The sequence below is a fragment of the Paroedura picta genome, chromosome 5 (genome assembly GCF_049243985.1).
Source record: "Paroedura picta isolate Pp20150507F chromosome 5, Ppicta_v3.0, whole genome shotgun sequence".
Lineage (NCBI taxonomy): Eukaryota > Metazoa > Chordata > Lepidosauria > Squamata > Gekkonidae > Paroedura > Paroedura picta.
In genome coordinates, this window is record NC_135373.1 from 100,159,237 (window position 1) to 100,303,415 (window position 144,179).

Sequence of the window (144,179 nt, forward strand, 5' to 3'; positions counted from 1 at the left end):
GAGGAAAGGATAGGGGAGTAGCGTACACTCCAACTCCTAGGGGGGGAGCGATGTCCCTGATTTGCTGACCCCAGCCTCAACCATAGACCTGGTGGAAGAGCTCCGTTTTACAGGCCTTGCGGAAAGCTGACAAATCCCGCAGGGCCCGCAGATCACCTGGGAGCTCATTCCACCAGGTAGGGGCCAGGACTGAAAAAGCCCTGTCCCTGGTCGAGGCTAGGCGCGCTTCCTTCGGGCCGGGGACGACCAACAGGTTCTCACCCGCAGAGCGTAAGGCCGTGCGGGGGGGGGCATAGAGCGGTAGGCGGTCCCTCAGGTATGTGGGTCCCAACCCGCGTATGGCCTTGGTTAAAAGCAAAACCTTGAACCGGATCCGGGCAGCAATTGGCAGCCAATGCAGCTGCCTCAGCACCGGCTGGATGTGGGCCCTCCAGGATGTTCCAGTGAGGACCCTGGCAGCTGCATTTTGTACCAGCTGTAGTTTCTGGATCAGGGACAAGGGTAGGCCTGCGTAGAGCAGTATTCAAGTCCAAAACTCAAGTCCATCTCTGTCATCAGAGCTCGTGCCTCTCCTATGAATCATTCTATTTTGTTTACTCTTACAAAATTGAATTTTAGGACTGATTTGGTGATCAATAGTAAAGGCAATTAATTAGCGCAGCACTCCGTAGCAGTATATAACCCACCTGAAAACTAGAGCATCTGTGATGAGGAATACTCCCAAGAACATACACAGCAACCTTACAGGTTTCTTTCTTCTTTTTTACTTGCAGCAACTAGGTAATATTAACCACCTAAAACCAGAGATCAAAGGGCCTGAGAAAAGGGGTCCAAAAAATGGAAAACTTCTAAACCAAGCCGCCAAGTTTGGTACGTAAGAAAGCCTGGCCCTTCTCCAGTTGTCTCTCTTTATCTTCAAGCCGCTCAAGATGTTGGTTCTTGCGGAACTCTTTCCGGATTACGGTGAAGTAGTAATCACGATCAGTATAGCGCAGGCCACGCCCCTCACGCAGCAAATTGCGGTAGAGGCTCAGCACTGCTCTGCGGGTCCACGCTGCCATGGAGGATGAAGGGAGGAAGGGTGAGCTAAAAAGACATAAAAAAAGAAAATCAACACAATCTCGGTCATTGATATATTTCGTTTATATGTTCCTACTTATGCCTCATATAGGGTGGGCTGGAACAACAGTAACAGCTACATTATTGCACTTTCTAACACAGCTTTCTACTCCCCCCCCCCAAAAAAAAGTAAAGGAGAAGAGAGGTTTTATATACCCCACTTTTCACTTCCTAAAGGAATCCCAAAGTGCTTACAAACACCTTTCCCCTCCTTGCCCCACAGCAGACACCCTGTGAGCTGGGGGAGGCTGAGAGAGCCCCAACAGAACTGCTCTGCAAGAATGGCCCTGAGAGAACTGTGACTGGCCCAAGGTCACCCAGCCGGCTGCATGCGGAGGACTGGGGAATCAAACCCGGTTCTCTAGATGAGAGTCTGCTGCTCTTAACCAGTACATCAAGCCGAAAGGTAAAAACCTAAAACTGTCAGATGAAATGGTCTCCCAAAGCAGGTGTGGGTGGAGAACCGAGAAGGAAGCGCACGGGCCTGGAGCACCCTTCCCTCTACACCACCCACACACACATCTTAAATCCTGCATGAGATCCCCCAAAGGAACGGCTGCGACTAAGCATCCAGGGCCAGATCTCCCCAGACGCGGCTCGACAGGGCACCGAGGTGGGCATGGAGGGGCTCCTGGGCAGAAAGAGGCAGCAACAGCCGCCTTCCTGAGCACCCGGCCGGGGGGTGAGTGAAGGGAGCTCCAGGGAAGCGCGGCCTCGGCATCCCGCAGCTCTCACGGGGCTCACCCGCGAAAGGGACGAAGGACGCCAGCAGCTTCTGACCCCTCCACGGCCCGGCGGCGTCGCGTTTCAGGAGCTCTGACCCCGCCTCTTCCCGCTCCCGGGGTCGCTCGGGATCATGGCTGCTTCACTTCCGGGGCATGACCTCCTGCGCGAGGGAAACGCAAAGAGGTAGATAAAGAAGCCGAGTCCGCCCGCCCTGCAGGGAGCCTCCTCTTCCGGCTCTCGCGAAGAGTCTTCCCGCGGCGAGAACGCCTTAGGATCGACGGCCGCGTCGGGCAGCGCAATCGGCCTGCTGCAAAAAAGCGACCTGCCTCGGGTTGTCCATGGGGGAGCCCCACCACGTGGGGAGCTTCGAGGCAGGACACCCAAGTGCGCGGGCCAAACGTGAGTGCAAAGGCACCTTGAAGACCCACCAAGATTTATTCAAGGCGTGAGCTTTCGGGGGCATGCACTCTGTGCATGCCCCCGAAAGCTCACGCCTTGAATAAATCTTGGTGGGTCTTCAAGGTGCCTTTGCACTCACGTGTTGTTGTGCTGCTTCAGACCCACATGGCTACCCCGCCTGAACCTCTGGCTTTGCTGGCGCTGCAGGGCCGGGGCTGGTGCAGAGGCAAGCCAATAGTGCCGCCAAGCGGCGCGCTTCGGGAACCTGGCTGGAGGCAGAGGCCGCAGGCGGAGCCCCCCTTGTGCGGCAGAAGCAGCTCCGCCGGTTTGCCTGGCCGAAGACGAGCTCGGCGAGGCTTCCCTCTTGCAGGTTCCCTGGGCAGCAGGAAAGGGCCGTTCGCCGGGGATCGTTGTGGCTTGACACGCCCCAGAGGTCGGGAATACTTACGCCTTAGCGGCGACATAAGAAGCGTTGGGTTTTATACGCCGCTTTTTACTAGCCGAAGGAGTCTCAAAGCGGCTGACAGACGCTTGCCGCTCCCCTCGACAGGCGCCTTGTGAGGTAGATGAGGCTGGAAGAGCTCCGAGGGAACTTTGGCCCAAGGTCACCCGGATGGCATACTCAGGGAATTGCTCATTGGCCCTGTGGGGTGGTAGGTGAATTTCCTCCGGGCCAGGCTGGATTGTGGAGATTTTTGGTGGAAGGGGGAAGCATTTGGGCATGCAGGGGGTTGGACTAGATGGTCCTGGAGGTCCCTTCCAACTCTTAGGACAATCCCTCCGACAATCATTACAAATCTGCCCAAACCACTGGACCTCAACGTTCCTAGTATTCTTCTGTTCTACAATGTTTATTACTATCATTATCTTGTTGTCATTGTTATTGTTTTTACCACATCACTATAACCTGAGTTAATTGTACTATTCCCATTTTATGTAAACTGCTCTGAGCCTTTGGGGAGGGTGATATATATATAAATAAAAGTATTCTATGGCTGCATGCTGAGGAGGAGTGGGGGAATCAAACCTGGTTCTCCAGATTAGAGGCTGCTGCTCTTAACCACTTCACCAAACTGGCACCTAACAAGAGTCCAGTGGTACCTTCAAACTAACAAAATACCTTCAGTTAATTCAGGGTAATCTACAGTTATATGGAGTTGGCTAAATTAACTAATTCCACTAAATTAACTGTCTCAAAGAAAATTGGACCTCAGATTTGGCCGCAGAGTGGAGATTGTGGAATATATATCTTGAACAATGGTTCAAAACAGAAATATGATTGTGAATATTTGATAAAGGATTATTTACTATTAATATGATGCAATGGAAGACTGTCTATAAGATAAAGATTACAAACTATTACTCTAAGGAAAGCTGGAAGTCATTTGTAAATTGTTACCTACTTTTATTCTTTTCTCTCTCTTCATATTTGTATTTCTCAGTAATCTGTAAATACATCTGCTTAATGGGTGAATTTGTTGTGCCTCCAATGAATGTGATGAAAACTTATGCTGGAATACATTCCTATTTATATTTTTATTTCATAGAATAATAGAGTTGGAAGGGGCCTCAAAGGTCATCTGTTTTATTTATACCTTGCCTTTCTTCCAGGTGAGGACTCAGTCAACTTTCATCCTTCTCCTCCATTTTATCCTCACAAGAATCCTGTGAGGTAGGTTAGGCCAAGGGTAAGTGACTGGCCCAAGGTCATCCATTGAGCTTCCATGGCACGAGTGGGAATTCAAACCTGGGTCTCCCAGATCCTGGTCCAATACCTTAATTTTTAACCACTGCACTATGCTAGCTTGGTGTGAATCTCTAAATTGCGGCTGGACTCCTGTTCTGGGTAACTTCCAATGTACTCCAGAACGGAATGTACATGTCTTTAGTAAAATAATGAGTGTGTTCATACAAACATTTCCTGTATAACAAACCACTAATACCATTTAATCCTGAACTCAGTTGGGACCTCAGTGGCATTACTGTACATGGAGTAAAAGCCATTGAGTTTCTTTCCTTTACGAGGAAAGCTAGCTTCTACTTGCACTGCTCACACTACTTTTTGATCACGTGGAGCAAAGTCTATCTCTTTATAAAGTTTCTGCATCTACTACAGCAAAGATGCAAACTGATTCCCCCTCCAATTAACTATGGAATATCTGGACATGAAACCACTTGTATCATTAAGAATGTGCTGTTGAACATTCCATGCCTTTTACTGTGTTGACACCTCCTATAATAAAAATCCATAATTCTACTGGTCTTCAGCTGTTTCCACATGGGTTATTCGTTCAAGATTCAAACCTCTCAGGAACTGGGTCCTCTCCCCTATTTCCCCATGGCATTGTGGTAGCCCTTCCTAGTTTTCCTGGTCTTTTCTCTGATCTTTCCCAAATTCTGGATGGCTGCCATGTGGATGGGAAAGTGGATTTTCTCAGGCCTGGCCACCCAGCAGCCATTTTTCTTGACCTTGTTCCTGTAGCAACTAGCCTCACCATACGGGGCTTAAAAAAAATAGGCCAATTAATATCTCTCTATATATAATGTCATAACAACCTGTGATTCTTTTCCTGTGAATTCCCAGCTTTCATTTTCCAAAAAATAAATCTTTTTCAGAGATGTCTTTCCCCCAACTGAATGCCTGGAGAATTGGGAGCTGTGCCTGGGGAGGGTGGCATTTTGGGGGAGAGCTCAGCAGTAGGAATGTGATGCCACAGAGTCCATCCTCAGAAACTGCCATTTTCTCCCCGCAAACCCATCTCTACTGTTTGGAGATCATTTGTCCATCCAGGACAACTACAGGCTTCCTCTGACATTTTGCAAACCTAGGAAGAGATTTATTTTCTAAACATCTTTGCTTTATGAACGCAGAAGTCGAAAATAAATGGAGGCAAACAGACCCATTTCAAGGCACTCTGATTTTCATAGAGCAACTTGGGATTCCTCCCACCACACTCCATGTTTCATTTGAAGAAGAAGAAGAGTTGGTTCTTATATGCTGCTTTTCTCTACCAGAAGGAGTCTCAAAGCGGCTTACAGTCTCCTTCCCTTTCCTCTCCCCACAACAGACACTCTGTGAGGTAGGAGAGGCTGAGAGAGAGCCCTGATATTACTGCTTGGTCGCAACAGCTCAATCAATGCCAAGGTCACCCAGCTGGCTGCAATTTAGCTCTGCACTCCTAACCACTACACCAAGCTGGCTTAACTCTAGCTAAAACTGTTTTATCTTTGTTTGAAGCTGCTCTCTCCCAAATTGTGATGATGGGTGTCTACTTAAGGACAGATTCACTCACTTATGAAGGGTAGGACTCCCATGTCCTTTATGCCCACCGGCAGGGGATAGTTAGGAAACTCCTGGAGATTTGGAGACAGAGTCTAGGCAGGAGAGGGACCTTAGTGGGATGCAATGCCATAGATTCTACCCTCCAAAGCATCCATTTTCTCCAGGGAAACTGATAGCTACAGTCTGGACAGAAAGTTACCAACCTCCAGATAGTAACTGTAGATCTCCCGCTATTACAGCTGATCTCCAGGTGGCAGAGATCTGTTCACCTTGGGGAAATGGCCACTTTGGGAAGGTAGACTCCATGGCATTATACCCCATAGAAGTCCATCCCACTTCCCAAATCTGCCCTCCTCAAGCTCTAGCCCCCAAATCACCAGGTATTCCCCAGCTGGGATGTGCAACAAACAGGAGAGAGTGCACAGACTAAGCTGAATCAATCAAAAGGACTAATTATAAACTAATGTTTTATTAAATATTTTACAACCATTTTATACAACAAAATATTCGTCACTGGATTAGTAAATTTCCTTTTGATATTTCATTTCAATAGCATTCAGATGATGAACCATCATTAATATTATTTATATTACTGTCATATCTTTTTGGAACTTAAAAAAAAGACGGCATCAGTTTTGTGAATGTAAGAAGATTTATACAACTTCCTGGTGAGTCATGAGTTTGAAGGTTACTTTAAGCTAACAAATGTAACATTATGCTTTTGTAACATTAAAAGGTAAAAGGTAAAGGTATCCCCTGTGCAAGCACTGAGTCATGTCTGACCCTTGGGGTGACGCCCTCTAGCGTTTTCATGGCAGACTCAATACGGGGTGGTTTGCCAGTGCCTTCCCCAGTCATTACCTTTTACCCCCCAGCAAGCTGGGTACTCATTTTACCGACCTCGGAAGGATGGAAGGCTGAGTCAACCTTGAGCCGGCTGCTGGGATTGAACTCCCAGCCTCATGGGCAAAGCTTTCAGACGGCTGCCTTACCACTCTGCGCCACAAGAGGCTCATTTTGTAACATTACAGTTTTGTAACTCCTGTATCATTTAAGAGTTGAGGGGGTTGAAAAAGATTTTTTGACATGGGATTTTGTAGCTGGCTTCCCATTGCCATGATCTTCATTGCAGCAGCATCCTTCACACCACGATGTGAAGTGACAACAGTATGATTTTGTTAAAGGACTGATTAGAACTCACTGAGTTTATAAATAGTAGCGAATTGCAAGGGAAATAATTTTTGTGAGAACAAACGTTATTTAAAGTAGTTGTAAAACATTCAGCACAATTTAAGCTTAATTGACATCTGTTATTGTTTAAAATAAGATGTTAAATTTCCCAACTGCGACCAGTTAAATTCTATCTGGAAATGATTTGCAATTCCAGGAGATTCCCAGGTAAGATTGCCAGCTCTACTGATTCAGGTGAGAATCCCCACCTTCCGGATACACCTCTCCCCCAAACTCCCCACAAACCCAGAAGAACACAGCTTTTTAATGTGACATGCTGACGTTACCTAGAAGTCATGTCAGCACACTGGGGTCATGGGGAGTTGACACTCTGTCTCATGCCTGCACCCCCCAGCAAACCACCAGCAGGGGTCCCTGTGCCAGGGGCTCCCAGTGAGTCCAGGTTCGCTCCACTCAATCCGGCCAAGTCGGATGCAGAGCTGAGGGTGGAGGTTCCGGCAGATGAGCGGGATCAACCATGTCCCATCCAGGATGTGCTCCTGGGTTCGAGCCAGGAGCCAACTCAGCTAAGTGTGCCAGAGGCTTCAGATCTCACCCCGCCAATCCCATCTAGTCTTGAGGGTTGCCCAAAACATCAGAGCTGGTGGGCTGATTTGACAGCTTGCCGCCAAACATTAAACTGGCAGCTCATTGTCAGGTGTGAGGGCAGCTGAAGGCCTTTCCACAGATGGAGCACAGCTGTGATCCGGCAAAAAAGAGGGGAGAGGGCCAGGCCAGGTTGCATTTAAGGTGGAACAAGGTTCCAGTCCCTTCATGGCTGCAATTTCTCATTCCCTACCCGTTCACCCAGACTCCTGTTCCCTCCAACACTACAGCGAAGCTCTACTGGGCTGACCTGGATTACGACCTTGGCCTGCTCCTCAGATCTGTGACTCTTCTCTCCTGTGCCTCAGCTCCTGTATCCTCATTCCCACAACCCACCCCGGCATCACTCCCAACCCAACTTACTTGGTTCAGTATCCCACTCCCTGTCTGCCTTCCAGACTCCACAAGTGACCCCTGGTTCAACTTTGGGCTCGCTACTTACTTGTTTGCTTACTGGCTTTACTTGCTGTTTCCTGGCCCGACTATGGATTGTGTTTGACCCACTATTTTAAATGTGTGCTGGTTGCAGTTCTTTGGCTGTGAGTACAGAGACTTGGACTAGGTGCGGCCTGGCAAGGTAGCACAGTCTGGTTTTTGGGCAACACTCTATGATTTGAAGCAAATTCTACCATCGAGTTTTGACCAAAAGCCAGAACATCACCCCAACATCTCCAGTGTGCTAACATCACTTCCGGGTGTCATAAGCACATAGGAAAAAACTTGGAAAGTGCCCCCCCACCAGCACCACAGATAGACCTGGCAACCCAATCCCCAGGTTCCACCTGGAAGTGGCTTCCCTAATGGAGGGTCAACTTACAAACAACAGCTCTTGTTGATGAATATAAACCATCCATCCTAGTCTGTTAACCCGTAGTCTGCTTCACAAAGGACCACCACTCCGATGGCCAGTCTAGTTAAACTGAATCCAGACTTCCAGGGAACCTTTTCATTGTGATACACCTCCCATGGAACCCCGATACACATCCAACATGTCTGGAATGTTTTCAAACAGCATACTTTTACATTCACGAGGCATCTTACCATTACCTAAGCATAGCCATTCTCAATGGGGCCCATAGGACAGGTTTAAAGGGGGGCACAGACTGGAAAAGGTGGGAAGGGGAGCCCAACGACTTTATGGGGGACCCTGGAAACTGAACGGATGCAATACCCTTTTTCTCACATCTGATGTCATTAATTGTTAGGAAGTTCGACCTTCATAAAGGGAAAGAAAAAGAAATCATGTAATCAGTTCCTTTGTGAGTGCTTGAATGAATATACTCCAGAAAAAGGGGGGGGGAGGGAATGAATGCACAATCTTCTCTTGGTCAAATGTTTTAAACTTTAATTTCGTACACTGTTTTAAAAAGATTTTCCCAGTGTGTCGAGTCCAGTAATAAATGGTTTTCTGTCTTTTGGTTTGTGTTGTATCTTTGTTTGACAGGGGGCCCTGGAACCTGATAAGAGCTCCTAAAAGGGCCGTGTTCCAAAACAGCTTGAGAACGGCAGGCATGAACTGGACGTGAGCCCTAGAATGCACCCAGCACTTCCTGGTGTTTGCCCATTGCAGAATTCTGATCACAACCGGGAAGCAATCCTTTGACAGAACAATATATACAATTTCATTGCCCCCTAAAGTTCTTTGCAATTAAACGGCTAACAGATATGGGAATTCTGTATAAGCAAGCTACTTCTGTTGTGAGACATGGGATCCTGGCTAAAGACATCCTGTGTCTTGGCATTCAAACCCCTTTCCTAAGAAGGGAATATCTGTGCAAGAGCGACCTGTGGTGCTGCTCCAGAGTTGAACCGGAAGTGTAAGAAGCCGTCTTCCTTCCCCAGTAGAACAACGTGGCAAACTCCTGTGCAGATGTTGTTGCTTGAAGAATGAAGATAACACTTGGCATTTATCATGTGCTTTAGAATGTCCAAAGTGGCATAAACGTTTTATCTTCCTTAGTGCCTGACTGGCAGCCACACATACAGCAAAGGATAGCAGGGGCCTGCATGAACTCAACACAGGCGGGCTGGGGCTGGGTGTCTTGCTGCATTGTCCACATGCAGGTGAAAACACAGGCTGGGGGCTGCATTTATTTCCTTTCAAGGCCTGCTTGGCCTCGAGTTTAAACACCTTGCATTTTCATGCCACTGATGTACAAAGGGGAGTTTGGGCTGACGGCTGTATTAGAAGGCAATGGGTATGAATATGCCCTCTACAGTCCCTGTTTAGAGACATTAATCTGCTCACGGCTCTGTTTGCCAAGTTCCCCCATGGCTGCTAATAGCAATTTGATCTGCAGACAGTAGCAGGTAATGTATTTTATCTCTGCCATGAAAGCTTCACCTGCTGATTTCTGCAGACCTTGCTGGTGTTGGGCACAGGTGGCACAGGCCAGGCTGCCCCTCCCCCTCCACCCATAAATTGGCAACTTTACTCAGAATCCAGGCCACAATGAATTTAAACCAAAATGTTTGGTGGAACTGCGTTGACTTAAATTGAATTATTTTGGCTGGACTAGATTATGGATCAGATGGCTAATTAACAGGGTCACAGTGCCTGCAGAATCAGAAGTGCTTAATTGCAAAGAACAATGTTTGGTATGATCCCAAGCACTAAATTGGATTCATCAGACTGGAGTGCTATGGGAGTGCGGCTTCAGGGTTGCTGCAAAAGGCACTTCATAAGTTTCCTTTGATTATTCTGATGCAGGTAGGGATAGCCTGCTTTCCTGATGCACCTTGCCTGCCTCCAAAAAACCCTCATCCCCAAACTCACCCAGACCTGGAAAAACATCACTTTTTCATTCACTATGGCACTTAAACATTGATAGACTTATTGAGTGAGAGGTTGAAGTGTTCTACAGGTTTCTCAGTGTTGCGATTCTTGATGTGAGATTTATCCTTTGGTGTAGGGTAGAGGTGGCCAAACTATGGCTCTCCAGATGAGCATGGACTACAGTTGGTTTGCAGGGGCTCATGGGAATTGTAGTCCATGGACATTTGGAGAGCCACAGTTTGGCCACTCCTGGTGTTGGGTTTGAGCTAGAGCAGGGGTAGTCAACCTGTGGTCCTCCAGATGTTCATGGACTACAATTCCCATGAGCCCCTGCCAGCAAACACTGGCAGGGGCTCATGGGAATTGTAGTCCATGCACATCTGGAGGACCACAGGTTGACTACCCCTTATCTAGAGCATCGTAAGTGGTTACATACAGCTTTCAATTCAAAACAGATCACCACATCATCAGCAACCTGCAACCTCTACTGGATAATGACAGTTCTCTTTCACAAGTACCTGGACATTGGTACTAGAGCTTGCAGTAAATCCGGATGCCCAAGACAGCTGGACCGAGAGGGGTGGTCTTATAAGTCAAATTATAAAATACATAAATACATTTTGCCACCACAAATACGTAGACAACACAATCACTGAACCTAGTAATGTTAACTGTTTATTCCTAAGGCCATCACTACACCCTCTGGCAGCAAATACCCCATTCTATTTGGCTTCCCTTAGTGTAGTTCTAAATACCTTCTATACTTGTATGCATGCTCCTGTTCAATACTTGGTTTGATATTAGAGGTAACAGTTTTTCCAGAAGTCTCTCATCATGGGACAAGTCTACCACATACATGAAAAGTCTGATTGTGATTTTCTACTATACCTGCAGATACCTTTTATATTTTACTCAGCCTGGAATGTCATGGTACCAAATCATTCTAAAGACCATTTTCACACTGGGAACTTTGCTGCCCCGGCTCCCTTGTGGGAGTGCAAATCTGGGGCAGATGAGGTGCACCAGACTAAATGCTCCCCTGTGTGGGAGCAGGAAGAGGCAGGGCAACCTGCCCTGGCTCAAACTCCAGTCTGCAGCCTGGCACACAGCCTCCGGTGCAGAAAAGATCATAGTGTCTTTTCTTGAGATTTATGTAGCTTGAAGTGAAAGATTCTTTCCTAAACATTTGAAAGAATTATTGTGTGAGGAATTCTTTTTCTGTTGTCATTTGAAATGTTGCCTTTGTATTTGCTAATTCTAACAAAGCAAGGGTGAGCAACCTTTTATAACTGAACAGCCAAAATATGTCAAAATTCAGAGCAGCAGAGCCACAAAAAGTCAGGATAAGAAAGCCTGTCTGCACAATTGGCCAGATACATTTTAACATTACTTATAAATGAAATGTTGATATAGTGATATAGTTTCTGCAGCTCAAACACTAGTTGTTACAAGTCATTAATTAGGAATCCACAATTGGTACACATCCATTCATGGTTTATACCTGGACTAGCAGAAGAGCCCATTGTATCTCTGAATACAACGGGCACTAGGCTACCCCCTGCCTGCCCCGGGCAGGCTAGCCAAGGCCTTGACGGGCCTTTTCAGGGTGGGAGGGAGGTGCTGGGGGACAGTCCGTTCCCCCCCCCCCATGGGCCTTTTCATGGTGGGAAGTGCCAGGGGGCAGTCCATTTCCTCTCTGCTGCCCCCAAAAGCCTGCTGGGGCCTCTTTGGGCCTTTTTGGGGCTGGGAAGAGTGCTGGGGGGCAGTTGGCTCCTCCTCCTGCTGCCCCGGCAGCTCTATGAAGGCCTGGCAAGGCTGCAACTGGAGATGCTTGGGGCGGTGGGAGTGCTGGCAGGGGCTCCCTCCCCCCACCAGCCCACAGTCCCAGGCCCTCTGCCCTCCCTCCCAGTTCTTGCTTACTGGCTTGGAAGAAGTTTGGGGGGGGATGTGACCAGAGGCGGGACATCCTTCCTGATTGTCTGCTCATTGGACAGATGACAATTCAGGAATGGGGCAGCCAGGACAGCTGACCTGATTGGTGGTTAGGTGGTGAGTCCCAGCTCCTCCCAGCACCCCTTACCCGCTTTGCTAATAGTTACAGATTATGGCAACGGTTCACCTCTATCATTAATCCAGTAAACATCTTTGTTTGCCAGTCCCTTCACATACTGGCTGTTCTAGCATCCCGCCTACCTTTTAACTTAAGAATTTGATTTGCTTTTTTGAAATTCCATACTTACCCACACTGGACAACAAGGATCAATGTTCCTTTTAAAGTTATCCTCTCTTCTGCATATTATATTTAACGCATGTCCTGTGTTTTCAGATGAAAATCACTAGAATAAAGCTAGTTTGTTTCCCTATAATGGTTTTTATTTTGTTTCCTAAGTGAATTAGTAAAGGTTTTATAACTTAGTTGAGCATAGCTTTCAAGCTTTACAGAAACAGACTTTCCCGCATTCTTATAAGTTGTCAAGGTCAACTCCCATGTTTAAAGAACAAAGGTTTATTGCCATCAGTAAACATGTGAATAACCTAGAACATCCAGGAAACGTTTATGATAGTCAATCTGTCAGTTTGACTTTATATGGCCAATAGTTTGGCTGACTACTTCTTATTATGTTATGGGCTTCTATAGCAAATTCCTAGAATCTTGTAAGTAATTTCCAGTTTTGTGGCCCCTTTAAAAAAAATCTGCAAGAAAATAGAAAGACTTTGCAGATTCTTTTATATTAGTGGAAGATAATTGGCTCCTATACCTTTTTAGTTCCTTAATCATCTAAGGCTGCATCATCGTGTCACATTATGCTTCCCACCAATTCTGTCCACTTTGCATTATAGATCTTAATTTTTGAGCAGAGATCTTCATAAATCAGCCTCTTATAAAAACTTTCCCAGCATCCCACCAGAATATAAGTATCGAGACATCTGGAATGGAATTCATTTTAAAATATTCATGCAGTGTATTTCCCCCCTCTCTGCAGAAGTATCATACTCACAGCACCATCCTAAGCAGAGTGACATCATTCTAAACCTGTGAAACTCAATGGGCTTAGAAGGGGTACACTCTGTTCAGGATTGCAATGCACATTTCCAACTGTTTTTAATAAAATGTACATTCCTACATTTCTCAAACACTTGCATGATCTGAGGCTGTAATAATGTCTGTTTCTGCTTTGAATATTTGAGATAGCTAATGAAGTGTTACTAAAGTCACATTTATCCTTGAGTAGTTTCCTTGAGGAGCTGAGAAAAAACTTTTTCTAGACTGAAAAACAACATCAATCAGTCCCGTTTAGGTCAGCTACTGCCTCAGTATAGCTTGTTGCTAACAGGATACACCTAGAATTTGCAAGTGGGAGACCCACAAGGACTTGACTGAGACCAGGGATAGGCCCTCCCCTCCCAGTTTCTCTGGCAGTGCCGGAGAAGGCGAAGGGAAGGGAACTGGCTCTCGAAGGCACAGGAAGAGTGGGAGCAGGTTGGCCACCCCTCCCTTGCTCGTTCTGAGCCTTCGGGAGCCAGCTGTCAGTAGGGATCAAGGAAAGTGTGGACAGAGTGGACAAGCAGACAAGCTGGCTGTGAGGCTTGGGGTGTTAGGCAGGAGGCACGGGTGGGTGGCATGGCTGCTGTGAAGCACAGCCAGAGGGCCCTCTTCCCCCAAGGTCTCCCTGCATCCAGGAGGCCCAGGTGCATGGAGTTAGCTAGGAGGCCTGGGTGGGTGGCATGGCCACTGCAGAGCATGGCAAGGGGGCCTTCTATACCCTCAAGCTCTCCCTGCTGCCAGGAGGCTTGGGTGCACGGCGCAGGCACCAGAGAGCACAGGCAGGCAGGCTTCCCCACCCCCTGAGCTCTCCCCATCGTGAGGAGGCTCCAGAGTGTAGCCAGCCTACCCCGAGCCCTCCTGGCAAACTTGTAGAGTGGGTAAAGTGGGAAGTGCAGGGTGGCTGTGGCAGAGTGTGGCTGGATGGCCACCCCCAGCTCCTGGGATTACCTTCTGGCTGCTTTTCCTTGTAATGCTAAGTGCTGGGAAGCCACATGGATGGGGAGGAACAGCAGCAGGGGGACAGGGAAGAGCCTCTGATTGGCCCTGTTGGGGACTGCCGTCATCCTATAGGGGGGATATCCCCCAGTGAGGGCCAGTCAGAGCCTTGGCACGTCAGAAGGACTGTCAGCTTTTTATATATTCAGATTATATTTTGTATTGTGAATTTTTTAGATATGTTAACCACCCAGAGCCAATCACAGTAGGGTGGTATATAAATAAAATATTTATTTATTAAAGCCTAACTGCTTGATGTACCATGGACTCCATGTACTAGGTTGGCCAGGTTTGTGGGTGACGTGTACACACAATCTAGATTGTTTAAAATTCACTTAGCAAACCTATAGGGGCCTGATTTAGATGAGGACTGTGGTTCAGGAGAAGCAGGCTTTGAAGCCTTCCCTCTGTGCTGATTTCCCCGTCAGAAATGGCTCAGGGGGACCATTATTTGTCCCAATCTGAAATGGCAGATGTGTTGGCCCCTAGTTTTGTTGAAGTGCTTCTAATTCACTCTCTACTTTTTCCCTGGAAAATTATTTTGGCTATCACTGAGCTGGGGAAACATATTCGGATTCTCTCCAGCCTGTCACTTAGTATGGCAAGTGACCATGTCACTCAGACAGCCAAACAGTTATGGGCTGGATCTCATAGAAGAATGTGCCGTGTTCAAGAGACCTTGCAAAAGTGCTGTTTGGGCAAAGCATAACTCAAGATATTCCTTCCGATACAATTTCAAAGACAAAATTTTACCGTCCTTCTGTGGTCCATTCCACTGCTCCATATAAGCGTTTGGTTAGGGCTAGTCCTTGTGTGAAGAGAACCATGGTAGGTAGCCTTTCCACTGGTCCATTCCTAGATCCAAATCAATACCATGTGCTTTGGGTATAAATACACGCATTTTGGATCAATATAATATACATACATACACATGGCATTCTGTTATTTCAGTATCAGATTGTATTTTCAGCGACACGATGTTCTCTTTGTCACAGGCTCTTATGAGTCATAGATCATTTTTAGAATGATCTGTGGAATGAGACACTGGTGTGTTTTTTGTATCATTCCTTTTGGGGGGGCAGGTTGTTTGGTCTGCAGTAGGGCTGTTGAAACCTGGGTGTGAAGCATGCTATGCAGGCATGAGTTCTGTTTTGATTGCGATTTATGGGCTGATCCCATGAGCCTGTGCCAGTAAAGAGTTCGGAGTGAGATCTGCTCATACTTTGCAGTTAAGGGTGTGTTTGTTGCTTTGGCTGTGGTGGCACCAGAAGTCGACTGCTGGTATGCTCATGAAAAGACAAAAATCTGTTTTTCAGCTTCGGTCGGATGGAGCTTTTTAGGATATGCTCATGACTTTCTCTTGCAGCACTAGTGGCTTAAGGATTCTGTCAGAGGTTTGTTTTGTATGCTTTGGGTGTAAAAATGCAGTCTGAGAAACTACTTTACACTTGGCAGGATCTCCTTGATCTCTCTGTTAAATATACTCTTGGCAAAGAAGGAGAGGATGTTTTCCTTCAGCTGGCTGCACTGCAGCCACTTTAGAACAGAAGTTCAAATTTGCTTGAGGACAATAAGAACACCAGTTGTTAAGCCAGACTCAGTTCCCCAAACCAGCTAGCATGGTGTAGTGGTAAGGAGCGGCAGCCTTTAATCTGGAGAACCAGATTTGATTCCCCATTCCTCCACATGCAGCCAGCTGGGTGACCTTGGTTTTGTCACAGTTCTCTTAGAGCTGTTCTCACAGAGCAGTTCTTCTAGAGTTCTCTGAGCCCCACCTACTTCACAGGAAAATCAGAGTCCAGTAGCACCTTTAAGACCAACAAAGATTTATTCAAGGCGTGAGCTTTGGAGTGCAAGCACTTCCTCACTCACGCCTTGATTAAATCTTTGTTGGTCTTAAAGGTGCTACTGGACTCTGATTTTGTTGTGCTACTTCAGACCAACCATTTGAATCTACCTCACATGGAGTCTTTGTGGTGAGAGGAAAAAAAGGTGAGTGTAAGTCACCTTGGAAGTGCCTTGAGTACTGAAAAGCAGCTCTTATTCTTCTTCAAACTTTGCAGGTATCCAAGAAGTAGGAGCCAAGTTGCATAGCAACTTCACATACATTTTCTCCCCTCCCACACATATAAGTCCTGACAGAATAGACCTGTCTAGTGAGACTAGATCATAGAGACTGCCTGGCTCTGCATTGGTAGGCAGATCTTGGTGGCTGTTCAGGACTTCATGGAATAGGCCAGAGGTAGCCAAATGGTGGCTCTCCAGATATCTATGGTCTACAGTTACTCTGAGCCCCTGCCAGCACATGATAATGAGAGCCAGCTTGATGTAGTGGTTAGGAGTCCAGACTTCTAATCTGGCAAACTGGGTTTGATTCCCTGTTCCTCCACAGCTGGGTGACCTTGGCCTCCCCACAGTACTGATAAAGCTGTTCTGATCGAGCAGTGATGTCAGGGCTCTCTCAGCCTCACCTCCCTCATAGGGTGTCTGTTGTTGGGAGAGGAAAGGGAAGGCGACTGTAAGCCGCTTTGAGACTCCTCTGGGTAGAGAAAAGTGGCATATAAGAACCAACTCTTCTTTTTTGGGTTATAATCCATAGACATCTGGAGAGCCACAGTTTGGTCACCTCTGGAGTAGGCCATTAATGAGCCACTGTGCGTCAGGCCACCACCCAAAATAGTCCATTAGAGAGACACTGAACAGAGACAAAAAATGTGGGATACAGCCAACAGAGAAAAGACTGAATGGAAAGAGGACTGTGGGCTTTTCCTAAGGGATTTTTGTTCCGTTCTGGCCCCACGCTGCTTCAGTTTCTTCAACAAGCATTCGGTTTCTTCTTTTGGAGCATTTGCTCCCACCGTTGTCCCAGTTCCCCTGTGCAGGATTCTGTGAGTTCTCATGAGAATGAGTTAGCCAGTGTTCCAAACTTCCTGGGGGGGGGGCTTTTTTGGCCCCCGAATCGGCTACCAACATTCTGTGCCTCTGAGCCTGGTGCCGTGACATTCAGCAGTCATCATGTTGGGGTTTCTCTGGTTGTTGGTTCCCTGCCCCCCTGTGGAATATTTTACAAAGCCATGTTTGTCTGGATATCTGGCATGTCCTCCAAATGTATAGAAACATCTGGCTTTTTTGAGAGGCAGGCTGATCCTGCTGTATTTGTGACCTGCACAAGCAATCACTTCACTGTTAGGAATGGATTGGAACTGATGCTGGGAGTTCTGTAAATCAGCTCCCAACCGTTTTATTTATTCTTTTAAAAAGCAGGCCTACAGGGCCTTGCTTCAGAGGGAGCTGGAGGGAAGGGCCTTTGGGGGAGGGAGCTTAAAGCCTTCCTGCCCATTCGGTTTTCCCAACAGGCTTGTGGAACAGCCCTTTGCTTTGCCATATTGGGGGGAGGGATGTGTAACCAGTCCCTATGTTCTACTTAGGACTGGGATATTTGCTGAGCTAGTCAATTGCTTGCGATAATAGTCCCAGCTGTACTCCTGGTTTTAATGGGGGGAGGAGTACCCAGACTTAATTTCTGTACCCAGAATTTTACTATCCAGAGAGAATGGAAAATCTGATAAATTTTGTAGGCCTCTGCCTTATTGACAAAATGTTTTCCATTTCTCGGATTGCTATATAAAGTTATATTTAGATCATAATGTTCCTGACAGTGCGTCTGTGACCCAAATCCAGCATAGCATTTAGCCTGGTGCTTACATTCGAGCGCTTGAATAATCTCATCGCTGGGCTGCAAAATATTTCAGCCTGCCAGTCTGTGGGTTGGTTTCTGGGCTTGCTCTTTATTGACTGGCTCACAGAAGAGGTAAGCCCTAAAACAGCTTTATGCATCTCACAGATATTCTCTTATGGGCTTGCAGAACTCTGCTGTGTGTTTTTTTTTTCAAGTAAAAGAGCTTAGCTCTCTTTAAGGGGTTAGGACATGTACTGGACATGGGTTATTGAGCTCAATGTGCATGCTTACGTTCTTGACCCAGGTCTCTGCCATTCTTACAAAAGGCCCCAGATTCTCAAAAGTGTGTTATAGGAAGAATCTGCTGTTGCTCTGGTGTGGGGGGATATATTTTCATCGAGGGGCATTCTAACAATTTCCTTCACATGAGATTGCTCTGGTAGCTATGCCATTGTTCATTATTTCCATGTCCCATGACTCGTATTTACTGCTTCATCTGGTGCTTTTTTAGAGTACAGACAAAATCATCTGTTATCACCCTATCAGCGGGTGAGTGTGGCAGGGTGAAGTGAGGAGAAAACCATCTTACTGAGTTACCAACAGGGACACTAATGTACCATGCAAACCCGAGGGAGATTTTGAGGAGAGTGTCTGTTACCACCAACCCTTTTGCTCACAGTTCCTATGTTCCAGGATCTAAAATAGCCAAACTGCCAGAGCTGAAGGCATTTGACTTTTTCACTGTATTACACTTCCTCTTTTATTAATGACTTCATGCCTCCCTATTTTATCATACCCTAGTTAGTTTGTTTTTTAGCCCATAGGTGCTATATCACTGCCTTGGATTTCTTTCTGATAAATAGCAGGGGAGTGTCTATAAAAGATATTCTTTCTCATTCTTCAACACCATTATAATCAATTAAACAACTTCCTGTCCCCTGGATTGTGACGAACATCGGAACAGTGAATATTGGCTCACTTCTGTACAGCTGAAATGCCACTTCTGTCCACTCATCAAAAGGAGTAAGGTAAGCCTTTATCCAAGAAGAAGAATATGATGATGAAGAAGATGAAGAAGAGTTGGTTCTTATATGTTGCTTTTCTCTATCCGAAGGAGTCTCAAGGTGGCTTCCATTCACCTTCCCTTTCCTCTCCCCACAACAGACACCCTGTGAGGTAGGAGAGACTGAGAGAGCCCTGATATTATTACTTGGTCAGAACAGCAAGCCCAAGGTCACCCAGCTGGTTGCATATGGTGGAGCGCGGAATCAAACCCAGTTCATCAGATTTGAAATCCACACTCCAACCACTATGCCAAGCTGGCTCTCGCCAAGCTATGTATCAGTGTTCCATAAAGCCTTTGCGTCTACAGTGTTCAAGGAACACCAAGCCAGAGACCTGTCCTCCACTACGTTAGTTAACTTGTTGCACAGGAGTTAGGGAGCAATATTTTATGGTGTACTCTTGAATACTCTCAGCCATTTCCCATGTTCATTGCAGTAAGCTTCAAAATGCACCGATCTTTCCTTTGTTTGCCCGTTTATATGTGTGGAACCTTTTATAGTCATGGGTCACTTTCAGAGTACCTGATTGTCGTTTCCACACTCTGATGCAATGTGACATCACTGAGTTGAATGACAGCCAGACTGATGGTTTTCCCTGCTCACACCTGCAACAATAGCTGATAGCGTCTCCTCTGTCTTCCTAGCGGTATCTGTAGCCTCCTACCTTCCCCTCAATTAATTAAGACTCTTCAGATCAGCTCTTTTGTTTCTTTAGCATCAGCAGTCTCTTCCTTTGACTCTTTTACTTCTGCAAGATGCACCTTGATCTCTCCAATCACTTCCATTAGTCTAGACCTGCATGGAGGGTTCCCTCCCCCCGCCTGCGCTGGTGCTCATTCCTTCCAGGATCCCTAATCCACCTTAAGCAGTGCCTTGAGATTCCCAAGATTCCCTTGCACTCTCACGGTCACTTTCTGATGCTTTCTCTTTTCCCCAACAGGTAACAATGCTGAGCCTCTCAAACGGTTGTGTCTATGTTGCCTGTTAGTGAAGCATTTTGGAAGCAAGGAAATATCAATACACGAACAAAATCAATCTGTGGAAACTTGGCAGATTTCAAAGAAGAGGCCTTGTGAGAAAGGAACAGTACTTTTTGTACTGAGCATGAACTCAGTTTCTCTTAACTTCCTGGGTAGCCTTAGCCAAGGGGATATGCAGCTCCGAGACACTCTGCTTTTGACCACAAGCAGAATCCTTTTCAATTCAGGCAAGCAGGGGTAGTCAAACTGTGGCCCTCCAGATGTCCATCGACTACAATTCCCATGAGCCCCTGCCAGCACTGGCAGGGGCTCATGGGAATTGTAGTCCGTGGACATCTGGAGGGCGCAGTTTGACTACCCCTGTCTCTTCAACATAGCTTCTCAAACTGTTTTGCAGGAAAACTGACTTCTGTCTGCATGAATTTATCAAATTCTTGCTTCAGTCTGATGCACCAGGCTAGAAAAATCCCAGTGCTTCCTTTCCATTCAAAGCCCTAAACTGTCCAGTGACCTGAAAATCTTTTCTAAGGAAAGGTTTACTTAGCTGCTGCCATTGGAGTTATTGGCTGTGATGCACTGTCCTGTGTCACAAAGGAAGTCCCTGCTCTTCAACGACAACAACTTTTTCGCTGTCCATTGCTAAGTAATACGCCTCAGCAATCCAGTCAAGATTCCCCTTCCGTTTGACCCTTTTCCTCTTTCCCAGCAAGTCCTAAGCAATGGCACAGGCTTAAGAGCATCATGCTTTGCAGTTTGGCAGGGCAGCCCATCTGTTTCAATAGTGGAGACAGTCCAACTTCCTCTCCCTTTTTGTGGCTTGAAGGTGTCTTCCAGGCAGATTTGATGTTCCAGTTTAATTTCCCTGCTTTTTTCCTTGTTTCCCTTAATAGTCCCCTGCTGCCTGTTGTTTCTTCACACACCCCTTTTTTTTCTAAAACCTGCCCCCCCCAGTATATGTTTTTGCAGGTGGGCAAACCAAGGTGGCAGCAGGTTGGCAGCCTGACAAGCCCCCAGGTGGGCAGGAGAGTTCAGTCTCTGCAGTCAAAAAGATTTGCCTGTACAGTTTACGGTGTCATCACCCAACACACAGACTTCTGTGGATAGTAACATGAAGTAATAATGAATGCAGTACAGTAATAGTGAATGGAGCACAAACACAGCAAAATTCCATATTGATGGGCAAAACCGGCTACTGTAAAGGTGCTTTGTAGAACCTCAACAATAACCTTCAAAAGTATCTAGCTATGCTGAATTCTTTAGCTACTGTATGTAATCCAAAAAGAGAATGAAGGGCACCACAGCCAATCAAAACAACCAGTTTAATGTAGGAAAGCACCCAACCAATCAAAAAGACTGACAGGTAGGCAAGGTACTATTTGATGCTGGGCTTTGGGGGCTGTAGTTACATAAACCAATGGGAACATTAAACGGCCCATTGCTTTAAGTAAAAACAAACAGTGCAGAACAATCACCCCAGTTGTACTATGATCAGAGGCACCTCAGAGAAGGGAAATCCAGAACAGGTTGCACTCTGGGAAACACCAAGAACTTCTAAAACAACTGGCCACTGAAGAAGCTCTTGATGTGATCAGTAGAGCAGGGCTCTGAAAAGGCCTTACGTCTGCCATTTTCAGGGATAAGTAGCAGCACTAAACCATTAGCTGCTATCAAAATACAACACACCCAATCACTTCTTTTAAGCTGTACATTAACAGGGGAGGGAAAAAAAGCTAAGCACTCCACATAAATAATATAACCGCAGGGGTTTCAGGCTCCAGCTGTTTCCAGCTATCAATATTTCCTCTTTACACAGCCCCAGACAATTCCATTCTGACCACCCCAGCAGGAATTGACAAAGCATCATCATATAGCTAATTCTGAACTTGGCCCCAGTCTGCAGGTTCCACACACTAGAAAGTGCATATATTGGTACAGATTTTGGAGGAGATATAGGTTCGCAGAAAAGATCCCTATTTTATTTTATCAGGGTTTAACCTTTCCCCAGATATGATAAAGATTATTGTGAGATTTTAATCAAATGAGAGGTGCGCTCCGTTCCGATCAGATGGTCAGCATCAGCTGGGACAAGAACTCATTCTGCTCCACGTTTCCCCTCCCTGGCTGCCAGATCAACTCTGTGAGTTCATACCAGTCTCTAGCTCTGCTTCTGTATTCACTTTGTAAGTAAGGCCATCTTGTGACTGAAATTTGCATGCAAATCTGAGCTAATTAACAGCTGAAATCAGGCTCCTCTGGTGAACATAGGTCTAGGATTGAAAAAGCAATGGTCTAGCATCAGGAATAGTTGCAGACTAGTATGGCCGCTTCCAGATAGAGAAATTTGTGACTCTCAACTCTCCATCTACCTGCAAGGCATAGGAGTGTGTGTCACTCTGCTGGATGGGCTAGCAGGCTCTGTATAGTTAGCACAGTAGCAATAATATAGCTCCAGAAACCTCTGCTCTAGTTTGTACTTTATGTGGAGCTACTTCTCTCCCACTTGGCACCATCTACGCCTATCTCAGCCTTCCTGCCCCTCGAACCATGGGCCTGAACTTACTAGGAACATCTCAGAGGAGCAGGGGGCCTTTCCCCCTTTTAATACTCAGAGATGTAATGGGAAGGGAAATGCCGTGCTTCCTCTTTATTATGATACACTCCTTTGTTAAGCCCAAAGAGAAAGATCAAAATAACTAAAGACATCTGTGACTTCAACAGTAAGCCATTTCAATCTTTCCTGCTTCTGCAACTCCTAAGGTGTTATCCTGAATAGAGTAATAACCACCTTGGCTCTGAACCAGCACTGAAGTGAAACCTATGATTTCTTTAATAATTTCTCTAAGTGCCAACCAGTACTGAAATCCCCACCACCTTTTGATTGTGTAAAAATTTGAGCTTATTTCATAAAGAAACCACACAAAAAGGTAAAGACACAATTAATATCCCAGCTTCAAAACTTCATCTCAGAAGCCAGCCCACCATTATCACCCAGTTTTAATGACGGTATCAACTACTTGTTCTCCTTAAGGACTCACCTGCAGACCTGCTGGAGCAGGAAGAACAAATCACTTATCTGACAGCTTTGCCAAAAGAGGAAGTTGGACAAGGGAATTAGAACTGGGCCTCATAGCCCACCAGATACCTTGAGTCCAGATTGCACTGAGGAAGTGCTGACCATCTAACACTTCCTGTCTGTAATCAGCCCCAAGCATCCAACCTGCTTGTAGCCTGTACACGCTTGCACGCACGCACACACACACACACACTGCCTTTCAGGTTGAGATGCAATCAGCTGCTAAGATCCAAGCAAAAGACAAGTTTGTTCAAGGGCCTGTTCTTTGCTCACCGCTTCACTTGCAGGATTTCTCATGGAAGCACGTCCATCTCTAAAATATGAACCTTTACACTGGAGGCATACCGCAGTCCGAGAGGTTTGAAAATTATATACCAGGGGTCCCCAGTTATTTTGAGCCTGTGGGCACCTTTGGAATTCTAACACATGTTGGTGGATGCAGCCACAAAACAGCTTTTGAACAGGATGCTTGTCTTGTTTAAAACATTTCCTTGCATACATACACACAGCCTCTCTTCAGAAACGCTGCTGCAAAGATCATTGTGCTGTTATGGCAGCTGCTGCTGACGCAACTGTTGAAACGTCTACATAGTAGGACACAAAAAATATGGACACCATGATGAAAAATACCCCAATCAGGGCTCCAGTGGCCAATCAGAAGTCAGCTGGGCAGAAGTCCCAGCTGATCACACCTACATTCTAGAAACACGTGGCGGCACTAAGAGTGGTGTCAGCAAGCACCCTTGTTGGGGACTCCTGGGATAAGCTATGGCCCTTGCTTCAGAAATATCTTTGGTTCAATGATCATACGCATCAAATAAGGTAAAGGTAAAGGTAAAGGTATCCCCTGTGCAAGCACCGAGTCATGTCTGACCCTTGGGGTGACGCCCTCTAGCATTTTCATGGCAGACTCAATACGGGGTGGTTTGCCAGTGCCTTCCCCAGTCATTACCGTTTACCCCCCAGCAAGCTGGGTACTCATTTTACCGACCTCGGAAGGATGGAAGGCTGAGTCAACCTTGAGCCGGCTGCTGGGATTGAACTCCCAGCCTTATGGGCAAAGCTTTCAGACGGCTGCCTTACCACTCTGCGCCACAAGAGGCTCTTTATGCATCAAATAGATTTTGTTAAAACCCTATTTTAACAAGTGGTCAGTAGGGCACAAAAAATTAGCATGTAGGCCCTGATGAGAAATACCCCACTTGTCTCCCCTTTAACACAGCACAGGAACCCCTAAGCATCTTTCTCTAGTTTTAATTGGGAGAGCAGTGCCATTCAGTTCTTATTCTCAACCATCCCCTCCGTTCCATTCCACTAGCATTTCTGGTGCCTTCTTGTGGAGAGTTTGTACCTTTCAATATCTGCATTCACGTGCCTCAGTATTATCGTTCTTTCCTTTGCCAATTTTTAACAAAGGCTAAACCAGCAATTTAATGATTTCACTTCAGGCTGCCTCTTTCTTGATGCATTACACAGGCATGATTTTGCAAAGCGTTCAGTTAGGGGGAACATATTGAACTTATATTCAGGAAAGAGAAGCCATTTTAAATATACCCATGCAAGATGCTAGTGATGTTGTGCTACGTGTTGTTGTACAAATGTGAGGAATGTGATATAGGGTTGCATTTGCAGGAACAAGGCTTGTGTTTCTTTTGACATGTTCTCCACCCTAAGCTGTAATAGTAGTAATATTACCAATGCTGTTAAACATTAAGCAGATCGTCTTGTAGATGCTTCCTGGACCTTTGATCTAATGAATGATTTATGTAGCTCTCTGTAGTTGGAAACACCAAAGGGGGGGGGGGGGACCTGAAAATCTTCAGGACCCTGACTTGAGCTGCATAAGGTTAGCAAAGCGGGATTGAGCCACTTTTGAGGGAAACTCTCTTCCATTTTTTTACCCTTTTGTTTCACTTCTAAATTGCTATGGTGTGCTGTTTACAATTGTTCATACTGCTTCCCACCATCCTGCCTTTCCCCTCTCCCTTAGTCACCACGCAGTCTTCTATGGACTTTTCAAAAACCTGCTAAGTTGAACACTGTAGTGCTAAACCAAGATGGCATGGAGTCAATGCAGTCAAGGCATCTCCATGATGCCACTAGAGCACTGAATGTGCTCTAGTGGTTTAGTGCTATGGTGCTCAATTTAGAACATTTAGAACATTTAAGAAAGAAGTCTGCGGAAGACTGCATGGCCAAGAAGTAACACTGTCTGAAATGATCACAGCGCTTCCAAGACAGGTCATAAATGGAAGGAACTTTGATTTCTGAAACACCCGTCCCTGTATCGCTTTACTCAAAAGCAGGCCTGCCTCATCTGTAGCTCTGCTGAGGACCGAGCTTGAGGTCCAAGGTAAGCTTGTAAGCCTGTAATGTAGTTCAGTGGTCCCCAACCGTTTTATCACCAGGGACCGGTCAACGCTTGACAATTTTACTGAGGCCCGGGGGGGGGGGGAGAGTAGTCTTTTGCCAAGGGACGTCACCGCCACCGCCTGAGCCCCCTGCTCCATTTGCTTTCCCGCCGGCGCCCCTGACTTCCCGCCATCTGCTAGGGGTGCGATGCCAGCAGCAGCTGCACAGTGCCATGCCGAGGGGGAGCCCCAGCCATGTCAGCAACCGGAGAGCACCAAAGGTGAGCTGACGGCAGAGTGGCAGGGCAGCCCCTGAGGCAGCAACTGGGGAGGACAACGAGGAGGAGCTGCGGCCCGGTACCGACTGATCTACGGACTGACCTGGTCTCGGGCCTGGGGGTTGAGTACAGCTGATGTAATTGACCAATGCATGGCTGGGTCCCCTCTGCTGGACTCAGTTTAAGGTGAAACTAACCAACAGCTCATACTGGTGGGGAGATCTATCCCAAGGCTTCTTTATAAAAGTTGGGCTTGTTGGTTCAGTTCAGTCCTTCTTGTACCCTGCTTGGGACCTAACAAAGGGCTCCAATCACTTCCAGTGTCCGTGTCCACCTCTGAACCCATGGGCTTAGTAGAGCCAATAGTGAAAAACATCCGGTTTAGAATGGTAATGTGAAAATCTTACATACCAGTAGTGCCTTCAGAAAAGTTATTTCTCTTGAGAGCCTGTATGCTGTATTGGTTAATGTGTTTTCCTAAGATCTAGTAGACCAAGGTTCAAATGCCCATGCTGGGTGACCTTGGGCCAGTCACTCTCAGCATACCCTACCTCACAGGGTTGGTGTGAAGATAAAATGGAGGAGAGGAGAATGGTGTAAGCTGCCTTGTGTTCCCATTGAGGAGAACAGTGGGATATCAATGAAGGAAGTTAATAAACACAAATTATCACTGCCAAGCTGGACGCAAGCGATTTCCCCTTCTTTTCCTTTTTTTCCATGAAAGCCCATTTCCCGTCATAAATAAGTTGCCACGCTAGCCCATTTCCCTTCATGTTTTTGTAATTTGTTTTATTTCCTCCTTTAAACATCCCTTTAAGGGTGAAATGAAATCCAACCATTTACAGAGAAAATGATTTCAGAATGTACACTTCGATTTATCCTTACAAAAAAGTTATTAATATTGGTATTTATAAATTAGACTTTACAGGGCTTATTCTACCTATTTGGTAAGTCCCAAATATTCCTTAGCTAACAGAGGACACAAAGCTAGACTGTGATCCCACATAATTTCCTTGAGAAACTGGCCCCATTTCCAGGACAGTGCCCTGCAGAATACTGCTTAATTGTTTCCCTCAGGATTACATCAGATAGTGGTGTGTCCCCTTCTTGCTTGTTTTTCTTCCCTTCCCTTTTAAGGCTGATTCATCAGTCCTGGTATTCCCAAGAAAAGTAATGCACAACTACCTGTTTCTTCATAACATCATTTAGGCCCTTCCATTCCTCCCACACACCAAACTTCACCACTTCTATATTTTTCCAGGAAAGTTCTGGACACTGCTATATACATTGGTTGAATCCCATTTTTCTCTCATACACAACTTAAGGTCTTTAAAGCCATGGCACCTGGTCCCTTGCAATCCAGTCCATGATGGGACTACTTTGTGTCTCTTCAGCTTGTCTCCATCAGTAGAAGACAGAGAAGACAGAGCAAGAGAAATGAAGCAAGGCAATTGTTTGGAAGGAAGGAGCCAGAGAAAACAAGTGCTAGTTTAGATCCAAGCTGTGATCAAGCCATCACCGTTTCAAGTGAAATGACTCGGGATGTCCTTGCATGCCTGCAAAAGGAAAACAAATGGCGTATCTTCCAGTTTTCCTGTTCGGCAGGTGAACCTCCCATCCAGTCTTAATGCACATATTGGGAAGACAGACTCTGGAGCTACCCAATAAGGAAAGAAACATTTGTTCCCTTCACAAGGAGAGCCAGAACTAGGACAACTTATCCAATATAAGCTTAATCTTGGGTAACTGGATAAATTGTGGGAAGCCCCCAAAGTCCCAGAGAACATCAGAGAGAATAAGTACATATGAACAACCACCAGAGGACCAGAAGTGACATAGGTAGGTTAAGTATGCTGCTGTCTAGTACTTGGTTCATACAAACAATCAGAAGAGATTGTAGAACGATCACTTCAGGTAGGTGACTGCATGGACAGGTGTTTCTGCTCGGGGGAAAAACATCTCCCATCTACACAGAACTAGCATATCAAGGAGAAGGAGAAGTTAAAACTCTGAGTTTTCCATGTGCAGAGAATTTGCTGGGATCCCCGCCCACCAGTATGGAGGAACTTCCCCCCTTTGTCTGCAGTGCAGGAATATGTTTACAACTCCGGCTGTCATTTGCATGAACTAGGACAGTATAGAAGAGCACGAGCTTCCTGGTCCTCTGGGCAAGTGGGAAACATTCCAGCCACAGGGGCATTCAGTGGTCCATGTCCGTGCCTACCTGCCCCTGATGGCTGCAACATCCACACTCCAACTCACCTGGAAGGCAAGGGGAGGGAAGGAAGCAAACAGGGTCTGTTCTTGCCAGGTAAGAGGTTCTCCCAAGCCCCCTTCTGGTATTCACAAGAGAGAAAGTAAAGATTCTTGGGGAGGGGGCATTTGAATTTCTCCTGCTGGTCAAGAGCAGCTTTACTAAGAGTTCTGTGCCAACCTTCATGTGGTGCCATGCACAAGGCTACACTTTCAAAGGTTGCTTGTTATAGAAACTAGGACATAGAATGGTTGTTCCCTCCCCCACCTGACCCTTTCTGTATAGTAGGGAAAACTGGCAATACTTGGGGAAAGTCAGCCACCCCTCACAATTAAATGGGAGAGATTTTCCTTCACAGCCCCATTGTGACACTTCCAGTAAGGCTTTGTGGCTGTGGCACTGAATGCCTTTGTGGGCATCCATTCCATGTCTTTTCATGAAAAAGGACAAAAAGGATGCAACTGGGGGGGGGGGGGGAAGGCAAGCACTTTATGCCCATAGCAGCAGCTCCTAATCTAGTTTGTGTGCAGCCACTAGTACACAGACACACACAGAGACACACAACTAAACTGAGCTGTCCTACATACCACCACAAACCCCTAGTTAGTGGAGCTTGCGGCCGGCATGCCATGAAGATATCAGGTTCGTTCTATGGTACCTACTAGACATGATCAACTCACTATGGGGAGTGGAGGTGCCAGGAAGAGACTCCCTGATTTGTCCACATCAGCCTTACCAATAGTAAACAAAGCTTTTGCTTGAGACCTGTTCAATTAGTGTAGGCTTCTGACCATCTAAAGGTTCTCTACCATGGCTTAAGAAAGAGCTGCTGTCTTCTTCTACCTCCCCCACCCATGCAGGGCTTGGTCTGCTCATTTCTCAATAGCTCTTTGAGGCCCGTTACAGCATCTGCATTCTACAAATTGGGCGTGGTCAGACAAGTTCCCTTAAAATGCGGGCGTGCCAAGGCATTGCCCAGAGTCATTTCCTCCTTTAGAGTTAGACCCCACCCCCAGCCACACAGAAGCCCAGAGGCAGTAGTGCAAAGTTCCTTACTGTAGACTTGGAGGGACCAAGTTCTAGCTACATAATAAATAATTAAATAGACTGTCCTTAACTGGAAGCTTAATAAAGCCTTCCAAGGCTAAGGGCCTTTCCCCCCCCTTTCAAATACCAAAGCTTTTTACTGCAAATTCTCCTCCCCACCCCTACCCCCAGAGGTCAGTTTCAAGTTTCTCTTTGGTGCAGTCGAGGAAGGAGATCCGAACAAAAAGTCCTTTCAGAGTCCCAAAGGAATTCAGTGCTAACTGATCCAATTACAATGGGATCTGTTCCTCGCACACAACAGTGGCGGAGGGGAGAAGACTACGGAAGTGGGGGGGAAAGCAGAGACAGTTGCAGAATGGATAAAGGAGGAGCTGTGTGCCTGGTGACAAAATGGAGCCTAGAGACAGCAGTGATGGGAGCATTAAGGATTCATGAGCAGCAATTGGGAAATCCTGGAGATGTACACAAAGCATGCCCTGTAGAGGAAGCTGAGGGAGCAGAACAAACAGGAGGCTAGGCTCAAGGAAGGAAGTAGCAGGAGGCTGGAAGCCGGGGTGGCATTAGCCCCCTTGGATGTGGTTCCTTTAGGCACATGGACCTTCAGAGCTCTCCCCACCAGGGCCAGCCATGCAGCAAAACACCCAAGTTCTCCAGGTTTCAGAGCATCTCTCTCTCACACACACACACACAAGCAGCTGGGAAAGACAAGGAGCGTATTTTGGTTGCAAATGGTAGATTAGGTCATAGCTGGACTCTCAGGTCTTCCCCTCTATTTCACTGCACAGTCCCCTCACCCCCGGACTGCATTGCGACCTTGCTGGTTCCCTTCCTATCATTGTACTGTACCAATAAATTCCAAGTGGATTTTCCCAGGGGAGGAGCCAATCTGTCTGCAAAGGATCACTGCTGCACGGTGAGAACACAATGCAAGATGATGCGCAGGTGCAGCCCTTGTGTTGGGAGCCACTGGTGTTTCCTTAGCAAGAGGCTCCTTGCTTCCGTCCCACATTTGTTTTAGCCAAGCAGCATAGGCAGTTTGTTCGACAAGGCACTATTGTCCCTATCACGGTCCGCCACTGGTTCCAAATTCCCTACTCAAATAACAAGGCGACAACTTCCTAGAAGAAGGGCCGGTTCCACTCTGATAGAGCAGCTGAGGAGGCAAATGGAGGAAAAGGCTCTTCAGAGGAGCAATGCTGTTTAGGAATGCCTCCTCATTATGGTCTTGTGGGGCAAGACTTAGCCATCCATCCTCCCAACAGAAGCTAAAGGAGATTCCTAGTCCATTTGGGACTGCTTTCAACTGTGTCCTCTGCGACAGCTTGACAAAGGGGGCTCACTTCATTTTTAAAAGGTGTAAAAGTCTACAACCAATGGACGTAGCATAGCCAGCACATGACCGCTTGGTTGGTATAAAGAACTACCCGGGAGTTGAGCAAGATACATCTGACAAAAGGTTGAGAACTCAGGAAGCTGAACCACCCACCATCACTGGATAGTCCCAGAACAGCCATTGTACCAAACAGAGACAATGAGATCATAGTAGCAGGTCAACTGGCTGAGAGTTTTATGGAGTCAGAAGAGCACAGACAGCTTGTTTGACAAAAGGAAAGCCATGGCACATGCACAGCGCTCTCTAGAGGGACGGGACATATGGGTGGGGGTAGTACAAGAAAGCAGGGGGGAAGCAGAGATAGAAAACCAACCACATACCGAAATCACACTTTCTCCAACCCATGAAGGTTTTCTTCTCCCCTCGTTGGGGGCTCCTCCTCTTACTGCACATACACCCCCCATTTCTTGCATTAACTGCAGGGGGCTCAGTGTTCACTTACTTCCCTAGCAGCAATCCTTACATAATGTTTCCAACATGCTTCACCCTAACTTTGCCCCAGAAGCCAATCTGGAAAGGCACTAGGCCACCCCACGGAAGGTAAATGGGTGCCAACAAAAGCAGGTTAATCGAATGCTTGGCATCTAGTTCCTGCTGTTGGGGCCTTGCATCTGCATCATCCAATGTACTCCTTTCACCTGTGCTAATCACGTTACAGGCCTAGCCCTTGCTCTACCACTATGACGGTATTTTTCTCCAAAGGGCAGCATCCTAGAGCAAAGCATACTTCCCCCGTTCCATAACGGGTCGGGCATTCTAGCTGGGGGCATTTACTTAGTGTCCCAGCCTCCTCGTTCCTGGGGAACAATTCCAACACCATCACTTGCACCAACTCACACATACCATTTTAGTTGAAAACGCCAAGTGTCACAGGTGGTTGTTATGAAAGAGGGAGAGCTTACCCTGGATGGGTACTGCCCTTGCAAATCTGCTGGCTTAAAGACCCTCCTGGCAATACTTGATTCTGGGCACCAACACACCCACTTACTGAACAAGCCAGGCAGCCTTCATCACCTGTCAGTTTGTAGGTTTTCCCTGAATTTTTCCATGATCAGCAGATGAAAAGCAGAGTTCTTTGGTGCAACTGTGCCCTCACAATGTGCTCATGCATACTCAAACATCACTCACACACACACACACAGAGCAAAATATACATATCTCGGAAAAGCACTGTGGCTCCCGCCGTCCTCTACAAGCACTCTCACCCTCTTACACAGACCCCTTTTCTTCCTAGTTAAGGTTCTAGCCACTGGCAGAGTCAGGGTGCTCTTTGGCCAAGTCTTGGCACAGGCTCTGCAAGAAGAGTCCAGGCCTTGCTTGTCTTCAGCTCCCTTTTCTGTGCAGTCTCTCTGGGCTGAGCCAATGACTGTATGTCAGACAGGGAGTGGAAGGACACCCTACGTGTCAAATAACTCAGAAAAAGCTTGTCTTAAAGGGGAGTCTGACACCATTCCCGATCGAAACTGAAAAGACTGTAAAGATTAATTCACGTTCACATCACCATGCTTCCAGCTGTTGGGCCTCCTGCATATCCCCATATCTCAAACATAGAACAGATCTTTCCATCTGCTACCTGCATCAGATGTTTTCCTCCCATTCTACAGGAGAGGTGATGAGGCTTGGCCAGGATCTCCTGCTAGTTCCTGGGGCCAATTCCTACTTCTCCTGGTCCTCATTAACATGATTAAAAATCTCCCCCTCCCCCCCAAAAAAGTCTCATTTCTGGAATGAGGCAGACAAAGGCTGAGGAGAGTGTAATCTTCTCCAGCTGGAGAGGACAGGACAGGAGGGAAAGAAGGGAAAGACCAGAGTGATGCCTCATTTCTCCCCATTTATCCATGAAGTTCCAGTTTCCCATGCAAGCCCCCCCACGCCCCTCAGCCAGCCCCCTCTGCCTTCTGGTAGGGGTTCTCCAGTAAGTAACAAAAGCGCTGGTAGTGCTTCAGCAGATATTTGGGGGCGTACATTTGTTCCTTGGGGTCTGCAGGAGGGTACTCCTGAACGGTACCGTCAAACCACCCACCAGTTCGGATTAGCTCCCGGATATAATTGAGGTCCCGCTTGTCCTCATAGTCCCCCCAGCGGGGAAAGTCCCCATTCTGGGCTGACACCAGTTTGAAGTAGATTCCTTCTGGTGTGAAGCACCAGGAGCAGTGCCAGCCGGCAAAATGGAGAGGACTGCCCAGGGACCATTGTACCAGGATGTGGCCTGTGCTGTTTTCATACAGCCGGAAGCCAGGCATGGTGTAATACTCTCTGCGGCGAAGGCGGATCCCATCAGTGGCATAAACCGTCTGGAGCATTCCAATCGTGCAGCCGGAAACCACCTCTAGGGTGCCAGGCTGCTTCCAGAAGAAGCCATAGAGAGATTTGCGCATGTGGAAGGCAAAGGGCTCCGTCCAGCCGTCGTACAGTTTGAGAAAGAGCACGCCATCACGGGCCGGAATCTCATCTGCATCGTCGATGATGAAAACATCGTCAGGCCGCAAGTTGCGGAGACGGGAGACGCCATCCCGAGTCAGAAAAGTGCGCAGATAGTCATCAGCGATCCAGCCGTCCTGCCGGCCGCCGGGAGGGAAGTGGTCCAGGAAGACGTAGAGTACCTTGTGGCGGATATAGTCGAAGGAGCCGTTGAGCAGCATCTCACGGAACTTGAGGGGGCGTGGCTCCCCATAGGCTGTGAAATTCGATTCACAGACAACAAAGGCATCTACCACATCCCCCAGTTCGTGGAAACGCACATCCAAGAGATCAAATTCATGGTTCACGTTGATGGCATTAATGACTCTCCTGGGTGCCTCTCGTGGCGTCAGGCGGTCTTTAGTGGGGAGGTTTGAATACTGGACCACAGTAGGCACCCCACAGCTAGGCCCATGCCAACCTGGCAGGCATACGCACTCTACCCACTTCCGTCGCTTGGTCCCATTCGTACTCAGAGGTTTCCGGCCTGCACGCTCTGAAGCGGCTCCCTCTAGTTTGTCTTCCGGCCGGCCTGCTAATGGCTTTTCCAGCACCTTGGTCCCTGGCTTGAAGCAGACCCCTCCAGCTTTGGTGTGCACAAAGTATTCCGTGACATCTTCGGGCAGCACAAACTCCACTCTGTGCAACTCCTCACTGGCTCTGCTGGGGGAAAGAGGCTGAAGTAAAGGTGAGTGGGAATAGAGCGGCGTGCGGAGGAACTCTGGACCCCCTGGCTCCGGGCTGACTTGAGGCGTGACGGGCGCATTGTTCCAGAAAAAGTTGGAGACCAAGTTGGGGCTCAGCGATGCCAGCTCCCTAGGGAATGTGACATAGGAGAGGGCCTTCAGGAAGTGAAGGAAGGAGATGAGGCAGAGACCAGCCATGCACAGAGTCAGAAAGAGCTTGTGGCGTCTCATCTTCATCCTGGGGAGGGAAGAAAAGGAGAGAAGAAAGAGTTGTGTTAATTTTTTACTAACCTACAGGGATGGCTGAACCACTGAATGAAAAAAAGAGTGTGCAGGAATAGTAAGCATGAGTCAGATTAGAATCCAATCTACTTCCCTGCTTCCCTTGTCTCTGCCTCCTGTCACTTCCCTCCCAAGTGAAGCCCAAACTCTATCAGAAGCTGGAGGAAATACCCCAGACAAGGACTCTCTTCATGTATTATTGCATGGATTCTGACTGGGGAACAACAGTTCTACACATAATGTGAGTGAAAGGGATCCTTCTAAAGCAGGCGTAGTCAAACTGCGGCCCCTCCAGATGTCCATGGACTACAATTCCCATGAGCCACTGCTGGCAAGGGCTCATGGGAATTGTGGTCTGCGGACATCTGGAGGGCCGCAGTTTGACTACCCCTGTTCTAAAGCAAGAACTCTATAGGGCAGGGGTAGTCAAACTGCGGCCCTCCAGATGTCCATGGACTACAATTCCCAGGAGCCCCTGCCAGCATTCGCTGGCAGGGGCTCCTGGGAAATGTAATCCATGGGCATCTGGAGGGCCGCAGTTTGACTACCCCTGCTATAGGGCCTCAGCAAAGGGGCGTTCCCAAGGCTACTGTAGCTGAGGTAATCCGAATGTGTGGGGACACTGGCGGGAGGACGGATGTTAGGTGGGAGCTGCTTAAACCTCAGTCTAATGAGAAGTCCATGGCAGATTTTCTAGTCCACCCAGATCCAGCAGCAGGTCGTGAAAGATTGCTTCCACACTAGCCATTTCGTCTGGAATTGTGATCATAGGTTCCGTTTTAATATAGAATCCAGACATCCTTGGCAACACCATTACATCCCAGTGTTTTCCTTGTTGTTCTCCCCTCTTTTTTCAGGCCTTGACTGGTCATGTTTTGTTTTGCTCTTTAAGTACCACTGAACTGTTGAGCTTCCTGTATGAGCAGTCAACGCGATTCTGAGGTCTCTTAAGACTTTGGCTCTCTGCTTCCTGGTCGATTGGCAGGCTTCTATATCAACCCTTCTTGCTTAATGTGAGGATTATGTACAATTTTTCACTTTGCAATCAAAGGAATTCTCATTTTAATTTTTTATGGCTATCGTAGTTCTATTACAGGACTGCGATAAAAATTTAAGTTAAGAATGGCTACAAAGTGAAAAGCATTTATCAGATCTCCCCAAGAGAAGGAAATAATTAAACTATTAAGGCACAGGAAGTAAAACAATGGAACAGATGGAGAATTGCAGGGAAAAGCAAAACCTTTACCAACACTATTTTATTCCAAGTAAATACACAGTAAGATATTGTCCATAGGGCTTGGGGACTGCAGGAATATTATGGGGTAAAGAGTGCTCTTTGTTACTTGCCCCCCCACCCATTTCAATTCAACTTTTCTGAAGAGGCAAGACCAAGCAGTGCTAAACGATTTTAGGGCTCTGCTACCCACGATACAGGGGATGAATTCCCATAATTTTTAATGTTCAGTTTGTGGCGGCCCAATTCTGGCTGGTATCACAGCACAAGATACCTTGTTATGATGCAAACTACCCTGAGCCTCCGGGGAGGGCGGTATATAAGTATGATAGATAAACAAACAAACAAACAAACAAACAAATAAATAAGTGTTGAGATGACTTATGGTTCCCTCCTGACCCACCCTATTTCCCAGCATAAAAACACCTCCTGGGAGCTATTATACAAGCCCAAACCTGCTCAAGCCTTGATTTTGATTAGAATTGGGCTACAGAGAGCTTTGTTCATGTAGCTTCCAGTATCATGTGCAGATAAATCCTTCAGAATGGAAGCAGCCAATGGCTCTCACAGGCATTACCCACCCTGGAATTCCTGAGAGGAAGAACAGAAAATAAAAAGTGCAATGCATGAACAGTTCCGATTTTGCTGATTTTCTTCTCAGTGCTTGATCACAGTGTTAAATCTGATGACTCAGAGTGCATGCAGTACTGCAGTGGTGATGGGGGGGGGTCCAATGCACCCTGCCACTTTTGGGAAAGTCACATCACTGCTGACTCACACTGAGACATTTGCAAGCTCTAATCCTTGGGCCTGTGGCAAACATTTGACACTTGTACACAGTACTTCTGTATCAAAACTGGAGGTATGCTTTATTAAAAGTTATGCATTATTCCCTCAACTGACTTATTTATGTTCTTTTACAGTTTCCCTTTTGCACAGGGACTCGAGACAGAATACACAGAGTGAGCCCCAGTAACCAGGGGCCTGGAACCATCGGAAAGAACTGAAGCATAACATGATGCATTAAATGGTACAGAAAGATGCTCCTTACAATAAGCTAAACAGAGCCGGATAAACCACAGTCCTTAATCATTCATCCAGCAAGTTTGCAAAATCCTTTTGTGCAGCGCCACCCCATCGCTTGCACAGAAAAGCCCTTTTGATTCTTTCAGCTTTACACATTTTGCGAAAGGTCAACAGAGTGGGAGCTTCTGGAGCTTCTTGGGCAGGCCACTCCTACAAGGCAGGAGCACAATGGAGAAAGCACGCCCACAGAGGCAGTTGTTGATTGTGCCCATTTATGGTTGGCGCCTGCAGGAATCTCCACTGACTTGAGCAAAGTTGTTGTGGCAGAGCACAGGGAGAGAGGTGGCCCCACAAGCAAGAGGGCTCGTGGCCATGAAGGGCTCCCAGGACTGCAGACAGAACTCGCCCTTCAAAATGCAAACAAGACTGCCGGGATAGTAGCACCTCCTAACCTCCTGGTTCCCAGGCAATTGTGCTGAGGCCATTCCCCCGGGTCATGGGGATGCTTCTGGGATTCCCTTGCACCCTCCAGCCTCCCTGCGGATGACACAACTGCCCAAACGTTGGCAGAAACAAATCAGGGCAACAAGGAGACTCTACCCATTCCAGGCAGGAACAGTGAGCGTAGCCAACAAAACAGCTTCAATTTCTCCGAAGTGTATTAGAAATCCCTCTTGCAACACGCTAGTATGCACAAGACACTCTGTTTTGGAATAACTGCCCTGGGCCTTGTCAGAAAGGAATTGCAACACAGAGAGGCTTGCCACACTTCCTCATGCAAGGATTGACAATGGTGTTTCCCTGCCCTTGCCTTTGAGCTCTGCCTGGCTGTGGCTGGGAAACAGACTCTGTGATAGCAGTCATGGCTTGCAATGCTGGGAAGAAAGGAAGAGACAGACCGAAAGATCGTCGCTCCAGGGCTCTTGTAACACCCAGAGAGATGCTAGACAGTTCTCGGTGTGCTTCTCCATGAACACTTTCATTCCAGTGCTTTGTTGGCTCAAGCCATCTGCCTTCACTGGTCTGATCGAACAAGGGCATTCTGAATCATTCAGCCTTCTCTGGTGTGTCTTTCTTGGTTTGCTGCCACCTGCAAATCTGATGGGCATGCCCTCTCTGCATTTTATTACCCAAATCAGCTTCCCCAGGGGCACAGAATTCAGCTGCCAGACCTGCAGTTTCCCCGCACCTTCTTTTTTGAAGATCAGCACTGTGCTTTTGTAGCTTTATCTGTCTTGCCAAGATTTCTCAGAGACCATTGCCAATGGTTCTCTGCAGGTCATTCAGATCAGCCAGGACTGTAAGGTTGGACTGCGGGGGTTTTAAAAAAGTTCTTTTGCTTTACGCTCTTTCCTCGCCAGTCCCAGAGCATGAACAAAAGCAGTTTAAAAATTAAGCTTGCCTGCCAGCCCCTCCCTCTCATCCTTTCTGGAGCCACCATGGTACGGTGCTCAAACTAATTGGTTCAAGAATCAGAGACCCAAGCAGGAGAGAGAAACGCTCTCTTTGTCTGCCTCCCTGCTTAATTCATCACTAGCCTTCCTAACCAAGAACCACTGCCAGGAAGTGAAGTGGGAAGGGCTACCATCCAGACAATCCATCCCAAAGACCTCTAACGATTCCATCTCGGCAGCTCAAGTTCCATTCAATTGGGGTAAACAACTGCACACATTTGTTTGTGGGCCTAAAGTGCTGGGGGCACCAGGCTTGAGTCAAGGATCCTAGAGATTACCAGTCACCCTCTCAACAACAAGCACTAGGCCAGGATGAGGAAATGTTATAAAGAGAAATGAAGATAGCACCATTCAGAATTGCTGTTTTACAGAAGAAAGACCAACTGTCTGGATCAACGCACACTGTGGATCTGACCAGCAAATCAGGCTGCTACTTATGGGTCTCCTGCTGCTTCCACGACTTCCACCATGAAAACAGGGCCCTGATCAAGAAGAAGAGGAGAGAAGAGTTGGTTCTTATATGCCGCTTTTCCCTACCCGAAGGAGGCTCAAAGCGGCTTACAGTCGCCTTCCCTTTCCTCTCCCCACAACAGACACCCTGTGAGGTGGGTGAGGCTGAGAGAACGCTGATATCACTGCCCGGTCAGAACAGTTTTATCAGTGCCGTGGCGAGCCCAAGGCCACCCAGCTGGCTGCATGTGGGGGAATGCAGAATCGAACCTGGCATGCCAGATTAGAAGTCCACACTCCTAACCACTACACCAAACTGGCTCTCAAGGCTGCTTCCTCAAGGAGATTCTACTCCAACTTGGCTACCAAACAGGAGCACTTGTTTTTTTGGATCATCCCTTTGAAGAAAGCATTGCCTAACTGGGCTCCAATCATTCTTTTCCAAACCTGAGAAAAGCACAGTGCAAGCGTGTTATCACTTCATCTGCATGGGAGGTTGCATGGTTTTGGGATGCTCTCCACACTGGCAACCATTTCCTTTCCATCAGACCTTGCAGCCACCATGTTCTCTGCCGTGACACTAAAAGGCATTTTAGCATTAGTAGTGGCTCAGTCCACTTGTGTATAACAATTGCTCATTTTTATAACAGCTCTCCAAAAGTCCTCCAGTGAAATGGCAGGGAATGGAGGAAAGTGGGCTCTATTCCCCTCCCTGTCATTCACAAAGGCAAAGCAGAAAATCCTCACTGTATGGAGGCAGCCCAAGGCTTGCCCCTTCAGAATAATTTATATGACATTCCTGTTGCAACTGGCGGAGATCATCTCTCTTCTTCACAAACGAGGAGAATTTGGAGGAAGAAAAATAATTAAGGAAGACACAGAGACTCACCAAAAGCAGAAAGCAAGACTTTTGACAAGTTAGGCCTAAACTGAAGCACGCTTTCCACAGATGACCACAGCAGCTCCTGGGTCTGTGGTTTTGATCTCATCCAGATGCTACAACTATATCACTGCAGAGGGACTTCTTCGTGTACAAATCATGATTGCCCCTATAAAAAGCAGTCCCTTACATAAGATGCAGGTTTACCACTTCACCAAGGCCTACATGTACAACACCTGAGTCTGTCTAGTTTTCCCCACAACAGATTGTCATCTCCAAATCCACCCCCAAATATCTTACCTTTCCTATTACAGCTCCAGACAGAGAAGTATTCACCGCCATACACTTATTAACTTGGGAGAGGCTCAAATAGCATGATGATTATAGTTCTAAAAGACTCGGCAGGGCAGACCACACAGATAAGAGAGGAAAGGACAAGGGGGTATTTGTTTTGTGTGTTTGAATAGCTATCAGGCAGCATTGTGCACGCTGGAGCTTTATGACAAGCATATCTAGACCCTTGATATATCTTCAGAAAGCATCTCACTTTCTCAGATAATGCACAGAAGGAACCAATCCTGGAGTACCTTCCCTTCCATCATGGTTGCCAAATTGATTCTTCCACCTGGAGCTTTATGATGTGTCACAACAAGACATACCACATCCCTGCAGCTGTTGAGATTCACTGCACCAGTTCATATTGTCACCATTTGCAAACAGTTTACGTTGTTTTAACGTGCCCATGCTCTGAGCCAGTTCTGAGGCACGTGGCCTTCGTTGGAGTCCATTGGAATATTCATCTGAGACAAGTTCATGCCTTTGTGAAAGCCATCCAAGAACAGAGGAATTTCTGTCATACTGGGACAGCCCCCCAAGCTAGAAGGTGTAGCCTGAACTAGGAAAAGTGCACAATTCAAACGAAAGTGTTTGGCGCATCTGAAAATAGGGTATTTCTTAATGCTTCCACATGGCAAGCTCATCACTGGAATTTTGAAAAAGACATTTAGAGACCCTCTTCTTGACCTGGAAACGTTCCTTTCCCTCATGGTGAACCTTTCCTGCCATGCTTTTCAGATAGTCTAGGAATCTCTGAGAGCTAAAGCAGAGGCAAACCCAGAACATCCACTACTAGAATCTCTTGCAGTTGCCCCCACCCCCCACCCCCAAAGCTACAAGCAGCTCCAGGGGGACTAGATTCAGCACCAGGGTGACAGTTATGGAAAATCTGAAATTATGGTGTTCTCAAAAAGAAATGTAAGACCTGGACCATAAAAGGAACAGAAATAGAATAAGTGGCCCACTTTAAATATTCCAGTGTTCCCTTCAGTCACAATTTGGTATCGAAAACTCACATTTCCTCAGTTCAAACAATGGCAAAATGGACACAAATGTTCTTGGGTGCTTTTCTCCATTCTAAAGAGGAGCAGCTGGAGCTATTAAGGCCTTTAATGCTAAGGTACTCCCTCAAGTTCTATATGGTAGAGGCAGCTGGATAAATGGTATCTCTGACTGCACTGGCTATCTGCTCTTAATATACCTCTGATGGATTGCTGGGGTACCATCCTGGGTTGCAGGAATTGCATTAATGGAGTTTGCCCAGTGCTCATTGCAATGTAGGGCTTGGCTTTGTGCCCTTAAACCGAGTCCTGTTTCCCTGCATCAAACTCCAATGGAGGTCTTGTACATCTTCTGAGAGAAGACACTTACAAAAGTACCGGACTAAGTTGGTGGATAGCACACTTAAGTACCTAGGTGTCCCTCTCCAAAAGAGGGGAAACAAACTCAACCCCAGATCTCTCAGTTTTGTCGAAAGGGTCAAGCTACAACAATGAAAAACATCAGGGGTCTGAAGATCAGGCTGTGCAATTTGCAAGCATTCCTGGTGGATGAATATGTCCTATGAACCACATAGAACCGGATGCGTTGCAGCTTCTACAGCCTTCCTCAGTGGTTAGAAATACATTAAATATGCATAACACACATTCAGAGAGTATTATATATTTTTCACATATATGTTGTTCTCTCCTGTGATGCATGGTTAGACTGTAATCTACAACAGTGGAATAAAAATACCTGCTTACAAAGCAAAAGGAGATGTCATTACTGAATTGAGACCTATTGATATAGTGATGGTGATGTCGAATGATTATAACAATGTGTGAAGACAAACTACCCATGGATACAATCTTGTACATGGTTCAAGCAGAATTAAACTCATCACTTAAATCCTGTTTAAATTGGCTTAACTGTGTGTAGGATTGCAGGCTGGGCCATTTTAATGAGACTGCAGTCCTTGAACTTGTCTTAGGAGTTTGACCCTTTATAATGAGAGAAATAGCTATGCCAGTAAAAGCTGGGAACAAAGATAGACATGATTGTTTAAAAAAAACCCTCTGAAAAACATGTTCCTTATTTGATATTACAGAACAAAAATTCAGAAATATGTTCCAGAAGAAAAACCTATACTGTTGTGTTGAAAGCAATGTCCAGAAATGTTTATGGGTTTGCTATTATTGATTTTTTGCTTATTTATTATTGGATTTTTCAACTGCTTGTGGCAGTGTACAACACTATCATAACATCACATTAAGAGCTATAAAAAGCACAGCAATAATTACAAACCCCACCACACCCTATGACCCAGCAATTCTGCCCAATTGACCGGGTTCCAGTCTTGAGGTAGGTATAGATGTAAGCATGCCTTAGGTGTCAAAGATGCCTGCTTTAAACGATGGAGCATAAACTATTTGGAGGAGGGGCCAATAGATCTTCCTAGCCCTGGCCTCAATGAACGCCTGGTAGAAGAGTTCCGTCTTCCAGGCCCTGCACTGTGATAGCTCTGCCAGGAGCTCATTCCCCCAGGTAGGGGCCAGGACCGAAAAGGCCCTGACCCTGATCGAGGCCAAGCGCACCTCCCGTGGGCCAGAGATCACCAACCTGTGAGAACTTGCATTCTAATATTTTGAATGTATTTGTTATGATGTTGTTTATAAAATCTGGCTGAACACAGGAACAAACAAAGTGAACCAGTTGCCTATTGTAAGTTTTATACGTTAGCTATCCTGAGCAAATCCATGCCAGGCACTCAGTTGGCTTAATGTAACTATGGAAAACTTTCCTCACTGCTTCCCAACCCCAGCTGTTGTGAATGGTCACTCATATACTATGTACATGGGAGTTTTGCTCAGGAACACTGCCCACATTTCTTGCATCTCACAGTCTCTTGACCATCCTGTCCTGCCTCCATAAACCCTCCTGTGCGAGAGACATACAGACTGTGGAAACATTTCACAAAACGAATGAAAGCTTTGGCCACAATAAGCCAGTCCACACCCATGGGACTTTTGAAGGTTGGTTAGTTCCAGCAAGCGGAACACTACAGCTATGGTGAGTTTGTGCCGGCAAACAACTGGCAGAATTATGGAAACTGGGAAAAGATTACTGTGATAGTGCTCCATGAGTCTCAAGAGTGCTCCATGAGTCTCAATGTGTTTTTGGACACATTAGGCAGCAGCCTCTCAACCTGACTCCCTTTCCTCACAGTCAGATGGCAGCTGCTGAGAGGTAATTTCTCAATTCAGGGCAGGACAACAGCGCAGGGAAAGAAGGGGCTTAAGCCTCTCCCCCACTCTGTTTCCTAGGCCCAAAACAACCTTGGGGGGGGGGGTTGTTTAGCCAGTGGTGTGACTGTTTAGGTGTTGCCACAAAAACAATGGTTCTATGACTAAGGAGATCTGTGGCATGCCATGTACACTCAAAAACATCGTATTGGCATTCATAATAATCCAGGACAACCTTTAGCATGATAGCAGACATTAGGCGTTCTTGTACGTGCTGCCAGTCCATCTAGAGCCTTCCTACCCAAACAAAAAATACCTCTGTTCAAGTCACGGCATCTCATACCAAGCGGCTCCTGTCTGCAAGGGTGCAGCCATGCTTTGGCTCACCTTTCAGCACCCAACGTAGCCCTTCCAATGAATTACACCAGTCAATTCTCACACATATAAAATATCTCAATTCATCCTGGATGCTTTAGGCTGATCCTGCATCAAGCAGGAAGTTGGAATGGATGGCCTGTATGGCCCCTTCCAACTGTGATTCTATGAAGTTGCATCAAGGGTCAATTACTATCCCTTTTGACAGATGTACCCAACTACTCAATATTTTGGACTCTTGGAAAGAAATTGCTTCCTGAAGGAAAGTCTGCCACCCGTTGCCCAGTCTTCTGGTCTATGGACAAGGGGTGAAGTATCTTCATTCCACCTACCTGGAACAGCCAGCCTAGAGCTCCACTGCCTACCATGGGGGCCAGGGACTGCTTTCTGCATGACTCCTCTGAGTAAGGTCCTGGTGCAGGTAGGGAGATGCCGCTGGAGCAGCAGCAGCAGCCAAGCCTCCTACCTTCCCTTTTCCACTTCCTTGTTAGCTGCAGTTGGGTCTAAGCTCCTATTTCTGAAACACTGTGAAAGACTGGTCATATTTTGTAACATCCTGTTTGCCTTCCCATTCATTAAGTTTGAAAACGTTAAGAGAAATAGACTTTCACAATTTAGAAGAAGAAGAAGAAGAGTTGGTTCTTATATGCCGCTTTTCCCTACCCGAAGGAGGCTCAAAGCGGCTTACAGTCGCCTTCCTTTTCCTCTTCCTCTCCCCACAACAGACACCCTGTGGGGTGAGTGAGGCTAAGAAAGCGCTGATATCACTGCCCGGTCAGAACAATTTTATCAGTGCCGTGGCGAGCCCAAGGTCACCCAGCTGGTTGCATGTGGGGGAGCGCAGAATCGAACCTGGCATGCCAGATTAGAAGTCAGCACTCCTAACCACTACACCAAACTGGCTCTTTAGAATTTACGCCAGCAATTTAAGAATTACTCCAAAGATGGGAGGAAGGTATGACTGAAAATGAAACTCCATATCACTAATTCATGTGTTTCCTAAAGAAATGCCTTTTAATTGGTTAGCCTAAGCCAGGCTTTCGTGAAACCCTGGTGTTTCTTGACAGCCCTGGAAAGGTTTCCTGAATGAGTGGGAGTTAATTTATATGTATATATATTTAAATTTTAAATATTTATTGGCTGAGATGATCATATATGGTCATGTCAACCCATTCCCCCTCCCTTCCCAAATGGTTAAAGATGGGTGGGTGGGAAGCAGAGGGGCCCCGGGTGACATGTACACAGCAATACTTCCTAACCGTATTCTGTATGATTGTGCCACTTCTGGGGTTTCTCAAAGCCTAAAGAATGCTTCAGGGGTTTCTCAATGGTAAAAAAAAGTTGAGAAAGGCTGGGCTAATCAAATATGCTCACACCATCAAGAAGGTTTTAAATGTTCGCTGCTTTTTGTATTTCACCTTTGTTCCCTCCTTATTGCTTCCCTCTTAGTCATGCCTCAAGCCACCCCCTTCTTGAAAAACAAAAGAGATGGACCAGACTTCTGCTACTTAAGGCCCAGCTTGCTTGGCACATGGGTAGGTATCCCCAAGCAACAGCTGATAATTGCCATGAAGAGCAGTCATGAAGAGCAGTTTATTTACCTAAAATGAAACTGAGCAAATGGCAAAGCTCAGGTAGCCTGAAAAAGCAAGTATGTGCGAGGTTCACCCAGGTGGGTCCAGCAGATGATACTGGACAGCACCTTTTGGAGCCAAGGTCTGATAGTACTACCTACTACCTGTAATGATGTTTATTTAGTACGTTTCTATCCCACTCTTCCTTCAAAGAGCTCTGGATGACATACCTGGGTTTCCCTTCCCCGTTTTATCATCACAACAACCCTGCGAGATAGGTTAGGCTGAGAGAGCGTCTGGCATAAGGTCACCCAGCATGCTTCCCCTTGTGAATTTGAACCTGAGTCTCCCAGGCCCCAGTCCAGTACTCAAAGCTTGAAGCCACTCTGGGGCTTCCCATCTCTGTTCCTCCTCCTCCTCCATTAGCTTGCTCTTGGTCATCTACCGATTGTGTTTTTACAAAGCGGTCTTTATCTCGGCATCTTGGATCAAGGCCCTTTCATTCTGTTTTAAGAATGGATGTTTAATGTTTAATGTGCTGTATTCATATGCAATTTTAACCCGCCTGTTTAGGAAGACAGGTGTATGATATTTAGAACATTTTGTCTGAAAAACCCTCCATCTTTATTCCCTCTGCTCACAAGTCTTTTTCTAAAATCCCAGCATTTGGCATACACATTAGGATTGTTGTAGGGATCACTGGCACAACACACCTCCTACAGAACACCTGGGTGGAATCTGAGAAGTCCCTTTCAGCAATCCCAGATGCTCAGGCACAGATGGAAAGAGATGAAAATGGGCTGACTTGCTTAGGGGTTAAAAAAAATAATATAATGATGAGCTGGAGGATCATTTGAATGACAAGGTTTTGATGCACTGCTTCTACATTTGGGTGCCTGTCTTTTTGCCCTGTTGCACACGGCTGATGTTCTGGAGGGAGGGAGATTCCTACTGACACAACAGCATGCACGTGTGGGTAGAGAAAGGGTTAAAAGCCCTTCTATAAAGTGGCATCTCCAAATCATCATTCCCACATCGACTTTAATGTCTCATGTAGTGCAGTTTAGCCCTCTACATCAGGGGTAGTCAACCTGTGGTCCTCCAGATGTCCATGGACTACAATTCCCATGAGCCCCTGCCAGTGTTTGCTGGCAGGAATTGTAGTCCATGGACATCTGGAGGACCACAGGCTGACTACTCCTGCTCTACATTGCCTCCCCCACCAAGAAGCCCCCCCCAGGGAATGCCAGTGGCTTCCTCATGTCATGTGTTACATATACACACAGCCACACCCACTTATTCCAAACTCCTACAAATGCAGAAAATTCCTTCCTAAAAGTACTACGTTTGAGATAGCTGTTAAAAATCGTCAACATTGTCAATACTAGAATACATCATTTTTGCTGCCTCTGAGAAGTTCATTATTTACATATGGAGTTCAAGTCAACTTTTAAGCTATTTTTAAAAATCAGAGGGCTTTCTCTAATACCTGTTGTATAAGAACGTCTGTAAAAAGAGCACTGCATTCTGCCCATATGCAGAAGCCTCCCCCACTTTGCTGTTATCTCTGATGTTCTTGGCATTAAAAACAAGTTCCAGAATGAATGAACTGGATCACAACTGGCCTCTGGCTAGATGCAAGCGTGGCAATTTGTTCAACTCGGTATTGGTTGCTTGGAACATTTTGGCAAACCAGTGGCTGCTCATCATTCCAGGGCTTCTTCTAAGGCAATTCCATAATTTCTGCAGCCAAAAATGCTTTTTGTTTCATAAATGATTGTAATAAATTGCAAATGGGGGTGGAGAGAAAGCACAGCTGCTGGATTACACCGTGCATATTATGGCTTTGTGTTCAGGATACAAATACGGAAGGGAGAAAACGATAAGAACCATGTCTCCTGGAGAGGACATTAAGCAAGAGGGCTAAAGTACACAAGGTATTGGAGTCTCAAGGATTCCACTGATTTTGACTCCTTGCCTCCATTCCAGTTCCCTGGCTGAAGTGAGCATCCTGGGCTGCTTTCAGCCGACTAAGCCTCCATAGGGGTGGGGGGTGGACAAGTATTTTGCCCCTTTCTCACCCTACTGCAGTTAAAGCTGTCAGAAGGAGGCAGTTTCACTTAAAGAAATGGCATCAACACATGGAATTAAATCCCCCCATTCTCCAGCCCCCAGGCCCTGAGTCACTGGAGGGACCCCCGCACCACCCACCGCGGTAGCTGCTTTCCAAAGCCGACTGACACTCCAGGGAATCAGCTCAGTTTTTCTGGTGCCACACAGAGGCTTCCCTTTTGCATGAACCAAACAATCAGCTGGAGGGGTAGGGAGTAATTGGGCTGCAGTCTCCAGATGGGGCCTGAAGGTCTCCCAGAATTACAACTGAACTCCAGCTGGAACAGATCAATTCCCTTGCAGAAAACAGCTGCCTTGGAAGTAGATTCTACAGAAGTATGCTCAACTGAGGACCCTTCCCTCCGCAAACCCCACCTTCCCCAGGTTCCCTCCCAAATTCTCCAGGAATTTCCCAACCTGGAGTTGGCAACCCTAGCAACTGCAATGTGTTTGCAGTCAAAACAGGCCGCATGAAAATGGAACCAGAATAATCTGGCAAAATGTTATCCACCATACATCGTCACTGCTTTCCCATGCATACTCAAACCAGCTCCGTATTCCTTATAACCCACTCACGGGGCTGGCTACCATTTACCGCATTTTCCTTAGAAAGTGAAAGAATGGCTTACCTTAGTTTACAGTTGAGCTGAGATTTTAACAAGGAACCTCTCAGCTCATAAACTCATGCTCAAGTTCTAAATGAAACCTGAACGTCACAGAGGCTGGGCAGTCCACTTTGCTGATAAACCTGAACCCTCCTCTGAATGGGTGTATAGGAGGGAAACATTCTAAAAAACATGGTCTTGACAACTGAACTCTCTTGGCCATTTTAGCTTGTTGCTGAAAATTACAGGCAAACACTGGAAGCCTCATGCTGGCTACTCACAAAGACAGGATGAACGTAAGACAGAGCTTGCACGTAGACACAGTGGTCTAATGCAGCATCCAAAAAATATAAGATGCACAGTACCTTTTATTAGGACCAACCAAAATGCCACAAAACAGTACATAAGTTTTTCAGTCCTCCAGAACTCTGATGCAGCATTCTGGAGAATTTAAAACCTTGACCTGACCAATATTTTGCTTGGCCCTAATATAGAATATTACACAGTTACATAGCTAAGACTAAATAATCCAAACAAGGATTGGAAACTTGGTTTTCAACGGCCAACGTGCTAGCCATCATGGCAACAACAGAGAGGGACTAGAAGGCAGTCTTGTATACCTTTAAAGAGCTAGTCTAGTCACACCTGCCACTTCAGTTGCTGCTCTAGTCAGCATCTCAGCAGAGACCGTCTTTGGAATAGACTGAGCAAGTGCTCCAAGAGCAGTAGCAGTGACAGCCCTCAGAAACCCTGCTGCCCATCTGGCCCAGATGTAACCTTCACCCTCCAAGCCATGAGTGGCAGCCACTGCCTCCCATTTCGTGTCCTTTCTCTTTCTTTCCGTCTGCTGTGTGTACATCCTGCGGTCTGGGAATTCACTTCATTGTCTGACAAAGTGAACTCCCGCTCATTAAAACTTCTGCTTCAATAAACCCATCCCTCCATAAATTGTGCCAAAAAGCTTTCTTTTTTAGTTTCTATCTGCAAGCAAAAACAAAACAGACTGACATGCTACTCCATTGGCTTGTGTGGAAATACGCAGCTAAGGCGCACAAGGAGAGAATGTGACAAAAACTTCTATTTCTGTTCCCATTGGGGAGGAGGAAGAGTGCTTAATAAGCAGAGAGCAACCAAAGTGCATTCTGGATGGGAGATCCCTGAAACTAAGGGTTGTGCAGAGCCTAGAAAAGAACCTGCTGGCAGCTATATTCAGCTCCCCCCTCCCCCAAAGGCAGTTGCCTCTAATCTAGCACCTCTTTTCCCAGATGATCTGGCAACTCAAATGCATCTTTCCATACCCCAAAGTCCCCTCCACATTCTCACATACCAGGGTGTCCTTGGATGAGGCAGGAAGAGGCAAGCTTTGCCCCTGGGTGGGCTGAAATTCAGAAACCTTCATCCCTTTTTTCCATTTCCTCCGATCAATACTGCAATGTAAGAAATGCTCTTGAACTGCAGGTGTTTGAGAACAAAGTTCATTATGTAAAGCAAAAAAACATTTCTCCCTCCCACGTATGAGAGAGAGAGAGAACCAACAAATGAATTGTGTATGCAAACACAGGTGGAATTATGAAAAGGAGGCAAAAGAGCATCAAGAGGAGAGAACTTAAAGAATCTCTTTCACACACAAAAAAGTGACTGGAGACACTAGAAGCCATTGAATTTAACTCTAAAGAATTAGGCCAGTGCATTTTCTCCTTTTGCAGTGGTAAAACCCCCCTCCCTAATTCTCCCACTGGGATTCCAACCACAGCTGGGCAAATAATCCATGTGGAAATGGCCATTCCCTGGGAGGTTCACACTCAGGGCTTAATTCCCAGGCCAGTACGGGCAGAGGGAGATTATGCCTCATTGCCCCTGTCCTCATGACTTAAAATGGCACCAGGGAATCGCTTTTTGTCCACTGGGGGAAATGTGTACAGAAGTGGGTGGAGCCAACCACTTTGCTGGCAAAGACTAAGGAAGTCATTGGAGGAAGTCCTGGAACTTTGCTCCAAGAGGTGATATTATCTATTCCATGGCCTAAGTGCAAGTTTGATCGAGGGCCAAATAGCAGCTTCCCTGGGCCATTGCATATCAGGAAAAGGGGGGAGGGGGCTCTACACACTCTCTCCATGGTCCTGATCCTAATCTTGACTGAGCCCATATATTTCATTCCCAGATCTCCCAGACCACTTCTGTCAACAGGAAAAAAGGAAGGACACAAGAAGTTTGGACAGGCCAGCCTCCTTGGGGGTCCACTGGTAGTAAACCCTTCCACAATCTCTGCTGCAAGCCCAGCAACTCACCAGCAATCTCTAGCCAAAGAAAGTGTGAGTCCAATGAGACCTCCAAGACCAACAAAGGTTTATTCTGGGTATGAGCTTCTTCCAGATATGCACAAGCTTGTTCTGATGCTTCAGACCAACATGGCTACCCACCTGAAACTCTCTAGCCAAGAATGTGAACATCAAGCATATTCTGGAGATGGAGTGCAGGGATGAAAGAGAGGCAGAAGCATTCCCTTTTGATATAGTACCGTGGGGGGAAGTTGGATCAACTCAGCAGACCAACCCACCCGCTGCAGCATTTAATGATTTCAAAAGGAACTGAGGCAATTAGAAGATTACACACCTGTGATACAGTGATTAGCAATTTAATGAGCACCTGCTCCGCATGAGATTGCCAAGAGCCAGTTGACAACATTCACTTCCGCTCCTGTGTGGCCAAGGAATGGAACCCAGAGGGCTCCAGCAGACAGGGACTGGCTCAATTGAGTTCTCAATTATTCCCAGGGAACAATGAATTCTAGGGAGCAATGGAAGCGGGCAACTGGACTGAATGCTCTCCAAGCAACTGAGGGCACAGGTGGCTGAAAGCATCTTTGGAGGCATCCCAGTTATGACCCTGAGTGCATGACTGCTCTCTCTCCCACTTAGTGTAAATTGTTTTATTCAGTTTTATGATTTTAATTGTAAACTGCCTTGAGCTGGCACATCCAGGAGTGGCGGTTAATAAATTTAAATGATGATGATCATCATTATCATGTGATGGTTTTCACGTATTTGAGCTGAGCTAGTTTTTTATACCCCACTTTTCACTACCCAAAGGAGTCCCAAAGTGGCTTACAAACACCTTTCCCTTCCTTTCCCCACAACAGAAACCCTGTGAAGATAGATGGGGCCGAGAGAGCTCTGATAGAACTGTTCTGCAAGAACAGCTCTAAAAGAACTGTGACTAGCCCAAGGTCAGCCCAGCTGGCTGCATGTGGAGGAGTGGGGAACCAAACTAGCTCTCTAGATTAGAGTCGACTGCTCTTTTTGACCACTATACCATGCATTTGGTGCAAAGTGCTGCCTATTTCAGGTTGCCTAAATCCCACCGAGAGGGTTCCTTGAAGAATGCAGTTTCTCTTCTTGCCTCCCCAACAGTAGCCCCTTTAACTTAAAAATGACCACAAAGGAGTGCTATTTCTCCTGTTGTGCATGCGTATTGCTATCAGTAGAGAAACATTTTCACAACAGGATGAACAACAACCATCCAGGGCCATTTGTAACAAACAGCTCAGGGGGGTGACTTAAAAGTCCCTTCCTCTCATGCTAAAGTTTCAGCCCAAAATGGGCCAATGGGAGCTCTGCACATGGAATTGCCAGTGCATTGCTCAGTTGTGGCAACACATTTCTCCTAGACCAGGCAACCAAAATTCAATGGCTTCTCAGGGAAAATGGCTGCTCTGGAGGACAGATTTTATGGCTGTCAATCAAGCCAGCCAATCACCTTTCGCAAAGTTTTAAAACCCTTTAAAGGGCCTGTGATGCTAGACAAATTTTAAGTCAAACTTTTCTAATGAAACACCTATGCGTCTAATCATTTTATAATGCCATCCCTGTCACGCAAAGCGCCAAAAATATGGTGTCTGCACAAAAATATGGTGTCTGCATTTCACTATATTTATCGGGTGTGGAATGGCCCAGAGGTTAGCTCTGCTTCATTCTCTAAGGGGGCTATCGGTGGAGCACCCTTTAAACAGGAGAAAACAGATTTTGTCTGTTTTGGGATTAAAGGGGAAACCCCATGAATGCCAACTCCAAGGAGCTGGGTTTAGAATGAGCAGGACATAATACAGATGTTCCCCTTTAATCTGCCAGTTTCCTGTTTTCCATGCAAGAGAAAATCCCCAGGTAGAAGCAGCCCTGGATTCCGTTCCAAAGAGAACAAAACACACAGCGCTGCTGCCTTCAAAGGAAGTATCCTTTGTTCCAGGTCCTGGATGTAGCTTGGAACTGACTATACTGAAACAATTCCAATACCTGGAATATTCAACCTGCAATCAAAGGAATTAAAAGAATTCTGACTGAGTGAAAACTGCAAATTAATCAGGCATCTAATTATTTATGGCCTATTTTTAAAATGATTCCTAGAACAGCATAAGACAAGTGCCATCTTTCAAGGCACGCCCTCCAAGGTAAGATAAGACTAAATGTCTATTCTGAGATGATGTACTACAGTATGGCATTCTCGGAAAACAAAGACAATTCATTGCTTTAGAAATATTTGCTCTCATTGCTATGCTGATTAGTCAACTATGGTTTCATGAATCCAGTGAGATCTCCACTTCCTAGTCAGAGAATAGTGTTGGATCTTTCATCCTATCCTAAACTTTACCTCCCCTTCCCAGAAGACCTTTTCTCAGTTAAATGTACAATGAATGAATGAAGAAGAGTTGGTTCTTATATGCCGCTTTTCTCTACCCGAAGGAGGCTCAAAGCGGCTTCCCATTCCTCTCCCCACAACAGACACCCTGTGGGGTGGGTGAGGCTGAGAGAGCCCTGATGTCACTGCTCGGTCAGAACAGATTTATCAGTTCTGTGGCAAGCCCAAGGTCACCCAGCTGGCTGCATGTGGGGGAGCAGGGAATCAAACCCAGCTTGCCAGATTTGAAGTCCACACTCCTAACCACTTCACCAAACTGGCTGTCAGAGTTGAATGATCAACTCTGCAGCTTTTGGAATAGCTGTAGTCAAACTATACCATTAGTGATACTTCCCATTTTGTACATCTTTCAGAAGGGGATTATAATATGATCAGGAGTTAGAACTACTGGCTCAAAAAATGACCCTTCGGACAAGGTTAGATAATAGTCCTTTTCCTTGGTGCATCTTGTCCATGTTTGCCTAAGAAGGAGAAAACAGTAGAACAGCCTAGGATTTTGCCAAGGTTTTTTCCCACTTCTTATGACCTCCCTGGCACTAATTACTATTACAGGGATGAAGGGCAAAGCATCACACTTGACTGGCCCAGACCTTCATGTCTTCTAGATCAGGGGTAGTCAATCTGTGGTCCTCCAGATGTTCATGGGCATCTGGAGGACCACAAATTGACTACACCTGTTCTAGATGACAATACTGGGGATTCATGGACAGTTAGGGACATGAAGGGGCAGGATGTAGAAGCTCCAACACGTATGGATACGGCCAACTCTCATTTGAGGAAAGCTGTTTCACATTTCCTTGCAAACATGGGCATTACAGCCCTTGTGGAGGTTGATGCTAGGTAAAAGCAGCGTTGGGGAAGGGGTATGGAGAAAATGCATTTAGAGAGGGGCTTAACCCTGCCGCTACTTCCCACCCATGCCCATGCCCCACAAACAGAGATTCCTTCTTTCCTTGTGAGGTTCCAGCTGTATGTACGTGAAGGATCTGCTTCTGATTAACTGTGCACTGGACTCTGGAGAGGTGGCATAGAAATGCCGGGGGAAAATGAAGTGTGAGCAAAACAGGCAATCTGCAAGGAGATCCCTGACTGGGTCTCCCAGCCATCCTTTAAAGAAGCACAGCCATGTGGGAGGAAGGGGGCAGGTAACTATAACTTGTTTCACTCCGGACTGGCTGCAAATGGAAACCCAGCTTCCCATGTTCAAGAGCCCTTTAAAGAAAAAAAAGGAAGAGGAGAAGTTGGATATTGCTTTTCAATGGTAGGGGGAGGGGCTTATTTTTGTTTAGCATAAGTGTGAGACAACAGAAAAGTTAAATCCCCTCTTCCTTCACACTTGGCCCTGATCTGATCTGGAGGCCCCCAAGGCGGTAATTGGCTTTAACAAAACTGCAAAACATCAGGACAGAAATCAGTTCTCTTTCATAATGTCTCCCTTTGCATAATAAGTCTACCTCTGGTTGTAATGCACAGTCCCAACAGGTCAGTTTAGGGAGGTTGAGAGCACACAGTTTTCTTTTATGAACATGTTTACATGAGTTTCACATTGCATTTGATAGACTGAACTTTTGGATATTACAAGGCCATGTATCTTTGCAGAGATTTATTTCTGCCAGATTTCTGCTTTATTCCTGCTTTAACAAAAAATGTTCCAGCGAAGGCTTCCTCTTTGCAGAATGTTTGCCATTGAAGAGGGGCACTGCCCCAGATTTTGAGATGGCTTATCTTCCTCCTTTATGGAAGAATTCAATACATAATAATCACTTATAAACTTCAATTTATCCTGTATTAATTTTAAAGTACGAGTTATGAGGATAGTATAATGAATCAAGCTCATCTGTTTTCCTTTTGATTTGGGATTCAGGACCTACACTTAATAGAGAAGGTCCATCTTTTGGATCCTGACTTAAACCAAGCCCCTCTCCCACATCAAAATCATTCCCTAAAACCTCAGGCCAATGTTTTAGTGGCATGGAGGGCCGTTTATTGAAAGGTTTTCCAATCTACTTTGCTTAATTTTTAGAAAAGGTTGATCATCAATCTGTCATGCCTGTTTTTTAGTCATTTCAACAAACTATATGAAAAAATTAAACTACTCCCCCCTGCATCAGATTAATAAAATAACCCATTTGAGGGACATTGGGCCCCTAAGGTTGCCAACCTCCTGGTTGTAGCTGGAGACCTCCTGGACTTACAACTGATCTCCAGTTGACAGATAAGATCACCTGGTGAAAATGGCCACTTTGGGCAGTGCACTACACCCCACTGCCATCCCTCCCCCCACACAAACCCTGCTCTCCTCAGCAGCCACCCCCCAACTCTCCAGATGTTTCCCAATATGGAGTTGGCAACCTTATGCATAAGGAATGCCTATCAACAGAGACACAGACATACTTGTTTTTCAAAAGAATCCAAATTTGGATTTAATAGACTGTTACGTAGAAACACATCAACCTTTCTTATACTGCTGCAGAGGCAACTGTCTTTGGGGATAGTTAAGGTTTAACTGCTCAGACGTCACAAAGAAGGGGGGGCTGTTTAAAGGATCTTTTGGCTGAGCTTGCCATTTTCCCAAACGATTTCCTAGAACAGGCTTCTGAAGGGGATCCTGTACCTTCCTCCCCCCCAACCCCCAACCCCTGATTTCTTTTTAATAGTTTTCAAAAAGCAAAGTATGATGTTGTTTTGTTCTGGGGACAGATTTCTGGGAGCAAGACTCCAAGACGCTATTTTCAAAGAACGCAGGAGTGGGGCTGCGAAAGGACTCATGTCAGGATTCCTGCCCCAAAGTGGCTGGGAGCCCAAACAGGGGGCAGCAGACCCCCTGGCTCTCGTGCCACCGGAGGCTTGGCAGCAGCCTTGCTTTCCCACAGTAGCGGCTCTATTACCGTTTTGGAACAGAGCACTGCGGCCTCCCCCGGCCTCCTTCTCCCTTTCAGTCTGCAGGGGTCCCTGCTTGGCAGCTCCTGGCTCCCTCTCTTCATCAATGAATGCTTGGTGATAAGCCAATCCTAGGCAAAAAGCATTCCTTGCTTCCCCCACACACACACACCCGGTACAAACAGAGAGAGGGAAATCTGACTCCACACTTGAGTGGATGGGGGAAGTCACTCTCCCCCCCCCCCTTCCCATTCCTCCAATCACAATCTAATTGCAGCAAGGGAGAAAGCATTATGTTTGCTTGGGGGAATCTGACTTGAGCCAAGAAGTGGCCTTATTTGCTTTTCCAGCCTTCTTCTCCATTTCCTCCCCCCCCCCCCCACCACGAATTCTGACAAACCGTGACAGTCACCTCAGCCCCAACATTATATAAGGGTCTCTCCCTGTCTTTAAAAACACTAGCAACAAACACAGTCATGCACTTCTAAGCCAGACCATGAGGGACTAGATTCAAATGAGTAGCCATGTTGGTCTGAAGTAGCACAATAAAATCAGAGTCCAGTAGCACCTTTAAGACCAACAATGATTTATTCAGGGCGTGAGCTTTCGAGTGCAAGCACTCTTCCTCAGACTAGTTTATCCCAGGTGATACAACCCAAAAGATTCACCTGGCCTGCTGTGGGTAGGATACGCTGCCAGGGTTGCCAGCTCTGGGTTAGAAAATTCCTGAAGATTTGGGGGGCCAGCCTGGGAAGGGTAGAATTTGGTGAAGAAAGGGAACTCATGAGCAGGGATGTTGTGAAACACGGGACACTCTATGAAGATGGCAGCTTCCAGACTGGAAGATTCCAGACCGGAAATCCATTGTAATTCTGGGGGAACTCCAGGCCTCACCTGGAGGCAACCTTAGGTACAGCCCTGCCCTTAGAACAAAATGTGAGTCCAGAGGCACCTTTAAGGACAATAACATTTAATTCTGGGTGCCCTTAGTCATTTAGTCTTTCTCAAGCAGGGTTTCGTGAAACCCTGGGGCTTCTTGATGGCCCTGAAAGGGTTTCCTGAATGGGTGGGAGTTAATTAATTTTAATATATTTTACATTTATTAAAGAGCCTCTTGTGGCACAGAGTGGTAAGGCAGCAGAAATGCTGTCTGAAGCTGTCTGCCCATGAGGCTGAGAGTTCAATCCCAGCAGCCGGCTCAAGGTTGACTCAGCCTTCCATCCTCCCGAGGTCGGTAAAATGAGTACCCAGCTTGCTGGGGGGTAAACGGTAATGACTGGGGAAGGCACTGGCAAACCACCCCGTATTGAGTCTGCCATGAAAACGCTAGAGGGCGTCACCCCAAGGGTCAGACATGACTCGGTGCTTGCACAAGGGATACCTTTACCTTTACATTTGTTTAACATTTATCAGGTAATATGACCATATATGGTTATGTCGACCCAACTCCCCCTCCCAAAATGGCCAATGATGAGCCTTGAGGGAGTGGAAAGGGGAGGGGCCCCAGGTGGGCGTGTACCCAGCTGTGCTTCCCAATCGTATCCTGCATGATCATGTCACTTCTGGGGTTTCTCGAAGCCTGAAGAATGTTTCAGGAGTTTCTCAATGATAAAAAAGTTGAAAAAGGCTGTTTTAAAAAGCCCAAAGTGTTCAGGAGACCTGTTTAGTAGTTGTTCCACAATACTGAGAGGAACATACGCTGAAAAGTGGTGTATGCTTTCCAGATGTAAGGCAAACATCAGGCAGCACATTTGGCAGGCTTTTAAAAATGATATCTTCTCTGTTCTGTTAGAGGAAAAGGAAAAGATAGTTTATGTTGGCACATGAGCTGAAGGCCCTGGTTGAAGAAGCAAATAAAAGGGGCATTTCCCACGGCTTAAAAATAGCACAATGGTTGCTGATTGAAAACGCTACTAATTTGCCATAACGCACGACGTCGTAAACAATCTGCAACAATCCTGAAACCGACCCGCAAAAAGCGCTTCGTTGTAGCGCTTCTAGGGGAATCCAGAAAACTGGATTCACCCTCCGGATAGCGATACACTCCTGCAACCAATCTGCAACAGTAGCGCTAAAGACCTGTGCGTTACCATTGTTGCGGGTTCTTCAAAGTCCCTCCTCCCGAGCCTGTCCTCCAAACTTCCGGCGAACTGTTCGCCATTTTTTTTTTCTCCGAGCGAGCGGGGATCTACGAGGCAACGGGACAGCGACTGGCTTTCAAGCACGATCACTTTCGGAAATTCTGCCCGGACACCACAAGAGTTTTTCACAAGCACAGTGGCACACACCGTCACGTTCCCAAAATTTGCCCAAAGCTTAAAACCCCGTCTACCATCGGCCAGTCCTAGCGGAGTCAACGTACAGGGAGCATTTTAAAAAATTTTCCTCTGAGCGTGCCAACGAACATTCGCCGTTCGCAGTCTCCTGCTTAGCTTAGAGGGGTTCAATAGACATGATTCGTGGTGATTTCATGAGGGGCGGCTTATGTGTAGTGGGTCTTTGTGTGGTTCCCAGTGCGTGCTTGTGCTTGGGTGCGGACAACCCCTTCCATTGGCGGCTAGACCTCCGGCAAGCGGAGTTGCCGTCCCCCGTTCATTTTAAAAAATTTTCCTCTGAGCGTGCCAACGAACGGTCGCCGCTCGCAGTCTCCTGCTTAGCTTACAGGGGTTCAATAGACATGATTCGAGGTGATATCATGAGGGGCGGCTTATGTGTAGTGGGTCTTTGTGTGGTTCCCGGTGCGTGCTTGTGCTTGGGTGCGGACAACCCCTTCCATTGGCGGCTAGACCTCCGGCAAGCGGAGTCGCCGTCCCCCGTTCATTTTAAAAAACATTCCTCTGAGCGTGCCAACGAACGTACGCCAGTTACATGTCATGTTTGGTTGATTTATGCTGTGGCTGGTGAATATTATTGGGGAACTGCCGAGTACTGCCGCACTTGCTCTCGGTTGAACACCGGCATGCGTTTGTGTAATGGCGGACATTTTCCTAAAATGGCTCCCGCTGCATGTTCAAACTGCTCTTCTCGCGTGTAAACGAATACGCGCATGCGTTAAGTCAAACAACAAGGGCGCCAATCTGGCCATTAGGAGCAGATCCTGTTCCCGCGCGAGGAGTTTTGAACGTGACATGTGACCTGATGTGGCCAATGTGCGTGTCCCCTGCTGCCCTCCACCAATCAGGAGCCGGCTAGTCCCTTTGTCTTTGTGTGCGGGAAGGTATATGATCCGTTGCACCCTGCACCTCCCACCACCATTTTGCTCAGCTACTAGCAAAAGCAACATGGAATCGTCTTCTCAAGCCTCGTCCGTCCCTGCAACCGGCCGTGGCCCAACTTGGAGGGACGCGGAGATCAGGGACCTGATCGGGATTTTCTCGGAGGAGAAAATCCAGGACGCGTTCCAGTCCTCCCACAGGAATAGGGAGGTTTTTGAACAAGTGGCTATTAAGATGCGCGCCCTGGGCCACAACAGGACCGGCCTTGAATGCCGGTCGAAGACGAAGACAATGAGGGCAGAGTACATGAGAGCCGTGAACCATAACAAGGGTTCCGGCAACGAAAAGGTGACCTGCCCCTACTTCGAGGAGCAGCGCCAGCTGTACGGGGACGGGGAAGGATCCGGCAGGCCGAAGCGCGTCGGCCGGAGCCTTAAGGTGGTTCGGAAGCCGGCTGCCCCGGTCGAGGAACCACCCGCTGAGGAGGATCCCGGCGAGGGAACCTCCTCCAGCTTTCGCCCTCCACCCCCCGTCCAGCAACGAGCCGCGGAATCGGTAACGCTGGACCTGATCGCCATCGTTCCTGGGGAGCCAGAGGAGGCTCCTGAGCAAACGCCCCTTGCCTCCGGTAAGTGATTTTCTTTTTATTTTATATTTCCTTTTAAGCAAATGTGTGTTCTGACGTTTGGGCATCGTTTTCTCGTGTGTTCGTTGCAACGCATAATACGGTAGGCTGTGGAGAGCTTGCTGTGGTTACTATTTGAAACGGTTTTAATTTTATAATTTTATAATTTAATTTTTAAAAGATTTTAAAAGAAGGTAGGCTGTGGAGTGCTTGCTGTGGTTACTATTTGAAACGGTTTTAATTTTATAATTTAATTTTAATTTTTAAAAGATTTATTAAGATGGTTGGCTGTGGAGTGCTTGATGTGGTTAGTATTTGAAACGGTCATGTTTAACCAACAGCCCCAAAATATTTGCAGCATGCCTCGCCCATAGGCCTTCTGCAGTACTTTGGCTCACAACTTTGGGAGCTTGCTTTGTGGTTCATGGTGTATGCTTGCTCGTTTTTCACTATTTTCTGCTCTTGTCCACAGAGACACAGTTGCCAGGGACGGGGCCCCTAGAGTCTCCAGCAGCACCTGACGTGGATAGTGATTCGGGGGCATCAACTAACATTGGTAGGTATTAGTAAAAATAGGGGGGGGGGCTGTTTTAACTGCTTTGTGCTTTTCTGTTTGTGCAGGGCAGCAGCACTGCTAAGAGAAAGAAGAGAGTCCCTCTGCGTTGCTGGTGTAGGCTTTGAAGCTGGCTTTGCCACCCTTTGGTCCTAGATCTGTTTTTTTTCCTTTTTTTGCAGATTTCATACCCGGAACACAGGAGGAGGAACAGCCTAGGGTGCTTGGACCTCCTGCCCGGCGCAGGCGGATACAGATTCAAGATGGTGAGCGTGCATGACCTGTTCCTTTCGAGCCATAGCTGCAGGACAATGTCGCTAGGCACTAACCATGTGCTCCCTTTTAATTGTTGAGAGTCCTGCTGTGCAAGTAGGCAAAAGTAAAAGCACACCATGGGCAAACAAACAATAGCCATGTGCTCGCCGGGGATTGTTTAAATTCTTGGCAGGAAAACACGGGGACAAAAAAGAACACCATGTCCACCATGGTGTGTTTTGACTTTTTGGATGTTACTAACAGTTTTGTTTCTCATTTTTTGCCAACAGAGGTTCTTTCAGATGAGGAGGAGGAACCACCCCTGGCTCCAGGCAGCCCACCACCTAGAGGTGCGCTCCCAGCAGAGGAGAGGCTTACGAGGGAACGCGGCAGGCTGAGGCGCGTCTCCGTCTTGACAAGCGTGGGAGAGAGGCTCCTTGAGCACTGCTATGAGGAGTCACGGCGTGCCGCGGCCGCTGACCAAGCCATGCTCACACTCATTGCCCAGGAGGGGAGAAAATTGAGGGCAGTCCTTAGAGAGACAAACCAAATCCTACGCGAAGGCGTGGAGGAGGTGCGTCTGATAAGGAGACTCATGGAGAGGGCTGTAGCGGTCATGGAAAGGGCCTACCCTCCACAAATCGCCCCCCCACCACCACCCACACCAACACCACCACTTCCAGCACCCACCCCACCGACTCCCTCTCAGAATGCCTCCACCCAAACAAGAAGGAGGACTATTCTCGGAAAGAGAAAAATAAAACCAGCAGACAAGTACTCCCCCTCCTAGTTTTGCCCACTTTTTCTATTTCATGTTATCTGTGTTTTGTTGTTTGTTGAATAAAGTTTATATTTTTGACTCTGTCTCTGTGTACCCTACTGTAGAATCTGCAAGGCTGAAAGCGGCCTCTCTAGTGATTGTGTATATTGTGGTTCTGCTGTGTGGGTTGGAGGTTGGAGGGGTGTTAGTTCAAGGAGTTTTAGGAGTGTGGTGTGGGGTTAAATATGTGCGAGTTTAAGAAGTCACACTGGAGTCTTGTTATAAAATTTGCAATAACATTTTATTTTAAAAAACATTTTAACAGGGGAAAAACATTAGGGAATGAAACTTGGAGCCCCACCAGCACCACCACCCCCCACCCCCCTGGAAAACCAATTTTTTTTAACAAAAGTATACATTTAACAGGGGAAAAACATTAGGGAATGAAACTTGGAGCCCCACCAGCACCACCACCCCCCACCCCCCTGGAAAACCAATTTTTTTTAACAAAAGTATACATTTAACAGGGGAAAAACATTGGGGAATGAAACTTGGAGCCCCCCCCCCCCAACCCCTACCCCAAAACACAAACAGGAAACAAAACTCAGGTCCCACCGCTCCCCTCCCCAGCCCCTTCCATCGCCCTAACTCTCCTGCACAGCCGTCCCACGGTCCCCCTAACTTTGCGCCGGAAGAGCTCTTCGTCCTCCTTCTTCTTAACTGTGGGGAGGGAGAAAAAGTACACATTAGTACCACACATATTTTCAAATTTCTTTAGTTTACATGCATACACTTTTAAGTGGCCTTAGCCACAGTGTGAGAAGAGTTGGGCAGTGGGGAACATAACCTACGCTCTTCCGCCTCCCTCTGTTGCCTGTGCTGCTCAATCTCCCCTTTCAGCTCCGCCACTTGAGCCTCCAGGGAAGTAACTCTGGCCTCCATGGCACGCAGCCTTGCCTCCACAGTTTCAGCTATAGAAATCAAACAAAGAATTTGATCACACTCCAAAAGGAAGCATCACATCAGGCTCCCATATGGCTCCGTGTGGGTACACACACATGGGTCTCCCTCACAGACATAAAACTCTCACCTGCAGCCTGTCCCGAGGTGGAAGGTCCCTCTTCCTCCCCCTCCTCACGCTCAGGTGCTGTTGCCAGCTTGGATGGTGATTGTGTGGCTGGGCAAAGAAAAAGACAAATCATAATTAAAAGCACACAAAACAGAGATGAAACACAGCTGGTGGACACACCACAGTTAGAGTCTAAGCGCATAACCAAAGTGGTTCTACAGTACTGGCTGGCTAAGTCTGAGGGGGTTGACAGCATCTAAATACTTTCTCGAATTTCATTGGGGACAGTAGGGGAAAGAGGCAGCTAGTCATTCCATGCATGTTTAAGGGCAAAACACAACGAGGGCAGCACTCACCCATATGCCTCCTCATGTCCAGGGGGGGCTTCCCAGCCTTCTCCCATATTTTCACCATCTGGTCGTGGAAGACCGTCCTCCCACTTGGCTGCGGGATCCCCCCCCACTGTTCCAGACTGTTTAGGAAGTCCAGCTTAAGGCGCTTGAATTTTGTCCGGACCTGCTCCCAGGTCCGGACATAGCCCCTCTCCCTCAGCTTTGAAGCCAACACCAGGTAGGCACCCTTGGTGTGGCAATGGGTGCTGGCCATTAGGCGGCCAACACTTTTTGATTGTAGCACCAGCTCCAGAAGTGCCTCAGCCTCGGCGCGCTGCCAGAAGGAGCCCTTCCGTGGCTTCGGCATCTTCGGAATGACGGTTAGGGAACGAACGTGCGTTGCTCCGATCGACCACCCCGTTTTTTAAATGTATCAAAGCTGCCCACCAATAAAATTATTCCTTGGAACATGAGTGGATTGATCCTCCGGTTTGACAGGGGTCGCCAATACTTCCTGGCTACCCGCCTCCCCGAACTTTCCCCATTCAGCGCTTCCGTATTGTGTTTGTCAATTTCAGTGGGGAGTTAGCATTTAGGGCTGTCAAAGTGCTTTTGGACCAGAGAATCCCCGTTTTTTTGCTGGCAAAGTACACAAACCGCACAAGACAAGGTTAAACAAAGAACACAAAACTTTATTCAACAACAGAGTAGGAAAAACAATTAAACACGCCTCCTGTTTCTGTAGATGTGGGTGGCTATGGCGTCCCGAACCTTGCACCCCTCAGCATATATCCTTTTTCTCCTTGCTTCAGGGATGTCCTGTGTATCCTGAAGGACTACAGGTTCAGGTTCGTCCTCAGGGAAGGGGATGTTATGTCCCTTGTCCTCGCATATGTTGTGCAAAATCACACATGCGATTATCAGCGGAGTCACATTGTCAATATGTACATGGAGTCGTGACATTAAACAACGGAACCGTGACTTCAAACGTCCAAAGGCACGCTCCACTACATTCCTTGCCCGGGAGTGACTGAGGTTGTAGTGGCTCTGCACGTCCGTCCTTGGCCGCTTGTAGGGAGTCATGAGCCAGCGTCGTAATGGGTAGGCTCCGTCCCCGAGGACCAACGCCGGCACACGCACGCCCTCAATGGTGGCGGTGGGGTTTCCTGGAACAAAGACCCCTTCGTCCATGGCTTTCCTGAGGTTGGATTCCCTGAAAACAAGGGCATCATGCCTCCTGCCACTCCACCCCACCTCGGCATCGATAAACCGGCCGGAGAAGTCCACTGTTCCTTGCAGGAGAACAGAGCAAAAGTCCTTCCTGTTCCCGTACTCTTTTATGCTTCCCCCGGGGGCACGGATAGGGATGTGGCTTCCATCGACGGCCGCAAAACAATGCGGGAATCCAAGCCTGGCAAACCCGTCCATACTCTGGAATAAGGGAAAGAAAAGAATATAAGCCATGGCATGTCAGCGTGGGGTGTATCGCGTCTTCGTTGCTGACCTGTCAAACAAGAAAAAAAATTTAAAGGGCAAAGGGGATGGAATGACACTCACCGCTCCAAGCCGGTCTCCGAGGCACACGACTTTGCTGAACAATTCCGCCTCCATGGCGAGGCAGAACTCCTTAAGGATATCGCCAACCGTAGTGACTCCGAGTCCGAATTGCTGGGCTACTGTCCGGAAGTACTGAGGGGTGGCCAAGTACCACAATGCGGCAGCCACCCTTTTTTCAACTGGAACGGGGCGCCGCATGCCAGTGACTTGCCTCTCCATGCGTCCACGTAGAGCCTCCACGAGTTCAAAAAATGTCCCCCTCGACATCCTGAAGTTGGCAATCCAGTGGTCATCATCCCAGCGAGTCCACACAAAATTCTCCCACCAGTCAGAGGATCGTTCGTCCACCCAGAACCGGGGGGGGAACCGGACCTCTGCCAGAGCTTGCCAGCGTTTCTTGGCCGCCATGGTTACCCTTACAGAACGTCTTCTGCTGCTGGTCAGCGTTCCGGCCACCCGTTCTCGGTACTCCGCGATAGCATACGTCCGACGCGACAAGGCGGTATTCATGCGCTGGACCACCGCGAGCATGTAAGCCAGCAATTGAAAAATAAGCCTCTCCATTGCAACGTTGACCTGTGCTGCGGGCAGTAGGCTACGCAAACAAAAGAGTGAGGCCGACCGCGTGTCTGCCCAGGTGCATATAAGCAGGTAACCTGTGGGCGTGTACTGTGGGCGGGGATTAACCAATCAAACATGTCAATGCATCTGGTTCCTAGAAAACAATAGAAAACACGTTCCAAGGGCGCCAATGATCGGACGATAACGCGTTGCTACGGGGTTTCCTGGGTTTTTTAAAAAAAAAGGGAACCCCGACAAGTTCGGCTTCAGGGTCGAGGTCAAAGGTGTGCCTGCAGTTTGATTGACGGGCACGGGAGGCCAGAAGCGCTAAAAAGGGACCTCCTTTGTAGCGATAAGACGGAGAACCGGAAGCCTGTGGGTTACGAAAGTGGCGAGAAGTGAAAGTGCCAAATTCCGCAAAAACCGCAGCTGTGCGTTACGGGCACGGCTAGTTACATTTCGCTACTTGAAGTAGCGCTTTCACAAACGGCAACCAAATAGCAACTTTGAGCTCTGTGCGAAATGGCCCAAAGATTTGAGTGCATGTAAGCTGGCAAAATACCAGTTTCTTCATGCCAAGGACAGATGCAGCCACTTCCTGGTCTAGGACCTTCCCTACTACCACCTTCAACCATGCAGTAGGGGGGAAAGGCTGAGTTTTGACAACAGGTTGATTAGGTGGTCTGAGAACACTCCCATAAGCAATGAAATTGAAGTACTGTTTAGGAACAACAAAGCATATGAATCCCTGAGCCCAAAGCTCACTGGCTGCATTGAGAAAGAGCCTCCTAGAGCTGACTGCACCCCCCCTCCCCAGGTGGTACCCCCACAACAAAGGCTGCAGGAACTCTGTGTTCATTGGAATTACTTTCCTAGCACTGCTAAGTGGGTGACAGGACCACACAGTCAGGACAGCAGACCTGCAGGGGGCAGAAGGGCCAATGCTGGCCTAACCATGGAAAAACACACATAAAAACTGTGCAGAGTGATAACCCCACTGTCATCAATGCACACAAGAAAAATGCACGCATGGAAAATTGCCCACATGGAAAAACTGAGCAAAATAAAAACTGGCTTCTTTCTCATTATGGGTAATATATATATAGTTAAATCATTGTTTTTATTATTAGGGTTAGGTAGTCCTTTGTTGTGGTCACTGGGTGTACCACAATATATTAGTTAAAATACAAGTAAAAGGATATTGAGCTATGAAACTGACTTATTTTAAACTATTTTGTCTTGTTAAAGTTTACTAATAGTTTTAAATGTTATGGTTTTATGTTTAAAATAACAAAATAAATAAATAATATTAAGTATTTTATTTATTATTTAAATTTATAGACTGCAACTCTCGGCCCGACCAGCTCATGGCGGTTTACACAAAAAAGCATAAAAGCATTAAAAACCCAATACCCCCATACAATAAACATAATTGGTATAATTGATACAAATTGTGGCAAGAACAATTTATACCCTACTCAGCCTCCCCAGCACAACTCTTCTGTTCCTTGAATGTCCAAATAGATGTCCCTAGGCAATGCTGGCCTAAGGGGGGTAAAGATAACAAAAAGGAAGGGGGGACCCAATCTTATATCCCAGTCTCCAGCCTGGCCTCAACCAAATGCCTACCAGAAGAGCTCCGTCTTGCAGGCCCTGTGGAACCCAGAGAGTTCTGTCAGGGCCCTCAGCTATTCTGGGAGCTCATCCCACCAGGTGGGGGCCAGGACCAAAAAGGCCCTGGCCCTGGTCGAGGCAAGGTACACTTCCTGGAGGCCCAGGACAACCAGTAAATTCATACCTGCAGACCACAGAGCCCTGTGGGGAGCATAAGGAGATAAGCGGTTCCACAGATAGGCTACATATAACCTTTAAGGTCCCAGCCAGAACCTTGAACTTGATCCAGAAGCTAACGGGCAACCAGTGCAGCTGCCTCAGCATTGGCAGGACATGGGCCCTGCAAGATGACCTAGTGAGGACCATGCAGCCACATTTTGTACCAGCTGCAGTTTCTGGGTCTGGGACAATTGTAGGCCTGCATAGAGCGAGTTACAGATGGCTAATTTGAAGAATTTAAAGCCATATAGTTATTAAAAAGCATTGAAAAGGTAGACAAAATGTAAGTGAAATTAATTTTATTTTTAAAAATAACACTTTAATTTAAAATTTTATATTTTAAAAAAATCCTGCCTATTTTTCCAATAGGACATTAAAAAAAAAAAAAAAACCTTGCAGGTAAGATGTCAAGGACCAGGTTGAAGGTCTTGCTACCCTGATTTCACAGAATCATGGAATCTCACGTCAAATGAGAATGGAAAGACTCAACCAAGTCCTGACAGTTCTTTGAGAGTTTTACTTTGTTTATATTATTATTTTAAAATTTCTATTATTGTTCTTCTTTCTGCATAAAGCTTGTTGATAAAAAAACTCTTCCCTCCAGCAGTGAGGCAGGCCACAGCAGTGTTTTAAGTGAGAAGGGGCTTTTCTGTGGCCTCCCTGACAGCCAACTTAGGCAGAAGGGGAAAGCTTCACCCCCCCTCAAAAGCCCATAGACTCCTCTGCGTTGCTCTTGGAAATGCCTTCCTCGCCTCAGTCAAGAGCTGTTAGAGCAGGGGTAGTCAAACTGCGGCCCTCCAGATGTCCATGGAATTGTAGTCCATGGACATCTGGAGGGCCGCAGTTTGACTACTCCTGTGTTAGAGGCTTCCTTCACAGCAGGCCTGAAGGCGGGGGGGGGGGGGGGGGTGGAGTTAGCTGCCAGGGATGGCTAACTCACCAGGTGACGGACTCCAACAAACTGAAAGAACTGTGAGGAGATAGTCAGGGGTGGGACACAAACGCTGATTGGGCCGCCGCCGGGTTGTTGGGGGTGGGTTTGAGAGGGGCTGCAGACCAGAAGTGGAGGCCGGACAAGCTCCAGCCAGGAGGTCTCTGCTCAAATATTTTAACAGCAAAGCGTTAAAGATTTGTTTGTTTTCTTATATTTATATGCCGCCTTCTCTTGCAGCTCAGGGTAGTTTACAATGGAACTTTCCTAGAAACTAGTGCATTGTAAATAAACATATTGGTTTGAATATGTATAACATTGCTAAACAATAGGAATTTGTGTCAAATATAAACAGTTTACAAAAATCAACATTCACCAACAAGACAGTTTACTCCATTTTTCTGCACTGTGGTTTCTGTTCTTACTAGCAAGTGCAGACTGATGGTGGGAGGGGCCTCCGGCCTTAGTTGGATGCATGCACTCGTCTTGAGCAAAGGCCTAGTGGAAGAGCTCCAGTTCGCAGGCCCTGCGGAATTGGTTTGGCTCCGACAGGGCCCTGATGTCATCCGGGAGCTCGTTCCACCAGGTGGGGGCCAGGCTTGGTTTTTGTCAAGGTCAGTCGAGCTTCCCTGCAGCCAGGTATCACCTGTATATCTGGAGTGTAGTGTTCTCTGGGGCGTGTAGGTGAAGAGGTGGTTTCTCAGGTACTTGGGGCCCAGAGCACATGTTTTGTATAGCAATTAATTAATATATATTTTTTATAATTTAATTTATATCCTCCCTCTCTTGACTATGTCGTCTTGAGGAGGCTTACAACAGTAAAAAACATAAAATCCCGTAAAAACACTGAACATACAGTTTCATACAATAAGATTATCAAAACCATGAATTCACAGATGACACTAAAAAAAACAAACAACAATGTACAGTTACCCTCTAATCCAGGGGTAGTCAACCTGTGGTCCTCCAGATGTCCATGGACTACAATTCCCATGAGCCCCTGCCAGCATTTGCTGGCAGGGGCTCATGGGAATTGTAGTTCATGAACATCTGGAGGACCACAGGTTGACTACCCCTGCTCTAATCCAATCAGCGGTTATAATCTTCCGATACCCAATAAATAAATTACTATATGAGCGTATTTTTCCGTGTGGGTATTTTTCAGTGTGAGCAATTTTCTTGTGAACATTTATGACACTGGGATTTTCTTCTGCACACAATTTTCATGTGGGCTCATTTCATGTGCGATCAAAGGAACGGAATGAGACAAGGACTTCATCACACACAGGGAATTGAACTGCTGGTCATGGATCAGAATGCAAAGATGACTAGAACGAGGGCAGAAAGCTATCAAATGATGTGTGGTGTGGGAAAAGTGGAGGGCTTCCCCCCCTCCCCCACATAAGATTAGGACCAGGAGACAACTGATGAACGCTATTCAGGACCCAGAAAAGTACTTCTCCACAACATGAATAATTAACTCAGGGAACTTGCTACCACAAGATATAGTATTGACAAAGGGAGCTCTGAATCTCAAAAGCTTATGCGTCCCTCCCCCGCTCTCAAAACCATTTTGTTGGTCTCTAAAGTGCCGCTAGATTTGAACCTAACAGGATGCAGCGATTCTCTCAAGTTTTGATAGCTTTAAAGGGCGATTAGACAAATTCGTAGAGTAGAGTCAATCAATGGCTATTAACTAGAATGGCTAAATTGAGCCTCAGTATTCAGAGGCAGCTTATCTCTGAATGGCAGTTGCCGGGAAGAGCAACAACGACAAGATTTTGGCCACTGTGGAAGGAGGATAATGGACCACTGACCGATCCACATAGCTCCTCTTACTAATCAAATGGAACGATCCAACTCCCCTTGTTGTAGCCTCAAACAGTCTCCATAGAGGCGTCCTGCAAACGTATAGCCCCTTCAGGGACATATTTACTGTAGCCTTCAGAAAGATTCTAGTGGGCAGTATTGTCTTTGATACAGGAAGGCTCATTTATAAACTAGAGATCTTGAACAACCTTAAAGTTACTGGTATAATTACTGCACATAATAATAACATGATAAATGCTACATGCTCAATGAATGGATTTCAAACTCCATGCATTTGTGATATACAAGCTGCCGAAGAGGAAGCAAGATCACTGGCAACTAACAGAATACTGGGGAATGAAATTTTGCTCAGCTCCAATGTAAGTAGATCTGGAGTGGACCACACTGTTTGTGGTAACATGGTCCTGATCTGTACTGGCTGGCAATCCCAGTGATAAAGTGGCCATTCCAATGGTGAAGTTTTATCTTTTGTTTTCTTGCTCAGTTGTTTCTCCAATTATGTTGCAGTTTACACATCAACCATAAGAATCAAACTTCTTGCACAGCTTCTTCCCAGGAGCCCCCTGGACAGTCATGGAATACATAATTAAATAACTGCATGAGGGGGAATGATTACAATCCTGTTGCATTTCTGAAAGTTAACTTGTGGTCCCTCTCTCACACACAAGTGGGTTCTTAGTGGAAGGATAAAGGTTGCCAACCTCCAGGTGGCACCTGGAAATTTCTCATTATTGCAAGAATAATCAGCTCTCTTGGATAAATTATTGCTGGGGGGGGGAGGTACACTCAATTACATTATATTTTTATAATCTCCAGGTATTTCCCAACTCAGAGCTGGTAACTGAAGTAAGGAATCACATGACCATTGGAGTTCAGAGAGTTGACGTCTGTTGGGCTATTTCCTCATCCTTAAGGAAACCTTGATTCTAACTCCGGCAGGAAATCCCCTTCTTGGAAAATCAGAAAAGTTCAGTGCAATTCAAATCTTGCCTAGTTAATCTCTCCAAAGTGCCGCAGCACAGTCATGTTTTTCCACAACAGACCAAAAGCTGCTTCATGCATTACCAGCAGGAAAGAAAACAACATGTCCTTGAGTGGTGAAGCGCATGTGCGTGTATTGGCAATGCAGTCAATGTGCATCTGGAAAGCTCAGCCAGACCTCAGCATGTGTTGGCTGCTGGTTTTCAGGTATATAAATATCCTTTTTTACAGAAACTGTGGTCCAACTGTGGTCAAGACCCTGTTTGTGCTGTGCAGTATGTAAAGCAGCCCAGACCAGCTGCTCCTCCAGTCACTCTACCTGTCTTGGCTGCAATCCACCTGCCAATTAAACAGTTCCATTAAAAGCCAGTGGGAAATATAAGCCTCTTGGAATATTACAAAATGGCATCAAAAACTTGCATGGTATCCATTGCATTTCTTGCCACTAAAAGCACAACCATGATAAAACACCGCTATATATAAAGGTCAGGATCAAGTTCTTGCACAAAATCCATCCCATTCTAAGAGCCACAAATCCCATCTTATGCATTCTGTTCCTGTTTGGGAACTCATGGGACAACTTCTACTGACACAGAGGTAGCAGGGGGGGGGGGGGAGTACGGAAATGGATATCAAAGCCACTGCAACTAACTGTGAGGGGGAAAAAAGATCACCAGCACTGAATATGCCCAGCACTTCCAGGAAACTATAAGGCATTGTTCCATTTCAGAAACTGTCTCTGAATTATGGAATAGCTTTTGAATTATGCAGATGCCTTCCTGTCATTCTCCAGGCCATCCCAAATGCAGGTGTTGTCACAGACCCACCCCAGGGAACAGCAGACTGATCAAGATACACGTGGAATAAAGGAACCCATGAACACACGCAAGACACACACCACCTAAATATGCTTGTAAAGGGATTAAGTTCCCCTGAACATCACAATATCACACAAATGACCCTATGTTGCCTGGATGTGGCAAACTATCTAACATGCCTCCTGGGACTTCAGTTCTAGTACTGAAGGTGGTGGGAGAGCTTGACCATTTATAGCTTGTTTACTAGGGGCTGGAGTAGTTGGATTACACATGGATCACACACACACATATTCTAATGTGCAGCTCAAGTCCACCTGGTCTTAGCCCGCTCATACACTGCAGAGGAGATTTCTAGCAGAAATAGACTGCATCTTTCTGATAATGTTTACAGGTCATTTGTATGCCTGAACATACCCAGGATGCATGTTCCCCACAAGCCAGTAGATTTCAAGGGCTTATTTAGGGCTGCAAAGAAGAGGAGACCAGGGAAACAAAATGCCATGGACCTTGATCACTCTAAGAGTCCATCATGAACCTGGGCGTTTTCTGCAGTTGGTTGGCTTCATCCATCTAGAGCAGTGGTCCCCAACCTTTTTATCACCGGGGACCACTCAACGCCGGGGACCACTCACCAGGGACCACCTTTTACTGAGGCCCGGTGGGGGGGGTAGTTTACTCCTCTACTCTCAACCACTGCCCTAGCACTCTCTGATCGCTATGGTAATGTTTAAACATCCCTTCAAAATAAGATACAGACACGCCACAACAATTAAGTGTGTTGTAAAGGGCTGGGGGGGATGAAGTAAAGGGGCGGGGGGGGGGAGAAGGCGTCCTTCGGGACCCACCTCCAATTAGTCGAAGGACCACATGTGGTCCGCAGCCCACAGGTTGGGGATCGCTAATCTAGAGGTCCTTTCCTACTTTGGATTTTAAACTGCAGCAGGTTTTTTTTTTGAGAAAGGAAATATAACCCTTTCATCATTCACTTCCCAGGTTTTCCCCTGCCTCAACATGCTCTCTCTCAAACTTTTTTTAGGAGGATCTTTCCAGAAAGAATTTAGCAAATCATTTGACAGAAAGGTGCATATTTTTTGAAGATTCCAGTGCACTAATACCATTTCCCTTGCTTTGGTACATAGCCACCATTTTCCTCTGGCACCACCAGAGGACTTTTTCTGGTCATCATAGACTACTTCTACAATATATCACAATAACCATAATAGCGAGCTATTGTCATGATACTCTGAATTCCCAGCCTTCATTTTGATATCAATAAATGCCCAGATCTCTTTGTTGTGATAGCTAAGCCTCCCCAACACAAAAGGGAGGGATATTTTTTTAAATGGAGATGAAGAATTCAGAGGAATTAGTAGACCACAAAAGTTATTCTGCTATAACCTAAGTAGGGCTGCTTACTTTGGGTTGGGAAATACCTGGAGATTTTGAAGGGGCAGCTTGGGAAGTGTGGGGTTGGAGCAGGGAGGAATCACAGTAGGATACACTGACATAAAGTTCACCTTCCAAAGCATTTCTCCAAGGGAACTGACTTCAGTCTTCTGGGGAGATCTCCAGGCCCCACCTGAGGGTTGGCAAGCCTAATACATCAGCAGCTTTATTTAAGGGAGGAAAATAACTAAAAGTGGCTTGTGGCGGGTGTGTGTGTGTGTATGTGTGCAGTGAAAATGACAGCTGATGGATTCATGTGGGCACAAAATTCTTGCGTGTGTGGATGCACCAATGCCAGAATGAATGCTCCTGCCAGTCCCAGCACCAATGACAGAAAAACGGATGCTCCCTCATCACACAGATTCAACACGTGTTTGGACTGGATCCATGCTATGTGCAGGGAGCCCAGAGGAAATCTTTGTCTTGGGGCCCATGGTAGTCCTTGGCAACCCCGATTGCACCTTTGACAGCTGGAAACTTTTCAGCATCAACCAAACAGACTCAATGGCCTTAGGCCTATTCCATGGTATGATTTGAACTTCCTGCTCTGCAAAGAGAGAACCAGTCAAAATACATCACCTCCTAGCCAAGAAGAAATCTAATTAAGCAACCACGTCTGCTCATTGTCTCAACTACTGAGCATGAAGAATCCAGAACAATAAAGAAGAGGATTTGGTACAACTTGAACACTTGCTACCGATTGGCACAATATGCACTATAACAGGAGAAATTATAGTTGCCCCTTGCACAAATCTCTTAGAGGCACTGAAGCCCTTTGCGGTGTGGAGTCCTGAAACTCCACTTCTTTCTCTTGGCAGGCCCTGCTAATAAAATATTTGGAAACCCACTGAGCCAGCTGGGGACAGAGAGGCTAATTTGATCAGGGAAGAAGGTGTTGTCAGGTGCTTAACACACATGACTCCAACCTAAATCGAACCCATAAATCTGTTACCAGCGTTGTCGGGGAAAGGAGTATATAAGTACCTGCATTTTTTCCTCCTAGCAGGATTAAATAAAAGTTTGAGGAAAGGGAAATTTAGTTGATAAAATAGTAGTACATGGGGGAAAGGTTAATGCTGCCCCCCAATACAGCTGCTTTCAAGTAAGGAAAAAGACATCATATTACAAATGTATGAAGCTGCCAAGTACTTAATCAGAACTTTGGTGGATCTAACTCGGCACAGTCTTCTCTGGCTGGTAGCAGCACTTAAATGGAGAAACATGAGCTGCTTAAGAAAACTTTCAGTTCCATTGTGGTTCAAAAGCAAAAAAAAGAAAAAAAGTGGGGAGAGTTTCAGATTTCAACATCTCAGTCTTCTTTTTATCTGCAAAAGGGGAGTTTGATATAATGTGGGGGAGGACAGTGGCCCAAGGGCACTGCCATGTGCAATCGATACATAGCTGCATAGAGAGGACTATCTGAACACTCCTACCCAGGACAGCAGTGGAGAAGCTGAGGCCTGATCCTTGGGACTTTCTGCATGCAGGATAAAGGCTCTGACCTGCAGACCCCACCCCACATCAAATCTGGCTTGGGCCCTCAGAGTCAGAGAGTCCAGAGATGTCACAACTCTTACTATCTTGCTGAACTGAGAGAGGGGAGTCTATGGAGATGCTCATTGATCAGCCTTTCTCAACTTTTTTACCATTGAGAAACCCCTGAAACATTCTTCAGGCTTCAAGAAACCCCAGAAGTGACTCGAGCATGCAGAATATGGTCAAGAAGTATAACAGTACACCACCCAGGGCCCCTCTTCTTCCCACCCCCTTCAGTCCCATCATTGGCCATTTGGGGAGGGGGGAGGAGGTCAATATGGCCGTATATGGCCATGTTGTTGTTGTTAGGTGCGAAGTCGTGTCTGACCCATTGCAACCCCATGGACAATGATCCTCCAGGCCTTCCGGTCCTCTACCATTCCTCGAAGTCTATTTAAGTTTGTACCAACTGCTTCAGTGACTCCATCCAGCCACCTCATTCTCTGTTATCCCCTTCTTCTTTTACCCTTGATTACTCCCAGCATTAGGCTCTTCTCCAGGGAGTCCTTCCTTTTCATGAGGTGGCCAAATTATTTGAGTTTCATCTTCAGGATCTGGCCTTCTAAGGAGCAGTCCAGGCTGATCTCCTCTAGGACTGACTAGTTTGTTCGCCTTGCAGTCCAAGGGACTCGCAAGAGTCTTCTCCAGCACCAGAGTTCAAAAGCCTCAATTCTTTGACGCTTGACCTTCCTTATGGTCATATCACCCAATAAATGTTTAACAATTAAAAAATATATATTTAAAAATTAACTAACTCCCACCCATTCGGAAAACCCTTTCAGGGTTGTCAAGAAGCTCCAGTTGAGAAACCCTAGTTGAGAAAGCCTGCTGAGTGTAGACTACCCAGTTTTGTTTTCACACTATGTCACCCATACCCTGATCATGCTCATGTACTATTCTACCATTTGGCCCACCGGGCCCATTCCACACACTTTGGATAATGCAGTTTCAATATCCTTTTGTAGCTGGATTTTCTTGTGCAGAACAGGAAAATCTACTTCTAAAGTGCATTGAAAGTGTGCAGTTTACACCCAGGAGTCATCAGTTTTCAAACAGATTGCAAGTAGAATACATCACAGCTCCTAATGTACATAACCCTTTTGGCCAAACTTTGTGTCTTACTGATGATACTGTGTAATGCTCTAATCCAGCGGTCCGCAACCTTTTGCAGGCCGCGGACCGCTGTGCTGGGGTAGGGGGAGAGGGCAACCTGGGGCCCCGAGCACGCGCAGCAGCCCCGGCGCAAACACGCATGCGCGGACTTGCCACACGTGCGCGTCTGCGTCCGGCGGGGGCGCAAACACGCACACGCAGCAGCACTGCGCATGAGCGGACTTGCCACGTGTGCGCGTTTGCGCCCCTGCTGGATAAAAATGCGCGGCCAGTCCGCGCATGAGCGTTTGTGCCGCCAGCATGCTGGTGGCCGCGGCTCCCTCTCCCCGCCCCTCCAGGCCGTAAGGAAATCGGCCGCCAAAGCGGCCGATTAGCTTGTAGCCCGGCAAGCTTCTCCCCCCCCCCCCCCCGAAGCAAGAAGCTTGCTGGGCCGCAAGTTAATCGGCCGCTTCGGTGGCCGACTTGCTCGCAGCCTGGTGAGCTTCTCACTGCGGGGGCGGCGGGAAGAGGGAGCTGCGGCCCGGTACCGAGGCCTTCGCGGCCTGGCACTGGGCCACAGCCCGGGGGTTGGGGACCACTGCTCTAATCAACTGCAAGAAACAGATAATTCCCTCTTCCTAGGAATGCTGGCTTTGTTCCCCAAAAGTAGTATAAGAAGTCTCCACCAGTTCTAAATGACAACTCCCAGGATTTCTGGGGAAACCCAAAAGTTATAACTTAAAACCAATATATATATTTAGATGTACCCTTTGGACACAAGTGAAGAGAAGCCAATATCACCACTACTCCATTATTTACAGGAAACACTGGTGCCTTCAGAAGTCAGCCAATTCCCCCATGTTTACTAGAATGTTTCGTACAGGCTTGTTTGCAGCTTGTTCCTAATTATTCCTAATGCTATAATAAGTAGCCTAATGTAACTAAAACCAACATAGCAATTACACCAAGAAGACTGCAGACGAGCAGGAGATTTTACGCAGTGTGGCCATTTTAAAAGAGTGTCTCCTGATATTAACTAGAGGTGCATCTCAACAAGTCAGCTGTCTTCAACCTTTTATGAAAAGCCCATTCCAACAAACGCAATGGGAACTTGCCTTCAAACAGGCCAGTCTTAACATTTAGGTGTGTCCAAGCCTCTTCATTTTAATAGGATCAGGCTGCAAGTGTGCTTAGGATCACAGCTCATTACACGCATGACTTGGTTCCTCCACTGAAGCCAACAGAGCTTGTTTCCATATAGATTAGTGAAGCGTGCAGGGGGCAGTTCCTGTTACCAAAGGAGATTATGTCCAGTTTCTGCACACTCAAGTCTAAAGGAGCGTACAAACTATGAAATAAATCATTCCCTGCCAGCTCTCCTCTACCTTTAATGCCTGCCATGCAAAGGGCGGGGGGGGGGATACAGAAGGTCAAGCTTTTCCTATCAGTCCATCTTCCAGCTTCAAAGAAATTTTAACCATTCAGTTCCAATCTGTTATACTTGTGCTTAGAATAAACTCAAGAACCCTGCTAGCATAGGGGAATAGTTAGGACTTGGATCTGAAAGACCCAGATAGAACTCCCACTCAGCCATGGAAGCTCAATGGGTGATTATGGGCCAATTACTATCTCATACCTTCACCTATCTCACAGAGTTGTTGTGAGGATAAAACAGAGAAGGGGAGAACAAGGTTGTACACTGTAGCCAGGGGGAGCAGAGTACAAATATATTAATGTATGTAGAGAGAGGGCATCTCTTCACAGTTTAAGATTGGAAAGGCAAAAGACTCCAGTCTTCAAACCAACCAGTTACACAAAAAACAGCCTAATAGTATTGAAGATTAATCCATAAGTAAGCCTGATTGTATTTAATGGAATATCTTCCTCCCTCTCATTCTATGAAGCTCCTAGTTACACAGTACTGAGGCCTTACAGCCAATCCTTGGCACATTTTTTGGAAAATAAATCACAAATAAGGTCATTTCTTGAAAAATGTAGGGAAGGCTATATTAGCCTAGCACTGACCCATTCACCAGAAAGCCCCCTGGGTGACCCTGGATCAGTTGATCTCTACCTCACAGGGCTGTCAGAAGAATGAACCACCCTCACTGCCTTGAGCACCTTAGAAGAAAGGCAAAATAACCAACAAGAAAGACATAAAAGAATTATCAGTCTGAGCCTCACAATATCAGTAGTGAAATCAACAGGAATCTCTTCTAAGCAAAGAGCATATTGCAGCCTCTTAAGAACAGCAGCTGATTCATAAGAGGAAAATTCAGAGCAGCCTCAAACCCTCACTCTGCATTCACTCCCCCAATAAGCTGGCCCATAAACTTCACATCTAATGTACGTTTATTTAAAGAAAGTCTATCGGACAACATCAGCAGCACGAGAAAAGCCAATGACAGAATCTTTCTCAGAGTCAGAAGAATGATAAAAGCAACTAGAGATAACAGAGGGACACAGCTAACTCAAACCCACCCTGCAGTTGCCTTCCAGCTCCTTCAGAAAACCGTCACCATGAAGCTTGCTTGGTTCAACTGCAGGTTTCTCTTCATGGAGGTGCTGCTACCTATTCTGCAAGCTGGTGCTAGAGCTCTTCCTTCCCACCTGGGACTGATTGCTATAAATTGGCCACCAAATGCAATTCTTCAGTTAATTATATTTCCAGCCCATGCTTGTTATGTGCTTTATATTCCACCAAAGAGTGAAACCAATGTATTGCAAAGACTGTCCAAGTCCTTCTGCTCCTGCTGTCCTTGCCTGGCCATGATTAGGGCCCGAGACCATGTTCAGAGGTGGCCCAGCGGCACTTTGGTAGTCTCAGAGCCTAAAACATAAGCACTGAGCAAGTCCTTGTGGCTTTCTCCCAAGACCAGCAGTGGGTTGTTGATTTTTTTTCTCTTTCTCAAGGTACGGGAAGAAGGTCCTTCTCATTATTATAGCTTTGCCAAAAGTGTCCCAAATGAATGGATACAAAGAAGAAATGAAGGGTGATCCTGCCGTCTCCAGCCTAAGCTTCAGTTGCTCTCTTCCTTACTTGCAACATTTATTCTCAATTGTTGGCCAACGCCTAGAGAAGTATCCTAATAGTGAAGCTAAAGACAACACAGCAATTGCCATTACAAGAATTGCAAGGCATAAGTGAGAAAGACATTTTTAAAACATGTGGCTGTTTGGCTGGCTCCTTGCTGAGTCGATGAAGCACTTCTTGCAGTTTCATTAAATGGAAGCCACAACTTTCAAGCAAGCCTAATAGCTCAGGAATCCAAAGGCAACTCTGATCAGGGCTGAAGTTCCATAGTTTGAAAAAGGCTCCGGGCTGGATCTGAGAGGGCTATGGCTTCTTTCGCTTCCGGCAGCAGCCGGGGTGGTAACAGCATGCAGACGGTTGAGGGCTCGTGTCACTGAATGTTTCTGCATGGAAAAAATGTTCCCTCTGCATGGGAAACTAGCACAATAAGGCTACAAATCTTTCCCTTGATATTTAGTTTTCTGTGTGTCAGATTTATGTGTTTGTTTTATTTATTTAGGAGCCTCTTGTGGCGCAGAGTGGTAAGGCATCCATCTGAAAGCTTTGCCCATGAGGCTGGGAGTTCGATCTCAGCAGCCGGCTCAAGGTTGACTCAGCCTTCCATCCTTCCGAGGTTGGTAAAATGAGTACCCAGATTGTTGCTGGGGGGTAAAAACAGTAATGACTGGGGAAGGCACTGGCAAGGCCATCCTGTATTGAGTCTGCCATGAAAACACTGGAGGGCATCACCCCAAGGGTCAGACATGACCTGGTGCTTGCACAGAGGATACCTTTACCTTTAAGAGCCTCTTGTGGCGCAGAGTGGTAAGGCAGCAGACATACAGTCTGAAAGCTCTGCCCATGAGGCTGGGAGTTCGATCCCAAAAAGCCAGCTCAAGGTTGACTCAGCCTTCCATCCTTCCGAGGTTGCTAAAATGAGTACCCAGCTTGCTGGGGGGTAAACGATAATGATTGGGGAAGGCACTGGCAAACCACCCCGTATTGAGTCTACCATGAAAACGCTAGAGGGCGTCACCCCAAAGGTCAGACATGACCCAGTGCTTGCACAGGGGATACCTTTACCTTTACCTTTTATTTATACTGATGATGATGATGAGATTTCAGTCATGTGGTCCTCTGCTTTTGAAGTGGATATGGGATAGTCCTAGTTTGTGAGGATTAGTTTATTGTGAGCCACCTTGAGAAGTTATTCAACCCCAAATGATATGAAGACAAAAGGTGGACCAAAAGTACATATTGGCACATACCCAACAAGCCAAAGTCACTGTGCAAAACAATCCCACTTGATTAAACCATACATGCACTAAAAATGTTTTTACCAAATCATTATATCGTATTATAGGTTTGTCACTGAGGTCCACACAAAAACCGGGTAAACCTCCGTTTTGCCATGTCATGCTTCCTCAGAGGACCCACATTATTAGAAGGATAAGCCTAAAAGAGTTCCCAAGGGGGACCGTAATAGAAGACATACATCCTAGAATTCTTCACAACTGCAAAAAGTCTATACAGCCCAAGGAAACATCGTTATACCTGAAAAAACAGACATGACCCAGGATAATGTTGTGAAAAATTCTTCTACGATGTATGTCTTCTACTGAGGTCACTCTGGGGCACCCTTTTATACTTATCCTTCTGGGAATGTGGGTCCACTGAGGAAGTGAAAGATGGTGAAAGAGGGGTTTACCAGATCTTCATATAGACATCAGTGATGAGCCTATAATCTGATGATATAATGGGGGGAGGGCTGGGGGGGGGGAGAGAACTTTATTTGCACTCTCTTAAAGGAATATTCACCTTATTTTCATTTTAAAAAATGTGTTTGAGTGCATGTAATCAAGTTGAATTATTTTGCCCAGTGACCTTGGCTTGTTGTGTAACCCCCAGGTGGTAGCAGGAGATCTCCTGTTATGACAACTAATCTCCAGGCAACAGAGATGTTCACCTGGAGAAAACGGCTGCTTTGGAAAGTGGATTCTAGGCACTGAAGCCCCTCCTCTCCCCAAAGCCTGCCCTCCTCAGGCTCCACCCCAAACATCTCCAGGTATCTCCCAACCCAGAGCTATCTCCCAACCTATACCTTGAGCACATGGCAGAAAGGCAGGATGGTATTGTAAATAAATAAGCTAGCGTTTCGCCAGCAGAAGTAGCATCTAGCCTGGGGGTTCCCAGCCTTGCAAAAGAACAACCCTGTTGTTCTAAAGGAAAACCGGAGTCAGGATCCATTCCTCTGGCATCACAAAAAAAGTTTCCATAAAGAACCTGCAAGGATGATATTTCCTCAGAAAAGTCCACTTCCCTGTGTGTCATGGTGAGTCATTATTCTGGGAATCCTAGCTTCTTTCTGACTGGAAGAAGGGAAGCCTCTAATCATCCATCCATGGCAGTGCAGTGACTCAGTGCAGGGGCACAACGAAGAGCCTCATCTCAGGGGGATGATTCTCCCGTGACTCATGCACAGATGCAAGAGACAAATTTAACACACACACACACAGGGCTTCTGGGACCTAGTCAATAATTAAATATTTCTTAAAGTATTCCGCTTGGGAATTACTGATCCAGATACTTCAGAGGCTCTGACTCAGCATCATGTGCCTGGACTCTTATTTATTGCACCGAGGTTACGTACATTGGTACTGGGTGGCCAGCTTTTTTTTCTGGCCAGCTTTTTTTTTTCCTGGCTCCTGCATCTTTATCACAGAGATTAAGCAGCTGAAACTTTTCCTGTCATGGAGCAAAAGGGATCGGAAGACCTTCCCGTGCACCCCAAGCTGGTGGTAAAGACCTGGGAGCAGAGCTGGGAAACGCTGGCCACCCTCCTTGTTTACCCAGGAGAAGCTTCCTGTCGATTCACAGTGAAGATATGTAGTTGGTGCCACTGCTCTCCTAAGGACCCTGCAGAGGAAGGGATGTATTTTGTTTGGCCTGAACAGATAATGCCTGGAGACGCACAACTAGGGTTGGGCGTTTCGGCTGTCGAAGCGGCTGTTCCAGCCCAAAGCTTTGGGCTAGAATGGCTGTTTCGGCAGCCGAAACGCCTGACCCAACTGATCTGTGGCTGACCACCAACTGATAGTACCACTAAGATGCATTTGTTTTAGTCATTTAACCGGAATAAAGCTTCATTTTTATCTAAACTGTTTTCCCCAACCTCAGCAGCCAAATCTTTTTCTGGTACCAAGGCTGACTTCAGGAATGTGTTAACTAATTAAAAGATAACAGCACCAAGCATGCACAGAGTGCTTTCTTTCACACCACTGAGTGACCCCAGCCTGTCCTTACTAATGCAAGGTTCAGAGGCAGGGGCTTCACATGGCGTCTGGCTTCCGGGTCAGCCAGCCCTCTCCTTTTGAAAAATTAGGCACTGGTGAATAAAGAAAGAGACAAATGCTCAGCATCAGATGGAGGATGCTCTCAGTTATGATTAAAAGATGAGGCTGGCACAGTATCTAGATCCTTAAGCCACCAAAGACAAGGGGGAAATGAACAGAGGATGCAGCTTCTCTCGGACGAAGCAAGCATCCCCTCCTGAAGCATCTGTGTTCATTTAGAGCAAGGGTAGTCAAACTGTGGCCTTCCAGATGTCAATGGACTACAATTCCCATGAGCCCCTGTGCCTGCTCAAAGCAGCTTACAAAGTAAATTGCAATAAAACACAAGAAAAGTGATGAATAGCCAATGAGCTAGCATTACAAAGCCAGACAGAGCCTACAGACAGGAGGGAACAGCAGGCTAGAAGCAGACTCTCCAGCCGTCTAGCCTGGTGCAGGATTCTGGAGGAAGCCAGTGCCCTGTGTTGCGATCTGCTGGTTGGTCTGGATAAAAGGCATTAGATGGCTTTTGTTTTTGGATTTATCCCATTTATCCCATTGCCTTTCATCCAACCGATTCAGGGCAGCATTCAAGGATTTCCCCCTTTAATCCTCATAGCAGTCCTGTGCGATAGATTAAGCGGAGAGAGAGTGAGTGGTCCGAAATGGCCCAGGGCTGAAGGTCTAACCAGATGGGATGTGGCTGATCCATGCCACGAGCACTTTCTTTTGAGGCCCATAGAACCACAGTGAGGGCAGGTACCACACAGGTTAAGCACCTCCTCCCAGTCAGCCACCTTCCCTTTCCCATGGCCGCCTTGAATTAAAATCAAGAGCTGGTTTATATACCCCGTTTTTTAATTACTGGAAGGTGTCCCAAAGTGGCGTACAATTGCCTCTTTCTAAAACACGATTTGGGGGACCGAAAGAGGCAGAGCTCCTGTGTCTAATGGAGTGTGCAAAAGTGCAGGTACGCACAGGTGTGCACAAAACAGTTACAAAAATGCCTCTTCTTCAGAACCATCCTCCATTAGATATGGTCTCCCTTGCAAATGCAGAATCCCTGCCCTTGATTCGGGGAGTGTGTCTTTGTTGCTTAGGACGTGCCTATTAGCCTAAGGAAATGTTCGATCAAAGGGATCTAAAAGTACAGCTCTAAATTTAAATGGACTCTATTGCTGATTGATCTGCTGTCATTATTAAGGACATTTGTTACCCTGAGTTTTCCACAAAGGTTCACTGCCCACATTTCCTGAGCCTCCTACCTAATGTCTATGTGTGTGTGCACCCTTCAGCAACCCTTCTTGTTCTTCCTTTGGACCCTAGGAATTTCCACCCATCTTTGTTATTTGTTGGCTACTACTGTGCCTGTGTACAAGCCTTGAAATGGCCCAGAGTCCATGACATGCTGTTCTAGTCCCCTCCTTGGAAACAGCCTGTTACTCCAGACCTAGAAGCACCTTATCCTTAGCCAAGAGCTCCTCTGCCGCTGTATCAGAACTGGCACCTTGACTGGACCATTTATCAATCCACACCATCACCAGGGCATGCAGAGCAGCTGTGGACCTGCAAAGAGAGGAAGAAAGGCAAGGGAGGAGGCTATGCAAGGGTACCAGGTATAGCAGCCTGTTTACAGCACCCTTTGTATAGTTGCCAGCCTCCAGCCGGGGCCTGGAGATTGCCTGCTACTACAATTTGTCTCCAAACGACAAAGATTTCTTCACCTGGAAAAAGTGGCTGCTTTGGAGAGTGGATTCTCAGGCACTGTGCCCGGCTGGGGTCCCTTTCCTCCTCAAGCCCTGCCCTCTCCAGGTTCCACATACATGCCCAGATCTCCCCCCCCCCCCCAGTTCTGGCCACCTGCGGGGCAGCTGGTAGCTAGGACCTAACCCAGGATCTAGCAAGCAAGCCTGTCCAGGACCCCCATGCAGTCCCAGAAGCCATTTAGCCCTTGATGGCTGCTGCCCGGCCCCCAGGTCTGTATATCTCAGACCTGAACAATTGCCCTGGAGCCAAGGGAGGCATTTTGTGCCGTGGGCACATTCTTTCCGATTTGAGAGGGACAATGTGTACTTCAAGCCGCTCCTCTCCTTCGCTGTCTCATTGGCAGCTTGAAAGGGCGCTCAGAGAGAAGTGTACACCTGTGACGCTGCCTGCACCTCCCACTCTCTGAGCCACTATTCTTCTTGTTCTCTACCCCCTTCTGTTTCGGGCACACAGGCAGCTGGACACCCAGGGAAGCAGAAGGAGAAAGCCAGCCCAATGGACAGCCAGTGTGCTGTTACGAGGGCAAAGTGGCTGTAGGCGCCAGGCTTCTTTGCCAAGCACTCACTCCTCATCCTCCCCAGGACTTCCAGCCTGGCATTTCTGCATGCTGCATCAGCCTTTATCAGCTCCGCCTCCTCCTCAGAGGGCATCCCATTCTGACTGGGGCAGAAATCCCAACAATGTACAAAGGGCAGACAAGCTCACACCAGTTTCCGCACACCATCAGTCCTGTCCGCCACTTTGATGGGGCTTCTGTGGGAAGAGCTCCTGGCCTTTGGTGCCTGCTGCCCACTTGTGCCCTCCCTGGTCCACGTTCCCCTCCTCCCTCCTTTGTCCGATCTATCCACTGTCCAATGGGAGGCCAAGATGGGAGGAAGGCAGGTGCTTTTATCTTCCAAATGCTATTCTCAAGACAGCTTGTAATGGGATCTCTACTAGAGGATATCTCCTCTAATGAGATCCCTGTCTCAATGCAGAGTTTATCTCCCGGCTGCTAGATCAATGCACAATGACAAGGGCGAGAGAAGGCACAAGCATCAAGTGCATCAGGTTATGCACAAACACACAGAGACACGGTCCTTATTTGCACAAATGGCTAGCCTAGGCTTACGAGCATGGACGTTTAAGCCGGGTGTTGACTCTGGGCTACCATAGCTACTAAGCATTTTATGAGGACCAACATGAATAGCAGGATGAATAGCACAGGGGCTGCCCAGGTTTCCTGTCAGCAATAGACAGGCCAGATCAAGGGACCGGAGATTGTCCCATGCTGGGATTTGGGGAGAGTCAGGTTGGCAGGGGAGGGCCAGGTAAAGAGAAGTTCTGTCCCTACGAAACTCAAATGCATCCCCACTCAGGAGCTGAGAAAAACTTGTTTGATACAGACCTTTGTTTGTGTATATTACACATGCCTACATGAGCTGTCTGTCAAGTCTTTCCATCCTCCAAGAAAGGAAACTCCCTAAAGCAGTTCTTTTCCATTGCAATAAACCTCTGAATGCCAGTGCTAGGAGGCAACATCAGGGAAGGCCTGGGTCTTTATGCCCTGTTTGTAGGTCCTCTGGGGCCACTGTTTTGGCTGATGTGTGAACAATGTGCTGGACTAGATGGAGCAGAGGTCTGATCCAGCAGGCCTCTTCTGACAATCACTGCTGCTATGAAAGGCTGCCAACCTTTTCCTGGTAGGATGTCCATCTTCAACAGCAGCAGAGCTTTTCCCAGCATGTGGTGGAAAAACCTTTCCCCACTGAATTTCTGCTTCTTGCGTAATTTTAAAAGGTACAGGATCATTGCCAGGAAAAGTTAACAGACCCAAGTTCTCACAGTAATTAGAATGTCTTCCAATTCTGGACCTTGCATAGATATCTTAGCACTGTGCACATATCGTATTGTGCCCACCGTGTGCATGTATGCACACAAAATGACATGCAGGTGCTATACAAGCACTGTTGGAGGAGACTTGCTCGAGTGAGCACTGTACACAATGTCAGCATACACAAATGGGAAACAGTCACGAAACCTCAGTAGGCAGTAGATGCACAATCACATAAACTCTGAGTAGAGACACATCCTTTGGCTTCTGCGACAGCTTAATGCATAAGTCTTCCAAACTTTGGTTTTACCCCGAGTTCTCTGAAGGGCTGTCAAAAGTATGAGCCTGTCTCGTTAACACATTGAAAGTTATAGCAATCATCATGCTCTTAAAACTCAGAACCATTCCTAGATACAACCCAGAGACCTGTTTCTTTTCTGAAATCTTTCTTATGTTTCCACTGATGAAGAGACCACAGCATATTCATGTGCCTGGGGGAAGCGCAAGGAACCATGACATTTTAGTACAAGCATCCCCGATTAAAAGAAACAGGAGTGTAATAGAAGCAAGGGCTTTGACACCAGTTTGAGAAATAGTCCTCTGAATGCAAACCAGCACCCATGGGGGGGGGAGGAGGTGCTGCTGGGTGTCCATGCTCCACATCTAAGAGGATCTTCTGCACATTCAAGGAATCCATACCAAGGCACTGAGGTGTCCAACAGCAGCCTGGCAAGGCAGAACAGCAGTCTTCCTGTCGCTCCTGCAAAAGCACCTTGAATCAGGAGATCCAGATACTAGACCAAATACTAGAAGAGCCAGAGGTAGCCCATTTCAAGTCTACTTTTTACAAGCCCTGACTGCAGAGATTCAGGAATTTTCAAAGGGCATCAAGCAGGGAAAGGCATTTCCCCCTCAAAAGGTCACAGAAAAATGTCCTATGCCTGCTTTTTTAGAAAGTACAATGTCTTTGCCTTCAGGGCTGCAGCAAAGAATATGGTGCCAATGATGCCAGGGGGACTTCTGCCCTTCACGTGGAAGGTTCCCTCTGCGATCCCCTCACTATCCCTTCAGTTCAGGCTGGGCCCTCATGACAATCTTTCAGTCATCTGAAGGATGTACAGCGGAGCTAAAGTTCTCTCCCCCCCCCCCCATTTCACTATGATCTACAGTTTTTTGAAGCATTATAAAAACCTACAAAACATATTTGACCAGAGTCCATAATCGGTGGGGGGAAACGAACATGCATAGTTTCGGGTAACAACTCTACCACTTTCAGGTCTCTGAAAAGCAGTCATCTGTACTAGCCAATTCCAGACTGATTTCAACTCTGAGATTAGATTTCTGAGCCAATGTGCCATGCCCATAGATGTTCCAGGGTGTGTCATGTCAGAAATCCTTGGAGGGCACGAAGAGGGGAACTAACTACAGGGCTGTTCTTCAAGAAAGGGAACCACAGCAGTAACAACAAAGGGTGATGAGACAGAAGTCAACTTGTCTTATAAGAGGGAAAAGAAAGCTTCAAGGAATGAGTATGCACATGGAATGTTATTCTTGGCATTTGAGGTTCTGGAGTACCTGACCTCTGCTGCAAGAATGGGGGCAGGTGTTATGTATGACACAGTTTGTACTTTTGTGCATGCATGTGTTGGGGGAATGACTCAGTTCTCTTTACTCTCAACAAGGGGGTGTGCGTGAGTGAGAGGGTGGCTGAACGTCAAAAAAACAGAGGTGTACCATTTTCTGAAGACTAAGAGCTGATTCACACAAGCATGCTCATCCCACAAAACTGCAACAACAAGTGTTGACCGGCATATGCAAAAGTCTGGGCAAATCTAACACCAAAAGTAGCACCAAAAGCAACCAAACATCCCCGTCAAATGCCACGGTGCTCAAAGAAGCCAGTTTACAAGTTCAACTCTTTACCATCACGAAATGAATCATGAAGTGATGAGACATACAGAGATGTCTACACACGTGTGATCCGGCCCACTAACATTGTTAAGGAAGTTCTTGGCTCAAATTCTGTTATGAACTCCCCAGGTCTTAGGTAAGCCATTAGTTCAGGTAAGAAAATTCACGAAGTATCCAGAATCACTAGAGCAGGAAAGAATTCCATGGGCATTTAGCCTCCATTGTGCCAAATCCAGATGGCAGGCCTCGGTCCACATAAAAGATATCTTCTGTTTGCCACAGACACACCCAGCTGCATACCAAGAGTCCTGCTCTGAAGGGTTTTGTGGCAGACAAAACAAAGCAGCCATTCTTCACTACAACACTGGATCAGACCAGCAAACAGATCAATGCCTTCATGAAAACAGATGCAGGTTCAGCAGGGATGACAGCTAACCCTGGTGCTGAGGACAGTAGCAACTATGCAGGTGATCCAGAACTAGGAAGACTCTATCAGCAGCAAGGGAAGGACAAACACCAGATATGCAAGTGACTCTCAGCCCTGACCACAATCATGATGGTATAGGAAGCCCTTCTAGAGAGGACAGCAGCGACCAAGAGTCCAAGGACTCCATGCGCTCTGATGAAGCAGATGCTGTCAGAGGTTCATCCAGACTGGGTCAGGAACAAGATGACCTCTTGTTTGTAAGAGGAGGTTGTGGAGTGATCCCAACTAATTACAGAACCAACGCAGAAGGATCAAAGTGTCACTGTTCTTCAGAAAGGCCCTTGCAGAGAAGAAGGCCCACATCACCGCACTGAAAAACAACTGTGCTTTCTTCTCCAAATTGTCCATTACATACCAGACCAGAGGCTTTTTTCAAGCATGAGAATTAGCCATGGCCCAAACCTTCCATGAACAGGGCCTGGCAACCAAGCAGGCCTTCTAACGGTGCTCCAGACAGTAGCACAACCTTCTGATGCAGCCCTCCAGTTGGCTGTAATGGTACCAGATAGATGCTGTGATGGTTCAGATGCATAGATCAGGATCCTCCTGAACATCCCTATAGTCCATCAACACAAGGTACCTGCCCTATTCCTCGCCACACCAGAAGCTTGTGGACAGGCTTGGCCTGGTTGGGGATGCCTACACTGCACACATCCTTCAAGCAGAAAGAGAAGCAGAGATCTGCTTCTGCAGCAAGGAAGTTGGCACAGTGTCCTCTGCACCCTGGAATACAAAACTGAGCTACTCTTTTTTCTGGTGGGAACATGGTGCTCCTGATTCAAAAAGAAGTTAACGAAATGTACAGCACAAGCAGAGTCTGAATACATATTCAGGGGAAAAGGGATAAAGGATAAAAGTGCACTTTGAGCCATATGCTCTCAAGAAAGCAGCTGACCAGTCAGACACAGCATAGTCCATCCAGTCAGCAGACACAGACGTGGTTGTCAGCAGTGCTTCCAACTTGCAATGTGTTCACGTGCGAAGACATCCCAGGTACATGGCAAGACATGGAGGGTCAGGCGGCTCAGGCCCAATGAAAACTGTTTTATGGATTCTGCTTGATAGGACCTCATCCTCTGCTGCAAAAAGCACACACGCACAAAAGCTTTGGACACACGAAACTTATTTTCAGATGTGGAATCCTCAACACATATCCTTGATGCTATCATGGTGCTACATGAAAGGTGCATTAATATTTCGGAGTGCTAACACCAGTGGCTTGTGCAAAGTCAATGAAATAAGTTTTTTTAAAAAAAAATTATAATAATAACTATTAGTATTATTTTATTCTTATATCCCACCTTTCCCTGGTGGCTCAGTGGGTAACATCAAGTTAAAAAACATTCAATATATTTTGATAAATCATAACCATAAAACATTAATTAAGTCATTAATTAAGTAATTAAGTCAAGTTTTGAAATTAAGTCATCTCTTCATATAACTAAAACCCTTCTGGGGGAGGGGCTTGGTCGGTTTTTTGGTAGATCTCTTCAAGATAGTTGTCCGCCAAATTTTCAGACAGGGAGACCAGGCTGGGCCAGGGCTGAATAGGCCCTGGCCCTGATCAAGATCAGTTTTACTTCCTTGGGGCCACGGACCCAGCAGGATTTTACAAGAAGATCTTGATCCTAAGAGAATCTCACCAATACAGGTGACTCTGAAAGAAAACAAGAAAACACTCATCCTGGGAGAACATGGCTGGGGGAACAGGTATTTTAATGAAATCCAGAGTTATCTAGGCCTAGAGCTGGTAAGGGGAAAGTATCCCCAAGGGGATACTTCTGAGCCAAGCTTAGGAAAAGTGCGATGAACTGATGTACCATAGAGATTAAGGGAGCATGTTGATGCCTGTCCAGTGCTGCAAAGTCATCCTCCATTGCACTCGTCTTTGCTTGGGGAAGGAGACTGTTTCCCGGAATAACAGTAGGAACATTACATACTTTGCAAACCAAACAGCCACCATAAACAAAACAAGAGCTTACATTTACAGCTAAAATAGATAAATGGCCACAGCTAAGTTTGTACAAATCATTTACTGGGAGGCTCTCTGGTGTTAATGTTAGGTCAGTGATTAATATCATTTTACAGAGATAGTAACCCCTCAGATATTGGTCCACATGTGCATGGAAGGAAGCAGGATTACGCCTGCCAGCCCCGGCCCTCCATGCATTCTGATGAACGTCTGGAGCGAGACCATATTTATGCACGTAGGATCTCCCACATGATTAGGACTGCTGCACCGAAAAGCAGACTGTGTAGGTGTCACTGAAGATGTTCATGCAGATGTTGGGCAGAGCTTGCGTGCCCAATCCCAGGCCCTCTAGTCAACACGTAGACAAAGAGGTCTAGTCTCTTACTTCCCTTTTGTTCTCCCTTTTTCCCTAAATGCCGCATGAATGTGTATGTGATTTAAGGGGATGTTATAAAATTTCATATTACATGGTGAACATGTATTTTTAGTCTATGTTCCCATGCATTTTCTGTTCGCCATGTAATAATTCTGTTTGGGCTTCACAATCCTCAGATGGAACAGCTGCTTGATACTGCTAGGGTTGAGAAGTGAGAAATTTAAAATTCAAAAACCCAGAATATTTCAAAAGCGGCATGCATTTTAAGACAGATCCATATCATGTAATGGTATTTCCCCCAGTCAGGGAAAATTAGGGATTTTTGTGATTTTTGTATCGCATTACATCTTGAATTGTGGTTAATGGGGTTTTAGCTTAGTTTTAAGGGGTATTTTATTAGGGGATTTTAAAATTGTATATTGTGTTGTGACCGCCTCAAGCCTCCGGGGGTGGGCGGGATATAAATCAAATAAATAATAAGAATGTCTGCATGTCCATAGCAGACAGCTGATCCTTTTAACCTAAAGTGCACAATTTGATTAAAGAAAATATGTGAGAATCACTGAGAAATTGCATGCAAACTGTTTTCTAAAGCAGTGGTCCCCAACCCCCGGTCCGGAGACTGGTACCGGTCCTTGGATCAATCGGTACCGGGCCGCAGCTCCTCCTCTTCCTCCTCCCCGCATGCTGCCTTGGGGGCTGCCCTGCCACTTTGTCCCCGGATCACCTTTGGTGCTCTCCAGTGGCCGTCATGGCTGGGGCTCCCCCTCAGCGTGGCACTGCGCAGCTGCTGCTCGCAGCGCCCCCCAGTGGGCAGCGGGAAGTCCGGGGCACTGGTGGGAAAGCAAGGGGAGCAGGGTCTCGGGTGGCGGCGACGTCCCTCGGTAAAAGACTACCCCCTCCCCGGGCTTCAGTAAAATTGTCAAGCATTGACCAGTCCCCAGTGATAAAAAGGTTGGGGACCGCTGCTCTAAAGCAGTGGTCCCCAACCCCTGGTCCGGAGACAGGGACCAGTCCGTGGATCAGCCAGTACCGGGCCGCATCTCCTCCTCGTCCTACTCCCCGGCTGCTGCCTCGGGGGCTGCCCTGCCACTCTGCTGCCGGCTCACCTTTGGTGCTCTCCGGTGGCTACCATGGCTGGGGCTCCCCCTTGGCATGGCACTGAGCAGCTGCTGCTGTCAGCGCCCTCCAGCAGGAGGCGGGAAGTCAGGGGTGCCGGCGGGAAAGCAAGTGGAGCAGGGGATCAGGCGGCAACGACATCCCTCAGCAAAAGACTGCCCCCCCCCAGGCCTCAGTAAAATTGTTGAGCGTTGACCAGTCCCCGGTGATAAAAAGGTTGGGGACCACTGCTCTACAGTACAATGCTAAACACTGTACAGGATAGGTTTTCTGTCTGTCCAGTCCTACCGGCTACAGCTCTTCACTCCTTTCACATCGAGTTAGGTCGCTCTTTAGGGGTGACTGGAAAGGGTTTCATTGTGGGCCAAGGTATCTCAGCAGGTGTCCCTCTCAAATTGGGAGGGGACCATATGGGAATAGCCCATCCTTTCCTCTCATCATCCCCCCCCCTGCCACTTCCCACCTTCCATTTCTGTGAATACAGCCTAAGCCAGACTACAGCTGCAACGCAGACCCTGCTTCCCTCCCTACATCTCTGTGGAGATGGCGTGGACAACTACATACATTTCACAGCAACCGAACTGCACAGGAAGACTTCTACACGGATAGATCTACAGCTGACAAAATCCTGAAGCATTACCAGGAGCCCTAAAGATGTGGGAAATGAACCATAGCCTGTGTATTAAAACATGTCAGGGGATTCTTTTTTTAAAAGCTGAGTAAGAAGGGGAGGTAGGACCGTAAATATCTCTGTTTGTTTATTCCGATGGCATCGGTACCCTTGCCACTATTTCTCCCTCTGCTTGATGCCCAGAGAATGCTGCAGGCTTGGCACAAATGCACCACCAATGCCCTCCTGGCACGGAGAGTGCGGGCAGCAGATGGGTTGCTGCTGCAGTGCTTGTGTGTTTGTGGGCTTCCAGTGCTGCTTGAGAAGTGTGTGCGGCGTGTGTGTGGTGAACAGTGCGGAGAGGAAGACCGAGAGTGGGCTTGTGATCAAGGCTTTGTGTTGCCTACAGTGCACAGGTACACAGAGAGATGCTGGGATTACGGCATCTCTGAAAGGGAAGCCTCTTTGGTTTGCTCAGGTGGCAAATGTCCCCTGCGGATACAGGTGGGTTTCCTCCTTCGGACGCTTCTGGAGGACCCCTCCTCCACAAGTCCCCTTCCAATAGCATAAGCTACAGCAGGGATCATCCCTGTCGTCCCTTTCCATCACAACACACAAGCACGCTTATGACAAAGTCTCAGAGGCAGGAACATGAAGTGCGCTTGGGGTTTCCTCACTGGCATGGTGGGGCAGATTGCGGGCTTTTGCTGGCCACATTTCAGGGAAGGGGCCGATTGTGACCACCCCGCTGGCCCTGAGGAGCCATCAGAGGACTGCCCGTCCAGATGCTGTCTGTCCCCAACTGCCCACCATCCCGGTTCCCTGTCCAAATACAAAGAGGGAGTCAGGCAGGCAGGGATGGGGGGGGGGCGAGCAGAAGGGGAATTGGGGAGGTGGGTGCGGGAAGGGGCAGCAGAGGCCGGGAGGCAACGTCCCCCTACCCCCCCTCGCTCACTCACCCATCGCCCGTTGTCTTTCAGCAGCGAGGGCGGGGGCTCCTCTGCCTCCTGAGCCCCCGGCAGCGGGGAGATGCTGGGATCCGCCGCCGCAGCAGCAGAAGCAGCAGCAGCCTCTGGCCCCATCCCGGATGCCGGATGCAGCCGCGGCCGCCCCCCGGCATGGCTCAGCCTGGGCGAAGGTCTCCCACCCCGGCCTGCCCCCCGCCGGCCGAGCCAGCGATGCCAACCCGGGGGCAGGAGGGTGGCGGAGGAGGGGCAGCGCCGCCAACCCGGCCCGCCGGCGCGCAGCCTGCCCTGCCGCACCAGCTCCGGGGCCGCCGCCGCCGCCGCCAGAGAGCGAGCGAGCGAGAGAGAGCGAGAGCAAAGAAGGGGCTCCAGGGCCCGCCGCCTCCCCCTCCTGCGCGGCCCCCTGCAGTCGCTGCCGCCGCCAGAGGCTAGGGGGATGGCGCGGCGGTCAGGTGGGGAGGAGGGCTGCTCCCGTCGGCCACGGCGGGCCACCGGCGGCAGGTCTCAGCGCGGCTGCGGATGCCGCCGCCGCCGCAATCCTGGCCAGCCCTTTGTGCGCCTCCGGCCCCCCGGCCGCCACAGCGCCGGCCCCACGCGCTCCCCGCGTAAAAATAGCCCCGGCGCCTCCCCCGGGCGCCCCGCGGGGCGGCGAGAGGATGGCGCGCGGGCGGACGGGCGGGCGCGAGGGCGGGGGGCGCCGATTAAGTCATCCGAGCACCGGCAGGGCCCCCCGCGCAGCCCTTGCGCCGAGGCAGGAGGCGAGATTTTTCGAGGGGGGGGGGAGGAGGAGACGCAGCCGGCCCCGCCCCGACCAGCAACGCAAAAGCGACCGCCAGGAATGCGCCCGAGATGCGAGCGAGCCGGGGACGGCAGGTTTACAGCGCGGAGCCCGCCCGCCGGCTCTCCTGCCCCTGCAATGGGAAGGAATACAAAGGGACGCCTTGTGCTGGGGAAGGGGAAGGGGAAGGGGAGGGGGAGACGGGCGGGGGAGGGGGAGGAGACGGGTGGGTGGGCTTTTCGCCGCGCCTCAGCCGCCGAGCGCTTGCTCTGGCTCGCCGAAAGCCGCCGCGGGCGCTGGCCCCGGGCGCAGGGCACCTGAGAAAGGGGCGCGGGGAGGCCGCGGGTCCGCTGCGGTGCGTGGGAGGCCTGATGCCACGATCTGTAAAATGGGCCCAGTGGAGGAGACGGCGCCTCGAGGGACTGTGGCCAAGGCCGATCAGCGAGAGGGGCCCTGTCTCCGCACCCCCCCCCCCCCAGTAGGACAGCCCGGGCCGGACGCGAGCCATCACCACACACACCCCAACTCCAGAAATCTCCCCGAGGCCCACGGACAGGCCCCTGGAACTCCATGGAGGCCCTGTGGCTCCCTCTGGCTCAGCCACCTGGCACCTGGACATTTTGTGAAGACGTCTCCCCTCCTATTGTGCCGTAAATGTGGAGCCCGCCTTCCTTTATATGTGGTTGGAACATGGCTCTGGACAGTAGACCTTTTGCTGGGGGTCGGGCGCATCCTCCCCTGCACTCAAAGGGCACTCTTGGGCCACCACCTTTTTTGCCCCGTATCCTGGCAAACACAATAGTGAATGACCCCGGGGGGGGGGGGATTAAACTCTGCAGTGGCTCCAACAGGCACCCAAAGACAATGTGTACAACCTCAGTACTGGCAATTGATGACATAACTCCTTCCTCACAGCCCGCCATGAAAGCTTTTCACTCACCTAGTCCAACCTCCTGCAGAACGCCCCACCAAGTCCCTCCAGTCTTTCTGCAGTATTTGGTATGGAAGAGCTACCCAAAGGAGTCTCAGAGCAGCCTACAATCACGTATCCTTCCTCTCCGCACAACAGACACCCTGTGAGGCAGGTAAGGCTGAAAGCTCTAAGAGAACTGTGACTGGCCCCAGGTCACCCTGCTGGCTGCACATGGAGGAAAAGGGAATTCAAACCTCATTGTCCAGATTAGAGCCTACTGCACTGATAGGAAATTGCCCAAAGAACAGGAAGAGAGAGGGAAAAGGGTTCTGAGAGAAAATCTCTATGTTAAGGAGTCTCAAAGATGCTTACAAACATCTTCCCTTTCTCTTCCTACAATAGGCAGGTGCCAGGCAGTGGGTAGGTGTGACTGAGAGCTCTGAGAGAACTGTGACTGACCCAAGGTCACCCACTTGGCCTCATATGGAGGAGCAGGGAATCATATCCAGTTTGCCAGCTTAGAGCCTGCTGTTGGCCCAGATGAGCTGGACAATCTGAATTGTCTATGCAGTACGGGAGCAGCAGGGGTGAATGAATCAGCTTTATTCTTTCCTCACCTGCATCAACCACTAGTCAGGGCTCAGAGCTGCTGCTGTGTCATCTCTTGGATTAGTGGGTTTTGTAATGCCTGGAGTTCCTTGGAATTTTTTAAACATAAGAATAACATGAGAATGGCCACGTACATCCCACTACCTTAACAGAAAAAGATGAAGAGTTGGTTCTTATATGCCGCTGTCCACAAATGTACACACCCATATTCCATGGGACATAGGAAAGATTTGTGAGAGAAGTCACAGAAATTTTGGGTTTATGTTTGTGTATGTGCATTTGTGAAAAAGAGCCTCTTGTAGCGCAGAGTGGTAAGGCAGCGATATGCTGTCTGAAGCTGTCTGCCCATGAGGTTGGGAGTTCAATCCCAGCAGCCGGCTCAAGGTTGACTCAGCCTTCCATCCTTCCGAGGTCGGTAAAATGAGTACCCAGCTTGCTGGGGGGTACACGGTAATGACTGGGGAAGGCACTGGCAAACCACCCCGTATTGAGTCTGCCATGAAAACGCTAGAGGGCGTCACCCCAAGGGTCAGACATGACTCGGTGCTTGCACAGGGGATACCTTTACCTTTACCTTTATGTGCATTTGCTTGCTGTTGCTAAGAGCATGTGAAGAAGAAGAAGAGTTGGTTCTTATATGCTGCTTTTCTCTACCCAAAGGAGTCTCAAAGTGGCTTACATTCGCCTTCCCTTTCCTCTCCCCACAACAGACACCCTGTGAGGTAGGTGAGGCTGAGAGAGCCCTGATAGAACTGCTCAGTCAAAACAACTTTCTCAGTGCTGTGGCAAGCTCAAGGTCACCCAGCTGGCTGCATGTGGGGGAGCGCAGGATTTTCTTATGCTTTAGGATGCTTTGGGCTGATCCTGCGTTGAGCAGGGGATTGGACTAGATGGCCTGTATGGCCCCTTCCAACTCTATGTTTCTATGATTCTATGAACCCGGCTTGTCAGATTAGAAGTCCACACTCCTAACCACTACACCAAGCTGGCTCTCCACCATGTAGGGGCATAGGAGAGTGCAGGCTATGTTCTGGAGACTCCCTTGACTTCTGATTACTCCATTCCTGCCAATCCAGCAGTCCAGTGCCATTCTAGCTCATCATGTCAGGGAAAGACATCAGGAAAACGTCAGTTTTCTACAAGAATATGCCTTTTTGTTGCATTTTGAAATGAAGCAGAACAAAAGTCACACAGCACAACAATATGGGAAGCCTACAGTCCAGTAAACAGTTGTAAAGAACCAAAAATGCTGCCAAAGGGAGCCACTGAGAGTTTTGCAGGCTGCCTCCATTTTTGAAAAGGTGACATGAGTGCTACAGTGTCTGAGGGGTTCTACAGCATGAGAGCTGTCAGCCTTTCAAGAGTGAAGCTGAAATGCAGAGGATGTTTGCAACTAGCACAGGCACAGGCTGGGGACCAGTTGTATCCAGAGCACTTGCATTGTCATTGACACTATTCAGTAGGTGCTTATGAGACTCAAGCATTGCATTTCTGCTAACATTCAAAATCAGAAGGACACAATAGCTACTAGACCAGGCTTTCTCAATCAGAGTTTCCTAAAATCCTGGGGTTTCTTGACGGCCCTGGAAGGGTCTTCCAAATGGGTGGGAGTTAATTAATTTTTAATATATTTTTTAAAAATTTGTTAAACAATTATCAGGTGATATGACCATATGTGGTCATGTCAACCTGTTCTCCCTTCTCCCATGGCCAATGATGGGCCTAGAGGGGGTGGGGAAGAGGAGGCCCCCCAGGTGGGCATATACACACCTATGCTTCCTAACTATATTCTGCATGAACCCACCACTTCTGGGGTTTCTCAAAGCGTGAAGAATGTTTCAGGGGGTTCTCAATGGTAAAAAAAGTTGAAAAGGGCTGCACTAAACAATGACTTACCTGTCAATAAGATATACCATTTTGCTGAAGCAGTCACCCCAAAACAGAGGATAACATTATCTTGGTTTTCATTCATATGTATTTATGTACAGAGATTAGGCATCCGTCTTCTTCTGCTGAGAGCCTAGAAATTCCCTATTGAGCAAGGGCCACCTTCTACAAAGTAGCCCCTCGGGGTTGGCTGAGCACTTTGTCTAACCTGAAATGCAACTGAAATACCTGGCTGAGTTCACCGAGGTTCACGATGCCACCAGCCCCTCTTAGGATCCCATTCTCCCACAGGGTGTGCCTTGAGTAGCCTTTCTTCTAAAATTCCTGGGGGTTTTTGTCTTGCACACCTGTTGGGCTTCAGCAGGGACGCGCTGAGATAGAAAGACTAACTTTTTTCTTTGTGGCTGAGTGAGTAAAGATCTGCCTGAATGATTAATAACTTCTTTTGAACTTCTGCAATGCAATGAATCCTGCTTTTAACAGCCAAGTTTGAACTCCATGGTGCTAGCTAGTGCAAAGGTTTTGTGCTTCTTTTCCATTATGCCTGATTTAACGGTCTATTATGTTTTTAGGGTTGCCAGCCTCCAGGTAGGGACTGGCAATCTTTTGGAATGAGATCTGATTTCCAGATGACAGGGATCAATTCCCCGGGGAAAAATGGCTGCCTTAGAGGGCAAACTGTAGCCTAAGATATTATATCTTGCTGAAATCCCCACAAAAAAACTTTACTCCCCCAAGCTGCATCCCTAAATCACCAGGAATTTCCTCAGCCAGAGTTGGCCAACTCTCTCTCTTTCCCTAAATTAAAACACTTTAATTTTGTCTCTGATTGTTCAAAGCCCCTAGCTTAGGCTCTGCCTTGAAGTTCAGTGCTGCCTATTCAGTGCTGACTTATTAAGAGAGCCAGAAGTGCCATGCACTACGATATGAGAGCTTCATAAACATTACACACTTCTGAATATGTTACCTAGGTAATCTGCATCTTTACTTACGTGTGGCAAGGTTCATGTGTATGCATTTACAGTACTTCTCTGTGGTCTTCAGTTCCACAGGAAAAACCAGTTTGCAATATAAAGCAGCAAAATCTTATTTAAAAAATAGCAATTATCCAAATATTTAAAGCAGTTCTTTCTAATAATGAACAGCTAAGCAAGCATAGTGGAACTCCAGTATCAAAGTAGAATGAACAAGTTTTCTTGAGTCCTTAAAATCACCTGTCTGCAGGGCAAGGGGATTAAAAAATGCTAGGGCAACCATCCAAAGGGTCCTGCACATGGCAGATATCAGGCTTGCCTGTTTCTGAAAATTAGTTATGAACAGAGAAGTGTGGGCAAATCTTAAGGAGCAGGAGAAATCGTTTGTTGGATTGATTCGTATGCCACCTCTGTAGGGAAGCTGCCCAAGGTAGCTTACAAATGAAACATTAGAAGTTATTAAGTAAAATCCAGAATTAAATTATATCCTGCTAGAGTATAAAACACAACATGAAGATCAGGCCTAGTAAGGCAGAGCTTAACCAGTAGGCTGGGCAATTTGGGAGAAGGCAACCCTAGGATCCTGGCCCAAGTCATGTAGGGCCTTAAAGGTAAGAATTGTGCCCAGAAACAAATGAGAAGCCACTACTGATCTTTCAGCCTCAGAGTGAAGTGATCCCCGTATCCCAGCCCAGACTGTAGCCTGGTTGTCACATTTTGGATAAGCAGCTTTTCAGACCATTTTCAAGAGCGGCTCCGTGTAGTAGAGCACAGCAATAATCCAACGCAGATCTAATCAGAGCATGAAGTGCTGTGTCCAGATCACCCTGTTCAAGGAAGGACTGTAGGTGGTGTGTTAGCTGAAGCTGATAAAAGGTACTATGTGGCTCAGAGGAGCCTGAGGCCTCCAATCATAGGCCGTAGTCAGCAACACCCCCAGCTATTAACCCATTCCTTCAAAGAGGAAAGCTTTTTCCAGGACTGGCTGACCCCTTAGTCCTGGGGCCACTTCTCCACTGACCTCCAGCACATCTGTCCTGTCTGGACTGAGCTTCAGTTTCTTGACTCTCAAGCCAGCTTATTGCCTTCTCTAAGAACACGTGCATGATTTCCACAGACTGTTGAATGGCATGGGGGGCACAAGGAAACCCTGCAGGGCCCTACAGAAAAAAATGCACCAAGGCTGAATATGCCCCCTACTGGCTTGTGAGCCCTGACACCACATATAATCATAGCTGCTTGCACTGCATGGGTGGCACTGGGCTGGGAATCTCACTGCTGTGGGTGCTGCTGGGAGCATGGCTGGTAGTGCACTCACAAACAAGTGAGCAGGTGGGGCATCAGTGGACCGTGCCAAAGGCCCTGGGCCCTGCAGCTGCCCCCCCCACAGGGAGTGCTGGTCCTGGTCCTGGCCCCGACCAATTACACCAGTAGTTGCCAAAGGGTGCAGTACAATCAACAGGAACCACCCTTCCCCGAATGAATAATCAGGGTGACCAAGGCAGTTGCATCTCAAGGCCAGGCCTCCATCTGGACTGAAATGAGTTGCCACCACTATGATCACGGCCATAGAGTATAAGGACAACGAAATGTGAGTGCAGTGGCACCTTTAAACCCAACCAAGATTTATTCAAGGCGTGAGCTTTCATCTGCCTGCATTGTCTGGGGAAGCATGCCTGCACACGAAAGCTCACGCCTTGAATAAATCTTGGTTGGACTTAAAGGCGCCACTGGACTCACTTTTGTTGTATTACTTCAACACGGCTATCTGCTTGAATCTATAAAGGGTGATAATATGTGCTCACCTGTGTTTAGTCACATCCAGGCTGAGTTTTCCTCCACTGGTTTTCCTCCACTGGTGCTCCAGCTGCTTGCCCAAGCTCCTCAGAAAACCAAGGGACATCCTGGACTCCACAGAAAGGATGGGGGCTCTCCAGAGTGATTTCGTTCGCAGTGAACTGGTTGGTTCCAATCTAGTTCCTACCCCTCCTCTCTGTACACCTCGGGCAAGAACTGCCATTGATGCAGGTCCTCTGCAGCTGAGGGGTGAGACAGAATCAGTCCCTGATCTCTAGTCAGCTGTGCTGGTGCCAGCGAGACACAAAGCTGTTGCTGCACTATGCTTAACAAAGAGCAACTATGGCTTTTGTATCTTGCACACAACTTAATTGTGTGGCCATCCAGCTTTTAGACTTTTCTTATTTCTGCTGTGGTGAAAGAGCAGTTTTGGTTTGATCATGCACTTTCCTATCCACATTTGGTGACTTTTTCCCCTCAGTCCACTATTCCCCTCTAGTAAGCTTTAAGAAAGTCAATAGATATACTGCTATAGCATCCTAATACTATAGCAATGTATTTCTCACAGATCGGGGGGAGGGCCTGAAGGAGGGAAATGGCCAGATCAAGAGGAAACCTTGGAGGGAAATTCCCATACAAAAGCACTACTGCGTTCAGATCATAACAAGGGATTGAATTGACCCTGTGATTCTTTTGTGGTAATGGTAACAAGGCCGGTAAAGTTGTTGATATCCCCCTTCTGTTGGTAAATGCAACAGAATCCAACAGAGGGCCACACTAGCTGTGACAGTGTCCTCGTGATTTCAAAATCACTTTAAAATGCTGTGAGGATCAGGGCTGCAACATGGCAGGCTGAGGTGCTTTTGTCTCCCCATCTAACCCCCACCCGTCACAGCATTTTAAAACAACTTTAAAATGGTGGTTTCAAGTGGGTAGCCGTGTTGGTCTGAAACAGCACAACAAAACAAAATCAGAGTCCGGTGGCACCTTTAAGACCAACAAAGATTTATTCAAGGTGTGAGCTTTCGAGTGCAAGCACTCGAAAGCTCACACCTTGAATAAATCTTTGTTGGTCTTAAAGGTGCCACCGGACTCTGATTTTGTTTTATTAAAATGGTGGTGGCATCATCGTGATAGCTACGGGACGCCGTGATGTCTAGTTTGGCTCTGAGAAACAATGGCATGGATTACAGCCAAGCTGGATTGGAGGGGGGGGGGCAGTCCTGATGAATAATGTCATTTAACATTCACATGTCCTGCCTTTGGGTAGGCATTAAAATTAAATGGTTTTCCTGCTCCCTCCAGGTCTGTAATTCTAGAAGAAAAGAAAAGCCACTGAACCCGGATGCATGTTTAAAAATACCTCCGCTTAACAACACCAATGATAAGAGATTCAAAGAAACCACAAGGCCTGGATTTATCTGGCAGGCTTGTGAGATAAAGATACTGTTTATTTTTTGTGATATTTCCATTTTAGTGTGGTGCTAGACCGGACCAAAAAAGTAAATATTTAAGATGGTCTTTCCTTTTTCCATTGAACTGATAGCGTTTGTTATCAGCCAGCTTGGCGTGGTAGTTAGGAACACAGATTTCTTTGATTCCCGCTCCCCCACATACAGCCAGATGGGTGACCTTGGGCATTGATAGAGCTGTTCTGACGGAGCAGTAATATCAGGGCTCTCTCATCCTCACCTACCTCACTGGGTGTCTGTTGTGGGGAGAAGAAAGGGAAGGCGACTGTATGCATGCCACTTTGAGACTCCTTTGGTTACAGAAAGGCAACATATAAGAACCACTCTTCTTCTAAATTAAAAATCATGCCAAGATGCATTCATGTGGAGGTTGGGGTAAAAGGGAGATATATATTTAATAAATTCAAAGGGAGGTAAGTGCTGTTAGTGGTGGAAATATTTTTAAAAATCCAGAACTGTAGCTGGATTGCCACCCTCAGGTTGATTCCACATGGGTGGAAAAGGCCAGAAGGAGGCTCATACGGACGTGGGGCTAACCCCCTTCTCCATATGACATCGCTGTCAGGCCACCACCCCCTCAGACCTGGCATGGATTGGACCCTCAGTAGCCCCATGCTAGGGGACTGTGGATTCTTCCATGTTCCCTTTTCACACTGCAAGGGCCAACGGGGCCTGTCCCTTGACAGGCCAGTGTGTGGAGGGGGAGACCTGGCCCAGCTCCTCCCTGTTCTATGGAGGCCTGGAGGGGGCAAGAAATGCCCTGTCAGCTTCGTGGCACTTTGCAACACTGTGGGGAGGACCAGGCCATTAAAACGTTTTGCAAATAGGTGGAATCGCATTCTCATGCAACCTCACCTTCCTGCAAAATAACAAACCCCTGCACCCTCCCTCCCTGGCGGCAAAACCTGTCTGCCGTGGCTGTGTCTCCCGGGGAGACACATTTCAGCAGCGGACCGGGTATCCCACTAAAATATGTCTCCCATGTGGGCATATTTCAGCACCAGAGCAGACCCAGCACTGAAATTATATTTATTTATTATTATTTCTTCAATTTATTGCCCAAAACTCTCGGCACACTGGCGCATGGCGGGTTACATTAAAAAATTCAACACAATAAATACAGTCCCCAATAAACCCCTCATTAAAACCTCATAAAATTACAAAAATACAGAACCGTATGGCAGAATAATAACAGTCCATCTTAACAATCCCACTATCAGCCGGGGTGGCTAGGGGAGGGGGTGTGACAATCAGTCACACCAATAGATGGACCGGTATGAGAGCATATCTTCCAGGGGGGAGCCCCATCTGATCTTCTACCAGCATTGGCCTCATCCATAGGCCTGGAGGAAGAGCTCCATTTTACAGACCCTGCAAAAAGCCGAAAGCAATCCCAGGGCCGGCAACTGGTCGAGATGTCTCACTTCCCTCTTCCTCTCCCCAAGCTCCCTGGTATGCCAAGGAGCCCATTTGAGTCGAGGGCAGAGAGGACATCTAGGGGCGATCTCATCTATGGCAGCTGACAAGAAGGACTGCCAGTCCTCCACCAGTGCTGTCAGTGAGTCACAGGAGGCATCATGGGTTCACAGAAAGCTGCGGAGCATACAGCTCTGTAGCACTGCACTGGCAGAGCTCCAGAGTGTCGCTGCCAATGTGGAATCTGCCTCAGACACACAACCCTGGATCGGAACCAGCTAATCAGCCAGTGTGGTCATATTGGTTAGAAGGTCTACAATCTGGGACACCCAGGTTCAAATCCCAACTCTATCTTGGGCCAGTCACACAGCCTAACCTATTTCACAGGGCTGTTGTGAGGATTAAAGAAAATGGAGAACAGGAGTTAAGCCTCTTTGGGCTGTCAGTGGGGAGAAAGGCAGCATGTGCTTTGCCCCTGTGCATATTTAAACTCTGCCAGCATAAACAAAATGAGTTAACAAACCTTAGTCTGCATTCAGATAAACCATTATTTAGAAACTAAGGTTAGCTCAAATCCCAGTTATATGGAAAATCCAAAAGCAGATGATCTAACAAACTGGAGTGACATTCCAGGCTCAACTTTTAAAGCTTTTTCTGTTTGAATCTACAAACCCCAGTTTGTTGAATTGTACCGCCTCTTCCAGTCACCGGGCCATAGAGGTGTTAGCACAGAGAGAGTGGCTTCCCTTCTGTGAGACAAAATGGAGATGACTAAGAGTTTTTGCATAAACAAGGATTTGTCACACCAGGACCTGTTGCACAAACCACAGCTTAGATTAACATATACACAAAGCCACAGTTTATGTGTGTGTCATTGTTGGATCCTGAAGACATATGGGATTGAGAGGTGGTTTCTGAAGAAAAATAAGGTGCCCCAGAATGGCTTCTGACTCAAAAGCTTCAACATTTGCACGGAAACTTCACAAAGATCTTCACACAAGCCATTTTCTGTAAAGAGGATACTTGTATGGTAAAGGTAAAGGTAAAGGTATCCCCTGTGCAAGCACCGGGTCATGTCTGACCCTTGGGGTGACGCCCTCTAGCGTTTTCATGGCAGACTCAATATGGGGTGGTTTGCCAGTGCCTTCCCCAGTCTATACCATTTACCCCCCCAGCAAGCTGGGTACTCATTTTACCGACCTCGGAAGGATGGAAGGCTGAGTCAACCTTGAGCCGGCTGCTGGGATTGAACTCTCAGCCTCATGGGCAGAGCTTCAGACAGCATGTCTGCTGCGTTTCCACTCTGCGCCACAAGAGGCTCTAATGCTTGTATGAGACATTCCCAAAATATAGAACTTTAACTAGAATTGTAAACCATGGTCTGTATGAGTACAATATGCAAAGCATATCTCATTTGGGAATAAAGAACAGTATTCCAATAACAGCAAATCAGTATTATTGCCACTGTTTCATGAAGGAGGAAGCAAAGCCTTAGCCTCTGACAGTAGTTTTGCTAGTTTGCTAAACAAAAGAGAAGTGCAAAGCAGAACTTGGGGCAATAGCAGACTTGTTGACTCTAGGCATTTGGGAAGCAAATAAATTCTTTCTGCTTCTTTTCTTTTGTCCACAAAAAGGTAGCAGCTGTCCAAATGAAAAGTGTTTCTTACAAGAACATTCTGTTTCGAGTCCAGAGAAGAGAAGGTTGGGAGAAATGCGGCAACAATTCCTTCTTTTATGGTTTTGTTTCACTTTAGATGAATGAAAATTTGACAGGTCAGGGAAAGGGCTGGTGAGAAACACCAGCTGATATTATGATCTGCCTCAGTTACCTTGTGATATGTTTTCATAGCTTGCTGGTGACAGGTTATTTTGAGAAACCAGATTTAGACAAACAGTTTTACATCCAAAAGTTGAGTCCAATAGCACCTTTAAGACCAACAGCTGTTTTAGCAAAGAATTATCACATGGCATAATATGGCTTTGGATATTATGGCACAATTTACTAATTTGCCAGTAATTTACTTTTTCCTCTATATTTGTACTCTCATGATCCTTGTTCCATTTTGTCTGAGGAAGACTGTTTGCACTCAACTGAACTAGGAAACTTTTTCATACAACCCTTACCATGGAACAGTTCTTTCACCTCTGTCAGAACTAGTAGCATGCCATCCACAATTCCACCAAAGTACAATTGGGGTCTGAAAGTTCAGTAATTCCTAGAAGACTATGGGAGCTGGAATTGGAAGCATTAATGAAAACATGCTTTTAAAATGGTTTTAGGAAATCAATGTTTTCTTCAAGTGTGCAATTTTCAGATGCAAAAGTGGCCATGCAAATTAAAGTTGTAGAACTAGTTTGATTAAAACTGGGATCTGTTTTCTTTGAAGATAGCAATGTTTTATTTATTTGTTTGTTTGTTTGTTTACTTATTATATTTATATACCGCCCTTCCCGGGGTTTCAGGGAGGTTTACATAATAACATAAGAACAATACATGGAACAGTCTATTCATTACTTTGTCAAAATACATACAGTATAATGGCATTTGCAACCAGTTGTGAAGTTATAAGCGGCACTAACACTTTCAAAAGATGACATTTCGGAGTTGCCCGTACTGAACAATATGATATTTCACCCCCATGATGCAGTTTAAATTTTGGATGCACTGAAGTTTTACAATTGCATTTTGACTAAGATTAATTGGTAGGCCTCTGAATGGTAAAAAATGAAGCCTGAAAATTCAGAGAGAACAAATATTTCTATTTTATCCTCAGACTTCTAAGTTTGTTTCAGGTTCATAGTATTCCAAAAGCTGGTTTAATGACTAAGGAGGAAAATAACTGGATAAATTATTTTCCTACTAAGAAAGCCTGCATACCACATTAACACTGACTGATCTGAAGAAGAAATTTCTTTGTTTTTCTTCAATGGTAATGAGATAAAAGGGAAACTCGGATATAAGAATGTTTCAGAAATATTACAGAGAATACTCAGTGCACAACAGACCCTAATTTATGCTGTGGGAGATTTACAGTGCAGTCCTAAACAGTTATAGCATTCTAATCCTCATGGCAATTTCATTAGTAGACTTAGACCTCTTCCACAGTTATGACTTTCTGGAGTGTTTTCACCACATCGGATTCTAAATGTAGACTTTTGCATCTGTGGTTTTCTTTTCTCTTTGGCCATGAGTACAATCATGGCTTGTGCTTTGCATTTTCAATGGGAGGGTAGGCGGTCCTGCCTCTGGTCATACCTCCCCTTCTTTTTTTTGGGGGGGGGGGCTGAGCATGTGCAATAATGCACTTGTGCCGTAACACAACTAAAAATGTCAGCCACAGCAGTTTAGCATAAGGATGCTCACAGGTTGTGAGTCCCCATGTTTGAAGTGCTGTTTTGTATTTTAGCTGCTTTTTTGTTCCCTTATACAAGGCTTATCACAACTCACCCCCTCATCCTTTGATTCCCATGGCACTCAAATCACCCAAGTAAGGGGGGGAAGGTTCTTGTATTGATGTGTACTCAGTTACTACCCATGCATGAAGATAAGGCATGTTAGCCACCATTACACAAGTGTTTATTAGCACAAGACTTACAAAGTGTGCCATTGCATCTTAAATCATGAAAATGCATTTAGATGCTGGAGGGGGAGACAGGGGAGGAATGAGGAGTCCTAGTTCTTGACAGTCTTACAACTCCAAAAAACTGCTGGCATAGGTTCCCTCTTGAAGGAACATTCTCATATCAATAGCAGAGAAACATCAGGCAGAAAACAATAGGATATATATATTAACTTTGTATTGTAATGCGATCATGCTCAAAATAAAAAAAGATACAGAGGGGAGGCAGAGCAGGAGGGAGGAGAGGTGGATAGTAGGCAAAGTTGGTACAAATCTACGACAACACCACTGAAGGCAGCAATGGAGGAGGAAGCAAACTTGAATTCTGAACTACCTCATTGGATAACTGCAAATTGCCTTCTATGGGGAGGAGATCTTAAACCACGGGGCAAAGAGAGATTGCATTCCGATCTATTCCTGCTCAGATCTGCTTGGTGTAGTAGTTAGGAGTGGGTTTGATTCCCTACTCCTCCCCCACATGCAGCCAGCTGGGTGACCTTGGACTCGCCACAGCACTGATAAAGCTGCTCTGACCAAGCAGTGATATTAGAGTTCTCTCAGCCTCACCCCACAGGCTGTTTGTTGTGGGGAGAGGAAAGGGAAGGTGGTTGTAAGCCACTTTGAGACTCCTCCAGGTAGAGAAAAGTGGCATATAAGAACCAACACTACTACTACTTCTTCGCAGCCAGATTTTTGTGTAAAACATTTCTTATTCCATGAGACTTTAAGAAGACTAGAACAGCATTTTTCATGACTGCAGAAAAGGTCTTAGACATTCAACTACATTTAGGATTCCAGCTCTGCATACAAATCTTTGTTTTTCTGTTTATTTTCTTTTATATGCTTGTCTGTTTATATTCTTCACCCCATGTACAATTGCCTATCTTTCCTCTTCCTCTCCTTGGTGTAGGGGTTAGGAGTTACGTTAAGAATTTTGTTATCATTCTTTTCCTTTTCTGTTGGTTTTATATCCTGAGAAGGATCCAAATTCTTCAATATGTTCCATTACATACTGTAACAATTTTGGGGGATCCACAAGCCACATTGACTGCATAGTTTAAATTCTACATCATCCACTTACATTACTTTGATTTTTGTGTCTTGCCTGATTTTTGTAGCTCAAGTCTCTATCACTAGGATAATTATGAGGAGTAACAAGGAGCACCCCTAGCTTATTCCTTTTTTGATTGAAATTCTTGGTGGAGTGGCTAGGAGTGTGGACTTCTAATCTGGCAAGCCGAGTTTGATTCCATGCTCCCCCACGTGCAGCCAGCTGGGTGACCTTGGGCTTGCCACAGCACTGATAAAGCTGTTCTGACCAAGCAGTAATATCAGGGCTCTCTCAGCCCCACCTCCCTCACAGGATGTCTGTTGTGGGGAGGGGAATGGGAAGGCGAATGTAAGCCACTTTGAGATTCCTTCGGGTAGAGAAAAACAGCATATAAGAACCAACTCCTCCCCCTCCCCCTTCTCCCCCTCTTCCTCCTCCTTCTTCTTCTGTTAATTTTCCATTTATTAAGCTCTTTGCTCGTTCAACTATATAACTTGCATTCAGTCCCAGAATTCAAGGCCACAGCCCATATTCTGAAATATATTCAGTTGAAAATGCCATATTAAATTGTCAAATGTTTTCTCTGCAGCCAGAGAAAAAATGCTGTTTACTTTCTTTTCTTGTTCACACATTTGATTGCATCTATTATGAATCGTATATTATCCTTCGTATATCTCTTTGATACAAAGCCTGTGTGATCAATGCGTATAAATCTGGTATACATTTTCTTAGTTTTTCTGACAAACATTTTATAATCTACATTCAGTAGATTATTTTTAAAAAGGTTTTATAATTACATTCAGTGGAGAGATAGGTGTATATAACTGTGGTAGCATTGTATCACTGCGTGTTTTATATATTAACATTACAAATGCCTCTTGCCATGTCAGCGGTATTATCTTTCCTTCTGTTATGTCATTCATAACAATTTGTAATGGTATCTTTAAAACATCTTCAAAATAATGCTTGTTTTTAAACCATTGAGGCCTGGTGCTTTGTCCTTTTGATATTTTTTATTGCCTGGGAGATTTCTTGAATTGTTAGTACTAGTTTTAAAGTTTTTCTATGTTCTGGCGTAAACTTTGTGGTCAGGGTGCTTTTTAGATATTCTCTTATTCATTTTCTGAGACTGAATAATTTGGTATAATCCTGAAACAGCAATTTTAAAATAAATTATTGTTTTTTCTCTAGGGATTCTTATAGGCATAAAATATCTACATGTTGCTTTTTTAAGTTTTAAGTGGAGATTCTCTTTCTTCTTTAGTATTGCATCTCATGTTTTCTTATAAATGAAGCAAACCGATGTATCTCAATGCAGCTTATTCTTAAATGCATCTCATGCATTCATTTTAAATATCTGGTCAATATCAGAAAAATCTCCTTATATTTCTGTTTTAAGTTGGAGCTTTCTTGAAAGAAGCAGTTAAATTAGACACAATTCAGTAGTTTATCTCTGCACTGTCATAAATCCTCTTGTTAATTCTCTGATATTTGTAGTTCATACATTTTCAGAATTTCTGTAATCAGTGGCAGTCAAGCAGTCTTCCAAAATAGGTTATAGCTACAGGGCAGACCTTGAAAAATGAGCCAGAAGATTACACATTTATAAAAAGGAGAGGACATCTCAACCTTTGCTGGGATCAACCTTTGCTCGCAAAAGACCACTTATTCGCCAATCATTCTGATATCAGAACCCAAGTAGAGCATGAGTTATTTATTTATTTATTTAGAATAAATCAGCCCCCCCCCCCCCCATGGATTCACCTGTCAGTTGGATCTCCCCAACAGGGGAAGAGGTGAAGAGAGATCAATTTTTTTTCCTATCATGTCATAATATATCTACAGGTCATAATTTCCCCGGAAACCCTCTGACTTCGTTTCTTGAGCCATTTAGCCTTTGGTGATTGTAAGGGACTCTCCACATCATGCAAATGAAGCGAAGCCCAGCTGTGCATAGATAGCTGGTTTGTCAAATTAATTGATTACTCCAGAAACGTTTGCAAAATGTAACCCTCTGAATGTTTTCATCAGTAGTTGGTTCTGTTGGTTTCACAAACACCTTTCCAGATGTTGGTTTCACCTTTCCAGATGTAAACCCCTCTCTCCTCGCTGGGATGAAGCTCTCAAGTTTTATTCTACTTGTTCACTGGACGATCTCCCTGAGCACTGAAGGAATGTTCTAGCATTCAGACTCTGTTATCTTCTTCTGAAGATGAGGATGGAGTGAAACAATGACTGGGAGATCAAGTGGACAAAATAGGAACACAAAATACTGCCGGACAAGGGCAGTAAACTCATGCTGAGCATATACTGCCAAACTCATGTAAAATATAAAACGTATTTTGGACTTTAAATGTCAGGCAGATAGACGCAAGTGTCCTCATTCTACAGGCAAGCAACATTCTCACTTGCAGAGGGAGGTGTAAACTGGTGAGTGCATGTTTGTCTTCTCTCCTGGGATGTTAAAATAGGGGTTGAGAAGCTCTGCCTTGTGAAGTCAAACATGCTGCTAAGAAATGATTAAGACCTAGCTCTTCCTGTTGCTTATGTTGCTGCACTGTCATTCTTCCAACTCCCCCCCCCCCCAAGTTTAGCTTATTTCTCAAGTTGAACACTGGCTAGGAGAAATTACACTTCAGACAGTAGAACCATGGTAGTATTATATCATATTGCTGAATAACCTGCAAAGTTATCTGATGCTGTATTTGGCAGAGATTAAGTCACAAGCACAGTTGCCTCAAAAACAGGCCACTGAAGGGAGTGTGGAGATGCATGGGAAACACAGAGACTGCTCACCAACTCTCACTAAGCTATGCACACTTTCCTGGGGGTTAGCCCCATTGAATGGAAGTGAGTAGACCTACCTAAGAGGACTCTGACTATCTCCTGAAGCATTTACTTGGTACTAGACTTTGTTTTGACACGGTAAAGCCAGCTTGGTGTAGTGGTTAGGAGTGCAGACCTAATCTGGCGAGCCGGGTTCGATTCTACAGTCCCCCACATGCAACCAGCTGGGTGACCTTGGGCTCCCCACAGCACTGATAAAGCTGTTCTGACCGAGCAGTGATATCAGGGCTCTCTCAGCCTCACCTACCTCACAGGGTGTCTATTGTCCAGAGAGGAAAGGGAAGGTGAATTTAAACCACTTTGAGACTCCTTGGGGAGAGAAAAGCGGCATATAAGAACCAACTCCTTCTCCTAAATAGTTATGGAATTCACGTGGCTGTGATACTAGTGGGCAAAATGAACATTTACTTGTGTGACCTTGCATCCTACAAAGCATCTCATTGAAATGGTCAGCATTTACACAGCAGTGCAACGCCTACATGAGCTATGGATCTCTGGCCTTTTCCAGCTGCACAGTGTGATGCGGAGGCCGGAGGGTTGTCAACAACCAGAAGAAAAATGTCCTGCCTCATTATTTATTTATTATTTACTTGTCTGCCATGAAGAGCTTCAACTCCCATTCTCCTAAATTTAGGCTCTGGTAAAAGGGCAGGGATTTTTTCCCCCTCCAAGCTGCTGGCAGTCCTAGTGGTCGTGACTTAGGCCGTTTATGCACTGGGAACTTCACTGTCCCAGCTCCCATGCAGGAACACAAATCTGGAGCAGATGAGGTGCATCGGACCAAATGCTCCCCTGTGTGGGTGCAGGAAGAGGTGGGGCAACCTGCCACAGCTAAAACTCTAGCCTGCAGCCTGGCATGAAATCTCCAGTGCATAAACGGTCATAAACAAGACTTTGCGGGCAGTAAATAAATCCGATCGGCATGGACCGGATCTTGATCAAAATGGGATGTTTTCAGTCAAACTCCATACCTAAAGGCAGGGTTGAGGGAAACCCGTAAGCACAGCAAATGTTCTGTGTCTGCCAACACACCTTTGTTCATTATTATTTGCTGAGATGTCTGAATGCAGTTCCCTCTGCCCCACAATGACTCCTGGCCATGCCAGATTGGCCACAGACCAGCCTGGTATAGTCACTTCAGGATCAGAGACGAGGAACTGTTAGAACCAGGTTGAAATCTCTGCCCTCCATGAAGCATGCTGAATGTCCTTGGAGAAGGCTGAGATCAAAATGTACTGAATAAATATAGCAATAGTTTCTGATGGGCGTGAATTAGTCTGTCACTGAAGCTTTGCCTAAAGCAACCTCTTATGGGAGGCCCAGCCTTTGACAAAAGTCTCTGAGTGGCTTTTGGGGGCTGTGGATACTTCCTTAATGGCAACACATTGTTGAGAGATGGTCTCCTGATATCCCTGGCGAAACAACAAGAGTCTTGTGACATTCTAAAGATTAACAAACGTATTGTGGTATAAGATTTCAGGAACCCACATCAACAGGTAGAATTCGATCTCTCTGTCGTTGAATGAAATCTACTCAGAATTCGGGAGACAGTGGCAGAGGGAAAGGGCAAAGGAACAGATGATAAGTAGGGGGTGTTTTCAGGGGCAGCTGGCTGCATGTGGGGGAGCAGAGAATCAAACCCGGCTCACCGCACTCCTAACCACTACCCAAAGCTGACTGTCTTTGGAATATGGACTTTATTTACAAGGGCACCTTTGGAATACTGACTTGATTTCCAAGGGCACAGAGTCTCCAGTGCTTTCTCACTCAAAGGAATGCAAGCTCGGCTGGTGCTCCTTCCGTAGGTTTGCCCTGTAGGTTTGTGCTGATGCTGTCTGTATCTGGACCACACTCTCTGCACTTGCATTTTCTCTCTGTGTGTGTTTGGCCTAGACTAGAGTAGCAGCATTTAAGGGAATATCCTGAGCATGAAAAATAGATACCCTTCCCTGTTTTGCCCTATGGGTACCATTTAGCAGGGCCAGAACTATAGGGTGTCTTCTGCTCCATCCCTGCATAGAATGGCCAGCCCTGGGTTGGAAAATTTATTATTTATTTATTTATAATTTAATTTATACCCCGGCTCTCCTGACTGAGCCATCTCGAGGTGGCTTACAATAAAAACATACCCCATAAAAACCCATAAAGCATTAATACACAATTCCCTATAGTAGGGTTATCAAAACCAAGAAATCCACAATGGTGCTAAAAACCCACGGTTACTCTCCAACCAATCAGCAATGACAATCTTCCAAGCACCTACTTAACTAACTCCTCCGGGCTCTGATGTATTGCACCAGATGTATTGTGCACATCGTTGGATGGGAGACTTGGGGGTGGAACTGGGAGTGGGTAGGATTTAGGCTGGGGAGGGTCTTCAGTGGAGTATAATTCTATGGTCCACCCTCCAAAGCAGCCATTTTCTCCATGGGGACTGATCTCTTTACTCTGGAGAGATGAGCTATAATTCCAGGGGATCCCCAGGTCCCACCTGGGGACAAGCATCCCTATCCTTGCATATTCGGTTTAGGATTCTCGATTTGATATTGCTCACAACTTCATTTTAAGAAGAAGAAGAGTTGGTTCTTATATGCTGCTTTTTTAACCTGGTTCTAACAGTTCCTAGTGTCTGACCCTGGAACGACTACACCAGGCTGGTCTGTGGTCAATATGGCATAGCCAGGAGTCATTGTGGGCAGAGGGAGCTGCATTCAGACATCTCAGCAAATAATAATGAACAAAGGTCCATAACTATTTAGGAGGAGGAGGAGTTGATTCTTATATGCCGCTTTTCCCTACCCGAAGGAGGCTCAAAGCGGCTTACAGTTGCCTTCCCATTCCTCTCTCCACAACAGAGACCCTGTGGGGTGGGTGAGGCTGAGAGAGCCCTGATATCACTGCTCGGTCAGATTTATCAGTGCTTTACCGAGCCCAAGTCACCCAGCTGGCTGCATGTGGGGGAGTGCAGAATCGAACCCGGCTCGCCAGATTAAAAGTCCGCACTCCTAACCACTACACCAAACTGATCCTCAGCAAATGACAGCTCTTTACTTTTATGCAGATTTTATTCTTAACTATGTTTGTGGGTTGCCTCTCCAGTAATAGTATTCTAGGTGGTGTACCATTACTTGAAATGTAAACATATAAAATCCAACACATTACAAAAAGTTACTCAATAAAGTAGCACATTGGATAGACCCATCAAACAAAAAAATCACTATCACATCACAGATTGCAAATAAAATCCAGTTAGCTATAAAGCAGCAAAACGTCACTGTTTGAAAGCCTGCCCAGTATGTTAGAACAAAGTCGTCTCATCACTCAATCTTAGAACAGCCCCACTGATTAATTTAAAGGCATGTTTGGTTATGATCTTTGCATCCTTGATGACTCTTATGATAGGGTTTCCAGCTTCCCTCTGGCTACCAGTGGGGGGTGGAGAGTAGAGGGAGGTGGTTTGCCAGATCCAGGTTGAAAAATATTGAGAAACTCCTGGAGATTTGGTGGTGTAGCCTGGGGAAGACAGGGACCTAAATGGGCTACAATGTCATAGAGTCCTCCCTCCAGAACTGCCATGTTATCAATGGGGACTGATCTCTATAGTTTGGAGATGAGCTGTAATTCTGGAGTATCCTCAGGTTCCATCTGGAAGTTGGCATCCCTATATTGTTAACGTGGTTGGTTCATTCTATATACTGTGCTGGGGCTGCATTTAGAAGACAGGAAGTCTTCACAGGTCATATCTCTGCTGAGAAGTCAGTCAGTTGTCTTCCTTGAATCATCCCCGGTGGATGTTGTTGATGAGGCCGTTTTATTATAGACATCCAGAGAATGAGATATGAAATAGTTGATATGATATGAAATAGTTGATCCCATTACTTAACTGTTCTTCCTTTCTTTCCTCTTGCTGCTGTCTCAGAGCAAGCATATTTCTTCACAGCATTCTTTAGATGTTCCTCCTTTGAGTCTAGCAGTTCAGGCTTTGTTTGGTAATATGGAAATCAAGACAAACTCCATATATCAAAAATCTTCCTTTCAGAGAAAAAACTCTGCAGAGATTTAATTGCAGCAAAGTACAGCATGGCTGGCCCATAAGGACCAGTCCAAATATATCCACCGGAAGTTTTACTTCAGAAAGTGTAGTTTTATGACCATGCATAGCCGTAATGCACAGCAAACCGTGTCCCCCACAGGAAGCCATTGTATTTACAAAGATCTTCCATTAGATAAGGCAAAGGAAGCATCTTCAAGGATCGACCAGTTTAAGCAAATTTCTTCTGCCCCCTTTATGCCAGGCTGCAGGCTGGAGTTTGAGCTGGGGCAGGTTGCCCCACCTCTTCCTTCTCCCACACGGGAGAGTACTTGACCCCGTGCACCTTGTCCTCCCTGGATTAGTGTTCCCACATGGGAGCTGGGGCAGTTAAGTTCCCAGTGCGGAAATGCTTCCCAACTGTATTCTGCATGAATAAAATATTAAAATAGAATAAAACCCCATAAAATCCTCCCTTACAACAAGCCTTCTGATTACGCCTATCCCTTTCCCTCCTCCTCCAGCCAGAGAAGAAGCCCCTTCACCCCCTTATCCAGATCACTGATAAAAATGTTGAAAAGTCTGGAACTCACAGGACTGTTGTGAAGATAACTGTAGGAAGCAAGCATGACCTGTAAGCTGCTTTGGGTTCCAACTGGGGAAGAAATTGGAATATATAAAATATACATTAAGTAATTCGAAACAGAGGAGGTGGGGCTTTGATGGCCACAGTTCTCCTGCTGCATAATCTAGATTTTTGTAACACCCCTGATCCAAAATTTCCAAGGGCTATTCTTTCAGCATTCTTTCTCTTCTAATGTATGAGACAGTAGACTCTCTGTTATTCTTGCAGTATATTTTTCAAAACTCTTTTCTTATCAGCCTCTTTCTTCCTGCGGTGAAATATATGAGTGATGGCAGCAGAAAACTTTCAAAGCTAAGTCTGCATAGATGTGCATTTCTTCTGGATGCAGCACAGAGTAACTTTAGCTTGGGGGCATTCTTGGTTTTCTTTGTTTCCTGCATGTTGTGAATAGAGAATTAACTTGTGCTCAATGGCCAACAAACCAGTCTTAGAACTGTCGGATTCAAGCTGGGATTTGTTCCGTATCTCATCTTTCATGTGTTTCCTTCCACATTTTAACATCAGAAATTTCTTTTCAGCAGCTGCGATACAAATGTATTTTCTTGCACATTCTCCATATTCTGAATTATTTGCTTCCATTGGGAGGGGGAAGCAGGTGTCTCATAATACATAAGAGAAAATGGCTTCAAACACCTCAAAGGCTTTATATAACCATTGTGCCGAGTTTTGCCATCTCTCTGAGAAGTCTGGCCAACAAGTAGAAGCCCAACCAGTCTGGTCTGGAGACTAGCAGCAGAGCCCCACTGAAAGGTTTGGTCCAAGAGTTAATTGGTTTAGCCCCATTTCTCAAAATGAAAGATAGTCTCTGGAGAGGTGGCCCATATATTCTCTAAATAAATAAATTGCAGGAGAGAATTCACAGCTGGTTTCCATTCCTCTTAAGAAGGAAGAGGAATCAAAACATTCTGAGGGCATTTCTAGTCTAGTCTGTTGCATCTATACCAGTTTAAAGGACAACCCCCCCAGATTCCCAGCTTGAGCAAGATGCTGAGAGTTTTCTCTTAGAAGCCGCACATAAACTAGTTCTCAGGACTCCACGGAATGAGGAGATGGAACTTAGCCTAATACTGCCATGCAGAGTAGATGGATTCTTTCCTGAGGGTTGCTTGAAAGCTTTAAAGGGAAACTGAGCTCTCCCTCCATGGAAGAGCCCCTCGTTTGTTTAGAACTGCTAGGGGCAGAGAAACCTTTTGATTATTTGACTTGACCCGTGGTTACAGACAGACTTTTTGGATTCAAGCCCTGGCAGTTCTAAAGGATTTTTATGGTAAAGGGGTACGGCAGGGAATGCTTCACAGGGGGCTTTCAAAACTTAGCATGGTTGCTAAGCTCAGAACCGGCCTTGGCTGTTTTTGAGATTTCTAGTGGAGCTACCCTCGATATTTTGTAAAGAAAAGATGTCTTATGTAGCATTGAACTTCATCTACAAATCATGTTTAGTTTTGAAGGTTTTATTCAACTGTCCTAATGGGGCATCATCACTGATGCTAATAGATGAAAAATGGGGTCTGAATTAAGTACAACGCTAATAGCAAAAAGGACTTATCTGCATGACAGCACCTGTGTGACATGAGTTCATCTTGCCCAGTATTGTCACATTTAATCAGGCTTCAGAAATAGCCATGCATTTGCTTGCAGGTGCTTGGGCATATGCTGTTTCCATGTGCTGTCTCTCTTCTGAGGCATGGCAGATAGGGTAAAATGACCTACCAAATTGCCCTTCAGTCCTGCTCAATAGCCAGCACATAAGATACTCAGGTAGCTTCAATACCTGATCCCTTTTTTGTTTCCAGCTGGGAGAGAATATTTGCTGGTGGAAAATGCTAAAACACATACTGGAAACCTGCAGTCCAAATGCACACAGAGAACAAGATCTCAGTGAGGTTCCTCCCATAAAGGCCTTGAGGGAGGGTGGGGTGGGGGACAAAAATGGCTTTTTAAGGGTTTGTTTAAAGGTACACACACACACACATCCATTCACACTCCAGAACACTGTAATGACCTGGATTCTAGCTATGTCACGGATGGCGAGAGAAGCCACAGCTATCCCATCCTCTAAACAGGAATGTTTGACTGTCACAACAATACTGTGAAGCAAGTGAGGCTGAGAGAAAGCGACTAGGCCAGGGAGCTTTGGGACTGAGTCTCCCAGCTTCTCGTACCCAGTGCAGCACGCAAGCTTTCCGGCTCCAAAGAACACTGCCTCTGCCTTAAGGGTGGATACCAGTTGGCATCCCACTCCAACCAGAATCAGCCCTGACAAGCATTAGTCCAGCCACTGCTTGAAGACTGCCTCTGAGGGGCAGCTCACCACCTCAATAGGCAGTGTATTCAACCACTGCTACTCTTACTGTTGTGTATGTGGGCATTCAACTCCCACAGACTGTATGCAACAAAATTGGAATCCTATAGCACCTTTGAGCCAATTGCTGACGGAACTGGGACTCCGGGAATGGACCAATCTGTGGGCTCCGTTTGAGGGCCAATCAGGTTCCTTGGCTGGCCGTCTGAAATGTATACAAGGACCATAGGTTCTAGTGGTTTGGTGTTTCTTGTTGGAGTTGGAGTTAATAAAGAGCTGATTGTTTTTGAGGAGCTGTGTCTGTGCCTACTGAATCGACAGACTTAATACTGTAAAAAAAAGTTTATCCTAATATCCAATTAGTCTTTTTTCCACCCGTAATGTAAACGCATTACTGCAGGTTCTATCCTCTGCCGCCAAGAGGAATAGCTCCCTGCCCTTCTCTAAGTGACAGCCTTTCAAATACTTGGACTATAGCAGTCATAAATGGATTGTCCTGTCCTCACAGGAAAATCCAGTTGTAAACAATTGCTCTCGTTTTCTGTATGTGTCATCTGTTCCACGCTCCCATTGACCTGTATGTGGAAAAATAATGTATTACCCTGAATGCCGCTGTAGTGCCAGCAAACTGCTGCTTCTGGGTCGTTCCCAGTGGCTTCCTATAACAGATAGCAGAAGGAAAAGTCACCTGAGCAATTTAGTCACCATAAATCTGTGCGTAGTCTGAAATGGATTAACTGACTGTTGTGTGTTTCCAGGCGGTTTTGGAAAGAAGGCAGAATGCCCTAAAGTCTCCCAAATGAGTAGCTGTGAACTATGCATGTGGTTACTTCTGTCAGTGTTTGTTTTTTTTTTTAATTTTTTTTTTTATTCAATCTTTGATTATTGACAATAGTTGTTCATGTTATAATTACATTTCTCATTTTCTCCCTCCCTCACTCCACCCCCACCCTCCACCCTACCTGCCGTTTCCTTATAACTCTTTCAACCATGTACACAGCTTCTTGATCCCGCTCAAGGCTTTATTCTTACTCTCCCTGTTCCCAGTCGACCTCAACCAATGGAAATACTTTGTCCAATTACTATTTATCCTTTCCTTTTTCTCTTCCCATAAGGCCTCCCCTCTTAAACAGATCACAATTTCAGAGCTAACATCCTCATAGAGATACTGAAACCAGCTTTCCCATGTCCACTTTGATTTATCTTTCCATCCCCTAGCAACAGCGGCTTGTATTGCAAGTACCATGGCTTTATATAATTTGAGATCCTTTTTTTCCTTTAAATCATATCCCAAAATACCTGCAAACAACATATTTGCTTCTTTCACTATTGTAATTCCTAGAATATTTTCCATTTCCTGAATTATATTTCTCCAATATCCAGAAACTTCGGTACACTCCCACCACATATGTATACAATATCCCTTATCCTTTCCACAGTGCCAACATTTTGGGGTCAGCCCTTTTATCATATACGCCAACTGGGCCGGCGTTCTATACCATTTCCAAATTAACTTTCTAGTCATTTCCTTATATTTGTCTAATTTTATCTGTTTGTTTCCCTTTAAAGGGAAACTTCTGTCAGTGTTTGTATATGATACCTGTTCAGCTATATGCCCATTAAGTTCTTTGGGACTTTGATCACTGAATGGCTCTGGGGTACGCTTTACTTGTTCTTTTACTCGAGAGCATTATGAACATTCATCCCATCACCTGCAGGAGGGGGGCAGGAGGGAGATAGGAAGATAAATTGCATTGGACTTAATTTTGCTGGTGCAAGAAAGCAGAAGTTTTTCAGCATTGTGTGTGTGTGTGTGTGTGTGTGTGTGTGCGTGAGAGAGAGAGAGAGAGAGAGAGCGCCAACAAATTTACGTAGGATTTCATCTTTTTATGGGTATTGTTTAGTTTCAAGTGAGTTAAATTACTCACAGTATAAGAGAGTTCAAATCCATCCTGAATTCTCTCTTTTAAAAGCTCCAGAAAGTGTCTGCTGTTTCTCAAAGCCTTCCTTTTGAAAACAAAAGCTTCTAAAGTAATCAAGCCCACCTTTCTGTGTAACTGTCCATTGCAACTCAATGCCACATGAGGCAGACTAAAAGGCCATTATGCTACAAGACCGTGTCATGTAATAGAAGAGGTACACTTTGCATGCTGAAAGCCCCAGGTCCAATCTGGCATTATCTGGTGGGGAAGAAGAAGAAGGAGAAGGAGGAGGAGAAGGAGGAGGAGTTGGGTTTTATGTGCCACTTTTCTCTACCAAAAGGAGTCCCAAAGCAGTTTACAATCTCCTTCCCTTTTCTCTCCCCACAACAGACACCCTGTGCGGGAGGTGAGGCTGAGAGAACTCTGATATCACTGTTTGGTCAGAGCAGCTTTATCAGTGCCATGGTGAGCCCAAGGTCACCCAGCCGGCTGCATGTGGGGGAGGAGCAGGGAATCAAACCCAGCTCACCAGATTAGAAGTCCACACTCTTAATCACTATACCAAGCAGATCTGAGCAGGAGCAGATCTGAATGCAATCTCTGTTTGCCTCATAGTTTGAGATTCTCCCCCTCCCCATGGAAGACAATTTGCAGTTATCCAGTGAAGCAGTTCAGGATTCAAATTTGCTTCCTCTTCCATTCCCGCCTTCAGTGGTGTCATAGATGCGTATCAACTTTCCTCTCCCCACAACAGACACCCTGTGGGGTGGGTGAGGCTGAGAGAGCTCTGATATCACTGTTCGGTCAGAACAGCTTTATCAGTGCTATGGTGAGCTCAAGTTCACCCAGCTGGATTCATGTGGAGGAGTGCAGAATCGAACATGGCATGCCAGATTAGAAGTCGCTGCTCCTAGCCACTACACCAAGCTGGCTGCAGGTTTCAAGGCTGAGAAAGATCTCTGCCAAGAATGTTTGGGAGTGTCACCATCCCTGACAGTGGGGTAGACAGCTGTTGTCTTGACTTTGTCTAGGGCACCTTTAGCCATATAAAGGAACACAGAATGCTGTCCTAATTGGACTGTGTTTGGCCCAACATTACCGTAATTCTGGATTCTTAATGGTGAGCAGATGGTGCCCCTAAAGCACATAATTAAGTAGAGGTTGCTGTGCCCTTTGCTGTGTATGGGATGTTGCCCTGGCAGCCGAGTCAACTGCCTCGCCTTGTGGACACCACCTTTTCTCAGAGTCTTAATCTTTCACGGGATTGTATTTCAATAGTAACTTCAGTGTTGACAACATCCCTTGGTTTCATTGAGGCTCATATAATTATCACAGGTTTGGCACCCCTCTGTCCTTCCCTGAGAAACACGATGGTTCTTGTGCTTCAGTTGAAAGAGACGTCTCTCCCAGTTGTTTCTGCCATGGACAATAGAAAAAGCTCCATGACACAGTTTGGACTGTCCATTCTCTCTTGAAAACTGGCTCTATTAGCAGGCCAAGACTTGGGATTCCCCAGGCACCGGAATTGTCCCTGCAGAAGTGGGACCAGCAGTAAAAGAACATATATAATTGCTGTCAGCTGGTGTTTGGATCGGTTTTTTGGGCCTCCAAAACTGTGGCCGGAGGCCCAAAGTTCACCCCCTCATGGAGGATCTGTTTGTCTGGGTGTGGAGAGACATAATGAATGACTTGCCTTCACCCTCTGGGAGTGACTTGCCAAATTTGGTTTTGCAAAGCAATTTGATCCCTAGGGCCACAGTCCTTCCACCAGAAAGTTTAACAATATCACTGCTGTATTATCAGGAATGATTTCTATGTCTAGAACTCTGACAAGGGAACGGGGTATGTTGCACAGTTTCTAGGGGTCCGTCCCATGCTAACAGTGCTATTCAGACTAAGGAGCTTGATTCTGCATTGGCTGGCTGCATTCACAGCATCCGTGAAAAATACAATAGCGTCAAACCAGCTGCATTGTGGGATACGATGACTGAGATGGGGCAGACCCTAGAAACACAATCCTTGATAGACCAGTAGTCTGACTTAATAGACCTTGTAGTCTGACTCAGTATAGGGCAGTTTCATGTGTTCAAGCCCCACCATGTCATTCCTGGATGAATGGGGAAAGTAAGGTTTTGCACTTAGAGAAACTGAGTGAGGACAAATGTCCCATTAGCAAGGAATATGCAGCGTCTGTGTGTTTCTTGTGGAGGCCAGGCCCTTCTTCCTCCCGCAGGCACCTGCCAGGGTGACAGGCCTCTCACTTATACAGAGGCCCTTCTTCTTTTTTCCTATGACACTACATATGGCCTGCAGCACAAGAGGTCACTTAAGCGAGCTGAAAAGCTTGGGCTCTCTGTGCTTGGTATTGGTTCATTTAAAACCATGTATGCTGATATCTTTGCATGGAATGTAAGATGGGCATCTCTCACATGAAGAGTTTCTGCTCCTACCCGATACTGAATGTTGTCCTCATCAGAATATCTTAGTAGATTGACAGCTGCTGGCGGAGAATGTAGATTATCATTCCAAAGCTCGTTTAAATAAATAGACTCTAGACACTTTGCCTTTGACCGGGCACTTGATGCAGTCACTCAGGCATCAAGTGCCTCTGGGATCCTTTGAGTCCTAGAAGTATTTTCTGTCTTCAGCGGCTTCTATTCTTTTTTCCTTCCCTTTTCTTTCCTTGTCTCTGTCTTTCCCTTTTTGAAGTTATGTGTGCTAATGAAAGTATAATGAGCTACATCTTTTAAGATGATGATGATTCTTTCATTTCTTGCAGCATAGTTGGTTTTCTACTTCCAGAGACAACTCTCTGAGCTTCATGTTTAGAGTTAGGGTAGAAAGCCATGATTTGGAAACTGATCTGTGTAGTCTGGAGAGGAGCTGTTGTTCCAGAGATTCGCCAAGTCCCACTTGCAAGCCAGCATCCCTAATTTTGACTAGTATCCTAGTTCCCATTGTGGCCAGCTAGCTGTTTATGTAGGACATGAGGACAGGAACCCAAGCCTGTTATTGCCGTAGCAACTGATACTCTTTGCCATACAGTTTCTGGATACAGTTGTTCCATGTAGCTTTTATGGCTGATAGCCAGTGGTAGACCTCTCCTCCATTAATTAGTCTAATCCTCTTTTAAAGAATACCAAGACAGTAGTATTGTCATATGTCAGTGAATTCTCATTTATCTAATTATGTGTACAATGTTTCATTTATCTGTTCTGAATGGGCAGCTCATAAATTCCATTGGGTAACTCCAGATTATGGGGGGGGGGAGGGGACACAGCTCAATCGGCTTCTTTACACTATGTAATTTTCTAAATCTCTACCACATCTTCCCTTAGCCCCAGTTAATTTAGCCATCCCTCTTAAGGGCATTTCAGTATTTGTTGCTGATGTACTTTTGCGCTTGGATAATTTTTTTACAGAGGTATTGTGTAAATACTGTGGGCTGTCTTCTGAATATTGATTGTACCATGTTGACTGATAGCCAGACACCGTCAGCATCTTTTAGGAAGGCAAATTGTTAACCTAAACTTAAAAGACCAATTTACATCCGAAGTAGCTTGCTTCATTTTCTGACTTCTTTTATACAAATGTCCATGTTCAAATGGAGCTAAAAGAGAATCTGCATCTTGTGTGAACATTAACCTCTCTTGAGCAAACCAAGATCTGCCAGATTGTTATTGCATGTTCACCATTCCTTATTAGGGCTGCCAGTCTCTGCTTGAGAAATTCTTGGAAGTTTGGGGTAGACGTTGGAAAAGGGGGGCTTTGGGGAGGGGAGAAGGCTTAGCAGAGTATAATGCCACTGTCCATCGTCCCCCAGCCCTTTTCTCCAGGGGAACTGATCTCTGCAGTCCAGAAATCAGCTGTAATTCTGGGTGATCTCCAGGTACCAACTGGTAAGGTGGCAATCCTGGACACTAGAGAAACAATCATACTCCCCAGAATGGCCACAGGAAGAATGGGAGCAGCTCCCTATGTGTGGATAATTTGTTTTTTTTCAGAGTAAAATCCCTGACTTGGTAGCCTTAAACCTTTGTTGTGTGAAGAGGTAGCAATGCTATGCAGGATTATGGAAATCAGTAGGTTTAAACTGGAATAATACCAACTCCTTGCTGCTGGTGGTGAGATTAATCAGATGGTTCTCCTTTTTTGTTGTTTTCTTGCTATATTTATAACTTACATCATTGTTCTGCGCTTCTGTTTTTTGCATCAAGAAAAGCAGGTGTTATTTCCATAGAACCCCCATGGCAAAATTCCTGTGGTTTTCAGAAGACCAAGCCTCTTTTCTACTGGAAAAGCACCATGAAGTTTATCAGATTAGAAAATAAACAATTTCCAGGAAGTTCATGGAGGTTGTGGATTGGCGGGGAGGAGGGGGGGAGTAGTCTCCCAGTGACAATGTAGATGTTTATAAGCAATGAAATGCTTGAAGGAAGGGAAGAACGAGAGAAAACAGATGACAGGGCTATGTTACAAATTTACTCTGGATGAATAGTTTATTCCTGAGCTTCAGGCTGCTGTAATTCTTCTGAGAATGGAGCTGGGAGACACAGCTAGTGACTTGAAAGGAAGACTTTTTAATACCAAGCTGCATCTCCCAGAATTGTTTAGCGGAAACTATGATAATTAAAGTGGTATATGACTCATTTAAGTAGGCAGTGTGGACTGTCCAACCCCTCAGTATTTAGGTACTGATACCTTGCCATCCTAAAAGATACGTTACTTTTATTGTCAGTATCAATGAAGTTTAAAGGACCAAATGCTGTGCAACATTTGCCTTGAGGAGGGAAGCTGGGCATGATGAAGAGTTTTTGTGTTTTAGTGTTGTAATGATCAGCAGGCAGGGTCTTCGTAAGACACACAGAACTGGTGCAGATAATACCATTTCCATCCTATGGGAAAGATCTCTTGTTCTTCTCTATGAAACACAGGCCTCTCGTGATGTAGTCGGAGGGTGCTGCAGGACCCAGGCCTTCCCTTGGAGAAGCAGGTGGCAGCAGTGGGCCATGGATGCCTTTCACCATCTCTCCTTGGGCAGGGAACTGGTGACATCTAGATTAGATTGCTGCAGGGTGTTCTATATGGACCTGTCCATAAGCTATTAAAGGGTAGTCAAACTGCGGCCCTCCAGATGTCCATGGACTACAATTCCCATGAGCCCCTGCCAGCATTTGCTGGCAGGTGCTCATGGGAATTGTAGTCCATGGACATCTGGAGGGCCGCAGTTTGACTACCCTGAGCTATATTATAGCCAGAATGTTGACAAGGGTGGATCATAGGGACCATATCACTCCAGTTTTGTTCTACCTAAGTTGGGCCCACTTTGCTTCCCAGCCCAATTCAGAGTACTTTATAACCCTTTATGGTTTGGGGACAGCATAACTTAAGACACCACCTTCTCCCGTATGAACCTATCCATCCAGGTCATTTTTGGAAGCCCTGCTTTGGGTGCCCTAGCCATCTGAAGCTATACAGGTAGCAACCTGAGAAAGGGCTTTCTCGGTCACAGCAGTGAAATTTTGAAACTGCTTCCCCAGGAAGACTTGTCCGTCCTCTTCTATTGTTGTCTTCTGGCAGCCATTGAAAACTTTAGTTTTGTTTGGCATATCCCCAGTGATTCTAGTTGACAAGTTGGAACATGTTCAGAGAAGGGCGACTAGGATGGCTGAGGGGTTGGAATCCATGCCTTGTGAGGAAAGGCTGAGAGAATTGGGTATGTATAGCTTAGAGCAGAGGAGGGCAAGGGGTGATATGACAGCTGTGTTTAACTACATAAAAGGTAGACATGCCGAAGAGGTGGCTGACCTGTTTATTGTAGCTTTAGGGAGAAGGATTAGGGGCAATGGGTTCAAATGAGGGGAAAGGAGGTTCCGCTTAAATATTAGAAAACATTTTTTGTTTGTAGGTAGAATGGGCTCCCACAAAGGATGGTGGAGTCTCCTTTGTTGGAAGTTTTTAGGATAAGAGAAAAAACCTATCCTGAGGCTACTAACAATATTTTAAAAAATTATACAGTAAAAAGTCTCTCTGTTGTTTGTTTCTTTATTGTTGTGTATAATCCAACCAAAACAATTTCTAGATATATCCCGTTTTCAAAGGGTAATTTTCCACAATGGTTGTCCTAAACATAAATTCAACACCTTCAGGCGTTGACTTTTCCATTTGGATTATCATTATACTTACATGCAAGTGAGAGGTAAAGTATAGCTTTACTTAAATATATATTATTTCTTTCAATGTTAAAAGGTATTAATTTTGAGTATTTATGTTTCGGACTAAGGGAAGTTACCCTTTGAAAACGGGATATATCTAGAAACTGTTTGGGTTGGATTCTACATGACAATAAAGAAACAAACAACAAAGAGACTTTTTACTTTACTTTATTCTATATAATTTTTGAAACTATTGTTAGTAGCCTAGGGTAGGTTCTTTCTCTTATTGTAGACACTACAAACCGTCCCATTTGTCTGTATTTGGAAGTTTTTAGGAGGAAATTTGGTGAGCACCTGTCAGGAAGGTGTGATTTTTAAGTCCCCACGAAGGGCGGCTGGACTGGATGCCCCTTTGTGGTCTCTTATGTCTCTGTGTGATTCAGATTCCAACTGGTCCCTCCTCTCTGGTTATGTCGTTTTGGGTGTTCATAAGGCTGTACTGAATGTTTGTTTACATCACTTTAATGCTGCTGCTTTACTGTTTGCCACCTTGGGGACCCTATTTAGGTGGAAAGGCAGCACAGAACCATTTAAAAAAATAATGTACACTGTTATTTTTCCCCCCATCGGGCTTCACTAACAAACCAGTTTTTTCAAGGAGCAGATTTGCACTTTAAGAGACACGTATGAAAATAACAGAATCAGAGTTCAGTAGCACCTTTAAGACCAACAAAGATTTATTCAGGGCGTGAGCGCACTCGAAAGCTCACACCCTGAATAAATCTTTGTTGGTCTTAAAGGTGCTACTGGACTCTGATTCTATTGTGCTACTTCAGACCAACATGCCTACCCATTTGAATCTTACGTATGAAAATAATTATCTTCCCTCCACAACCTACTGCAATAAGAGTGCCTATATTTTGAATGAGCTTGTCACTATTACAGCGTGACACACTACCCTTCCCTCCTGCCATACAGATTTAGAACTATTTTACAGTTTTGTCTTGTTGGGGTTTGTGCATGCACACAACCCAGCAAAAATAATGTATGACCAGATCGCATGGACAGTCATGCAATCGAGCTGCAAAGAAGCTCCGTTCCCGGGCTTTCAGCAGGATCTGGTCACAACTAACTCCTGCTGTCAAATGCAGCACCCATAAATGGGCAATACCATTTCAGGCTGCACGTGTGGTTTCTACTGATGAAAGCTCCCCCAAACAGAAGCTGCATGCAAGTAAAAACTAGCATGTAAGAAGGGAGATCTAGTCTAGCCTTGCTGTGCTCATTTTCTAGTTGCTGGCAGGCAGCCAGTTTACTGTGGCAATAATTCAAAAATGTAAGCTCAGCAGCATATTTTGGAGAGCCAAGGTGGGGTAGTGGTTAGAATGTACAGCCTGGGGAGATCAGGTTCAAATATTTATCACGAAGCTTATTATGTAACCTTGAGCCAGTTTCTCTCTCTCTCTTTCTCTCTCTCTAACCTGCATTACAGGATAGTTGTAAGTATAAAACACCAGTGGTGAATCACATACGTATCCCTGAGCTCCTTTGAAGAAGGAAAATGGGATTAACTGGGGGAGCATTTATCTTCTTGATGTTGTGGAGGACCTAGAGCACCAGTGGCAGGAAAACTTTGAAGATTTATTTATTTATTTATTTGCTTGTTTGTTTCTTTATTTATTTTTATTTTTATTTTCAAATGTGTGTACCGCCGCTCTCCATTCAAACTCACGGTAATTGACAATAAAACAATAAAAACTAGTAAAGCCCCTCAAAAACCCTTAAAATATTAACACTAAATATTGACTGTAAAACATTACAAGATGGTGCTACAAGAGTTCTACCTCCTACCCTCTGTCCAACTAGTGGTCAAGAGCTCTTTTCATTGGAAGAGAGGGACACCAAAATAATGTCCGTCCCCTAGTAATTCCTCCTGCTGCTCCCTAAGAGTCCCTTGGCAAAGTGGCAGAAAAATGGATAAAGAAATTTGGCCATAGATGAGAAATTATATATCAAAGATATTTAAAGATAAGTGGTTGACATCGAAATATATTAGATTTCTCTAATAACATTACACCTTTCAATGGTTCTATACACAATTATCAGAAAGATTTAAAATAGATTTTAAAATTGCAAGGTATTGATCACAGTAAGACTGCACTTGAAGTAGAACTATGTACAAATGATGATTATTGCTAAAATGTATAAATTATTGACATTTAAGATGGAGAAACTGTGAAAGAATGTGTGATAAAATGGGTGAAAAGTATTGGACATGGCATACAAATGGAACAATAGGAAAATATGTGGACTAAGAGTAACAAATTTACATTAAGCTCTAACTTTAAGGAGAACTTATATAAAATGATGTATTGTTGGTATTCGTCTCCCAATAGGTTATCTAATATATACAACAATGTGTTCAGTACTTACTGGAAATGTGAACAACATGAAGGGACATTCTTTCATCTATGGTGGACATGTAAGAAGGTAAAAAAGTTTTGGACACAAGTATATGCCCTAATCTAGAAGATTTTAAAGACAAATACAAATGAAACCAGAGACTTTTATTTTGGGACTAATGCTTAAAGAACATGAAAAAGTCATGGCACTTTATTCTCATATATGATTACGATAGCAAGACTATTATATGCTCAAAAGTGGGAAAGTTTGTTATTCCCTACAATGGAAAAATGGTAGAATTGGCAAAGATGGCCAAAATTGTCTCTTGAATTAAAGGCAACTGCTCTTTTTGTTGCTAACTGGAAAACTCTTATTGACCTTTTGTGTGATACAAACAAAAATAAAGTGATAATGTATGAGTCTGAGAATTAAGGGGCGGAAATAGGAGATTATAGATTATAAGTGGGTTTAATTTTTTGTGGTTGATATAAACATAGTAGAACAAAGAACTAATTTGATTTAAATCCATCACAGTTAAAATTGGAATCCTCTTAATTCTTTCTGCTCCTTTCTATCTTTAGTTATGTATTTCCCTCTTTCTCCGGTTTCTTTTTCTTTCATCTTTGATGTTTTAAAATCTTTAATTAAAGTTATATTAAAAAGTGAAAGAAATGTGACAGTCAATGGGAGTAACAAAAATGTAACACTGGCACATGAAAAATGGATTGCTTTGTGACTGCCATAAACTCTGGTCACAATACTCTCCCCCCCTCCCCCCAAGGGCTGGCACCAAGGGGAACTGTCCACTCAGCATTGGACGAGGGACAAGCATTCCTGGGTTCTTTTTTGGTATACTCCATCTTCAGTCTGATGTAGTACACTCACATCTACCACCTCATTCTTTGTAGCCTAAAATTTGCTGGATTGTGTCCCCTATATCTAGTTCACTTAAAGTGAATACTTACCTACTTTACCTCATGAGTCCTCATGTAACCCAGGGAGAAATAATTTTCTGTTTTCCCCAAGATAAATGCCCTCCATTAAAGATTACACAGCAGTATCTAAGAGTGGAGGCAAATGGGTGGGGGAAGGGGTCTTAGCCAGAGATGTATGATGGTATTAAGGTAAAGGTAAAGGTATCCCCTGTGCAAGCACCAAGTCATGTCTGACCCTTGGGGTGACGCCCTCTAGCGTTTTCATGGCAGACTCAATACGGGGTGGTTTGCCAGTGCCTTCCCCAGTCATTACCGTTTACCCCCCAGCAAGCTGGGTACTCATTTTACCGACCTCGGAAGGATGGAAGGCTGAGTCAACTTTGAGCCGGCTGCTGGGATTGAACTCCCAGCCTCATGGGCAGACAGCTTCAGACAGCATATCGCTGCCTTACCACTCTGCGCCACAAGAGGCTCTTGATGGTATTACAAGTATACAAGAAAAAAAATCAGTTGTTTCATCAGCAAAATGTTGGAAGGCGATTGCCTGCCACCATAGCCATGAGGTTCAGAAGTACTCAAAGTGGTAGAAGATGAAAAATAATTCCCCCAATGAAGGAAGAGAGTGGTAGTCAGGTGCTATCATTTTTATCTCACCTGTCTAACCACATCATGGAACGCAGAATGGTGTACATGGTTTCTCCTTATTTTACCCTCATTAAAACCCTGTGAAGTGTTGGAATGGTTGTTGTTAGGTGCGAAGTCGTGTCCGACCCGTCGCGACCCCATGGACAATGATCCTCCAGGCCTTCCTCTCCTCTACCATTCCCCAGAGTCCATTTAAGCTCGCACCGACTGCTTCAGTGACTCCATCCAGCCACCTCATTCTCTGTCGTCCCCTTCTTCTTTTGTGTTGGAATTGGCTGTGTTTATTATACAAGAAGTGAAGAAGTCCCGACAGGGACAGTATATGGAAAACTAGTCAGACGTGGGTCTCACTTAGTACATTCTTTCCTCTGCTAGTAATTTTCTCATAAGTCTGCAGAATGCTGTATTTGTCTTTTTTTAAAGAAACCACTGAGTTCTCTTCCTCCTGCCAGGTAGCATGTAGTATGGTAGCATTTTCTCTCTCTCTCTCTCAAGTAATGTAAGCTTCTTCAATAAATTTCTCTGGTTCAGTAAACAGTTTGGGTTACTACTGTAAGCTTCATTTTGCCAAGAGAGGAAGTCAGAGAGGTAAGTGTGACTGCCTCAAGGTCACTGATTTTTATGACAGAACAGAAATTTGAACTCATGTTTCACAGACTGTAGTACAATACTCTGACTATCAACAGCGCTGGCTCTCCCACATTGCGGAAAGGAAATAAAAAGGTCAATTTTAGTCATGAAGGAAAGCCAAGGTATTTGTCCCACCTTAACAATCAGGTATTTGTCCAAACATAAGGGGCACTGCAAAAAACATATTTAATAGAATCCTCTTTTTCATGCCAGGAAATCAGAAAACATAATTGTTTGTCCTCCTTTCAGCAGCAGACCATGTGAAAATATGCAGATGCAGAGACATACCCGGGGATGATAGAGTTGACAATGTGCATTCAGTGAGACAAAGACAGGGTCAGGTTTTGCACGAGAAAATTTCCTTTGTGTGTGGAGGGTCACTATGTGATGTTGGAAGGAGGTGGAATCAGAAGGGGGGATGGTTGGGCGCCAGCTCCAGGGGCCATAGGGAGCTACAGAGAGGGACCAGAATGTCATGTTCTGGAAGGAGGCTGGAGTAGTCAGCAGGCTGAGAAGCATCTGAGGGAAGAATAAAGTTAAAGAAGAGTTGAGGAGCCAATGAAAAGGAGGGTTTGAAGAGAAGTCTTGTAGAGAACCTAGTGCCAGGCAGAACTATGTGGCTTTAGTGCAGGGGTAGTCAAACTGCGGCCCTCCAGATGTCCATGGACTACAATTCCCAGGAGCCCCTGCCAGCGTTCGCTGGCAGGGGTTCCTGGGAATTGTAGTCCATGGACATCTGGAGGGCCGCAGTTTGACTACCCCTGCTTTAGTGGGAAGGAGGAGAAGAGAGGTGAGGAGGCATGCTGGCCTTGAAAGCATCTGGAAGCGGAGCCTGAAGGGAATAAAGCATACTTGTACACATTCCCCACTCCTTCAAGTGGTGAGAGGTTCCAGGGGCAACACAGTCCACAAAAGAAGTATTTCTGTGAGGCAGCCGTAGAAACATATATTTAAACAATATCCCCCAAGTCCTTTCACTTTCAGACAACTCTGAGTTCTGTTTCTGTCTGATCAAAACTGCCATTATTTTTTCTGTCATATATACATATATGTATATGTATACTGTTGTGGTGCTGTTGGGGCCTCTTCAAGTAAATCATCCCAACATAGAGATTCCCCACCTACCAATAATCAACTATGCCTTCACAGAAATTAAACTGAAACTGATTGTATATAAATTGGTTTTTTTCTGGGGTTTCTCAGTTCAGAAGAAGAAGAAGAAGAAGAGTTGGTTCTTATATGCCGCTTTTCCCTACCCGAAGGAGGCTCAAAGCGGCTTACAGTCACCTTCACATTCCTCTCCCCACAACAGACACCCTGTGGGGTGGGTGAGGCTGAGAGAGCCCTGATATCACTGCTCGGTCAGAACAGTTTTATCAGTGCCATGGCGAGCCCAAGGTCACCCAGCTGGTTGCATGTGGGGAGCACAGAATCGAACCCGGCATGCCAGATTAGAAGTCTGCACTCCTAACCACTACACCAAACTGGCTCTCAGTTCTGCCTTTTGTCCCACCATGCCGATCTCGCTCTTTTCCACTGCTCCAGACAGACAAATGCCCTATCTACCCCACAAGGCTGTTGTGTGGATGGCACTCCCCCGGCCAAGCTGCTTGCCCTGCCGCGACTCCTGTGAAAGGGTAGTTAGACCCCCAAAGGGGTCCCAACTCCCATGTTGAGAACCACCGACCACAGAGCTTATGGTATCAAATACAGTCCTTCTCCCTTATATCCTTGTGAGGAAGAGAGCAAAAAGGTTTGAGGGAAAGGACATGGGCAAAGGCTACGTGGCACTAAGACAAATGAGAAATGGAACTGTGGAGGAAAACTGCATAGAAGCAGTGCTATTAGCAGGAAAGAAGGCAGGCAAGCAAGAGGCTGTGCATTTGAAAACCATGACATTGGTTTAAAATATGAATAATTCAAATGATATTCAGATACTTTTCCAAGGCAGTTTTTTCACTAGCACTGAGAGCCATCCTGTGTTTGGAGGAAATGTGATTGCCTCAATGACCAGTCATCTAGAAATAGGATCCTGGTACTGTGAATTTTAAGGATTTATTTAGTCCTCTGCAGGACGCTTTCTGCCTTCATAGATGGCATTATTTCACATTATACTGTGGCTGACGACTTTCTAGCAGAACTTGGAAACAATAAAGACCTAGGAGAGTGGGTTTTCCTTCAGGATGCAAAAATTGATAGATCTTTAATTGCACAGCCCAGGTGTGCTCCATGGTTCAAGATCTTTAGAAAAGATCACAGCAGACCCCGTATTTGGTTAATATCAATGTAAGTAAGCTAATGCCTTCTTCTGTCCCGACTAGGAGATATGTTCAAACCCCTCCTTCACAGTGTTTTTATATCTGTGGGAGCCCAATAATTGAAGATCTTCGGCACTGTCTGTTGAATCCAAAGAATAAAATTCTAAATAGAATTATTCCAGGGGCATTATGTTCAGTTCATGACAAGTTAAGGTATCTGCTTTCCGACATGGATCTATTTGTGACACAAAGGGTTGCCCCTTTTGCACTGGCTGCAAGAAAGGTTCAAGCCATCCTTGTGGCAAATGTGGCAGACTTCTTAAAACAGCTGATCGGTAGAATATTTGGGCGAATGTAAGTTTTATTGTGTTTTAGCTGAAAATGTGATTGTCTTGAATTTATCTACTGTTTAGGATAATTTTATTTATTATAATAATAATAATTAATATTTTTAGATTTATTTCCCGCCTCTCCCAACATGCTCGAGGTGGGTCACAACAACTAACCCCATTAAAATTCCCATTAAAACATCAAACTACTAACATGACGGCTAAAAATCCCATCCCTCCCCCTATGCATTTTATTATGCACTTAATCTTGCGATGACCTATGGCCTAGTGCAATAAAGCTAATCCTTTGTCCTAGTCCTGTGCAGGTGTCTTAAAAACAATGGGGGCTTTGAGCCTTCTGAAATATTTTCTAGTTCTGGGCTCTGCTTTATTTGCTTTTATTTTTTTTAGATTTATATACCGCCCTCCCCGAAGGCTCATCAGCTAAGATTCACTTTGAAGGCACTTCCCTGTGGTCATCTTGAACATTCACTTTCCCACTCCACAGAGGTATTGGATACCCTGAGTGAATCATACATAAATACCAGTGTGTGCATCTTTGAAGGCACTTCCCTGTGGTCATCTTGAACATTCACTTTCCCACTCCACAGAGGTATTGGATACCCTGAGTGAATCATACATAAATGCCAGTGTGTGCATCTTCTGGAGCCCTTAGCTGTCAACAGCCTGGTCTGTCACAATAGAAAAGAGCAGTCATACAGCACAACTTGGAGACAATATACCACTGCACGTTCAAAATATGTGTTTCCTCGATCTGTGTTTTTCAAATGGTGAATGGGTGTCAACTTTGCAATTTCAGTATAACCCAGTTTACTGCTTTCTGCTGTTCCACCCTGCCCCACTCACTAAAGGGACCATGCTTTGCGGGCTCTGATAATGACGTTTCTAGGACTCTCTTGCATTAGGCAATTTTGATATATTTTTACCCTCGGCTTCAAGATGAGGTCAGGCCCCAAACACTGGCAGAGAGAGGAGTGTGATCAATGGAAAGTGGAGGCCTTCTGCCCCAAACTTCATGTCTCAACATACAAGTCAACATATATTGGGAAGGGAATCACTGAGATCCAGAGTAGTATAATTGCTAAGGGTGTCAGATTAGGACCAAGTCTGAATTCTCACTCGGCCACAGATAGTTGCTGGGTGACTGTTCCAGTGGGAAGGTGGAAATGGTGCCTTTTCTTGCTGGACAGCTCCTTCAGATAACTGGCTCCTTGAAAAGTGCCTTGGTAACCAGCTGCCACCACTCAGGAGCTCCTGAGAACATCTAGACTAACCCACTGGGAAAGTAGTCTTCCAGGACAGCGCTAGAACAATAAGAAAATAACCCAGTAGTATCTGTTCAATCTAGAACATGGGGAAGAGGTTAAGAGGAATATCTCAGAGAAATACATTGTACTAAGCAAAGCAAAAAAGGTTTATTATAAAAGCGAGAGAAAAAGAGGAAGAGAGACTGGGGAGAAAAGCAAGGTATAAAAAAAGTAAACTGTCATCTCCTTTCCATTGAAGATAGGGGACTGGTACAGGAAATCACAGAGCCATGCGTACAACTGATGTGGTTCTCCAATGGGGCTGATTGTCTAGATCTTCACAGAGCGCCTAGTGCCAACAGGAGACATGGGTTCGGTAGGAAATATTGATGGGGAAATAGTCCACTGGCACTGGTGGGAGGTACAAACCAGCATTCCCATGGGCGGCTCAGAGCAAGGGGCTGGCTGCCCTCCCATTGGTGAATGAAGGGTGGGGTGGAGAAAAGCAGGCAGAACATTTCTACATTTAAAAACTCTTTTAAAAATTGTCCAGGTCCTGAAGTAATGAAAAAAAAGTGTGGCAAAACACCTTTCAAATAATGTGGGGGAAATGCAAAGGGAATGCATCCTCAAACCTGAAGGGGGTAAATACAGTGCAGAATGTAAAACAAAACCAGGAGACATCTGCTTGAAAAGTGGAGTCCCGTGCAAAAACAAACAAACAAAAACGAGGGGACTTCAGAGTGGAAATGGAGGAAACCGCTTGTCTGTAATTGCCCCAAGTGGGGCCTGGAGAGGTCCCAGAGTTACAACTCATCACCAGACTACATGTAGGGTCTGGAGAAAATGGCTGCTTTGAAGGGCAGTCTCTGTGGCATTATGCAGTCCTTTCTGTCCCTAAACCCTGCCCTCCCCAGTCTCCACCTCCAAATCTCCAGAAATTTCACAACCCAGAATTGGCGACCCTACTACAGTGTGTGTGTGTGTGTGTGTGTGTGTGTGTGTCATACAACTTATTTATGGCGATCCCAACAAGAGGCTTTCAAGGCGAGTGAAAAGCAGAGATGGTTTCCCATTGCCTTCCTGTGCAGAGACTTCCTTGGTGGTTTCTCTTTCAAGTTCTTGACCCTTCTTAGCTTATGATGAGATGAGGCTACACTGGGTAACCATCACTCTCCTATGACATTATAGATGTGTTTTTTTCCTTTTAATTTTGCCCCATACACACACCATTATTATTACTGGAGGGTCCAGTTGGTGCAGTGATTAAGAGCAGTGGCTTCAAATCTGGTGAGCTGGTTCCCCACTCCTCCACATGCAGCCAGCTGGGAGACCTTGGGCATTGATAGAGCTGTCCTGACAAAGCAGTGATATCAGGGCTCTCTCAGCCTCACCTACCTCACGGGGTGTCTGTTGTGGGGAGAGGAAGGGGAAGGCAATTGTAAGCTGCTTTGAGACTCCTTCAGGTAGAGAAAAGCAGCCTATAAGAACTCTTCTTCTATTATCACAAGCCTCCTTGAAAGTTTGTAAGGTGAGGCATAAACTTAAAATAATGCATTGATAAGTGGCTAGGTACAATACAGGACAGATGGACAGACTTTCAATGTTGGAGGGGGACAGAGAAGCAAAGCAGATGGTCCAAGTGATGGTAGCTTCAGTTTCTGAAGCAATTTCATCATATGTGTTAAACATAAACCAAGTGGGTGATATTGAATGTCACATAATTAATGCCTCTGGAAGAAACCCTTGCCATCCAAGAATTTTTGACATGCGAGGACAACATCCAATTGCCAGCCAATTGAAATAGTGATTGTATTAGGTGCTTTGGTTCAACATTTGTGCAATTTGATTATTTATGAACAGGCCAATAAGATTAAGAAGTAAATTTTCCATTACTCCTGCTGCTGAACCTAAGAAATATGAAAATCTAAAATTAATGAACATGCTATGATGAAAAAGAAAAGGTAATTATTGATGCCATAAACAAAATTCCCCAATCGCTTCATGTCAGTAATCTACGTTAGGCCGCCGACCTGGACATGAATCTGTTTCATGCCTAAAGTCAGGTGTTATTATGTGTTCTACCTGCCTCGATAACATACTGCATCCCTTAAGAACGCATTTTGTGGTTTAACAAGAGGCTACTGAAAAGAGTTACCAGGGAAACACTACTGAGAGATTATAAAATCCTCGGTTGACAAAGGCCAAGACAGGCAATACTGTTCTTAGTGAGAGAGAGCAAGGTGAGTCTAAGGAATACGCACTACGAATGTTTGAAAAAATAAGACCCATTAAAAGGAGTGAGCAGAATTCAGCTGAAGCGATGCCCTTTTAAGTACAACTCAGAGTTACACACACAGTTGATGCCCTTCTATTGAAATCAACAGGGCTGGAAGGACTTAGCTGTTAGTGGAGTGTTAAACCCATTTAGTTGCTCACGCTTTGAGAACGTAACAAGCTCTACACCAAGTTTTTCTTAGGGTCAGTCTAGAGGAGGCTCATGTGATTTCTCCCTGTGGACTGCCTGAGCATTTTGATGGGCAGATAGCCAGGCTCCTACCCCAATTTTTAGATCAGGGTCACAGCATGCTTTTCTTCTGCATTATTTCCCACGCTGGCCCTAGTATTTACACCGCTGGAGAAAACATTCCTTCTTGAACTGGGTGCTAACATTTAACTTGTCTCTCTAGTTGTCCCAGTGTGATCTGCAGTTTATCTGTGGGGTTTTGATCTCATGTAACCCGCCGTGAGACGGCCTTGCTGACAGTGGCAGGCAATAAATCCAATAATAATACAAAGACATTTTATTTCATTTATGCCCTGCCTTTCTCCACAGTGGGGAATCAGAGCAGTGCAGAAGAGGTTTACCCTAGAACAGGGGTAGTCAAACTGCAGCGCTCCAGATGTCCATGGACTACAATTCCCAGGAGCCCCTGCCAGCATTCGCTGGCAGGGGCTCCTGGGAATTGTAGTCCATGGACATCTGGAGGGCTGCAGTTTGACTACTCCTGCCCTAGAAGCACATGTTGCGTGGACAGGGTTCCAGGGGCCCTGCAGTGCTCTACAGTTAGAGGGTCTTCATACTTATGCAGCTTGTAGACCACAAGAATGAAAAAAGGATGATACACATGCTCAGTTACAGAGAATGTGCATCATTCATTGAGTATGCAAGCAGACCACAAGCCACATAAATGTGAAGGTTCCCTTAGATACTGGGGCATTGTGCTGACATGGAGAAAATGGCTGGTTTGGAAAGTGGACTCTATAGCTTTATATCCCACTGTCTCTCCTCTCCCCAAACCTAGCTCCCCAAACCTCAGGCTCTACCCTCTAAGTCCCCAACCCTGAGGTAGAAATCCTGGGTAGGGCAGGGGCAGGTAAAGCAAGGCCTTGGAAGTGTATTGCTTGTGCAATTGTATTGGGAGGGGGGGAGGATTTAAACCCTCCGATGCATTTTGTTTGTTGATTTACGGTATTTCTGTGCAGCAAAATCTCTTTAGCCTCCACATAGCCCAAATACACAGATTTAGCTATTTGCAGATGGGGGACACAGGTGGTTATTCGAATATAAGGCTAATATTTCAGTTCTGAAGACATCACTACCCTCCATCCTTTCTCAAAGGTATTTCCTTTCCACGTAATCATAGATATTAGTTATTGTTTTCCACTGTGGTCCAGTCTTTTTCTCCTAACTTGTTGACTAAGGGCTGATGTCCACCCAGGGGAGGTTTTGTTTTGTTTTTTGTCTTTGAAAGCAGAAATACTTCACAAATATCAAACTGTTTTCCAAGTTCTCCTGATTTTTGAAAATGTGGCATGAAAAAAGAAGGGCTACTGTTTGAAAATCACACATAGAGCTAGAGAAGCATTTATCTGGATCTCCTTAAGAGCAATAAAAACAAACAGGAGTCTTATCGTATAAGAAAGACTAATCATATTATTCCAGAATCAGTTTCAGAGCCCAGAACACACTTGGTCAGAAACGTGTAGCGAGGCTGCTTAACACAGACATTTATGAAGAAATATTCTGGATTAACACTGATACTCCTCTGGAAATAAGTGGAACGAATCTAAGTTTGGAGCCTGATGCATTTCTGCTTTTCCAAGCCATAAAGAGAGGCAGAAAAATATCTCCATCACATTTCAGTGAGCTGAAACAATAAAATGGAAGCATGTCAGATTAAATAGTAGGCTTTCAAGACAAATGAACTCTTGAACTTGCCTCTTCGAAAAAAAATGTTTCGTTCTGGAAATGAAATGCAAGTTTAGTTTGTTTATATATTGATTCTTCGGCCTTGGCCTGCTGTCTGAGCGGCTCAAATGAAACAACTGGCAGCTTTGCTTTTCACCATATTTGTACTGGATTCCAACCTTGCGGGGACTAGAGTTCCTTGCTAGGCTGCGAGTGTCGGGCTCATCCACGTGCTGTTGTGTTTGGAGCCGGCTGCATATCTCTGCAGGATGGTGCCTATGAGGTCTTTTGCAGCCCAGAGAGCATGGCCGTGGCTCTAAGAAGCGCACTAGAACAAAGATGTGTGTGACATTGTTATTTCCCCTTCTCTCGGTTCCTACAGTAGCCCCTGAAACCTATGGAGTGTTGGTACTAAAGGCCAGGGACCTGTGAGGACAAAAAAACACAGGGTCTGTGGTGCGGCGTAATGAAGAGAGAAATCTGGGCAAAATAACCCTCTTTCTTTTCACAGCACTGCTGACACAAGAGTGGTGACCACCTTCATACTACAGGACCCTCCCCATTGTTTTTAGTTTCAAATGCCATAACTATTTTGTTGTCAGGGAGCTCTCTACCAACACACTAGGCTATCCATGACCTCAAAATCTGGTATCAGCTAAAAATTGGGCAATCTGCCCCCTAGACAGCCAAACTGATTAATACAGAACAGTATCAGGTATGCATCCGTTTCAGAAAGCCGTTGTGAGACATATTTTCTAACTGTGTGCATCATCAGTGACTCCACAAGGGTAAAGTCATGCCAGGGCCCCTTCCAAATTACTGGCTCTGTCTGCTGGCAGAATGTTATCAAAGGAACCGGCAGGTGGTTGTAGCAGGAGCTCCAGCAGCAAAATGAGCCATGTATCTGGCAGAGATTCACTCCTTTGAAGTCTCTTTGTGCTGAAAGCACTACCAGTAGACCTTGAACACATGGAACTGCCTCATGTAGAATTATTAAGACTGGTAACCACTCCCCAAGATCCCTGGTAGTGGCCCTTCACATCACCTCCTTCCTGAACCTTTGAACTAGAGATGCTGGAGATTGAACCGGGGACCTTCTGCATGCCAAACAGATGTTCTGTCACGGAGCCACACTCTCTCCCCCTTCCGTCCGTCATGACTTCTGCTTGGAAAGCTGCCTGTTCCAGTAGTTTGGCCTGACTTGAAAGAGGTGTGTATGAGAACATTGGGCACAATGCTTTTGTCCCTGTTGTCCAATCAGAAGGGGCCCAGTATGCTTGACTGGTAGGGATGCCAGCTTCCAGGTGGAACCCTCAGTCTTACAACTCATCTCCAGGCCACAGAAATCAGTTCCCCTGGAGAAAATGGCTGCTTTGGAGGGCGGACTCCATAGCATTATACTCCACTGAGGTCCCTCCTCACCACAGATCCTGCCCACTCCTGGCTCCACCCCAAATGTCTCCAGGTATTTTCCAACCCAGAGCTGACAGCCCTATTGACTAGGTATGGCAGACTACCACAGGGGGTTAGGTGTACAGTCGTTGATGTACCACTCTGTCATCTTTGGAGGAAGGGAAGGGAATGCCACTAATAAAAAAATGGGAGCCATGCATTCTCCCCTGCTGCACACCCACAATGAATTCACTTATGTATCTCCTGAATTGCACAAATTCACCCCTGATGAAGTCTTTCCAGGACATGGTTGATGCTGGACACAAGCTACAGTGGGGTGCGCCAGAAGTGACCATACTGAGGTAGGAGACCACTGTCTGCTGCTTGTCTTTTCTCTAAGAAATTAATTGTGAATCCTAGAATCATGGAATAATAGCATTGGAAGGTACCTCCTGGGTCATCTAGTCCAACCCCCTGCACTATGAAGGACAGTCACAACCCTATCGCTCATCCACTATATCCTGCCACCTCCTTAAGCCTTCACAGAATCAGCCTCTCCATCAGATGGGTATCTAAGCCTCTGTTTTAAAATTTCCAAAGATGGAGAACCCACCACCTCCCAAGGAAGCATGTTCCATTGAGAAACTGCTCTAACTGTCAGGAACTTCTGGATGTTTAGAAGGAATTTCTTTTGAATTAATTTCACCCCATTGGTTCTGGTCCGTCCCTCTGGGATAAGAGAGAACAACTCTGCTCCATCCTCAACATGGCAGCCTTTTAAATACTTGAAGATGGTTATCAGATCCCCTCTCAGTTATCTCGTCTCCAGGCTAAACAGACCAAGCTCCCCCAACCTTTCCTCATACGTCTTGGTCTCCAAACCCCTCACCATCTTTGTTGCCCTCTTCTGGATATGCTCCAGTTTGTCTACATCTCTCTTCAACTATGGTACCCAAAACTGAGCACAGTACTCCAAGTGAGGCCGAACTGGAGCAGAGTAAAACGGTACCATCACCTCTTGTGTTCTGGACACGATACTCTGTTTGATACAGCCCAAAATCCCATTTGCAAAATCCTGGCTTCTTTAATCCATCTTCATGATGCCATAACATCCCCTTTGCCTGGGGGCACATTAATCTTCATGGTCTAGAAAGGGGCCTGGGATAGGTTTGCCAACCTTACGTGGTGGCTGGAGATCTCCTGCTGTTACAACTCATTTCCAAGAAACAGAGATCAGTTCCCCCGTAGGAAATGGTGGCTTTGGAAGGAAGACTCTATGGTTTTATACCCCATTGAAATCCGTTCCCTGCTTAGGCTCTGTCCCCTAAATCTCTAAATATTTTTCAATCCAGAACTGGATTTGGAAGGAAGACTCTATGGTTTTATATTCCATTGAAATCTGTTCCCTGCTTAGGCTTTGTCCCCTAAATCTCCAATTATTTTTCAATCCAGAGCTGGCAATTCCAGCCTGGGATTAAGAGGTTTTCTTGATTAATACCGCCAGTCTCCAAAAGGTGTTCTGAGATTGCCTTTTTCCTCCTAGTGCCAACATTCCCCTCCAGCGGCATCTGGTTTAGATTACAAACATTTAGTGCTTCCATCTCAGATCCTTGATATCAATTTGCATTTTCCTTTCCAGGCTGGAGAACAGCACAACACCCGCTCTGCCACCCACTCTTTCCCGGCTACTTATTGCATCAAACTGTTCTATGAAGGAAAGCATTTGGTGGGTATTTCTGCACCAGCGTTGCCCTGCAGGCTTCCTATTTGGCTGGCACATTCTTTAAAAAGCGGTCCCCAGCTGTGCAGCAGTGCCTTTGTTTTTCTTCCCTCCTGCACAGGACATTTGTCTTTCAGTAGGATTGAATTTCCTCACGTTGCATTCATGGGCTGTGTTCCAGCCTTCCCGGGAGCAAAATGTGGTTGGGGTACACCCCTCCTGTGTGCTTGTTACATATCCGGTATATTTGGAATCGCACTGGGAAATCTGATCGCCTCTTTTGTTGATCTCTTCTTGTACCTCTCTAATGAAAGGTATTAAAACATGCATCTCCAGCAGTATCCTATTTACTGCAGTGCACCCACACTCTCCCTTTGGTATCACTATTTAGACTTCCGCAGCACTGAAAGTGGCGTTTCTCCTTGTTCTTTATGGTGCCACATCAATGCATCCCTCCATGCTATTATCGCAAACATGTTAATGTCTATGTTTACTAAGTAGGCAATTACGTTGGGGAGGTGAGCATAGCCTGACCTATATTTAATTTGTTTTTAACAGTTCTTATTTCTTGTCTCAGAAAGCTGCTAATCACTGGCCAACTTAACTGAGCTAAAGTGAAAATAAGATTCGTTAATTAGACATTAGCACCACACCTAATGAACAGCTGATACAGGGGTGTGATGGACCCTGTATGCAAAGTGTCCAAATTGTGGGCTACAGAGATACCAAATCTGTGCTCCAACTAAATTAGGAAAGTCACAGATTTTACATGAGTTACTCTCACTGTAATGTTTAGGGTTTCAGAGATTTTTGGTTATTTGGGGATCAGAAAATCAGAAAATCATAGAGTTGGAAGGGACCTCCTGGGTCATCTAGTCCAACCCCCTGCACTTTGCAGGACACTCACAACCCTATCGCTCATCCACTGTAACCTGATGACGATCATGATGGAGAAAAGAACAAATGCTAACTTGATCAGGGAAGTATAGGTATGCCAGGCTGTTAGGATAAAATTAAGAGCTCTGCTAAACTGAGGAGGGGCACTTAGCACCTGTAGGGCTTCTGGGTATCAGATTCTGGCTGTTCCCTTTACAGCATCCTGCATCCTATTTCTGACAGTATACAACTATTTCCTTTGCAGCTGAAATGCACCATAGGCTGTGTAGTCTACATTTGCTGCTTATGCCAGTAATTCTCAATTTTATGGTCCTGCTTTTCTCACAAGCATGCTGCAAGCCCACTACGGCAGGGGTAGTCAACCTGTGGTCCTCCAGATGTCCATGGACTACAATTCCCATGAGCCCCTGCCATCATTTGCTGGTAGGGGCTCATGGGAATTGCAGTCCATGAACATCTGGAGGACCACAGGTTGACTACCCCTGTACTACGGAATAAGTGAAACAAGTAAGCTTTGAGAGGAGGCTCTGGAAGGGCTCAATGACCGTGACAATATCATCTGTCGCTCAAAAATGCTAACTAGTAAAGGTAAAGGTATCCCCTGTGCAAGCACCGAGTCATGTCTGACCCTTGGGGTGACGCCCTCTAGCGTTTTCATGGCAGACTCAATACGGGGTGGTTTGCCAGTGCCTTCCCCAGTCATTACCGTTTACCCCCCAGCAAGCTGGGTACTCATTTTACCGACCTCGGAAGGATGGAAGGCTGAGTCAACCTTGAGCCGGCTGCTAGGATTGAACTCCCAGCCTTATGGGCAAAGCTTTCAGACAGCTGCCTTACCACTCTGCGCCACAAGAGGCTCTTAAAAAATGCTAACTACAAACATGCAAAAAACCCTCTTAGCGTTAATTGACGTGCAATTCTTGCTGCTCACGTTGGGCCAATACTTTGCACAGGTTTGACAGGTGAAAGGGAATGGATAAACCATTGTCAGCTGAGTGATGTAGTGTGATCACTGTGAAGCAGCAGAACCTCTACAGTCAATAACAAATGTGACAGTGAAAGAGGACTAGCCGAGGATCAATGAAAATCACATGGATACTGGAAGGGTAGCATGCACCCCGCCCTGTCAAGAACCAATTACTCTTCAGTGACCTAGATTGCATGACTAGTTAGAAAGACTTTCATAACAAGAACACAGAGAAATGAGGAATTTTGCTGAAGGGTCATATCTTAGTAGTGGAGCCCAACACATGCATAAATCATTTTTCTAGGCAGAGTTTCTTGAATACCTTTTAGTTCCTGTACAAATCAGCTTTCCAGCAACTGGGGAGGCACCTACATGGTGGTGATTCTCATCTACTTGGCATAGGACTGAGGGAAAGTGCCTTAAACAGGATCACCTAATCCAGGGGTAGTCAAACTGCGGCCCTCCAGATGTCTATGGACTACAATTCCCAAGAGCCCCAGCCAGCAAACGCTGGCTGGGGCTCATGGGAATTATAGTCCATGGACATCTGGAGGGCCGCAGTTTGACTACCCCTGACCTAATCTGTCTTTAGCAAAGTTGGGAAATGCTACCTGAATATTTCTTCCTATAGGACAAATAGAAGCCCAAGGGGGGAGGATTGCATTGGGAGACCGATGGTGGGAGACTTCAACCCTTCTTCCTAATCCACACCGTAGACAAAAGAAAACTGCTTTTGTTTATATTTAAAAATCCACAGGGACACTGAATTTGGGATCTCTCTGCATTTAGTCTCAGTTCTCAGTTGAGCTCCCTCCCTCTTATCAGGCTGCCTTAACCACACCCCTGTTCTCTCAGCCTTCCCTCCTCCCCATATAACAGAGGGGTTCAGCCCTGCCTAATGGCATAAGGGTGACAGAAATATAAAATACATAAAAGGATTTGGGTGCTCTCTAAAATGCTTATGTGACTGACTGAGCATATACACGTTGCCCGGGACAACAGCACCCAACAAGGAAGTGTTGCTCACAGCTCCAGTGCCAAACCATCTCAGGATGAGAGGCAAGCAAGTTTGGCAACCAAGTGTGCTCAGGGTGGGGGAGTCAGGCCATGAAACTCTGGCCACTGCAGTTTAGTCCACTCAACATTTGTCCCACGAGAATTAGCAGAAACTGTAATCAAAGACAGAATTCTTAGGCATAAAGAGGAATAAAGCCTGGTGAAGGAAGATCAGCATGGCTTCTTCAAAAGGAAGTCCTGCATCACCAACCCTTGGGAGTCCTTTGAGAAAGCGAACAAGCATGGAGACAATGGTGACCTGATAGACCTTATATTCTTGGACTTTCAAAGGTCTCTTGACAAGGCGCCTCACCAAAGACTTCTGAGTAAATGTAGCAGTCGTGGGATAAGAGGACAGGTTTTCTTAGGGATAAAAAGCTAGTTCAGTGACAGGAAAGTAAGAGTAGGAACAAATGGGACAGTTCTCCGAATGCAGAGATGTGAGGCAAACCACCCTAATTTTCCTCAGAGATTAACATGAATATTAAAAGGCCTAGTCAGGTTCCATCGAAGACCCCTGATGGGACTGAAGTCCACCTGATGCCAGAGGGTAAAATGTTATAAAGGTTCATGGGTGTCTGGAGAGACACAGTTTGGCCACCCCTGTTCTAGGCCCTATTATTGGCCCACCAGAGAAACTGGTGGGCTACTGTGTGAAACAGGATGTTAAGACTAGTTAGAACCAGCCTAAAGCATTTTGGATAAGTATCTATCCAGCTGCTGCTTATAGAATGCCAGTGAGGGGGAGTGCAGCACTTCCTTAGGCAGCTGATTCCACTGCTGAACTACTCTAATTGTGTGTGGGGGGGACAATATCTATCCAAGGCCGTCCTAGAAGCAATTAAAACCCATTACTACAGATCTTATTTTCTGTTGCCAACAGGAACTTTTCCCTTTCAAATCCTTAAAGACAGCCATCCTGTCCCCTCTCAACCTCCTCTTCTCCAGGCTGAGCATTCCCAAGTCCCTCAGCCTTTCCTCATAGGGCTTGGTCCCCAGGCCCCGGATCATCCTCGTCGCACTTCTCTGAGAGCGCATCCTTTTCTAAATGCCTCCAGAACTGCACACACTACTCCAGTGCTCTTATGTTGTAATATCATTAATGCAAAAAGCAAACAAAAAGCTGTTGGGAAATCAGTTACTGGTTTCCAGCATAGAATCATCTGACAATAGGGTCTCATCTGACAATAGGCTCTGTTCTTGCAGGATTCCTTCCCCCACCTCTATAGTTTCTTCACACCAGTTCCTTGCTGGGTTCAAAGGAATTAGTGAAGAAACAGTCCCAGCTTGCTTAATCACACCCAATTGCCCCCATCTCATCCAGAAGAGGCAGTGATGTGAATCTGTCAACACTTCTGAGTCAACAAAAAGCAAGCAGAGGCCAAAAGGTGTAAGGCTGCTGCTAAACCACATTGAGCACAGTGGAGCCAAATGCATCTGTTTGGCAGTCAAGAATCACCAGAGGTAAAAGCACCAAAAGCACATTTCTTCGGTCAGGTACTGTCAAACTGCAGCACAACACGCTATGCTGGTTGAGGCCACCCATCTCTGATCCTGACACACACGTGCTGCTTACGTGAGTTTCTCTGTTCATAGTACCTTTTTCAAGAATTTCCAAAGCAGTGTACAGAAAGCATTTTTAAAAGCTCAACAAAGCCTGTTTATTGGAGGTACCAAAAAAGGAAGCCATGACACCCATGGGAGGATAATTTGCCAACTATAAGAGCAGACAACATCAA

At 46.1% G+C, this 144,179-nt stretch overlaps 3 protein-coding genes and 1 long non-coding RNA gene across 10 annotated transcripts; 2 read left to right on the forward strand and 2 right to left on the reverse strand.

Moving 5' to 3' along the window:
* Positions 1 to 848: 848 nt before the first annotated feature.
* On the reverse strand, positions 849 to 2,709 carry MIURF (mitochondrial elongation factor 1 upstream open reading frame). Of its 2 annotated transcripts, XM_077339452.1 has the most exons (3): positions 2,693 to 2,709; positions 1,864 to 2,005; positions 849 to 1,086 (listed from the first exon to the last, which is right to left on the reverse strand). In XM_077339452.1, the coding sequence occupies exon 3, from the start codon at positions 1,059 to 1,061 to the stop codon at positions 849 to 851; it is 213 nt and encodes a 70-aa protein (XP_077195567.1). In that variant the 5' UTR covers positions 1,062 to 1,086; positions 1,864 to 2,005; positions 2,693 to 2,709. The 2 variants fall into 2 exon arrangements, with proteins under 2 accessions (XP_077195567.1, XP_077195566.1); XM_077339451.1 differs by lacking the exon at positions 2,693 to 2,709 and having other exon boundaries at positions 1,864 to 2,153.
* Positions 2,368 to 8,776, forward strand: LOC143838316 (uncharacterized). Its single transcript, XR_013231336.1, has 2 exons — positions 2,368 to 2,677; positions 3,856 to 8,776. It is a non-coding gene; the product is annotated as an uncharacterized LOC143838316 (long non-coding RNA).
* A 17,598-nt stretch (positions 8,777 to 26,374) lies between these two features.
* Positions 26,375 to 92,262, reverse strand: MGAT3 (beta-1,4-mannosyl-glycoprotein 4-beta-N-acetylglucosaminyltransferase). 4 transcript variants are annotated; one of them, XM_077339454.1, is made up of 3 exons: positions 91,324 to 92,262; positions 48,326 to 48,425; positions 26,375 to 33,684 (listed from the first exon to the last, which is right to left on the reverse strand). In XM_077339454.1, the coding sequence occupies exon 3, from the start codon at positions 33,681 to 33,683 to the stop codon at positions 32,178 to 32,180; it is 1,506 nt and encodes a 501-aa protein (XP_077195569.1). In that variant the 5' UTR covers position 33,684; positions 48,326 to 48,425; positions 91,324 to 92,262; the 3' UTR covers positions 26,375 to 32,177. The 4 variants fall into 4 exon arrangements, with proteins under 4 accessions (XP_077195569.1, XP_077195570.1, XP_077195568.1 ...); XM_077339455.1 differs by lacking the exon at positions 91,324 to 92,262 and adding an exon at positions 49,419 to 49,534; XM_077339453.1 differs by lacking the exon at positions 48,326 to 48,425 and having other exon boundaries at positions 91,324 to 92,261.
* Positions 55,980 to 60,077, forward strand: LOC143838318 (uncharacterized). Of its 3 annotated transcripts, XM_077339459.1 has the most exons (3): positions 55,980 to 58,966; positions 59,146 to 59,229; positions 59,509 to 60,077. In XM_077339459.1, exon 1 carries the CDS (start codon positions 57,792 to 57,794, stop codon positions 58,419 to 58,421), a length of 630 nt encoding a protein of 209 aa, XP_077195574.1. In that variant the 5' UTR covers positions 55,980 to 57,791; the 3' UTR covers positions 58,422 to 58,966; positions 59,146 to 59,229; positions 59,509 to 60,077. The 3 variants fall into 3 exon arrangements, with proteins under 3 accessions (XP_077195574.1, XP_077195572.1, XP_077195573.1); XM_077339457.1 differs by having other exon boundaries at positions 55,980 to 59,229; XM_077339458.1 differs by having other exon boundaries at positions 59,146 to 60,077.
* Positions 92,263 to 144,179: the final 51,917 nt, after the last annotated feature.

Excerpts from the sequence above, each read along its gene's own strand:
- MIURF (XM_077339452.1), bottom strand. The coding sequence starts at position 1,061 with ATGGCAGCGTGGACCCGCAGAGCAGTGCTGAGCCTCTACCGCAATTTG.
- MGAT3 (XM_077339454.1), bottom strand. The coding sequence starts at position 33,683 with ATGAAGATGAGACGCCACAAGCTCTTTCTGACTCTGTGCATGGCTGGT.
- LOC143838318 (XM_077339457.1), top strand. The coding sequence starts at position 57,792 with ATGATCCGTTGCACCCTGCACCTCCCACCACCATTTTGCTCAGCTACT.